The 144,179-nt window shown below is 32.5% G+C and overlaps 9 protein-coding genes and 3 pseudogenes across 16 annotated transcripts; 7 read left to right on the top strand and 5 right to left on the bottom strand.

Moving 5' to 3' along the window:
• The first annotated feature begins 16,388 nt into the window (after window positions 1-16,388).
• Window positions 16,389-19,036, top strand: LOC110624338 (putative disease resistance RPP13-like protein 1). Its single transcript, XM_021769437.2, has one exon. The coding sequence runs from the start codon at window positions 16,391-16,393 to the stop codon at window positions 18,593-18,595; it is 2,205 nt and encodes a 734-aa protein (XP_021625129.2). The 5' UTR covers window positions 16,389-16,390; the 3' UTR covers window positions 18,596-19,036.
• LOC122724927 (putative disease resistance protein At3g14460) lies at window positions 18,601-20,473 on the top strand. Its single transcript, XM_043961170.1, has 2 exons — window positions 18,601-19,876; window positions 20,184-20,473. Exon 1 carries the CDS (start codon window positions 18,870-18,872, stop codon window positions 19,845-19,847), a length of 978 nt encoding a protein of 325 aa, XP_043817105.1. The 5' UTR covers window positions 18,601-18,869; the 3' UTR covers window positions 19,848-19,876; window positions 20,184-20,473.
• A 13,415-nt stretch (window positions 20,474-33,888) lies between these two features.
• Window positions 33,889-86,376, top strand: LOC122724923 (putative disease resistance RPP13-like protein 1). The gene is made up of 3 exons (XM_043961166.1): window positions 33,889-33,954; window positions 52,468-52,493; window positions 82,181-86,376. The coding sequence occupies exon 3, from the start codon at window positions 82,220-82,222 to the stop codon at window positions 86,273-86,275; it is 4,056 nt and encodes a 1,351-aa protein (XP_043817101.1). The 5' UTR covers window positions 33,889-33,954; window positions 52,468-52,493; window positions 82,181-82,219; the 3' UTR covers window positions 86,276-86,376.
• Window positions 35,733-81,256, top strand: LOC110608164 (putative disease resistance protein At3g14460). Of its 6 annotated transcripts, XM_043961159.1 has the most exons (4): window positions 35,733-35,827; window positions 52,494-54,254; window positions 72,070-72,838; window positions 79,437-81,256. In XM_043961159.1, exons 2-4 carry the CDS (start codon window positions 52,533-52,535, stop codon window positions 81,038-81,040), a joined length of 4,095 nt encoding a protein of 1,364 aa, XP_043817094.1. In that variant the 5' UTR covers window positions 35,733-35,827; window positions 52,494-52,532; the 3' UTR covers window positions 81,041-81,256. The 6 variants fall into 6 exon arrangements, 3 of the variants coding, with proteins under 3 accessions (XP_043817094.1, XP_043817096.1, XP_043817095.1); XR_006352338.1 differs by lacking the exons at window positions 35,733-35,827; window positions 72,070-72,838; window positions 79,437-81,256 and adding exons at window positions 56,906-56,955; window positions 57,495-57,863 and having other exon boundaries at window positions 52,419-56,623; XR_006352340.1 differs by lacking the exons at window positions 35,733-35,827; window positions 72,070-72,838; window positions 79,437-81,256 and adding exons at window positions 56,906-56,955; window positions 57,481-57,863 and having other exon boundaries at window positions 52,419-56,623.
• On the top strand, window positions 77,044-78,936 carry LOC122724924 (putative disease resistance RPP13-like protein 1). Its single transcript, XM_043961167.1, has one exon. The coding sequence runs from the start codon at window positions 77,097-77,099 to the stop codon at window positions 78,804-78,806; it is 1,710 nt and encodes a 569-aa protein (XP_043817102.1). The 5' UTR covers window positions 77,044-77,096; the 3' UTR covers window positions 78,807-78,936.
• A 1,238-nt stretch (window positions 86,377-87,614) lies between the features above and the next one.
• LOC122724925 (UDP-glycosyltransferase 88A1-like) lies at window positions 87,615-89,277 on the bottom strand. Its single transcript, XM_043961168.1, has one exon. It carries the CDS (start codon window positions 89,130-89,132, stop codon window positions 87,711-87,713), a length of 1,422 nt encoding a protein of 473 aa, XP_043817103.1. The 5' UTR covers window positions 89,133-89,277; the 3' UTR covers window positions 87,615-87,710.
• A 1,389-nt stretch (window positions 89,278-90,666) lies between these two features.
• LOC122724847 lies at window positions 90,667-92,787 on the bottom strand (annotated as a pseudogene).
• A 12,638-nt stretch (window positions 92,788-105,425) lies between these two features.
• On the top strand, window positions 105,426-134,412 carry LOC122724926 (putative disease resistance RPP13-like protein 1). The gene is made up of 2 exons (XM_043961169.1): window positions 105,426-106,663; window positions 134,350-134,412. Exon 1 carries the CDS (start codon window positions 105,570-105,572, stop codon window positions 106,656-106,658), a length of 1,089 nt encoding a protein of 362 aa, XP_043817104.1. The 5' UTR covers window positions 105,426-105,569; the 3' UTR covers window positions 106,659-106,663; window positions 134,350-134,412.
• Window positions 108,993-110,827, bottom strand: LOC110607596 (annotated as a pseudogene).
• LOC110607600 lies at window positions 111,579-113,500 on the bottom strand (annotated as a pseudogene).
• LOC110607601 (putative disease resistance RPP13-like protein 1) lies at window positions 120,524-137,646 on the top strand. 3 transcript variants are annotated; one of them, XM_043961165.1, is made up of 4 exons: window positions 120,524-122,414; window positions 134,982-137,341; window positions 137,471-137,482; window positions 137,515-137,646. In XM_043961165.1, the coding sequence occupies exons 1-2, from the start codon at window positions 120,684-120,686 to the stop codon at window positions 137,310-137,312; spliced, it is 4,062 nt and encodes a 1,353-aa protein (XP_043817100.1). In that variant the 5' UTR covers window positions 120,524-120,683; the 3' UTR covers window positions 137,313-137,341; window positions 137,471-137,482; window positions 137,515-137,646. The 3 variants fall into 3 exon arrangements, with proteins under 3 accessions (XP_043817100.1, XP_043817099.1, XP_043817097.1); XM_043961164.1 differs by having other exon boundaries at window positions 137,471-137,646; XM_043961162.1 differs by lacking the exon at window positions 137,515-137,646 and having other exon boundaries at window positions 134,982-137,494.
• Window positions 137,647-139,027: 1,381 nt separating this feature from the next.
• Window positions 139,028-140,710, bottom strand: LOC110624778 (UDP-glycosyltransferase 88A1). The gene has a single exon (XM_021770092.2). The coding sequence runs from the start codon at window positions 140,523-140,525 to the stop codon at window positions 139,104-139,106; it is 1,422 nt and encodes a 473-aa protein (XP_021625784.2). The 5' UTR covers window positions 140,526-140,710; the 3' UTR covers window positions 139,028-139,103.
• Between the last annotated feature and the right edge of the window lie 3,469 nt (window positions 140,711-144,179).

Genomic DNA, 144,179 nt, shown 5'->3' with positions numbered 1-144,179 from the left:
AAGATCAAGTCTCACCTCAGCTCGTGCAAATGGAAAGGAAATCTTATCCATTTGACCGACCTAGGGCCTTTTATAGTTGGCTGGCCAGACCAACTACGGCGGCCGAAGGAGAACCCAAATGCCATGCACGTTCGGCGGCCGAAAGTGACCTTCGGCGGCCGAACCTTGGCATTTCTCCATTGTTGCTTTTCTTTCAAAAACTCATTTCTTTTAACACTTTAAAACATTAAAAACTCTTAAAAACATGTAAAAACATAACCCGAACCCTTCTAGGGCATTCCGACATCAGAAATCCACCGGACTACAGGAATTCCGACGCTGGACTCTGGCCGGGTATTACATTCTCCCCCCTTAAGAACATTCGTCCCTGAATGTTCCTTAAACACATAAACACATAACACATAGAAAAGGGGAAAACTAACTAACCTTAGAACAGATATGGGTATTGCTGGAGCATGGACTCTCGTGTCTCCCAGATGCACTCCTCTAGATTGTGGTGGTTCCACAGAACTTTTACCATCGGAATCTGTAATACCCGGCTAGACTCCGGTATCGGAATTCCTACCGTCCGGTGGAATCTCGGATGTCAGAAACCTCTAGAAGGGTAAAACCATGTTTTCGTAAAATGTTTTAATGTGTTTTACGGTTTTAAGCAAGATGGAAATGAGTTTTTGCATGAAAACAACCTTGGAGGAAAACCCAGGTTCGGCCGCCGAACCTCAAGTTCGACCGCCAAACATGCAGGCATTTCGGGTGTGCCTTAGGCCCCCGAAGGCATAAGTGAGGGAAGTCCAAGTTCGGCCGCCGAACCTCAAGTTCGGCCGCCGAACATGGCATACATGCGGAGGCACGTTCGGCCCCCGAACGTGGCCTGGCCAGCCACTATAAAAGGGTCCCTTAGCCGAAATGGGCGAGCTTTTCTCCCCATTGTCGGCCAAGGTGAGCTCTCCGTCACCCCTCACCAATCTTGGGTCCTTTCCTTTAGATCTTTCAAGATTTTCACAAGTTTTTGCTTTGTTTTGAAGATTTTCAAGTTTTGAGCAAGTTTTGAGCTTGGAGACCCAAGGAAGTTGAAAATCTCCCATCTCCAAGATTAGGTCGTCTCTCTCTCGATCTTCAAGAGGTAAGAGCCGATCTTAAGCTCATTGCATGTTTTAAGTAAGTTTTATGTAGATCTATGGGGTAGAATGCATGTTTAGCTTATAGTTAGGTTTTTGAGTTAATGTTATGTTTTGAGCAATGTATGTTGGATTTGTATTGTTTGATGTGTTGTAGATGGGGCTTAGGATAGTTTGAAGCCCCTAGGAGCTGGTATGTTTGTGTATGTGTGTTGTAGAATAGGTTTATGCATGTTTGGGAAGTTTTGGAGGCGTATATGCATAGGAGAGCTGAGTTTCTGCCACTAAGGGAGAAACCAGGTTCGGCAGCCGAAGGAACTTTCGGCCGCCGAACATGCTTGTGGAAGCAGCCTTCGGCTGCCAAAACTTGCCCCCGAAAGGAGACTTTCGTCTCTGTCTGGGAGTTTCGGCCGCCGAAAGTGCCGCCGAACATGCATGAGTTTCGCCTCTGTCTGGGAGTTTCGGCCGCCGAAGGTGCCGCCGAACCTGCCTAACTTTCGGCTCTGGAGGGACTTTCGGCCGCCTAACCTGCCGCCGAAAGTGCCCTGTCCAGCCCTCTTTTGCATGTTTTTCTATGATTGTTTCATGATGTTCTAGGGGGTTTTTGGGGGATGTTTTTAGAGTTATGTTCTAGTTGTTTGGTCCCTCATTTGAGTCCACCTGTGTAGGTTCGGACCTGAGGAACCGAGGACCCCAGCAGTGAGTTCAGCTGCTTCTGAGTCAGTAGAGCTTCAGCCAGAGGTGAGTGGAATAACTCTTATGCTTTTAAATAAATAAACCAGTTTTAGCATGATTCACGCATCATGAATGCCATGAGATATAAAAGGGTGCTTGCATTAGAACTCACGAATATGCTGCATTGCATAATATGTTGATGATGCGGATGAATGTTGAATGATCCATTAGTCCTCATATGTTATGATATGATGATGATACGGTACGGAAGACCAGTGAGGCCCATTCTACGCCCCTGGCACCATGTAAGAGAAAGACTAGTGAGGCCCATTCTACGCCCCTGGCACAGTTGGAATGTTATGTTATGCTATGTTATGATTATGTAAGAGAAAGACCAGTGAGGCCCATTCTATGCCCCTGGCATAGTTGGACCATGTAGAGGACTATTGGTGACAAATTCATCCTTGATGTGATTAGCTGTGATGTGATGCATTTCATGTTATCATATGTTTTATTATTCTGCTCACTGGGCTCTAGTAGCTCACCCCTCTCCCTTAACCCCCAGGCTTACAGGTACAGGGTAGACCAGGAGGTCAGCAAGAGTAATGAAGTCTTGTGTATGTAATAGCTAGAATGTGGACATGACAAATTGTATAATGATGTAGAGTTGTGAATAGTTATGTAATGATGTTTAAGGATGTTAGAAGTGTGCTTGACCATAGCATGTTGTTATCCCTTTTGATACATGATATCAGATGTTTTATGATGTATATGTAAACCAACTCAACTCATGTTATGCCACCCATTGGGGGCATTGATGAGGTCCCACTGAGGGGCCAATGTTTATGATTATGTTTATGTTCAGTGCATGCACAGGTTGAGTTGGTGTATGAGAGAATGAATGAAAGAAAAGTTTTAATTTTTATGTATGTTGTTGATCATGTATGGGATTAATCAGGTTCACAGGAAGCATGTTAGGCTTGCTACGGGTCCCAGCGGCCTTAAGTCGACCTGGATCCTAGCGCCGGTAGCGGTCCGATTTTCGGGTCGTTACACCTTGTTTCTCAACCTTCTGATCTGAGTGTCAATGATCCTCACTGGCTGCTCTTCATAGGTGAGATCTCCTAGGATATCTATATCAGATTCACTGAGAACCTTACCCGGATCTGACACGAACTTCCGTAGCATAGAAACATGGAAAATCGGATGGATTCTTTCCATAGATGCAGGTAAATCCAGCTTATACGATACATTCCCGATCTTCTGCAAGATTTCAAAGGGACCAATGTACCGTGGAGCTAATTTACCCTTCCTCCCAAAGCGAACCACTCCCTTCATTGGAGACACCTTCAGCAATACCATATCCCCCTCCTGGAGCTCTATCTGCTTCCTACGGATGTCTGCATAGCTCTTCTGTCTGCTTACAGCTGTTCTGATCCTCTCTCTGATGATAGGCACTAGCCTGCTGGTAATCTCTACAATATCTGGCCCTGCAAGAGCCTTCTCTCCTACTTCTTCCCAGCAAACAGGTGTCCTGCACTTACTTCCATACAAAGCTTCATAAGGAGCCATCCCTATGCTAACATGATGGCTGTTATTGTAGGCAAACTCCACCAGAGGTAGATGCTGCCTCCAAGAACCGTCAAAATCTAACACACACATTCTCAACATATCTTCTATGGTCTGGATGGTCCTCTTTGACTGACCGTCTGTCTGTGGATGGAAAGCAGTGCTGAAATCCAACCTTGTGCCCATAGCAGCTTGCAGACTCCGCCAAAACCTGGAGGTGAACTGAGGTCCTCTATCTTAAACTATAGACACAGGAACTCCATGCAGCTTTACTATCTCTTCTACATACACCTGCGCAAGTTTGTCCACAGAGTAGTTACTCCTAACTGGAATGAAGTGTGCAGATTTGGTCAGTCTATCCACAATCACCCAGATGGAGTCTAGCCTGTTGGACGTCGCCGGTAACCCCACTACAAAATCCATAGCTATGTTCTCCCATTTCCACTCTGGAATCGGCAGTGGGTTAAGCATTCCAGCCGGCTTCTAGTGCTCTAGCTTCACCCTTTGACAAATCTCGCAGGCTGACACAAACTGTGCCACTTCTCTTTTCATGGCTGGCCACCAATACACTCTTCTCAGATCTTGATACATCTTGGTGGCTCCAGGGTGAACGCTATACCTTGCATTATGAGCTTCCCTCATAATGCCTTCCTTCAAACTGCTGTCATCTGGTACACATAATCTCTTCCCGTGACGAAGAATCCCCTCACTGTCAAATCTGAACTCTGCACTGTTGCCTGACTGAACAGTCCTGGCAATCTTCACTAACTCGGGGTCCTCGTGCTGTTTCAGAGCCACTTGCTCAAAAAACACGGGTGTAACCCTCATCTGTGCAATCAAAGCACCTGTACCAGATAAGTCTAACTGTAGTGTGGGATAAACTGCCAAGTGACTTCCGGCTTAAGGCATCAGCTACAATATTAGCCTTTCCCGGATGATACTGAATCTTGCAATCATAATCACTGAGCAATTCCACCCACCGTCTCTGCCTCAAATTCAGCTCTCTTTGACTCAAGATGTGTTGCAGGCTCTTATGATCCGTGTAGATCTCACACTTTACCCCATAGAGGTAATGCCTCCATATCTTAAGTGCAAAGATAACAGCTGCCATTTCCAGATCGTGTGTCAGATAGTTCAGCTCGTGCTTCTTCAGCTATCTAGAAGCATAAGCTATCACTCTGTCATTCTGCATCAACACACAACCTAATCCCACTCGGGATGCATCACAGAACACTGTGAAATCTTCATCACTAGTTGGCAGAGCTAACACCGGTGCTGAAGTCAACCGTCTCTTCAGCTCTTCAAAACTTTCTTCACATTCTTCTGACCATACAAACTTCTGGTTCTTTCTGGTCAATCTGGTCATAGGAGCAGCTATCTTCGAGAAGTCCTGAACGAACCTCCTGTAATAGCCTGTCAAACCCAGAAAACTTTTGATCTCTGTCACTGTGGTGGGTCTTGGCCAGTTGGCTACTGCCTCTACCTTCTTGAGGTCCACTGCTATGCCTTCATCTGATACTACATGCCCCAAGAAAGAAATGCTCCTCAGCCAGAGCTCGCACTTGGAGAACTTGGCATACAAGCCATGCTCTCTCAAAGTCTGTAAGACTATCCTCAGATGCTGGGCATGCTCCTCTGCATTCCTGGAGTACACTAAGATATCATCTATAAAGACGATCCCAAAGTGATCCAGGTATTCTCTAAAAACTCTGTTCATGAGATCCATGAATGCTGCAGGGGCGTTAGTCAACCCGAACGGCATTACCAGGAACTCATAATGCCCATATCTGGTCCTGAAAGCAGTCTTTGGTACATCCTCTTCCCTAATCTTCAACTGGTGGTATCCGGACCTCAGATCTATCTTAGAGAAACAACCTGCTCCTACCAGCTGGTCGAATAGATCATCGATCCTGGGTAGAGGATACTTGTTTTTGGTAGTGACTTTGTTCAACTGCTTGTAGTCGATACAAAGTCTAAGAGATCCATCCTTCTTTCTGACAAACAATACTGGAGCACCCCAAGGTGAGGTACTCGGGTGGATGAAACCCTTGTCTACCAACTCCTGTAACTGTTCTTTCAACTCTCTTAGCTCTGCTGGTGCCATCCTGTAGGGAGGAATAGAGATCGGTCTGGTACCAGGCATCAACTCTATCTCGAACTCTATTTTCCTATCAGGTGGTAGTCCTGGAAGCTCTTAAGGAAACACATCTGGGAACTCTCTAACAACTGGTATTGAGGATGGTTCCCTAACCTGACTGTCTAGCTCTCTCACATGAGCCAGGAACCCCTGACAACCCCTCCTCAACAACCTACGAGCCTGAAGGGATGATATCAAACCTTTAGGTGTCCCCCTCCTGTCTCCTCTGAAGACACACTCTGACCCATCCTGGTCTCTGAAACTAACTACCTTGTCCTTGCAGTTCAAGGTAGCATTATACGTAGATAACCAATCCATCTTTAGAATGACATCAAAATCTGTTAACTCTAGAACCACAAGGTCAGCTGGAAGGTATCTACTCTCATACACACTGGACTAAACCGACAGACCACTACAACATTATCCATATCTTGTCACAAAATAAATTGGAGCTAAAAATAGAATTTTGGTGGCTAGATGCTTTTGCCACAACATATTTTTCCCATGACATGCCGTAGCTAGAAGTGGCGTAACTAAAGTTTAGTTACAGGATTTACCTGTGTTGTGGCTAAAATAAATATTTATAGTCATACTTTTTATTTAAATGAAGCAAAAATATTGCCATTAAAAATAAATATTGTGGCTAGTTATTAGCCACGATAATGGAATATTTGTAACCACGTTTTCTTTTTGCCACAACAACCTTTTTTTGTAAGTGATTTTGCTATGATTATGTTACAAAAATAATAATGTGGCAATTTAAACTTATATATAGTTACAAATTTAATTTTATGGCTAACATATCTAAATTTAGCCATAAACTTAATTGTATGACAAAAAATATTTACTATTAGCCACATTTAAATAATTATAAGGCAAGAATAAAATTTATAGCCACAAAAATAAGAAAGTGACAAGTTCTAGTATAATTGTTGCACTTAATTTTATTTTATAACTATTGAATAACGCCACAAAATTATTAAATTAGAAACTATTCTAAATATAGTACATACGGCTACTATTAATTATTTGTAGCTAAAATGTAATATTTATTTAATTTATTATTATTTAATGGGATTATATTATAATTTACTATTACATATGTTATTTATCTATTAATAATTTTGGTAAAATTTATAATAGAATATAAAATTTATATAAAAAATTTAGCTAAAATTTAAATTTATAAAATAATTATATATTAATATTAAGACTCAATCAGAATGACAATTATAAAATAACAATAAATTTAATCCAAAATAACTAATATCCAAAATAAACTAATTTAAGTCATAAAGCAATTACACTAAAATACTTGAAATTATAATACTATACTAACACTAATATTAATATCTAAATTTTCTAAAAGTAGTATTATAAGGCTGCTGGCTGCTTCAAAATCCAAAACTTCAAATATACTGCAAATCATTCTCCAATTTCATCATCTTGGGAATCCTCCATAGGCTGTATAAAATTTTATTTGAAAATATTAATAACAAAATTATATAAAATAGATAAGGTTCATACTAGTTATATAGCTTACAAAAAATCTTATATTAGAAAAAAAATGAGACTTAGTTTTTAATCACTTACTGATGCAATATTATTATTTTTCTCCAAAAGCATCTTGAATTTCTGCTCCCATATTCTATTCATCTCTGCAAGTTTCTCATCCATTTGCTTCTTAACATCATTTACTTGTTCACTTGCTTCTTTTTGAATTTGTTGGACACGCTCGTTTGCTTCTCTTCTTGAAGTATCAAGTTGTCTAAGTAGTTTTATTTTTGTAGGTCTAGCACCAAAATATTCCGTGACATTTTTTCCAGGACCATAAGCACGTACATAACCATTTTTTTCTTGCCCAAGTACATCAGCAAACATAGCATCATCATCTAGTGAAATTTGTCCTTTTTCTCATTGTTTCTTTAGTTGCTAAAACTTTTCCTATTGAGATATTTATATTTATTGATATTAAAAAAATCAAAATATAGCATAAAATACATAACAAATAAATAAAACATATGTAAAAAGTATTACAACGGCTTCTTGTGATATTGGATCAATTTCTTTGCCTTGTTTTCTCTTTCTGGATTCAAGAAAAAGCTCTAAGCAAGAAGGTGTTTTTCCATTTTTTTTCTTCTGTTCAAATAAATATAACAATTAGTATTAGTTTATCATAGATCTATACCAATAAAAATTTGAGTTCAAGTAAAACCAAACTTTCCGTAAAAGAGTCAATTGACTTAACTACAAATATGCTGCAGATAAACAAAACTTGTATAAAAGAGCTAACATTTTTATAGCTAATGATATCAATTCAAGCGTTAAAATTCATAATACTGTTGATTATTATTTACTCTACAAGTTTGGATGCTCATAGGGTTGACCAATCATAATTCATTCCTATATTTAGAATATTAAATATGGTCAAATTCCACCATTAAATGAGTGAGTTATTAATGGTGTTTGCTGTCTAATCTAATACTACTAAAAAATTGCCATGTTTAACTTTAATGAGCATAAAGAAAAAGGGAATTTGTTTTGATGTGGGAAATGAAGGTTAATAACGGCAGTCTGAGTCTAATTAGGCATTTATAGAAAAAATAGTAAATGGCATATCAAAAAGTTCTAACAATCATATGAACTTCAAAAGGCATTATTATTATTTTTTTTTTATAAAAATAGCTTTTATTAGAACTTTGAGAGTTATAGTAGAATACAAAGAATAACAACAAGCAGCTAGCTTATACCATTACAGGTTGACCAGTTCTTGATTGTTAAGCTACTAAAAAGAATTTGGATTAAGGAATAAGGAAAGCTAGGTACATCTTAAACCAAACAAAAGATCCATAAAAGATCAAATCATAAACTTTCTCAAGCTCTAAACTAGAATTATCAAATACTATTTTGTTTCTTTCTAGCCATAGTCCACAAAACGACAGCAGTAAAAAGTGATTATTTATGTATCATTTAATTAATAAAAAACACTATAATACTAATAAAATAAAAACAAACTCATACCATATGATCTCTCAGCCGAGCAAAGCTTTTTATCCCCGTGTATGGCGGCATAGAACGCTTGCATCTATTTGTCTTATTTTTGTTGCTTCTCTCCTAAAGAAAAACAATGAAAAATTTTCAGAATTTATGTTAGCTAATAGAAATTGAATTCATATAAAATAAATTATTAAATTTTACACAAATTTTTAATACCTGAAATGCATTTTCTGTCCAAAAATCAAACAAATGCAGTAGCATTATCACCAATAGCTTGATCATCTTCGTCAAATTCTACTGGCAATTTTTGCCCATTCTCCAATTGTGTGATTTTCAAGTATCGTATTGGTCCTCTAGTTTTTCTTTTAATTGTATTGGAACCTATTTCAAAACAAAAGTAAAACAATAATCATATAATAACAAGAATTTATGTACATAGAACAAGTAAACATAATCAATTGTTTAAATAAAATTAAATGAGTAAACCTGTAGTTACATTTGGATTTTGAAGTTGATTAGAAGTGTGATCAACGGTAACTGTGGGTAGCTCGTCACCAAGTCCATTTGGTAAAATATCATAATCTCGAAATAGAGTGTATATATCAATGGGTTTCGAAGGGAACTTCTTATAACTATCCATCATATTTTTCACATCTGTATCATCTTTAACCTCTATCAATGCATCAAGATCACTAAGAGCTTTATCAGCCTTCAAGTAATAAAATTTATCTCCTTTTATAACATCAAATCCACAATCCTTTTTCAAGTCATCCAATATATCAAAAAATGAGATGAAATCAATATCAAAATTAGGTTTCTCCATGAACCTACCATTTTCATATATTCTATTTGGTGAAAATATAAAATGGCCTACATAATGATACCTCATTGTCTTCTGACTAGTATTCCCTAAAAAAAAAATTGAAGTTAGTCATCTAATTATTTACGAAAACAACTTAAAATTTATAAATCACATAAATATTATTTACCTTGAAAATTTAAAGCCTGATTTTGGTGTAACTCTTGAGTTTCTTGAAAGTTCTGGTTAACATTATTTTCAGTCTCATTTTTCAAGTTAATATTGATGGAATTCTCTTTCCGCAACTTGCATCGTTGACCCATGATGTTTGCTTCTGCTTCATGGAAAAAATTGAATATTACACATAGATGATAAATTAATATAAAAATAGTGAATCAAAGCTTTTTAACAGATGAAAAACGAATGAAAAGTAAATATCAGATGCCTTTCACGTGTTTAACCTAGAACAATTACAATGAAACATTAATTTTAAGGCTTTTGTAATTTTAAACGTACCTGATTGGATTTGATAGTGGGAGCTTCTCCTTTTGATAGTGGACAGAAATTGAAAACTGAATGAATCATGAGTGAGAATGAAAATTTATATAGAATTCGTAGCGGTAGCAGTAGCGGCTGTAGGGAGGAAATTTTTAATTTTAAGGTTTTCATTCCCCCAAGCCAAAAATATATATATTAGCAAGCTTATCATTATATTGCCGCCACTAATTGATAGGGTTCCCTTTATTAATTAATATAATATTTTTTATTTTCATTTTTTTGTAATTAAAATATTTTATATTTTTAATTAAATAAGCAAAATAAAATAATTTTAATTTGTTTAAGCAGATTCAAAATCAACGCTATGAATTTTTTTTTAAAAGAAAAAAAATCATGACCACACCTTTGTAGAGCTGTATTTTTAACATCAAAATAAATTTATTTTCAAAAAAAAAATTTCAAAATTAATTTATACGCAAAATACAAATATGTAGATAAAAAAAATTCATGTAAAAAAAAAATTTTAAGTGTGCCAAATTTGGCATAATTGTGTTTTTTGATGGAATAAGACCCTAAAGGTGTTAAATCGTTAGTTAAAAATTTGGAATAATTTTGGTATAAATTTAATTTATATATTGTGGATAAAGAATTTTGGTTTTTTTGTTTATCGATTAGTAATTATGTTCGGTAATTAGTAATTCTGTAAAAAATTTTCAATTACCATAATTTTCAAATTTGCTAATTGGTCACGGTGATGGTTATAAAATGCTCACCTTTAAGCATATAGCAGTGTAAAGTTCATTTTACTAAGGGTGTGTAGTACCGGTTCTGAAACTGATTCCTAGAAGAAAGCGGTACTAGATAAAAAAAAAAACGATTCTTGGAAATTAAGAAATTGATACCAATTTTTTTCCTAGTTCTAGTATTGGTTCCAATTATATTTCTATGGTTCAGGTTTAGGTTTTAATTCTGGTCTCAGCTCTAAGAGAAGAATCGGAACTAGAAAATATAATTCTGTATATGGTTTCAATTAAGAGATAAATTTTCTAAGATATAATTATTTGACAGAGTAAGGTTCATGAAGAACCGATTTAAAATCGAGAATCATAGAAGAACTAGTATTGAAGTCTTAAAAAACCGACTATATTCAAGTCTGAAAAAATACAATAATTCTATAGAATTAAGACTAACTTTCGTTAATGATGTGTGAAATTACTTGCTTTCGATTTTCTTCTAGCATTTTTAGTTTTGTTTTTCTTTTTCATTTTCATTTTTCAAATTTTTTCTGATTTTTTTTGTAATAATGGTTATCTAGCGTCGTTGAAGCTCATATGGAATTGATAGCATTAAAGCACAATAGAGAGAATATAGCTACAATATTGGCTTCAACGGAGGCTAATTTTCCAGCCACCTAATGAAATTCGATGAAAACTTTTAATTTTTAATTAGTATTTAATAAAGTTAGCTTTATTATTATTATTATTATTATTATTATTATTATTATATAGTCAAAATGTTATATTTCATAAAAAATGAAACATATTTTCTACAAAATGAAGTTTAATTATTCTATTATATATATTGAATATCTTAAGTAAAATATATTACTAATAGTAATAAGGTTAGATTAGCGGACTCTAATTAAAGTGGGACCAATTAAGCAAAGAACAAAAAAAAAATTTGAAGTGTTCCCAAATATTTTTTCCATTGTACCAATAAGTGTGCCCAAGTTAGCACAACTTTTGTCGCCGTTCTTTTCCATGACTCTTTGATAATTATAACTAAAATATCATAGTACTCATACAATTCATTTAGCTACGATGTTGTGGCTAATGATTTAGTAATAGTTATGACAAACATAATTACATGACTAATATTTTTATGTTTCTGCCATAAATTTTTTGTAATGACTAATAAACTATAACTAATAAAATAATTATTACTACAATCATATTAGCTTTATGGCTATTAAAATTATTACCTATAATATTAATGTGTTGTGACTACAATGGTAGTAATTGTTACAAAAAAATTAAATTTATAGCTATTATATCTATTAGCTATGATATTACTTTGTAGCTAAAATTAATTGTGGCAAATAGTCAACAAATAGTTACATTATATATAAAATAAAATAAAAAATACATATTAGTTATAATTGTTGCATTTTTGTTTCTAAATAGTTTAAATTAGCCACAATAGGTTTTTAGCCGTAATAAAATAAATATATTAGCCACAATAATTTTTTTTGTAGCTACGTATCGTAACTAGAGATGTAATATGTTGTAGTGGACTGACTCTGCCAATGATGGGTCACATTTGGGTCCACTAACCCAAAGAGGACACTCTAACTCAGAGACTATCAAACCCAATCTCTCTGCGGCTCTAGAAGCAATGAAAGAGTGAGAAGCACCGGGGTCCATCAAAGCATACACCTCTGAACACCCAATGATGAGATTACCTGACACCACTGTGTTCGAAGTGTCTGCTTCCTACTGAGTCATGGTGAAAATTTGTGCTGGGGCTGATGGACCTGCACCTCGGGAACCCATCCCTGATGAAGAGGCTGCCCCTCTTCCTCTACCTCTGCCACTGCTCTTTGGTACGGCTGAAGCTGCTGGCTGTGCTACACTGCCTGAGGTCATCTGCTGGGATGGTGCCATTAAGGTCGCCTGAGGACATTCTCGTGCAATATGTCCCTCCTGCCCACATCTATAGCAGGCTGTAGATCTCAGCCGACAAACTCTCCCGTGTGATCTCCCACATTTCCTACACACTGTACTGCCTGTGCCAGAGCTGGAGCCACTACTCATTCCCAGACCAGATCTGATTCTGTTCCAAAACTTTCCTCTCTTAGACTTGAACTTCTCTCCCTTTTTGCTGCCAGAAACTGCTGTACTGGGGGCCTTAGAACCTGATGACTGTGCCACCTGCTGCTTCACTGTTCCCTGTAGGATGGCACTTGCCTCCATCTTTCTGGCTGCATCCACAATGGAGTGAAAACTCTCTTTTTCTGCTGGAAGGATCAAGGAGAAATACCTGGGATGAAGCCTTGTGGCATATCTCCTTGCCTTCTTCTGGTCAGTATCATAAGTCTGACCCACAAACGGTAACAATTCCAGGAACTTATCTGTATACTGATCAGCGCTCATATCCTCTGTCTGTCTCAATTGTTCGAACTCTACAATCTTCCTCTCCCTGGAACTGTCAGGAAAAGCCCACCCAGCAAACTCATTGGCGAACTCTTCCCAAGTCATGCCGTCTATTATGGGGTCCATATAGTTTTTGAACCATTCTCTTGCTTTCTTGCACTTTAATGTGAACCCTGCCATCTCAATGGCTCTGCTATCATCTGCTCCCAACTCACTTGTTATCATTCTGACTGCACTGAGATACTCAAAGGGATCATCTCCCGTATTGAATTTAGGAGCATCCAACTTTAAGTACTCTGTCATCTTCACCTTGTTTCCCCCTGAAGAACTGGGTTGCTGTGCTTCCACAACAGGGGCTGCTGGTTCAGGTGGTGGTGGTGGAGGTATTGTTTCTCTAGATTCAGGGTGTGCTGGACTTGGATGAAAAGGTGGGGGTGGATGCATATGATATGGTGGGTAAAAAGAAGGATAAGGCATGTAGGGCATATAGGGTGGATATGGGGCAAAGCTGGAGTAATCCGACGTACCTCCCATTGGATACCCCGGGACCCTGTGGAAAGGGTGGATAGCCAAACCCCGAGGCCTGAGCACCTCCCTGGGACTCCCCCATACCTTCTTCAGACCTTCCCACACCCATACTTTCATCTCCTCCCTGATCTACATCCATAGCCTCTCTTGCTTCCTCTGATCTTCCTCCTCTGTCTACTCCTCTTCTGCTCTCGTCAGAAGACCTTCTAGGGTCTCTTGACATTCCCTCCCTGCTTGATCTGTGAGTCCTTGCCCTTGGCAATGCAGGAGGACGAGCAGCTGTACCCTCACTTTCTGGTGGGACTCCAGTCAATCTCGTTGATCGACGAGTTCCTCGCATCCTAACTCTCTGGAAAGCAACACATAACATAGCACATCAGCAACATATAGTCCATGTGGAAACACATGAACCTCAAGCATACATCACATATAATATAATGCTCATGCATGAATCATGGCATTTCACATCATCATAAAGACAGGACTGACATCCTATCCTAGTGGACATATTTTCCTATGGTGCTTGACCTGCTAGAACCTCTATAAGCCCGATTCTGTCTATATAGGTCCGACCATGTGAACCTAGGGCTCTGATACCAATCTGTAATAGCCCGGAAACTGAACTGCTATCGGCGCTAGGATCCAGATCGGCTTAAGGCCGCCGGGACCCGTAGCAAGCCTGCTGTGAACTCTGTGTACCTGTGAAATCCCATACATGATCATATATTTTCTGTAAAAGTTAAAACTGTTCTCTGTTCCAAGGCTCAACCTGTGCATACTCTATCTCTGTACTATAAAACCCCTGCTAGAGCTCTCATCCTTGCTCTAGGCGGGTTATCTCCTGTTAAGCCTGGTTTTTCATACATATACAATAAAAATCATTTTCATGAACAGACCATGTATATACAAAACGGATTACAACTCTTATAAGTCAAGCACAATGCTATACACTGTACAACATACACTATCTCTTTACAATTGCATGTCCACACTAGCTATGTAATACCCGGCTAGAGTCCGGCATCGGAATTCCTGTAGTCCGGTGGAATTTCGGGTGTTGGAACCCTCTAGAAGGGTAGTACATATGTTTTCTAAAGAGTTTTAATATGTTTTAATGTTTTAAGTGTTAAAGAAAGTGAGTTTTTGAAAGAAAAGCAACAAGGGAGAAAATGGCAAGTTTGGCCGCCGAAGGTGACTTTCGGCCGCCGAACCTTGCATGGTTCCGGATTCACGTTCGGCTGCCGAAGGTGGTCTGGCCAGCCACCTATAAAAGGGCCAAAGGTCGGTGGAAGGAGGATATTTCTCTTCCACTTGCAGCCAGAGGTGAGTCCCAGCCTTCCCAAGTTGACTTTGATGATTTTCATGTTTTCCACCAAATCTTTCAAGGTTTTTAAGAGTTTTGATGTTGTTTTGAAGTTTTGAGCAAAGAAACTAAGTTTGGAAGCTTGGAGATTTGAGAGTGGATTTCTTCATATCTCCACGTTGGGATCATCCATCTTTGAGATCTTCAAGAGGTGAGTGATGATCTTTAGCTTCTTTCTTGATTTTTAAAGGTTTTATGGAAGTTTTATGGGTAGTATGCATGATTAGGTTTGGTTGAGGTTTTTAATGATCTTTGGTGCATAAGAGTGTTTATTTGTTGTTTGTTATGTTTCTTGGGGTTTTAGGATAGTTTTGGACCCCTTTGTGCATATACATATGTATATGATAGTTGAGGAGTTGTGTGTGCATGTAGAGTGAAGGATTGGAGGAGTTTTGCATGAAACAGAGCAGGTTCTGCCCTATAGGCGAGAACCAGGTTCGGCCGCCGAAGGAAAGTTCAGTCGCCGAACCCCTTGTGGAGGCAGTTTCGGCTGCCAAAGCTTGCTTCCAAAAATGTGGACTTTCGTCTCTGGAGGCAAGGTTCGGCCGCCGAAGGTGCCGCCGAAGGTGCCGCCGAAAGTGCATGAGTTTCGTCTCTGGACAGGACTTTCGGCCGTCGAACCTACCGCCGAAGGTGCCCTGTCCAGCCTTCTTTTACATGTTTTATGTGATTGTTTTAGGATCTTTTAGAGGGTGTTTGGGGGAGTTTTTTAGAGATGTTCTTGAGTTAGTTTGGTCCTTCATTTGAGTCCACCTGTGTAGGAACGGACCAGAGGAATCAGGGAGGTCAGTAGTGAGCACTGCTTCAGAACCTGCAGAGTCAGTACAGAGTCAGCCAGAGGTGAGTGGAACTAAACTTAATGTTTTAATATGAGAAATGAATATTTTTATCATGCTTCATGCACCATGATTATGCAATAGGTTGACTGCATTAGTGTACACGAATATGACGCATTGCATTTTTCCATGTACTTGGCACTGTTCCTTGTACATTGTATTGTTGTGAGATGGACATAGGATGGCTCATTAGCCCTCACATCAAGACCTGAGGAGCCCCATCGAGGGCCGGGCACAGTAAAGTCCTGAGGAGCCTTTGAGAGGGGTCGAGCACAGTGTACTTCGGTACTATTGATTGCATAATAAAGACCTGAGGAGCTCCTTCGCGGGCCGAGCACAGAGCAGAGAAAATTTTGGGTCAGTCCATCAGAGATGGGTGATTACTTGTGATGTGATGCATTCCATGAGAGCATGATTTATCGCATGTTCTATTACATGTTCTACTCACTGGGCTAGTATAGCTCATCCCTCTTCCTTAACCCCAGTTTTGCAGGTTCAGTCTTCAGAGTCCAGAAGAGTTCGGCAGGGTAGAGAAAGAGAAGAGTATGTAATAGCTAGTGTGGACATGTAATTGTACAGAGATAGTGTATATTGTACAGGGTATAGAATGGTGCTTGATTGTAAGAGTTGTAATCCTTTTGTATACATATCTTTTTTGTAAATGTTTTATGTTATATGTATGAAAAACCAGGCTTAACATTATATGAGTATGAAGGCGATGTTGAAATTGTTGAATGCTGAGACAAGTGATGCCCAGGTATCTGTGATCTCCATAGTTGGGATGGGAGGCCTTGGCAAGACAACTCTAGCTCAGCTAGTCTACAATGATCCCATGTTGGAGTTTGATTTAAAAGCCTGGGTGTCTGTTGGTGAAGATTTTGATGTTTCCAGGGTCACAAAAACATTTCTTCTTCAGCTGGGTGATGGTGGTGATGATAAAGATTTAAATGTGCTTCAGGTAAAATTGAAGCAAAAGTTGTCTGGAAATAAGTTTTTAGTTGTCCTAGATGATGTGTGGACCCAGAACTATGAGGAATGGACTCTGTTTTGGGGTCCGTTTGAAGCAGGGGCTCCTCAAAGCAGAGTTATCGTCACGACTCGAAGTCAGGATGTTTCATTAATGATGGGTACGACTCAAGCATATGCTCTTAAGAAGCTGTCACACAATGAATGCATGTCTGTGTTTGCCCAGCATGCTTTGGGAGCAAATAATTTTGACGCGCACTTGGAGCTGAAACAAATGGGTGAGGAGATTGTCAAAAGATGTGGAGGATTACCTTTGGCAGCAAAATCTCTTGGAGGCATCTTAAAGGGTAAACCAAATCCTGATTTGTGGAAGGAAGTGTTGAGCAGTGAGATGTGGGAATTACCAGACAATAGGAGCAATATCCTTCCAGCCTTGAAGTTGAGCTATCTTCATCTTCCACCTCATTTAAAGCGATGTTTCTCTTATTGCGCAATACTACCAAAGGATCGCGAGTTTGATAGGAATGAATTGGTTTTGCTGTGGATGGCTGAGGGTTTCTTGTATGACCAGAAGAAAATGAAAGATAGTGAAGGTTTGGGTCATAAATATTTTGATGATTTATTATCAAGATCATTTTTTCAACAATCAAATGATAATAAATCAAAATATATAATGCATGACCTAATTGTTGATTTAGCTTGCTTTGTTAGCAGAGAAATATGTTTGCATATGGTTGGTAAGTTGGAGAATGCAAAATCATTTGCAAAGATTAGACATTCTTCATTTATTCCTCATTTTATGAACACTTTTCAAAGATTTCAAAGCTTCTGTGAAATGAAGAATTTGCGCACATTTTTATCCGTGCGGGAGGATCGGATTAGATGCCACATTACTAGTAAGGTGGTGCATGAGTTGGTGCCAAAATTAAAATGCTTAAGGTCACTATCTCTAGCTGGTTATGAGATTGAGGAGTTGCCAAATTCTTTTGGTGACTTAAAGCACTTACGCTACCTTAACCTATCTGATACTCCAATCCAAGGATTGCCTGAATCAGTGGATAAACTCTTCAACTTACAGACATTAAAGTTGCGTGATTGTGATGAGCTTATTGAGTTACCTAAAGGCATATGCAATTTACTCAACTTGCAGCATCTTGACATTATTGGCACAAGGAAATTGAAAGAGATGCCACCACATATTGGTAAGTTGACTAGTCTCTGCGTGTTGACCAAATTTATCATGGGGAAAAACAATGGTCGGATCACGGTGCTAAAGAAACTTTGTGATCTTCGAGGGCAGCTTCATATTACAAGTTTAGAGAATGTGGAAGTGGCAGATATTCGAGATGCGGGTTTTGTCAATTTGGAGGATAAGCCTGGTATCACTGAATTGCACTTGGAATGGACTGAAGCGGATGAACGTTTTGATGATTTGAGAAACCCAAGTCATGAAGAGCAAGTTCTCAACTCAGTTCAGCCATATCAAAGTCTGTCAAGCCTATCAATTACATCATTTGGTGGTAGGAAATTCCCATTATGGCTGGGTGAGCCTTCATTCTCTGGCATGGTGCAGGTGCAGCTATGGAAGTGTCGCCAAATGACATCATTGCCACCACTTGGACGATTAAAGTCATTAAAAAGGTTGAGCATAGGAGATATGAGAGGAGTGAAAGAAGTGGGTGTTGAGTTTTATGAGGATGATTCATGTTTTTCTTGTTTGGAAGAACTAGAGATTAGAAGTATGGGTGAGTGGGAGCTGTGGGCTTGGTCTAATGGTCTGGGTGAAGATTCTGTGCCAAAATTTCCTAAGCTGCATCAACTCCAAATACGAAATTGTCCCAAGTTGGTTGGGAAATTGCCCACCTTCCTTCCTTCACTGGAAAAACTTTTCATCGTTGATTGCCCGCTTTTGGTTGAATTACCAAAAGTTCTCCCATCACTTACAGCACTCTATTAGAAGATGTCAAGAGGCAATTCTCAGGAGTGTGACTAATGCCACCTGTCTTACTAGTCTAAACTGTTTGGAAATCGCGTTATGTGATGAGCTTGTGTCGTTGGTAGATGGAGAGCCAGGGCTTTTGCCTTGCAATCTTGAAGTTTTGAAAATATATGAGTGTCCAAATCTGAAGGAGTTGCCAAGTGGACTGAAAGACCTCAAATCTCTCAAATATTTGACTATAAGGCGATGTAGAAGTTTAGTCTCCTTCCCAACAGGGGGTTTGCCGCACAACATGATACGTCTTCGTATTACAAGCTGTGAATCATTGGAGTCTATGCCGGAAGGAATTGTGTGTCCTAGTAATTACAGTGGCGAGACGTCTCATCTCGAGAAATTGTATATCTCTGGATGTGAATCCCTCAGATGCTCTTCAAATGGAAAGTTTCCATATTCCCTTAAGACTCTTCGAATTCACAACTGGACGCCACAATTTTTAAACTCGCTATACTGTGGGCTTTCTCATCTTACAGAATTACACATAGAGAAGTGTCCTCAATTAGAGTCGTTTCCAGGGAAGGAATTGCCTCTCCCTTCTCTTATCTCTTTAACAATAGCTCACTGTGAAGGATTGAGGTCTCTATCCAATCATATGCAAGACTTTCAAAGTCTCCAACAGTTAGAAATAGGGGGCTGTCATCAATTAGAGTTTTTCCCAGAGATGGGATTGCCCAACCCCAAGCTTGTGTCATTTCAAATTTCCTGGTGCAAAAATTTGAGGTCTCTACCCAATCGGATGCAAAACCTCACTTCCCTTCAATCTATAGATATATCAGTATGTGAAGGTATGGAGTCCTTAGAAGGAGGTTGTTTACCCCCTAACCTAACTTCCCTTCATATTCGAGAGTGCTTGAATATGAAACAGCCAATGCTAGAGTGGGGACTCCACAGACTCGTCTCTCTTAGAAGTTTGGTTCTAAACGTGGAGTCAACTGGAGATTTTATTTCCTTTCCAGATGACGACGGCTTTCTGCTTCCCACTTCTCTTACCCACCTATTCATTATTGGATTCAAGAATCTAAAATCCATATCCAGGGGTATCCAAAAGCTCACCTCTCTTGAAAAATTATCAATTTGGTGGTGCCCAAAACTGCAGTCCTTCCCAGCTGAGGGCCTTCCTGCTACACTTGAATGCATAGATATTCACAGCTGGCCTATCATTTCTGATATCCCCTTTGTTGGTATAGATGATTTTGCAGTCCTTCCCAGTTAAAGATGACTTTGCAGCACTCCAACAATGAGGTAAATATTCCTGTAGTACTTATTCTGAAACAATGCAGCACTATAGAGATGTGAGCATCTTTTTTTCAATTCAGTTGACCTTTCAATTATTTCAAATACTGATATTTAATTGGATTCTATTATTTCAGTATCCGAACATGTGAATTCATGGATTTTTTTAGCACGATTGAATTGAATTCTATCACTTTGTTTTCTCCTAAACAAGATGTTAATGGCAGAGGAACAAATTGGGTGTTTTCCTTTTGTTCTGATCAACTTATCCGTTATTCAATTTGTGACCATCCATCTTATTGCTATACATGATCAGGAAATTTCACCTTCTTGGGAACAAAAAGGAATCTAGCTGCTCCCTTTCAGGTACTGAAACTTATTGAATTATGTCTGTCGCAGTGAAATGGTAGAAACTAAGCTCAACAACTCTGCAGATTTTGGTGGCATGCACTGATGATGATCATAAAAGTTGGAAAATGTTAAGATTACTAATCTGTCTTGGATCAGGACATTTGAGACTCTAAGAATTTAGTTCATTGAATACGTGTATATATACTTTTTATTTGATTATTTTTATAGTTAATATTATCAAATTATTTTTATAAATTAAATTATTTATATAATTTAAATATAAATCACTCTTTTAATTATTTAATTATTAGTAATATTATAAAATAATTATATAATTTAATTAGTTATTAGAGATTTTTAATAAATATGATTTAAATAATTTAATTTGTTAATTATAATTTAATAAATTATATAAAGATGTTTGTATCTATATATTTACTATTTCATATATAAATATATTAATTATTTTATAATTTTTAATCATATGAGTGAATTATATATTAGTAGAGAATTATATATAATATTTTTTTATTATTATTTTAATGTTAATTATTTAATATTTTAAAATAAATATAAAAATACTATAACTTTATTTTTAAAAATTAAAATTAAAATTAAACTGAAACTATATCGATATTATTTAAAATTATATCAAAATTTAATTTTTAATATAACTCTTAAAAATTAAAGAATTAAATGTTTAGTTTGAATTTTAATTCTTAATTAGAATCGTACTAAAATTAAAATCGAATAATTTTTAGATATTATGATTCATTAAGTAAACTTTTCATTAATTTTTAAATATTATGATTCATCGAGTAAACTTTTCATTAAGTAATATTAATTGTATAATAAAAAAAAATTATACCAATGATTATCAAACTAGTAATTAAATTTAATGATTACTAAAGAAAATTGAATTTCATGATGAGGATAAAATAAACATTTATCATGACTAATTTATTAAATTTCAATTTATTTTAATTATGTCTAATTGAATAAATCATGAAATTTCTTTTTTTTTTAAAAAAAAATTGTTGTTTTATTAAGTTGATCTCAAACTCATAGGGCCTCAAAGTCGATTCAAGCATAATGATTTTCTCTTAGGGTTTATGCTTCAAGAATAAACAATGGGGCCATGTTTGCTCAAATAGGAAAGGGTGGCTATGACACACATTATAATATTCTATAATTCTCAAGATAATTTTTATTGATAGTTCTACGAAAATTAATCATGGTTATTAATCTTGAAGCTTAAACCCTAAGAGAAAATCGCCTTCAACACTAAGGAAGACTTGTATGAATGGCTGGTTATATCATTTGATTTGATGAATGCACCTAACACTTTTATATGACTCATGAATTTGGTTTTGCGTCATTTCTTACGTAAATTTATGATTGTTTATTTTGATGACATTTTCATTTTTAGTCGCATCAAAAAAAAACATTTACAGCATCTCCGTCAAGTCATGACAGCGTTGCAAGAAAATGAATTGGTTATTAATCTTAAGAAGTGTATTTATATGACGGAGCGCGTTCTGTTTTTAAAATTTGTTGTTAGTGTAGAATGAATACATGTTAATGAGAAGAAGGTAGAAGTAATACGGAATTGGCCTATCTCTAAAACTATTTATAAAGTTCACAGCTTTTATGGCCTTGCTATTTTTTATCGACAATTTATTAGAAATTTCAGCAGTATCGTTGCCTCTATCACAAATTGCTTAAAAAAAGAGAGTACATAAATTTATGTGGACAGACGCTGTCAATAAGAGTTTTAAAGAGAATAAAAATAAGCTTATTTTTGTTTCTATTTTTACTCTACTCGATTTTAATAAACTTTTTGAGAGTAAATGTGATACTTGTGAAGTTGGAATTGGTGGAGTCTAAAAGTATTAGTGGAGTGTTGTCACAGTCTACAAGATTTATTGCTTTTTTTAGTGAAAAATTGAATAAAGTTAGGAAAAAGTGATCCACTTGCGAGCAAGAGCTATATATATAGCATATTTCTAAACTTACTTCAATTAATTTCGAGAAATTTTACTTGGATGTTTTCTTTTTCTTTTTCTTTTTTTTTTTTGTCTTTTTTCTTTACATTTTCACAATTAATTCACCCATTATATTTTTCTTTTCTCTCTACAAATTTAAGTATTTTAATTTAATATTGATTCACAATCTAAATTATTTTTTATTATCTACAAATTTCTCCCTTCAATTACTTGTAAAAGTACAATAAAATTATACTATTTTTCAGAAGCATGTATTCAAAATTATAGGTTTAAATTGATATTTTTAAAGGATTACAGATATTATTATATCTAATTGAATGCAAAATTGTAAAAAGAAAATAAAGGGTGAATTTAATGGAGCGAATGGGAAAAAGAACAATATAATGGCAGAAAAAGCATGTTGGCATGTCACATCTAATTAATTTAACTTTTTTAGTTGAAAATTAGAAATTGAGGGAGTGAAGTATTAAATTTTTCATATTTATTTATATCCACTTTTCACCTGTGAATGCCTAATTAGTTTGACTTTAACTTCTCCATTAATTAATTAAAAAAAAATCCTTCTCCACTTATGTCCTTTGAAGACTACTATTTTCTTTTTTTTTTTAAGAATTATATTCCTGACCCTTAATGGATAAAATGAAAAATACAAAATTTAATTAAGTCAAAAATTAAAAAAAAAATCATTGATTAGTTTCCTTTTTCTAAATAATGGGCTGTTTTATTCTTCTTTCTAGTGATATAACTAAAAGTAATATTTAAATAATGGCTAGACTAAGTTTAGTTTCCTTTTAAAATTTGAACGATTTTTATAGAATTTCCTACAATATAAACTCTTCTGACTTTATAGTTAGCTGCTACACTAGCGGCCTCTCTTGTTACTATTGCTTCTAGAATTAAAGAGTCAATTATTCTTATGAATCTCTTGCACCTTCAGCTTAGGACCGATCCTTTTCTTCATTTTGAATAATTACCGCAATTAAACCTCTATTTTTCGTGCCACTCACCGTCCCATTAAAATTAATTTTAACTATTTCTCTAGCAGGTCTTTCCTATTTCATGTCAATTTGATCAAATCATGATTGTATTGGACATGTATTTGGAATATTGCTCAGAAACTCATTCAAATATCTCAACCCTGCACTTACTGGATGATTTACTTGAATGTTTATATCCTTAAAGATTGTGTTCATTTTGCTCTTTCCATAATTATCACAACAGAAAGACTATCATTCTCTTCCACTTGGCATCGTGGTCATTGATCCTTAGGAATGACTTAATTTCATTCCAATATTCTTTTGGTGATGTGCTGTTCAAACTTACTACCCAAAACATTAAAAGCGAGATCAATCAAACTTGTACTGCTCGAGGACATAGGAAGAAAATATGGCCTGATGATTCTGTCATACCATAAAGCTTATGATTAGAGCACGAAGAGATTCCCAAATTGTGCAGCCTCTCATTTGTTGGTAGATGGTCATGAAGGAACTTTCACATGAAGATTGAAAGCTTTAGAGGGAGTTTTAGCTTCCATAGCTCTTGCCAAGTCTAAATATCACCATTTGTACAGTATTGATTCACTGTAATTTGTTCTAACTAGAAGTCTGTCCCTTAAATTACAAGCTATCTAGTATCCGAATTTGACTAAATATTCTCCTAATTTCGAGAAGTGCTAGTCACGTTCATCCTCTCCTCTAAACGGATTGATCAGAATTGCCATAATATTTTTGATTTCAACATCTTCGAAAACTCCTTTCAATTTTTGGATGTCCCAAGGGTGAGAAGCAATGTCTAACAATTAGGATACCTAATGTATTGATAGCTCCAGATCTTGCTTCACTGTAGAGATTCGAGGGAAGGTTTTTGGGATCCAATTTTCCTATTTGCATAAGATAGAATTTCCATCAATGACATTCCACCGGATCCCTTTTTCTAGGACTTGTCGACTCCACAATATACTTTGCCATGTCCAAGATAGTCTAGAACCTTGTATAGCTTGCATAAAATATGAGTAAGAGAAATATCTGCCTTTGGTTTGCACATTTTTGCCCATGAAATCTCGTGAATTTTCTTTCATTTTCTTTTTTACCCTACAAAAACCTTGCTAACAAGCTATTGACTAATTGACAAAAAGATGAATGCAGTCGAAAGCGACTCATTGCATAAGTTGGGATTGCTAAGGCTACTAATTTAATTAAAACTTCTCTAGCTCCTTGTGACAGCATCTTCCCTTTCCAATTGGTAACCTTTCTCTAGATTTGATCTCTAATTTTTGCAAATGATTGAGATTTAGATGTAGTGATAGCTGTTGGTAGGCCTACATGATGCAATATCTCCCTTAACCTGTGTTGGAATATTAGGGCTGAAGAATAAAAAAGATTTGGCAAAGTTAATGGTTTGACCACTAGTCTTCACATATGCATGTAGGATATTTCGAGTATGCCTTAGCTTGATCCATATCCTCTTTAGTATAGATGATGGAGTCATCAGCAATAAATAGGTGCTTCATATTCCACTAATCAATGAAATTATCATATATATATATATATATAATATAATTTGAAAAAATTTATTAATTAAATCTTTTAAATTTATAAAATACTCTATTAATTATTCTTTTATATCAATGGTGTTTTAGATATTTTTTTACAATATTTAATCTTTAAAATTAATAAAAAAATTAATTAATAAACTTTTTAAAATATTAAAAATTATTAATATATTCTTCAAAATTAATAGATGATATTTTTTGTAATAGTGCTTATAATTAAAGAAATAAAGGGGTGTTTGGTTTAGTAATTGAATACAATTGATAGTTAATAGATATTAAACAATTAAATATCAGCTTTAATATAAAAGTTATTCCCAATCAGGTGGTAGTTGTTTTAATTTTAAATTTTATTTAAATCATATGGTAATTTTACAATTTATTAATTATAATTTTTATATTAATAAATTATTTAAAATTACAATACAAAATATATAAATTAAAATTATTATAAATAATAATTAAATAATTATAATATTCATTATTATATGATAAAGTTTATACATAGAATAAAAAATAATTATATTTTAATCATTATATATATTGTATAATAAATTAATTTTTTATATTTATTTCATTAATATAATAAATATTAATATTATACAAATAATTATATTAGTTATAATTTTTTTTCTTTTTGTACAATAAAAATGCACATATATATATATATAAAATAAAAAAATTATTTTATTACCAATCCTGTTATATATATTATATATTATATAATAAAAAATAAATTATATTTTAATCTCTAAATTTTAATATAATTAATAGATCGATTTTTATTTTTGTAAAAATAAATATTTAAATCTCTGTATAATTATTTTGTTCAAATTATTTTATCCATAATTTCATTAATTAATTGTCCAAATAAAAAATAAATATTTTAAATATCTATTATTTTTAATTTAGGTGGAAATTTTATATTATATAAATTATATTTTGATTTTTAAATTTTAGAGTAATTGACATATCAGTTTTTATATTTTTAAAAATAAATCTTTAAATCTCTCTGTATTTAAACTGTTTAAAATTATAATTTTTTCATCCATTAGTTCAAAACTAGTAGGTGGTCAAATTTTTTCTGAAAGTACAATTTCTTTCTATAATACTCTTTATAAAATTTTACAACTTATTTAAGAGTTTTTTGTACTATTTAAAAATAGCTGAAATTATAATTATTTTTTCAAAGTTTTAATGTTATGAATATTAAAATATTTTAATGAATAAAAATTAAATAATAAAAAAAGTTAAAAATTAATTAAATAAGATATTATAGACAATACTTAATGGAGATTAATTAAATAAGATATTATAGATAATTAATTAAATAAGATATTATAGGTGATATTTCTACCATTTAAAAATAACTGAAATAGTAAGTAATTTTTTTAAAAATATTAAAATATTTTAATAAATAAAAATTAAATAACAAAAAATTTAAAAATTAATTAAATAAAATATTATGGATAAAAGTTAATGAAAATTTAAGTGTTGTTTCAAATAAAAAAAATGAAATATCAAAAAGTTTAAATTATAATAGAACGGTATTTAATTATAAAGTGATATAAGTATATAATTTTAAAAATACTAAAAATAGATCTATTAATTATGTTAAAATTTAAAAATTTAAAAATTTAAATATAATTTATCCATTTAAAAAAGATAATAAAAATATTTATATGCTTTGAATGATAAAAATGAATGGAGGAAACTCTAATTTGAATGAACTAATTATAGAAAATTATAAATATTTAATTTTAAAAATATAAAAATTAATCCGTTAATTATATTAAAATTTAAAAATTAAAATATAATTTATTTTATAATAAATTATTAATTTTACATATACTTTAATATTAAATAAATTATATTTTTTTTTTGAAATAGGGGTTAGGAGAATCGAACTTTAGACTTAGGTTACAGAATGCACTTTCCAGCAGGTTAAGTCTTGGAGTGCTAATATATATATATATATATACATTAAAATATTTTAATGAATAAAAATTGAACACTAACTTCAAATTTACATGCATCCGCAAGCGAAAAGCTAGAAGCAGCAGGTAGCGACAGCGAAGTCCTAAACACAACTTCACAGGATTCTCTGGGAGCTAACCCGCTAGGAGAAAAGCCGCAAGAAAAAACAAAAGGCGCATAAAAGAACCTTAAAAGAGCTCTAAGGAGAGAAAGAAGAGAGAAGGAAGCATAGCCCCTCTGTCTCTCAATCTCATATAGACAGAGGGGTAGCCGAAGAAGAAAACTTAGCCAACACTTAAAACCTCAAAAGTAAGTCCCTGAAGCGACAGCGAAAACCATTAACAAAAGCAAATAAGAACATGCAGATTTGAAGAAAGAAAACCCTCACCAAAAAATATCTAAATCTGAAAAAAAAAAAAAAAAAAAAAAAAAACTAACTATATAAAATCTCATCCCGGAAGAAGGGAGGGACGACCCACTTTCGTACGGACGACCCACTTGTATTTTATTTTTCAAATTAAAATAAAAGAATAGAAATTCCTAAATCATTGAAAGAGATTTTTTTGTTTTTTTTCTTCTCTTAATACAGCATGTGAAATCCATTTAATTTTTTTGTGATCTTCGAGGGCAGCTTCATATTACAAGTTTAGAGAATGTGGAACTGGCAGATATTCCAGATGCGGGTTTTGTCAATTTGAAGGATAAGCCTGGTATCACTGAGTTGCACTTAGAATGGGCTGAAGCGGATGAACATTTCGATGATTTGAGAAACCCAAGTCATGAAGAACAAGTTCTCAACTCAATTCAGCCATATCAAAGTCTGTCAAGCCTATCAATTACATCATTTGGTGGTAGGAAATTCCCATCATGGCTAGGTGAGCCTTCATTCTCTGGCATGGTGCAGGTGGAGCTATGGAACTGTCGCCAAATGACATCATTGCCACCGCTCGGACTATTAAAGTCATTAAAAAAGTTGAGGATAGGAGATATGAGAGGAGTGAAAGAAGTCGGTGTTGAGTTTTATGAGGATGATTCATGTTTTTCTTGTTTGGAAGAACTAGAGATTAGAAATATGCGTGAGTGGGAGCAGTGGGCTTGGTCTAATGGTCTGGGGGAAGATTCTGTGCCAAAATTTCCTAAGCTGCATCAACTCCAAATACGAAATTGTCCCAAGTTGGTTGGAAAATTGCCCACCTTCCTTCCTTCACTGGAAAATCTTTTTATCGTTGATTGCCCGCTTTTGGTTGAATTGCCAAAAGTGCTCCCATCACTTACAAGACTTCATTTTACAAAATGTCTCGAGGCAATTCTCAGGAGTGTGACTAATTCCACCAGTCTTACTAGTCTAAAGTATTTGGTAATCGGGTTATGTGATGAGCTTGTGTCGTTGGTAGATGGAGAGCCAGGGCTTTTGCCTTGCAATCTTGAAGTTTTGAATATATATGGGTGTCCAAATCTGAAGGAGTTGCCAAGTGGACTGAAAGACCTAAAATCTCTCAAAGATTTGACTATAAAGGGTCTCCCTCCCAGCAGGGGGTTTGCCGCACAACTTGATTCGTCTTCATATTACGAGCTGTGAATCTTTGGAGTCTCTGCCGGAGGGAATTGTGTGTCATTGTAATTACAGTGGCGAGAGGTCTCATCTCGAGAAATTGTATGCAAATAATTATATTAATTATTTTTTTTTTTCTTTTTGTATAATAAAAACGCACATATATATAAAATAAAATAAAAATTATTTTATTATCGATACTATTATATATATTATATAATAAATATTATATAATAAAAAGTAAATTATATTTTAATTTTTAAATTTTAATATAATTAATAGATTGATGATTATTTTTTTAAAATTAAACACTTAAATTTCTATATAATTATTTTGTTCGAAAGTTATTTCATCCATAATTTTGTTAATTAATTATTCAAATAAAAAATAAATATTTTAAATATCTATTATTTTCAATTTAAATAAAAATTTTATATTATATAAATTATATTTTGATCTTTAAATTTTAGAGTAATTGACGGACCAGTCTTTATATTTTTAAAAATAAATCCTTAAATCTCTCTTCATCCATTAGTTCAAAACTAGAAATTTTATATTATATAAATTATATTTTGATCTCTAAATTTTAGAGTAATTGACGGACCAATTTTTATATTTTTAAAAATAAATCCTTAAATCTCTCTATATTTAAACGGTTTAAAATTATAATTTTTTCTGAAAATACAATTTCTTTTTATAATACTTTTTATAAAATTTTACAACTTATTTAAGAGTTTTTTGTACTATTTAAAAATAGCTGAAATTGTAATTATTTTTTCAAAGTTTTGATGTTATGAATATTAAAATATTTTAATGAATAAAAATTAAATAATAAAAAGAGTTAAAAATTAATTAAATAAGATATTATAGACAATAATTAATAGAGATTAATTAAATAAAATATTATAGATAATTAATTAAATAAGATATTATAGCCGATATTTGTACCACTTAAAAATAATTGAAATGATAAGTATTTTTTAAAAAATATTAAAATATTTCAATAAATAAAAATTAAATAACAAAAAAAGTTAAAAATTAATTAAATAAAATATTATAGATAAAAGTTAATAAAAATTTAAGTATTGTTTCAAATAAAAAAATAAAAAATTAAAAAGTTTAAATTATAATAGATGAGGACGGACTAATTATAAAGTGATATGAGTATATAATTCTAAAAATACTAAAAATAGATTCATTAATTATGTTAAAATTTAAAAATTTAAATATAATTTATCCATTTAAAAAGATAATAAAAACATTTATATGCTTTTTAATGATAAAAATCAATGGAGGAACCCTAATTTGAATGAACTAATTATAGAAACATATAAATATTTAATTTTAAAAATATAAAAATTAATCTATTAATTATATTAAAATTTGAAAGATTTTTTTTTCTCTTAATACAGCATGTGAAATCCATTTAATTATTTTTTTTTTAAGAAAAATTGTACCAAAAGGAGAGTATTGGGAGACAATATTAAATTTCTCCTTTTCATCATTATATTTTTTTCACTCCTCGTAATATTACACTTTTTTTCCTTATTATATTTTAAAATTTATTAAATCGTTTTTGTTTATTTTGTGATTATTTCAGAATTCATTATTGTTTCTCCTAATAATTTTTTCTCTAAACTTAAATTCTTCCTTTAAAAATACAAGTGGATTTATCACCATAATTAATACTTATTTCTTTTATGTTTATGATGGTTAATATTATTTTCATTATATATTTTAAATTTAGTTCTAGATATATTTTGATTTATCACTTATAATTTTTATATGATAAGAATATTTATCGCATACAATGTAATCAATTTTCAAAATATGCAGGCTTTTTTAATAGATTTATGGCGGTAATTCTCGAACTGTTATTACATTGGAGGATTTGGTTTTTAGTTACAAGTTAAAAATTTTATTTTTAATGGAAACAAAAACTCTTAATTCTTGTATGAAATTATGAGTCTATTTCTATGGTTGACTTTTTTTCAAATTTTATTGATTCACTTGTTTTAAAGGTAATGTTTAATGTAATGTTTAATGGAGGTTTACTAGTTATTATGTATTTCCGGAATCGCGTCAGTCTTGAAATCTTATTTGAATTTTATCTCGTAGAAACTTTCTTTCGTATCTTTGTTTGGAATATTTTAATGATTTACACTTGAGAGATGAGAAAGAAGATAGTATTTTTATCAAATTATCTTATGCAGGGGTTCAAACACGCACTTAAAGAATATTTTTACCAAATTATCTTACGGAGGGATTTAATTTTGAATGGTTATAAATTTTTATTAGACTCTAGAGCTGATTTTTCTGTTTGATAAATTCGTCGTAATATTATTCTAACTACTCATACTTTATTTAGAAAATTTATTAGATATAATAATTTGTATATTTGAGATGATATCTCTTTATATTTTATAAATTTTATTAATATATGTTTTATTAAGATGCTGTAAAAATATATATTTTTATTTATTAATAAGTAATTTTTTTAAGATGATGATTAATAAGTAACTTTTTTAAGATGATGATAATGATAAAAAAGTATATTGTTTGTTTTTAAAAAAAAAAGAAAAAGAAAAATTGAAGAAAAAGTAAAGGAAAATGAGAGGAAGAATAGAAGGAGAAAGAGAAAGAGGACAGGAAAAATCCAAGAAGAAGGAGTGGAGAAGGAAAAATGAGGAGAAGAGAAGAAAAGGTAATTTAATTTTTTATATTTTTAAGGGTATAAACAGATGAGAAAATTATTTCGTTAATGAAAATAATAGTTAAAAATATTTTAATAAATTTTTAAAATGAATTAATAATAATAATAATAATAAGAAATTAAATTATAAATAATTTAAAATTTAATATACCTATATACAGTACGTATCATGTTTCTCGAAAAGTGAGTAGCAGAGCTACTATGCCATGGCTTCTCTCTCTCAAATAATTCATTGTACGACTTTTCGAATGATTCCCCTTTACAAAGCAAAAGCTGAATATAGACCTTGACTTACTTACAACCATTCATTTTCCCAACTGCTAACATTTCTCTCTCAAATAAATTCAATGAAAATTTCCACACATGTTAGGTGTGTAGACTTTATTAATAAAAAAATGTAATATATATTAATTAAAATTTAAAACTTTTTACTATTAATAATTTAATTTAAAATTTTTAAAATTGATAAAATTATTTAAAATTATAAATTTTATTAATATTATATTTAAGATAAAAACTTAAATGGAGAAAGTGTCTCTTAATATTTTATTATATTTATATATTACATAAATAAATAATATTAATAAAAAATTTAAATTTTTAATTTTTAATTTAATTTAAAATTTTAAAACTAATATAATTTAATCCAAAATTTTAAAATTTATTTTTCTGAATTTTTATCTTGATGTAAAAAATTATAATTTTAACTTTTTTATTTATCATTAATACTAAAAAAATTATAATAAGTCTTATATTTATTAATTTTTTATTTTTAAAATATTTTATTATAATAAATTTTATTATATTTATTATAAAAATTATATCATTATTGTTTATAGATCTACTGATAAGTTTCTGCTGTTCTTTAATAGTATAATCAAACGCTTAAAATTATAAGTATAGATATTATATTAAAAATAAATATACTTAAAAAATATTTTTTTAATAAAAAAATAAAATTTATTTAATATATTTTATTTTTAAATTAAAATTAAATAATAAATAATTTATACTTTTAAAAAAATAAAATATTTTTTTCATCGTTTTTTTAAAAAATCTATTAGCAAATATATGTTTCCGCAACAATTCCTTACCATCATTTATACATAATATTAATTTAATAAATAATGCAAAAATAATATATTCAGACATTAAAATAAAATATAATTTATTTATTTGAAAATAAAGTCAAGAACTTCTGCAAGAGGATAAGGTGGTGGGACCCAGCATAACCCAATTATTGTACCATGTTTCTCTCCCACGTGATTCTCATTAATTTGGTAAAGAAATTAAATTTTAACTAATTAAAATTTATATTATTACTTTCGGTTGTTTACAAATTTCTTTATTTAATTGCTCATAACAGTATAGTGTTAAAATTCTAGGATGATTAAAGTATTTTATATTTTATTTAAAACAAATAAACTTAAAAATAAGAATAAATACAAAATATGACTCATCTCCAAGGAAACTTTATGTAATAGCAGAGAAAATAACCTATACACTAATTTCCTCCCAAAACTTCCACTAGTCAATGAAGTCATCATACAAGAAAATTTTTTATTTTCTTATGAGAATAAAACTTTAAATTAAAAAATATTTATCTTTTATTTTAATTAAAAGAAGTATTTCATTAATTTTTTATTTTGTTAATTAATTAATAAATAATAACATAAGAGAAAAGCATAATTAATTTTATAATTATTATTAATAATACAACTTTAGAAAATAATTAAAGAGTAAGGGATGGCTATTATTTTTTTTAAATAAACACATATGTATCGTAATAATTGAATTTAAATTAAAATTATGATAATTTGAATAAGAGAAAAATTATTATGCATGCATGATATAGCATGAATCGTAAATTAAAATCTCTTCAAAACATGTTGCATAGGCTGATCTTTCGATATTTTACATCAATTATGTATAGATATGTGAGATGGCTGCTTGATTGACTTGATTATCCATGAATTATTTCTCCCCTTCGTTATTCAATGTATTCTCTCTCGATCAAAGAAAACTAAAAGTCATTTTGTTAGCGTATTTATTTAAAATTTTTTAAAATTCATAATGATATATCATTAAATTAAAAATAAAATAAAAAAAAAAGAAGTCCAATGACACTGAATTTATTGCGACTCCTTTTTTTATAATGATTTTTTTAGAGCTATTTTTTTCAATTTTATTCTTTAAAATTTTGATTTATTATTTCATGCATGTAATTTTGATGTCATATTGCATGTAATCCATATAATTTCTCAACTCTGTCACATTGCAATCTTCTCATCCTCATTTTTCCTTGTTGAATGCCTTTACAAATATGATTTTATTAACAAATCTCACTCTTTTCATCCTTCAGATTATTTTCAGTTCTATTCAATCCAACACTTATAAATATAGATAAATCAAAATTCACGGAATTTACACCACGTACATTATAAAATTAAATAGAATTTTAAACCTTTTTACATTAATTATGCAATAACTTATATCTCTATTCACTTTATTAATGAAATAAAAGATATACATTTCATATTTTTTAAAATACAAATATTAATATTAATATCAAATTAATATAAAATATCAACAACTAATTTAATCCAATCATAAACATTAATACAAAATACAAAATGATAGGCATTAATATAAAATATCAAATTATTACCAAATAAAGTCTACGATAGAATTAACTCATAGGATCATGGATAGATATGTCAAGTGGATGAGAAAAAATGTAAAGAAGAAAACTTAATTGAATATTAAGCTCATACAAATAAGACAAAGAAAATATAATAATTGGGACCCACCATAGCCCAATTATTGTACCATTTTTCTCTCCTTATTTCTCAGGTCATTCGCATACCACTGATCCATGTCTGTTGAGCTCTGCAGCCTTCATTCAATTGCAATATCTAATTCATTTTCAGTTGTTTACAAATAATTTAGATTCAAGCTATAACTTTTCCAGAAAAACGAAAAAGAAAAATTAAAATTGAAGAAAAAGTAAAGGAAAAGGAGAGGAAGAATACAAGGAGAAAGATAAAGAGGACAGGAAAAATCGAAGAAGAAGAAGAAGGGGTTGGAAAAAATGAAGAAGAGAGAAGAAAAGGTATTTTAATTTTTTATATTTTTAATTATATAAATAGATGAGAAAATTATTTCGTTAATGAAAATAATAGTTAAAAATATTTTAATAAATTTTTAAAATGAATTATTAGTAATAATAATATTAAGAAATTAAATTATAAATTATTTTAAAATTTAATATACCTGTATACAGTACGTATCATGTATCTCGAATAGTGAGTAGTAGGGCTACTATGCCATGGCTTCCCTCTCTCAAATAATTCATTGTACGACACAACGTTTTGCACAACTTTTAAAATGTTTCCCTTTTACAAAGCAAAAGCTGAATATAGACCTTGACTTACTTACAACCATTCATCTTCCCAACTGCTGACATTTCTCTCTCTCAAATAAATTCAATGAAAATTTCCACACGGTGTGTAGACTTTATTAATAAAAAAATGTAATATTTATTAATTAAAATTTAAAACTTTTTACTATTAACAATTTAATTTAAAAATTTTTAAATTGATAAAATTATTTAAAATTATAAATTTTATTAATATTATATTTAAGATAAAAATTTAAATGGAGAAAGTGTCTCTTAATAATAAAATATTATAAATTATTTTATTATATTTATATATTACGTAATAAATAATATTAATAAAAAATTTAAATTTTTAATTTTTAATTTAATTTAAAATTTTAAAACTAATATAATTTAATCCAAAATTTTTAAATTTATTTTTCTGAATTTTTACTTTGATGTAATTTTAACTTTTTTATTTATCATTAATACTAAAAAAAATTATAATAAGTTTTATATTTATTAATTTTTTATTTTTTAAATATTTTATTATAATAAATTTTATTATATTAATTATAAAAATTATATTATTATTGTTTATAGATCTACTGTTAAGTTTCTGCTGTTGTTTAATAGTATAATTAAACGCTTAAAATTATAATTATAGATATTATATTAAAAATAAATATAATTAAAAAAATATTTTTTAATAAAAAATAAAAAAGTCATTTATTATATTTTGAAAATTTTATAAAAGCTTCTGTAAATTTATTAATATATTTTATTTTTAAATTAAAATTAAATAATAAATAATTTATACTTTTAAAAAAAATAAAATATTTTTTTCATCGTTTTTTTAAAAAATCTATCAGCAAATATATGTTTCCGCAACACTTCCTTAACATCATTTATACATAATATTAATTTAATAAATAATGCAAAAATAATATATTCAGACATTAAAATAAAATATAATTTATTTATTTGAAAATAAAGTCAAGAACTTCTGCAAGAGGATAAGGTGGTGGGACCCACCATAACCCAATTATTGTACCATTTTTCTCTCCTTATTTCTCAGGTCATTCGCATACAAAATAAGACTTATCTCTAAGAAAACATTATGTAATGGCAGAGAAAGGACCTCTTGCACTAATTTCTTTTAATTAAAAGAAGTCTTTCATTAACTTTTTTTTATTTTGTTAATTCATTAATAAATAATAACATAATAAAGAACATAATTAATTTTATAATTATTAATAATATAACTTTAGAAAATAATTTAAAAGCAAAATAAATTATTTTAATGGGTAGGTGATGGCTCCTTGATTAACTACTTCCCCATCACTTGACCTCCCATTTTCGCCTCCTAGTTTCTCAGATCATTCACAAAAGTTAAAACTGTTGTTTGCAAACTCTTTCTTTCAATCTTGAGAGTTCGTACCTTCTTTCTTCTCTTACAACTCATTCTTTGCTATGGATTTTGCGGTAGCTGCTGCTGGCTCTATCCTCTCTGGTTGGTTTCAGGGGCTTCTCGACAGGTTGAACTCCATTGACTTGATGAAATACGTAGACCAAGGTGAAGTCTTGGATCAACTCAAGAAGTGGAAAATGATTCTCAAGAGAATTTATGCGGTGCTTGAAGATGCGGAGGAGAAGCAGACGGCAAATCGATTGGGGGAGATCTGGTTATGCGATCTCAGAGACTTGGCTTACGACCTGGAGGATATCATTGATGAACTTGCCACGGAGGTTCAGCAACGCAAGTTGGAAGAGGAACCTGTTCATCCGAAGAAGAAGCATAAGTTCCCCAGGCTTTCCTCTGTTATGCCTCGTGGGGGAAATCTAAATCTAAATACTATTAAGTTCAATTTTGAGATGGTTGCCAAAATAAAGGAAACTAGTGATAGATTACATGAGATCATAAACCAGAAAGATGAACTCCGTTTAGCAGAATATACTACGAGGAGGGTGAGCCATGTGACAGAAAGACCGCCTGCAACCTCTTTGGTTAATGAAGCAAAGGTTTATGGTAGGGAGGAAGATAAGAAGGCGATGTTGAAATTGTTGAATGCTGAGACAAGTGATGCCCAGGTATCTGTGATCTCCATAGTTGGGATGGGAGGGCTTGGCAAGACAACCCTAGCTCAGCTAGTCTACAATGATCCCACGTTGGAGTTTGATTTGAAAGCCTGGGTTTCTGTTGGCGAAGATTTTGATGTTTCCAGGGTCACAGGAACATTTCTTCGTCAACTGGGCGATGGCGGTGATGATAAAGATTTGAATCTGCTTCAGGTAAAATTGAAGCAAAAGTTGTCTGGGAAGAAGTTTTTAGTAGTCCTAGATGATGTCTGGACCCAGAACTATGAGGAATGGACTCTGTTTTGGGTTCCTTTTGAAGCAGGGGCTCCTCAAAGCAGAGTTATCGTCACGACTCGAAGTCATGATGTTTCATCAATGATGGGTAAGACTCAAGCATATGCTCTTAAGACGCTGTCGCACAATGAATGCATGTCTGTGTTTGCCCAGCATGCTTTGGGAGCAAATAATTTTGACGCGCACTTGGAGCTGAAACAAATGGGTGAGGAGATTGTCAAAAGATGTGGAGGATTACCTTTGGCAGCAAAAGCTCTTGGAGGCATCTTAAGGGGTAAACCGAATCCTGATTTGTGGAAGGAAGTGTTGAGCAGTGAGATACGGGAATTACCAGACAACAAGAGCAATATCCTTCCAGCCTTAAGATTGAGTTATCTTCATCTTCCACCTCATTTGAAGCGATGTTTCTCTTATTGCGCAATACTACCAAAGGATCGCGAGTTTGATAGGCATGAATTGGTTTTGCTGTGGATGGCTGAGGGGTTCTTGTATGACAAGAAGAAAATGAAGGATAGTGAAGGTTTGGGTAAAAATTATTTTGATGATTTATTATCAAGATCGTTTTTTCAACAATCAAATGATAATAAATCAATGTATATAATGCATGACCTAATTATTGATTTAGCTCGCTATGTTAGTGGGGAAACATGGTTACATATGGTTGATAAGTTGGAGAGTACAAAACCATATGCAAAGATTCGACATTCATCATTTATTCCTCATTATAGAGACACTGCTCAAAGATTTCAAAGTTTCTATGGAATGAAGAATTTGCGGACATTTTTACCCCTGCGAGAGCATTGTTATAGATTCTACATTACTAGTAAGGTGGTGCATGAGTTGGTGCCAAAATTAAAATGCTTAAGGTCACTATCTCTAGCTGGTTATAACATTGAGGAGTTGCCAAATTCTATTGGTGACTTAAAGCACTTACGCTACCTTGACTTATCTCATACTCCAATCAGAAGATTGCCTGAATCAGTGGATAAACTCCTCAACTTACAGACATTAAAGTTGCGTGATTGTGATGAGCTTATCGAGTTACCTAAAGGCATATGCAATTTACTCAACTTGCAGCATCTTGACATTATTGGCACAAGGAAATTGAAAGAGATGCCACCACATATTGGTAATTTGACTAGTCTCTGCGTGTTGACCAAATTTATCGTGGGGAAAAGCAATGGTCGGATCACAGAGCTAAAGAAACTTTGTGATCTTCGAGGGCAGCTTCATATTACAAGTTTAGAGAATGTGGAAGTAGCAGATATTCGAGATGCAGGTTTTGTCAATTTGAAGGATAAGCCTGGTATCACTGAGTTGCACTTGGAATGGGCTGAAGCGGATGAACGTTTCGATGATTTGAGAAACCCAAGTCATGAAGAACAAGTTCTCAACTCAATTCAGCCATATCAAAGTCTGTCAAGCCTATCAATTACATCATTTGGTGGTAGGAAATTCCCATCATGGCTGGGTGATCCTTCATTCTCTGGCATGGTGCAGGTGCAGCTATGGAAGTGTCGCCAAATGACATCATTGCCACCACTTGGACGATTAAAGTCATTAAAAAAGTTGAGCATAGGAGATATGAGAGGAGTGAAAGAAGTGGGTGTTGAGTTTTATGAGGATGATTCATGTTTTTCTTGTTTGGAAGAACTAGAGATTAGAAGTATGGGTGAGTGGGAGCTGTGGGCTTGGTCTAATGGTCTGGGTGAAGATTCTGTGCCAAAATTTCCTAAGCTGCATCACCTCCAAATACGAAATTGTCCCAAGTTGGTTGGAGAACTGCCCAACTTCCTTCCTTCCCTGGAAAATGTTGTTATCGATGATTGTCCGCTTTTGGTTGAATTACCAAAAGTTCTCCCATCACTTACAAGACTTCATTTTGAAAAATGTCAAGAGGCAATTCTCAGGAGTGTGACTAATGCCACCAGTCTTACTAGTCTAAAATATTTGGAAATCAGGTTATGTGATGAGCTTGTGTCATTGGTAGATGGAGAGGAAGGGGTCTTGCCTTGCAATCTCGAAGTTTTGGACATAGATGAGTGTCCAAATCTGAAGGAGTTGCCAAGTGGACTGAAAGACCTCAAATCTCTCAAATATTTGACTATAAACGGATGTACAAGTTTAGTCTCCTTCCCAGCAGGGGGTTTGCCGCACAACATGATACGTCTTCATATTGAGAGCTGTAAATCTTTGGAGTCTATGCCGGAAGGAATTGTGTGTCCTAGTAATTACAGTGGCGAGACGTCTCATCTCGAGGAATTGTATATCTCTGGATGTGAATCCCTCAGATGCCCTTCAAATGGAAAGTTTCCATATTCCCTTAAGACTCTTCAAATTCACAACTGGACGCCACAATTTTTAAACTCGCTATACTGTGGGCTTTCTCATCTTACAGAATTACACATATGGTGGTGTCCTCAATTAGAGTCGTTTCCAGGGAAGGAATTGCCTCTCCCTTCTCTTATCTCTTTAACAATAGCTCGCTGTGAAGGATTGAGGTCTCTATCCAATCATATGCAAAACTTTCAGAGTCTCCAAAGTTTAGCAATAAGGTGCTGTCATCAATTAGAGTTGTTCCCAGAGATGGGATTGCCCAACCCCAAGCTTGTGTCATTTCAAATTTTCTGGTGCAAAAATTTGAGGTCTCTACCCAATCAGATGCAAAACCTCACTTCCCTTCAATCTATATATGTATATCTATGTGACGGTATGGAGTCCTTTGGAGAAGGTTGTTTACCCCCTAACCTAACTTCCCTTAATATTGGAGAGTGCTTGAATATGAAACAGCCAATGCTAGAGTGGGGACTCCACAGACTCGCCTCTCTTAGAAGTTTGGCTCTGTACGTGGAGTCAACTGGAGAGTTTATTTCCTTTCCAGATGACGACGGCTTTCTGCTTCCCACTTCTCTTACCTACCTATGCATTATTGGATTCAAGAATCTAAAATCCATATCCAGGGGTATCCAAAAGCTCACCTCTCTTGAAAAATTATCAATTTTGCGGTGCCCAAAACTGCAGTCCTTCCCAGCTGAGTGCCTTCCTGCTACACTAGAATGGCTAGAAATTCACAGCTGCCCTCTGCTGCGGGACCGTTGCTTAAAAGATAATGGTGGAGACTACTGGCCCATCATTTCTGATATCCCCCATGTTTGTATAGAAAATTAAAGATGACTTTGCAGCACTCCAACAATCAGGTAAATATTCCTGTAGTACTTATTCTGGAATAATGCAGCATTTCTGATTATTTCAAAGACTGATATTTAATTGGATTCTATAATTTCAGTATCCGAACATGTGAATTCATGGATCTTTTTAGCACGATTGAATTGAATTCTATCACTTTGTTTTCTCCTAAACAAGATGTTAATGTGTTACTGCACGTGATTTCTGATTTGAGCACATTAAAATGGCAGAGGAACAAATTATTAATATATATATAATTAATTTTCAGTACGTATTTAATACAGTTTCGGTATTCTTTTTATAAAGAATTAGAATTAAAAATTAAATAAATACAAGTTTGAAATGGTTCAATTTTTATAATATCTATTCTTTTTCAATTTCAATATAAATTTTTAATTTCATTTGAAATCTCGCATATAATCTTAATAATATTGATAAAATAAAAATATTTATAATTTATATAGTTTTAATAATATGTTTTATATTTTATTTAATTTTAATATAATTTTATAAATCATATTATCAAAAATATATAATTTTATTTAAAGAATTTGAATTTAAATTTTATAAATTATTAAATAACATATCGTAAAAAATTATAAATATGTTAAAATATAAATAAAAATAGTTATTTTTTAGTTATTTAAGATTTAATAAAAATTTAGTTCATTGAAAACGTATATATATATACTTTTTATTTGATTATTTTTATAGTTAATATTATCAAATTATTTTTACAAATTAAATTATTTATATAATTTAAATATAAATCACTCTTTTAATTATTTAATTATTAGTAATATTATAAAATAATTATATAATTTAATTAGTTATTAGAGATTTTTAATAAATATGATTTAAATAATTTAATTTGTTAATTATAATTTAATAAATTATATAAAGATATTTGTATCTATATATTTACTATTTCATATATAAATATATTAATTATTTTATAATTTTTAATCATATGAGTGAATTATATATTAGTAGAGAATTATATATAATATTTTATTATTATTATTTTAATGTTAATTATTTAATATTTTAAAATAAATATAAAAATACTATAACTTTATTTTTAAAAATTAAAATTAAAATTAAACTGAAACTATATCCATATTACTTAAAATTATATCAAAATTTAATTTTTAATATAACTCTTAAAAATTAAAGAATTAAATGTTTAGTTTGAATTTTAATTCTTAATTAGAATCATACTAAAATTAAAATCGAATAATTTTTAGATATTATGATTCATTGAGTAAACTTTTCATTAATTTTTAAATATTACGATTCATCGAGTAAACTTTTCATTAAGTAATATTAATTGTATAATAAAAAAATTATACCAATGATTATCAAACTAATAATTAAATTTAATGATTACTAAAGAAAATTGAATTTTATGATGAGGATAAATTCAAAATTTATCATGACTAATTTATTAAATTTCAATTTATTTTAATTACATCTAATTGAATAAATCATGAAATTTCTTTTTTTTTTTAAAAAAAAAATTGTTGTTTTATTAAGTTGATCTCAAACTCATAGGGCCTCAAAATCGATTCAAGCATAATGATTTTCTCGTAGGGTTGAAGCTTCAAGAATAAACAATGGGGCCATGGTTGCTCAAATAGGAAAGGGTGGCTATGACACGCATTATAATATTCTATAATTCTCAAGATAATTTTTATTGATAGTTCTACGAAAATTAATCATGGTTATTAATCTTGAAGCTTAAACCCTAAAAGAAAATCACCTTCAACACTAAGGAAGACTTGTATGAATGTCTGATTATATCATTTGATTTGACGAATGCACCTAACATTTTTATATGACTCATGAATATGGTTTTGCGTCATTTCTTATGTAAATTTGTGATTGTTTATTTTGATGACATTTTCATTTTTAGTTGCAGCAAAGAAAAATATTTACAGTATCTCCGTCAAGTCATGACAGCGTTCTAAGAAAATAAATTGATTATTAATCTTAAGAAGTGTATTTATATGACGGAGCGCGTTCTGTTTTTGAAATTCGTTGTTAGCGCAGAATGAATACATATTAATGAGAAGAAGATAGAAGCAATACAGAATTAGTCTATTTCCAAAATTATTTATAAAGTTCGCAGCTTTTATGGTCTTGCTATTTTTTATCGACGATTTATTAGAAATTTCAGCAGTATCGTTGCCTATATCACAAATTGCTTAAAGAAAAAGAGTATATAAATTTGCGTGGACAGACGCTGGCAATAAGAGTTTTAAAGAAATTAAACATAAGTTTACTTTTGCTTCTATTAGTGGAGTGTTTGAGAGTAAATGTGATGCTTGTGAAGTTGAAATTGGTGGAGTCTAAAAGCATTAGTGGAGTATTGTCATAGTCTATAAGGCCTATTACTTTTTTTTAGTGAAAAATTGAATAAAGTTAGAAAATCGTGATCCACTTGCGAGCAAGAGCTATAAGCATATTTCTAAACTTACTTCAATTAATTTCGAGAAATTTTACTTGAATGTTTTCGTTTTCTTTTTCTTTTTTTTTTTTGCCTTTTTTCTTTATATTTTCACAATTAATTCACCCATTATATTTTTCTTTTCTCTTTACAAATTTAAGTATTTTAATTTAATATTGATTCACAATCTAAATTATTTTTAATTATCTATAAATTTCTCCCTTCAATTACTTGTAAAAGCAAAATAAAGTTATATTATTTTTCAGAAGCATGTATTCAAAATTATAGGTTTAAATTGATATTTTTAAAGGATTAAAGATATTATTATATCTAATTGAATGCAAAATTGACAAAAAGAAAATAAAGGGTGAATTTAATGGAACGAATGGGAAAAAGAACAATACAATGGCAGAAAAAGCATGTTGGCATGTCACATCTAATTAATCTAATTAATTTAATTTTTTTAGTTGAAAATTAAAAATTGAGGGAGTGAAATAGTAAATCTTTTATATTTATTTAAATTCACTTTTTACCCAATTAATTTGACTTATGTCCTTCGAAGACTACTATTTTCTTTTTCTTTAAGAATTATATTCCTGACCCTTAATGGATAAAATGAAAAATACAAAATTTAATTAAGTCAAAAATTTTAAAAAAAATCATTGATTAGTGTCCTTTTTCTATCTTTCTAGTGATATAACTAAAAGTAATATTTAAATAATTTATTATAAAAAAATTAGAGTGTTATTATCCCTTAATTGCTAGACTAAGTTTAGTTTCTTTTTAAAATTTGAACCATTTTTATAGGATTTCCTTCAATATAAACTCTTCTAACTTTATAGTTAGCTGCTACATTAACGGCCTCTCTTGTTGCTATTGCTTCTAGAATTAAAGAATCAATTATTCTTATGAATCTCTTGCACCTTCAGGTTAGGACCGTTCTTTTTCCTTATTTTGAATAATTACCGCAATTAATCCTCTATTTTTCGTGCCATTCACCACCCCATTAAAATTGATTTTAACTATTTCTCTAGCAGGTCTTTCCTATTTCATGTCAATTTGATCAAATCGTGATTGTATTTGACATATATTTGAATGATTTACTTGAATGTTTATATCCTTAAAGATTGTGTTCATTTTGCCCTTTCCATAATTATCACAACATAAAGACTATCATTCTCTCCCACTTGGCATCGTGGTCATTGCTCCTTAGGAATGACTTAATTTCATTCCAATATTCTCTTGGTGATGTGCTGTTCAAACTTACTACCCAAAACATTAAAGGCGAGATCAATCAAACTTGTACTGCTCAAGGACATAGGAAGAAATTATGGCCTGATGATTCTGTCATACCATAAAGCTTATGATTAGAGCATGAAGAGATTCTCAAGTTGTGCAGCCTCTCATCTGTTGGTAGATGCTTATGAAGGAACTTTCACATGAAGACTGAAAGCTTTAGAGGGAGTTTTAGCTTTCATAGCTCTTGCCAAGTCTAAATATCACCATTTGGACAATGTTGATCCACTGTAATTTGTTCTAGCTAGAAGCTTGTCCCTTAAATCACAAGCCATCTAGTATCCGAATTTGACTAAATATTCTCCTAATTTCGAGAAGTGCTAGACACGTTCATCCTCTCCTCTAAACGGATTGATCAGAATTGCCATAATATTTTTTATTTCAACATCTTCGAAAACTCTTTTCAATTTTTGGACGTCTCAAGATTGAGAAGCAATGTCTAACAATTAGGATACCTAATGTATTGATAGCTCTAGATCTTGCTTCACTATAGAGATTCAAGGGAAGGTTTTTGGGATCCAATTTTCCTATTTGCATAAGATAGAGTTTCCATCAATGTAACGACTCGAAAATCGGACCGCTACCGGCGCTAGGATCCAGATCGACTTAAGGTCGCCGGGACCCGTAGCAAGCTTGCCATACTCTCTGTGTACCTGTAAAATCCCATACATGATCAAACATAACCTGTAAAAACTGTAAACCTCTGTCATCTCATACTATGGTTCAACCTGTGCATGCACTAACTCTGTACACAGACTCCCCTTGCCAGAGCACTCATCAAAGCTCTAGCTGAGTCCACACAGTATATGTTAAACCTGGTCATCCATACTCATCAACTAGACATACACATAATAGACCATGTATACAAAAAGGGATTTACATTACATATGGGTCAAGCACAATACTATACAAAACCATTACATCTCTTTACATCATTACATCTCTTTACATCATTACATGTCCACGCTAGGCTATTACACATCTCTTACTCTTTCTCTTCCTGTACCCTGCTAGACTCCCCTGTACATTGAACCTGCAAAACTAGGTTAGGGGAGAGGGGGTGAGCTATAAAGCCCAGTGAGTAGAAACAGTGAAAACAGTTCATTAATTACATGCTCTCATGAAATGCATCACATCACAGACATTCCATATCACGGATGGACATGACCACCAAAACTCCCTTCGTCTGTTAGTATGCCTGGCCCGGCCAGGTCTTATAACCTCAGTATGCCTGGTCCGGCCAGGTCTTACAACTACAGTATGCCTGGCCCGGCCAGGTCTTACAACATCTCTAGGGTTATTGGAGTCGCCTTGGTCCATCCACATCATCAACATATTATGCAATGCGTCATATTCGTGAAACTAGTGCAATCAACCTACTACTCATCATGATGCATGAACATGCTTTAGGCATTTAATTTCTTAAAATAAAAGATTTGGTTTAGTTCTACTCACCTCTGGCTAACTCTGAACTGACTCTGTAAACTCTGGTGCAGTACTCACTGCTGGTCTCTGTGGTTCCTCTGGTCCGTACCTACACAGGTGGACTCAGATGAGGGACCAAACTAGCTCAAGAACATCTCTATTAAACTCCCCAAGAGCCCCCTAAACATCCTAAAACAATCACATAAAGCATGCAAAAGAAGGCTGGACAGGGCACCTTCGGCGGCAGGTTCGGCGGCCGAAAGTCCTCTCCAGAGCCGAAACTCATGCACTTTCGGCGGCACCTTCAGCGGCCGAAAGTCTCCTCCAGATCCAAAAGTCCAACTTTCGGGGGCAAGGTTCGGGGGCTGAAACACACTTCAGAGCCTAAAGTTCACAACCTTCAGCGGCTTCGGCGGCCGAAACTCCACTCCAGAGCCGAAAGTCCAAACTTTTGGGAGTGAGCTTAGGTAGCCGAAACCATCTCCTTAGCATGTTCGGCGGCCGAAACTGGGTTCCCCAGTTAGGCAGAACTGTAATACCCGTAAGAAAGGTTTTTCATGATGTGAAATGTTTTATGTCATGAGCTTTGAACGGCCCGTAAGGGAAGAAAGGGTTTCAATCCCTTGACCCAAAGCGGACGTGGTATGTACAAGCGAGGTTTGTTAAGAGTAACAAAGGTTTACAGTTTTTAAAAGAATAGGTTGATCATGTACGGGTCTATACCCAATGTCTAGCGAGTTTAGCAGGCTTACTACGGGTCTAGGCGGCCTTAAGCCGATCTGGATCCTAGTGCCGAGCAGTTTGGAGCCGTTACAGAGGGGTACCGGTTTCCGGGCTGTTACAAGAACCCTGCTCCAACTCATGCACAACTCCCCCAAACCACTCTCAAACATGCATCTCAACACTCCACAATAAGCATATACTCAAGTACATGCACAAAGGGGTCCAAAACTAACTTAAAACCCCAAACAACAACATCAACACAACACATAACATGCTTTTGTACCAAAACATACAAAAACCTACTTAACCTAAACATGCATATCTACCCATCAAACTCCATAAAACCTTCATAAAACTTGATAAGAAGCTAGGGATCTTCACTTACCTCTTGAAAACGAGAGGATACGCAATCCCAACATGGAGATATGGAGAAACAAGCTTCCAAAGTCTCCAAGCTTCAAAACTTTGATCTTTTGCTTAAAACCTTCAAAACAACATCAAAACTCTTAAAACTTTGAAAGATTTGAAGAAAACATGAAGATCACCCAAGGAAGATCATGGTCTCACCTCTGTGAGTGGGAAAGGAAAGGAAACCTTATCTTTCCACCGACCTTTGGCCTTTTTAGAGGTGGCTGGCCAGACCACCTTCAGCTGCCAAATGTGATCCCGAAAGCCATGCATGTTCGGCGGCCGAACTTCACCTTCGGCGGCCGAACCTGGCTTTTCTCCCTTGGTGTTTTTCTTTCAAAAACTCATTTTCTTTATACTTAAAAACATTAAAATATCTTTAAAACACTTAGAAAACATATGTATTATCCTTCTAGAAGGTTCTGACACCCGAGATTCCACCGTACTACAGAAATTCCGATGCCGGACTCTAGCCGGATATTACAATCAATGACATTCCATCGGATTCCTTTAGGACTTGTCGACTCCACAATATACTTTGCCATGTCCAAGATAGTCTAGAACCTTGTATAGCTTGCATAAAATCTGAGTAAGAGAAATATCTGCCTTTGGTTTGGACATTTTTGCCCATGAAATCTCATGGATTTCCTTTCATTTTCTTTTTTACCTTACAAAAACTTTAACAAGCTATTGACTAATTGACAAAAAGATGAATGTAGTCGAAAGCGACTTATTGCATAAGTTGGGATGCTAAGGCTACTAATTTAATTAAAACTTCTCTACCTCCTTGTGACAGCATCTTTCCTTTCCAATCGGTAACCTTTCTCTAAATTTGATCTCTAATTTTTGCAAATGATTGAGATTTAGATCTAGTGATAGCTGTTGGTAGGCCTACATGATGCAATATCTCCCTTAACCTGTGTTGGAATATTAGGGCTGAAGAATAAAGAAGATTTGGCAAAGTTAATAGTTTGACCACTAGTCTTCACATATGCATGTAGGATATTTCGAATATGCCTTAGCTTGATCCATATCCTCTTTAGTATAGATGATGGAGTCATCAGCAATAAATAGGTGCTTCATATTCCACTAATCAATGAAGTTATCAATATATACATATATATATATATAATATAATTTGAAAAAATTTATTAATTAAATCTTTTAAATTTATAAAATACTCTATTAATTATTCTTTTATATCAATGGTGTTTTAGATATTTTTTTTGCAATGCTTAATCTTTAAAATTAATAAAAAAAATTAATTAATAAACTTTTTAAAATATTAAAAATTATTAATATATTCTTCAAAATTAATAGATGATATTTTTTGTAATAGTACTTATAATTAAAAAAATAAAGGGGTGTTTGGTTTAGTAATTGAATACAATTGATAGTTAATAGATATTAAACAATTAAATATCAGCTTTAATATAAAAGTTATTCCCAATCAGGTGGTAGTTGTTTTAACTTTAAATTTTATTTAAATCATATGGTAATTTTACAATTTATTAATTATAATTTTTTAAAATTAAATTTTTATATTAATAAATTATTTAAAATTACAATACAAAATATATAAATTAAAATTATTATAAATAATAATTAAATAATTATAATATTCATTATTATATGATAAAGTTTATACATAGAATAAAAAATAATTATATTTTAATTATTATATATATTGTATAATAAATTACTTTTTTATATTTATTTCATTAATATAATAAATATTAATATTATACAAATAATTATATTAGTTATAATATTTTTTTCTTTTTGTATAATAAAAATGCACATATATATAAAATAAAATAAAAATTATTTTATTACCAATCCTATATATATTATATAATAAAGAGTAAATTATACTTTAATTCTTAAATTTTAATATAATTAATAAATTGATTATTATTTTTTTAAAATGAAACACTTAAATCTCTATATAATTATTTTATTCGAAATTCATTTCATCCATAATTTCATTAATCAATTATCCAAATAAAAAATAAATATTTTAAATATCTATTATTTTCAATTTAGATGGAAAATTTATATTATATAAATTATATTTTGATTCTTAAATTTTAGAGTAATCGACAAATTAATTTTTATATTTTTAAAAATAAATTCTTAAATCTTTCTATATTTAAACTGTTTAAAATTATAATTTTTTCGTTTATTATAAACATTAGTTCAAAACTAGTAGGTAGTCAAATTTTTTTTAAAAGGACAATTTCTTACTATAATATTTTTTATAAAGGTTTACAATTCATTCTCTTTATAAAAATTTACAACTCATTTCTTTCTATAATACTTTTTATAAAAGTTTACAACTCATTCTTTTTATAAAAATTTACAACTCATTTAAAAATTACTTGTACCACTTAAAAATAGTTGAAATTATAATTATTTTTTTAAAATTTTATAGTTATGAATATTAAAATATTTTAATAAATAAAAATTAAATGATAAAAAGAGTTAAAAATTAATTAAATAATATATTATAAACAATAATTAATGGGGATTAATTAAATAAAATATTATAGACAATTAATTAAATAAAATATTATAGACAATACTTATACCACTTAAAAATAGTTGAAATAATAAGTATTTTTTTAAAAATATTAGAATATTTTAATGAATAAAAATTAAATAACAAAAAAATTAAAAATAATTAAATAAAATATTATAGACAATAATTAATAGAGATTTAAATATTTTTTCAAATAAAAAAATAAAGGATCAAAAAATTTAAATTATAATAGAGGAGGACAGGCTAATTATAAAGTGATATAAGTATATGATTTTAAAAATATTAAAAATTGATTTATTAATTATATTAAAATTTAAAAATTTAAATATAATTTATATATTTAAAAAAATAATAAAAATATTTATATATTTTTAATAGTAAAAATAGATGGAGTAACATCTAATTTTAATGAATTAATTATAGAAGAATATAAATATTTAATTTTAAAAATATAAAAATTAATTTATTAAATATACTAAAATTTAAAAATTAAAATATAATTTATTAATTTTACATATATTTTAATATTTGATGACAGGTGAATTTCTTTATTATATAAAATCTCGTCCCCGGAAGAAGGAAGGGACGATCCACTAGTATTTTATTTTTCAAATTAAAATAAAAGAAGAGAAATTCCTAAATCATTGAAAGAGATTTTTTTTTTTTTCTCTTCATACAGCATGTGAAATCCATTTAATTTTTTTTTTAAAGAAAAATTGTACCAAAAGGAGAGTATTGGGAGACAATATTAAATTTCTCCTTTTTATAATTATATTTTTTTCACTCCTCGTAATATTACACTTTTTTTCCTTACTATATTTTAAAATTTATTAAATCGTTTTTGTTTATTTTGTGATTATTTCAGAATTCATTATTGTTTCTCCTAATAATCTTTTCTCCAAAATTAAACTTGAATTCCTCCTTTAAAAATACAAGTGGATTTTATCACCATAATTAATACTTATTTCTTTTATGTATATGATGGTTAATATTATTTTTATTCTATATTTTAAATTTAGCTCTAGAGATATTTTGATTTAGTTTCTAGTGACAAGTCTAAAATTTTATTTTTAATGAAAATAAAAATTTTTAATTCTTGTATTGAATTTTTTCATAATTTTTTATATTTTAATAATTACTTCTCAGTTAATAGATAAGAATTGGGAGGATATCTTTTATTAATATGAAAGAGTTATGAGTCTATTTCTATGATTGGTTTTTTTTTTAAATTTTATTAATTCAGTTGTTTCGAAATATAATATTTAATGGAGTTTTATTACTTATTATGTGGTTCTGGAATCGCATCAGTTTTAAAATTTTATTTGAGTTTTATCTCGTAAAATTTTTTTTTCGTACCTTGTTCGTAAGATTTTAATAATTTAAATTTGAGAGATGAGAAAGAATGAGGAGTATTTTTATTAAATTATCTTATTTAAAGGTTTAGATAGGTATTTAATGAATATTTTTATTAAATTATCTTATAGAGAAATTTAATTTTGAATAATTATAAATTTTTATTATATTCTATAGTTAATTTTTTCATTAGATGGCTTCATCATAATACTATTTTAAATGTTCATACTTTAATTAAAAAATTTATTATATATAATAATTTTTATATTTAAAATAATATTTGATAAAATTTTATTAATATATATTTTATTAAAATGATGTTAAAAAAATATTTTTTTTATTTATTAATAAGTAACTTTTTTAAGATGATGATAATGAGAAAAAGAATTATATTTTTTGTTTTAAAAAAGGAAAAGAAATTAAAATTGAAGAAAAAGAAAAATTGAAGAAAAAGTAAAGGAAAATGAGAGGAAGAATAGAAGGAGAAAGAGAAAGAGGACAGGAAAAATCGAAAGGAGAAGAAAAAGAAAAAATAAGGAGGAGAGAAGAAAAGGTAATTTATTTTTTTTATTTTTAATGGTATAAACAGATGAAAAAATTATATTGTTAATGAAAATAATAGTTAAAAATATTTTAATAAATTTTTAAAATAAATTAATAATAATAATAATATTAAGAAATTAAATTATAAATTATTTTAAAATTTAATATACCTATATAGAGTAGGTATCATGTGTCTCGAAAAGTGAGTAGTAGGGCTACTATGCCGTGGCTTCTCTCTCTTAAATAATTCATTGTACGACTTTTCGAATGATTCCCCTTTACAAAGCAAAAGCTGAATATTGACCTTGACTTACTTACAACCATTCATTTTCACCAACTCCTGACATTTCTCTTTCTCAAATAAATTCAATGAAAATTTCCACACATGGTTGGTGTCTAGACTTTATTAATAAAAAAATGTAATATATATTAATTAAAATTTAAAACTTTTTACTATTAATAATTTAATTTTAAAATTTTAAAATTGATAAAACCATTCAAAATTATAAATTTTATTAATATTATATTTAAGATAAAAACTTAAATGGAGAAAGTGTCTCTTAATAATAAAATATTATAAATTATTTTATTATATTTATATATTACCTAATAAATAATATTAATAAAAAAATTTAAATTTTTAATTTAATTTAAAATTTTAAAACTAATATAATTTAATCCAAATTTTTTAAATTTATTTTTCTGAATTTTTACTTTGATGTAATTTTAACTTTTTTATTTATCATTAATACTAAAAAAATTATAATAAGTCTTATATTTCTTAATTTTTTATTTTTAAAATATTTTATTATAATAAATTTTATTATATTTGTTATAAAAATTATATTATTATTGTTTATAGATCTACTGTTAAGTTTCTGCTGTTCTTTAATAGTATAATCAAAAGCTTAAAATTATAAGTATAGATATTATATTAAAAATAAATATAATTAAAAAAATATTTTTTAATAAAAAAATAAAAAGTCATTTATTATATTTTGAAAATTTTATAAAAGCTTCTGTAAATTTATTAATATATTTTATTTTTAAATTAAAATTAAATAATAAATAAGCTATACTTTTAAAAAAAATCTATTAGCAAATATATGTTTTCGCAACACTTCCTTAACATCATTTATACATAATATTAATTTAATAAATAATGCAAAAATAATATATTCAGACATTAAAATAACATATAATTTATTTTATTTGAAAATAAAGTCAAGAACTTCTGCAAGAGGATAAGGTGGTGGGACCCAGCATAACCCAATTATTGTACCATGTTTCTCTCCCACGTGATTCTCATTAATTTGGTAAAGAAATTAAATTTTAACTAATTAAAATTTATATTATTACTTTCAGTTGTTTACAAATTTCTTTACTTAATTACTCATAACAGTATAGTGTTAAAATTTTAACAGTATAGTGCACGATATAGCATGAATAGTAAATTGAAATCTCTTCAAAACATATCCCATAGATAATCAAATCTCTTCAAAATATTAATACAAAATATAAAATAATAGGCATTAATATAAAATATCAAATTATTACCAAATAAAGTCTACGATAGAATTAACTCATAGGATCATGGATAGATATGTCAAGTGGATGAGAAAAAATGTTAAGAAGAAAACTTAATTGAATATTAAGCTCATACAAATAAGACAAAGAAAATATAATAATTGGGACCCTCCATAGGGACCCCATGTCTGTTGAGCTCTGCAGCCTTCATTCCATTGTAATATCTAATTCATTTTCAGTTGTTTACAAATTTCTTCATCCAAATTTCTTCAGAGTTCGTAGCTTCTTTCTTCTCTTACAACTCATTCTTTGCTATGGAATTTGCGGTAGCTGCTGCTGGCTCTATCCTTTCTGTTTGCTTTCAGGGTCTTCTCGACAGGTTGAACTCCATTGACTTGATGAAATACGTAGGCCAAGATCAAGTCTTTGCTCAACTCAAGAAGTGGGAAAAGATGCTCCAGCGAATTTATGAGGTGCTCGAAGATGCAGAGGAGAAGCAGACGGCAAATCGATCGGTGAAGATCTGGTTATGCGATCTCAGAGACTTGGCTTACGACCTGGAGGATATCATTGATGAACTTGCCACGGAGGTTCAGCAACGCAAGTTCAAAGAGGAACCTGTTCATCCGAAGAATAAGGTCCACGAGTTTTTCTGTGGTATGTGTGGTGGGGGGAATATAAATCTAAATACTATTAAGTTCAATCTTGAGATGGTTGCCAAAATAGAGGAAACTAGTGCTAGATTATATGAGATCATAAAGCAGAAAGATGAACTCCGTTTAGCAGAATATACTACGAGGAGGGTAAGCCATGTGACAGAAAGACCACCCGCAACCTCTTTGGTTAATGAAGCAAAGGTTTATGGTAGGGAGGAAGATAAGAAGGCGATGTTGAAATTGTTGAATGCTGAGACAAGTCACGCCCAGGTATCTGTGATCTCCATAGTTGGGATGGGAGGCCTTGGCAAGACAACTCTAGCTCAGCTAGTCTACAATGATCCCATGTTGCAGTTTGATTTAAAAGCCTGGGTGTCTGTTGGTGAAGATTTTGATGTTTCCAGGGTCACAAAAACATTTCTTCTTCAACTGGGCGATGGTGGTGATGATAAAGATTTAAATGTGCTTCAGGTAAAATTGAAGCAAAAGTTGTCTGGGAAGAAGTTTTTAGTTGTCCTAGATGATGTTTGGACCCAGAACTATGAGCAATGGACTCTGTTTTGGGGTCCTTTTGAAGCAGGGGCTCCTCAAAGCAGAGTTATCGTCACGACTCGAAGTCAGCGTGTTTCGTCAAGGATCGGTGCCACTCAAGCATATTCTCTTAAGACGCTCTCACACAATGAATGTATGTCTGTGTTTGCCCAGCATGCTCTGGGAGCAAATAATTTTGACGACCATCTGGAGCTAAAAGAAATAGGTGACGAGATTGTCGAAAGATGTGGAGGATTACCTTTAGCAGCAAAAGCTCTTGGAGGCATCTTAAGGGGTGAACCGAATCCTGATTCATGGAAGGAAGTGTCGAGGAGTAAGATATGGGAATTACCAGAGAACGAGAGCAATATCCTTCCATTCTTAAGATTGAGTTATCTTCATCTTCCACCTCATTTGAAGCGATGTTTCTCTTATTGCGCAATGTTACCAAAGGATCGCGAGTTTGATAGGAATGAATTGGTTTTGCTGTGGATGGCTGAGGGGTTCTTGTATGACCAGAAGAAAATGAAGGATAGTGAAGATTTGGGTCGTAAATATTTTGATGATTTATTATCAAGATCCTTTTTTCAACCATCGATTGATGATAAATCCAAATATTTAATGCATGACCTAATTATTGAGTTAGCTTGCTATGTTAGTGGGGAAACATGTTTACATATGGTTGATAAGTTGGAGAGTACAAAACCATATGCAAAGATTCGACATTCATCATTTATTCCTCATTATACAAACACTGCTCAAAGATTTCAAAGCTTCTATGGAATGAAGAACTTGCGGACATTTTTATCCGTGCGGGAGTATCCGTTTAGATGCCACATGACTAGTAAGGTGGTGCATGAGTTGGTACCAAAATTAAAATGCTTAAGGTCACTATCTCTAGCTGGTTATGAGATTAAGGAGTTGCCAAATTCTATTGGTGACTTAAAGCACTTACGCTACCTTAACCTATCTGATAATCCAATCCAAGGATTGCCTGAATCAGTGGATAAACTCTTCAACTTACAGACACTAATGTTGCGTGATTGTGATGAGCTTATTGAGTTACCTAAAGGCATATGCAATTTACTCAACTTGCAGCATCTTGACATTATTGGCACAAGGAAATTGAAAGAGATGCCACCACATATTGGTAATTTGACTAGTCTCTGGGTGTTGACCAAATTTATCGTGGGGAAAAGCAATGGTCGGATCACAGAGCTAAAGAAACTTTGTGATCTTCGAGGGCAGCTTCATATTACAAGTTTAGAGAATGTGGAAGTAGCAGATATTCCAGATGCGGGTATTGTCAATTTGAAGGATAAGCCTGGTATCACTGAGTTGCACTTGGAATGGGCTGAAGCGGATGAACGTTTTGATGATTTGAGAAACCCAAGTCGTGAAGAACAAGTTCTCGACTCAATTCAGCCACATCAAAGTCTGTCAAGCATATCAATTACATCATTTGGTGGTAGGAAATTCCCATCATGGCTGGGTGAGCCTTCATTCTCTGGCATGGTGCAGGTGCAGCTATGGAAGTGTCGCCAAATGACATCATTGCCACCACTTGGACGATTAAAGTCATTAAAAAAGTTGAGCATAGGAGATATGAGTGGAGTGAAAGAAGTGGGTGTTGAGTTTTATGAGGATGATTCATGTTTTTCTTGTTTGGAAGAACTAGAGATTAGAAGTATGGGTGAGTGGGAGCTGTGGGCTTGGTCTAAAGGTCTGGGTGAAGATTCTGTGCCAAAATTTCCTAAGCTGCATGATCTTCAACTATATGAGTGTCCCAAGTTGGTTGGAGAACTGCCCAACTTCCTTCCTTCCCTGGAAAATCTTGTTATCGATGATTGCCCGCTTTTGGTTGAATTACCAAAAGTTCTCCCATCACTTACAAGACTTCATTTTGAAAAATGTCAAGAGGCAATTCTCAGGAGTGTGACTAATGCCACCAGTCTTACTAGTCTAAAGTATTTGAAAATCAGGTTATGTGATGAGCTTGTGTCGTTGGTAGATGGAGAGCCAGGGCTTTTGCCTTGCAATCTCGAAGTTTTGGACATAGATGAGTGTCCAAATCTGAAGGAGTTGCCAAGTGGACTGAAAGACCTCAAATCTCTCAAAGATTTGACAATAAACGGATGTACAAGTTTAGTCTCCTTCCCAACAGGGGGTTTGCCGCACAACATGATACGTCTTCGTATTACGAGCTGTAAATCTTTGGAGTCTATGCCGGAAGGAATTGTGTGTCCTAGTAATTACAGTGGCGAGACGTCTCATCTCGAGGAATTGTATATCTCTGGATGTGAATCCCTCAGATGCTCTTCAAATGGAAAGTTTCCATATTCCCTTAAGACTCTTCGAATTCACAACTGGACGCCACAATTTTTAAACTCGCTATACTGTGGGCTTTCTCATCTTACAGAATTACACATAGAGAATTGTCCTCAATTAGAGTCGTTTCCAGGGAAGGAATTGCCTCTCCCTTCTCTTATCTCTTTAACAATAGCTCACTGTGAAGGATTGAGGTCTCTATCCAATCATATGCAAGACTTTCAGAGTCTCGAATGTTTAGTAATAGTGGGCTGTCGTCAATTAGAGTTGTTCCCAGAGATGGGATTGCCCAACCCCAAGCTTGTGTCATTTCAAATTATGAGGTGCAGAAATTTGAGGTCTCTACCCAATCAGATGCAAAACCTCACTTCCCTTCAATCTATAGTTATATCAGTATGTAAAGGTATGGAGTCCTTAGGAGAAGGTTCTTTACCCCCTAAGCTAACGTCCCTTGAAATTTGGCAGCGCTTGAATACGAAACAGCCAATGCTAGAGTGGGGACTCCACAGACTCGCCTCTCTTAGAAGTTTGGTTCTGAACGTGGAGTCAACTGGAGATTTTATTTCCTTTCCGGATGACGACGGCTTTCTGCTTCCCACTTCTCTTACCCACCTATGCATTATTGGATTCAAGAATCTAAAATCCATATCCAGGGGTATCCAAAAGCTCACCTCTCTTGAAATATTAACAATTTGGCGGTGCCCAAAACTGCAGTCCTTCCCAGCTGAGGGCCTTCCTGCTACACTTCAATGCCTAGGAATTCACAGCTGCCCTCTGCTGCGGGACCGTTGCTTAAAAGATAAAGGTGGAGACTACTGGCCCATCATTTCTGATATCCCCTGTGTTGATATAGAAAATTAAAGATGACTTTGCAGCACTCCAACAATCAGGTAAATATTCCTGGAGTACTTATTCTGAAATAATGCAGCATTATACAGATGTGAGCATCTTTTTTTCAATTCAGTTGACCTTTCAATTATTTCAAATACTCATATTTAATTGAATTCTGAATTCATGGATTTTTAGCACGATTGAATTGAATTCTATCACTTTATTTTCTCTTAAACATGATGTTAATGGCAGAGGAACAAATTGGGTGTTTTCCTTTTGTTCTGATCAACTTATCCGTTATTCAATTTGTGACCATCCATGTTATTGCTATACATGATCAGGAAATTTCAGCTTCTTGGGAACAAAAAGGAATCTAGCTGCTCCCTTTCAGGTACTGAAACTTATTGAATTATGTATGTCGCAGTGAAATGGTAAAACTAAGCTCAACAACTCTGCAGATTTTGGTGGGATGCACTGATGATGATCATGAAAGTTGGAAAATGTTAAGATTACTAATCTGTCTTGGATCAGGAAATTTGAGACTCTAAACTCCTTGTGTAATAGTCTATCATATATTTTATGCCCATACCGTCCTTGGTTGATATGGGGGATGGTAATAGTCGGTATATATTGGTGCTGCAGTCTGGACAGACTCTTAATCACTGCTCCATCAATTTTTTAATGGAGCAAAAACGTTGAAAAATGATGGAATTATAATATTATTAAATTATTAATATATATATAACTAATTTTTCGATACGTATCTAATACAGTTTCAATATTTTTTTTTATAAAGAATTAAAATTAAAAATTAAATAAATTCAGTTTAAAATGATTCGATTTTTATAATATTAATTTTTTTAAATTTTGATATAGACTTTTTATTTGATTTGAAACCTTCAAATATAGATTTCAGTTTGTCATCAACAGGAAAATGGTAGAAAGTGAGCTCAGAACTTCTGCAGATTTGGATGGAATTCGCTGAGCAGATCCCGGCTATGTTTTATGAACAGATTGTAAGCTTTGAATCTCAAAAGCTCAGAATGCATCCTCATCTCTGCTCTTACGAAGAGTGACTTGCTGTTATTTCTGGATTTTGTACTCTCCACCTCTGGACATTCTGTATTTTTTGCTTTAATTTTCAGTTTTTGTTGATTATGCTTCTACCCTCTGTGGGTTGCGATTGTTGTCTTCCTAATTTCACTTATTGCTAAGTTTACTGTGAAAAGGGAAAATTTGTATATTTACACTTCGACTCTTGTCTACTTACTGCTTATATTTAGGATATTTCTAAACGTACTTCAATTAATCTGGAGAAATTTTACTTGAATGCTTTCTTTTTCTTTTTTTTTTTTTCTTTTGCCTTTTTTCTTTTCATTTTCACAATTAATTCACCCATTATATTTTTTTTTTCTTTTCTCTTTGCAAACTTAAGTATTTTTAATTTAATATTGATTTACAATCTAAATTATTTTTAATTATCTACAAATTTCTTCCTTCAATTGCTTGTAAAAGTACAATAAAATTATATTATTTTCAGAAGCATGTATTCAAAATTATAGGTTTAAATTGATATTTTAAAGGATTAAAGATATTGTTATATCTGATTGAATGCAGAATTGATGAAAAGAAAATAAAGGGTGAATTTAATGGAGAAAATGGAAAAAAGAACAAGAAATAGAACATGCAAGCTAAACTTTTTTAGGATAATTAATTTTGTTTTTTTCATTCAAATAAAACACACTTAAAAATTTTGTAAACTAAGAATAAATACAAAACAAGACTTGTCCCGAAAAAAACTTTATATAATGGCAGAAAAAGCATATCCGCATGTCACATCCAATTATCCAATTAATTTGATTTTTTTTATAATTAAAATTTAAAATTTTTTAGATTTTTAAATTTAAATATATTTTTTATCAGATTAAATGTGGGAGTTCAATTAATTTAATTTTCATTTTTTCATTAATTAATTAAAAAAAAAAAATCCTTCTCCACTAATGTCCTCCGAAGACTACTTTTTTTTTTTTTTTTGTTTTTTAAAAATTATATTCTTGATCCTTAACGGATAAAATGGAAGATACAAAATTTGATTAAGTCAAAAATTATATAAAAGAAAAAATCATTGATTAGTGTCCTTTTATTAAATAATGAGCTGTTTTATTCTTCTTTTTAGTTATATAACTAAAAGTAATATTTAAATAATTTATCATAAAAAAATTAGAGTGTTATTATCCTTGATCGCTAAATTAAATTTAGTTTCTTTTTAAAACTCAAATTGATTTTTATAGAATCTCCTTCAATATAAACTCTTTTGACCTTATAATTAGATGCTACACTAACGACCTCTCTTGCTGCTATTGCTTCTAGAATTAAAGAGTCAATTATTCTTATTAATCTTTTGCACCTTTAGCTTAGGACGGTTCCTTTTCATCATTTTGGATAATTATCACAATTAATCTTCTATTTTATCCTCTATTTTTCGTGCCATTCACCGTCCCATTAAAATTGATTTTAACTATTTCTCTAGCAGGTCTTTCACATTCCATGTCAATTTGATCAAATCGTGATTGTATTGGACATGTATTTAGCATATCACTCAGAAACTCATTCAAATATCTCAACGCTGCACTTATTGAATGATTTACTTGAATGTTTATATCCTTAAAAATTAGGTTCATTTTGCCCTTTCCATAACTGTCACAATAGAAAGACTATCATTCTCTCCCACTTGGCATTATGGTCATTGCTCCTTAGGAATGATTTAATTTCATTCCAATATTCTTTTGGTGATGAGCTGTTCAAACTTACTACCCTCAACATTAAAGACGAGATCAATCAAACTTGTTCTGCTCAAGGACATTGGAAGAAAATATGGCCTGATGATTCTGTCATACCATAAAGCTTACAATTAGAGCACGAAGAGATTTCCAGGCTGTGCAGCCTCTCATTTGTTGGTAGATGGTCATGAAGGAACTTTCACATGAAGATCGAAAGTTTTGGAGGGAGTTTTAGTGTAATACCCGGCTAGACTCCGGTATCGGAATTCCTACCGTCCGGTGGAATCTCGGATGTCGGAAGCCTCTAGTAGGGTAGAACCATGTTTTCATAAAATGTTTTAAGGTATTTCATGGTTTTAAGTAAAATGGAAATGAGTTTTTGCATAAAAACAACCTTGGAGGAAAACTCAGGTTCGGCCGCCGAACCTCAAGTTCGGCCGCCGAACATGCATGCCTTCGGGAGCGCCTTTAGGCCCCCGAAAGCATAAGTGAGGAAGTCCAGGTTCGGCCGCCGAACCTCAAGTTCGGCCGCCGAACATGGCATGCATGCGGAGGCACATTCGGCCCCCGAACGTGGCCTGGCCAGGCACTATAAAAGGGTCCCTTAGCCGAAAACGGGCGAGCTTTTCCCCATTTTCGGCCAAGGTGAGCTTTCCTCCGCCCCTCAAAGATCTTTGATGTTTTTCCTCTAGATCTTTCAAGTTTTTCATTTGTTTTAACTTCGTTTTGAAGATTTGAGCTTTTGAGCAAAGTTTTGGAGCTTTGAGGTTCAAGAACTCAAATCTCTCCCAACTCCAAGTTTGGTCACCTCCACCCTCGATCTTCAAGAGGTAAGAGTCGATCTCTAGCTTACTTTATGTTTTGAGCAAGTTTTATGCAAGTTCATGGGGTAGAAAATGCATGTGTAGCTTATGTTGAGCTTATGGGTTTTTGATGTGATTTTGAACAATGTGAGTTGCTTGTGTGTTGTAGTTGGGGTTTTGATGGTTTGATGCCCCTAGGAGCTTGTATGTTTGCTTGTGTATGATTGAGGAATGTTGTAGAATAGGTTTATGCATGTTTGGATGAGATAGGAGGCATAAATGCATAGGGGAGCTGAGTTTCTGCCATTCTGGGAGAAACCAGGTTCGGCAGCCGAAGGAACTTTCGGCCGCCGAACATGCTTGTGGAGGCAGCCTTCGGCTGCCGAAGCTTGCCCCCGAAAGGAGACTTTCGTCTCTGTCTGGGACTTTCAGCCGCCGAAGGTGCCGCCGAACATGCATGAGTTTCGCCTCTGTCTGGGAGTTTCGGCCGCCGAAGGTGCCGCCGAACCTGCCTGACTTTCGGCTCTAGAGGGACTTTCGGCCGCCGAACCTGCCGCCGAAAGTGCCCTGTCCAGCCCTTTCTTGCATGTTTTTCTATGATTATTCCATGATGTTTTAAGGGGTTTTTGGGGAATAGTTTAGAGTTATGTTCTTGTATGTTGGTCCCTCATTTGAGTCCACCTGTGTAGGTTCGGACCCGAGGAACCGAGGACCCCAGCAGTGAGTCTGTTGCCCCAGTGTCTGGTCAGAGCTATCCAGAGGTGAGTGGAATAAACCTTTACATTTAAAGTAAATAAATTTTAAAGTTTTGAGCATTGTTCATGCATCATGAATGCCATGTGATGAATTAGGTTGCTTGCATTAGTATTCACGAATATGTTGCATTGCACATTTTGATGTTGATGTGGATGAATGTTGAATGATCCATAGCCCTCGATCTATGATATGACGATACGATATGTACGGTACGGAAAGTAAGACCAGTGGGACCCATTCTACGTTCGCTGGCACTATGTAAGGGAAAGACCAGGACCCATTCTACGTTCTGGCACAGTTGGACATTGTTATGTTATGATATGTAAGGGAAAGATCAGGACCCATTCTACATTCTGGCACAGTTGGACCATGTAGAGGGCTATTGGTGACAAGTTCATCCTTGATGTGATTAGCTGTGATGTGATGCATTTCATGTTATCATATGTTTTAAATGTTTTATTATTCTGCTCACTGGGCTCTAGTAGCTCACCCCTCTCCATTTCCCCAGGATTGCAGGTACAGGGTAGACCAGGAGGTTTACAAGAGAAATGACGTCACGTGTATGTAATAGTTAGTGTGGACATGATAGATGTATTAATGTTATGTAAAAGTACAGTTCAGTCATGTAATGATATTGAGGATTAGATATTGTGCTTGACATTGTGTATGAGGTATCCCTTTTATTACATGATCAAAAATGTTTTATTATGTTCATGAAAGCCAACTCATCTTATGATATATCGCCCATTGGGGCATTGATGAGATCCCACAGAGGGATCATGATTATGATTATGGCTATGTGCAGTGTATGTTCAGGTTGAGTTGGATGTATGAAAGAAAAGTTTTAATTTTTTTTGTATGTTGTGATCATGTATGGGATTAAACAGGTTTTCAGGTTGCAAGTCAGGCTTGCTACGGGTCTTGGCGGCCTTAAGCCTACCCGGATCCTAGCGCCGGTAGCGGTCCGATTTTCGGATCGTTACATAATGGTATCAGAGCCCTAGGTTCATAGGATCGGACCTAGAGTGTCGGGCTCATAGATGTTCTAGAAGGTCAAGCACAATAGGAAGATCATGTCCACTAGGATAAGATGTGGAGTCCTGTCTTGTATGATGATGTGAAATGCCATAATTATATACATGTGCATTGATGCTATGATATGAATGATATGTTTATGAGATGAGGGTTCATGTGTGCCCACATGAACCATATGATGCTGATGTTTGTGTGATGTGTACTGTTTTTCAGAAAACAGGATGAGAGGAACCCGTCGATCTGCAAGATTGACTGGAGTGCCACCTGAGGATGAGGGCACGAGCGCTCGTCCTCCTACATTGCCTAGGGCAATGTCTTGTAGAGCCAACAGAGAAAGAGTGTCAAGGGACCCTAGAAGGTCTTTTGATGCTAGCAGAAGGGGGACAGATAGAGGAGGAGGTTCTTCAGATGTGAGGGAGGTTACAGAAGAGGATCAGAGGAGGGATGAGAACCTGGATGTTAGCATGGAGGAAGAAGGGACAGGGGAGTCTCAGGGAGGCGTTCATGCCTCGGGGTATGGTTTTCCACCCCACTATCCACCCTTCCCACAGGGTTCAGGGTATCCGATGGGAGGTACATCGGATTACTCCAGCTTTAACCCCTACCCTACCTACATGCCTTATCCACCTTTCTATCCACCTTACACACAGTACCCAGCTTATCCACCCTCACCCTTCTATCCAAACCCGGCAAACCCCACCTCGGGGAATGCCGCACCCCCACCTCCACCACCTACAGAACCAGCAGCCCCAGTTACTCAACCTCCTAGACCTAGCTCAGCCGATGGGAGCAAGGTAAAGATGACAGATTACCTTAAGCTGGATGCTCCCAAATACAAGTCAGGGGATGACCCCTTTGAGTATCTGAGAGTAGTAAAGACAATAACTGATGAGCTAGGGGCGAGTGATAGCAGGGCCATTCAGATGGCAGGGTTCACCTTAAAGTGCAAGAAGGCACGGGAATGGTTCAAGTGTTATGTGGACCCGAGACTAGACGGCATGACATGGGAGGAATTTGCGAATGAGTTCGCTGGATGGGCTTTTCCAGACAGTTCCAGAGAACTGAAAATGATTGACTTTGAGCAACTGAGGCAGACAGAGCACATGAGTGTAGAGGAGTTCACAGATAAATTCTTGGAGCTATTGCCTTTTTCAGGGCAAGCTCTAGATTCAGATACGAAGAAAGCCAAGAGATATGTGATGAAGCTGCATTCTAGGTACTCCTCGTTGATTCAGTCAGTTGAGAGGGAAAGTTTCCACACTGTGGTGGATATGGCTCGAAGGATGGAGGCGAGTGCCATAGTTGAGGGGTCAGTGAAGCAGTCAGTGAACCAGTCTTCAAGGGTTAAGACCCCAGGCAGAGGAGGGCCAGGTCTCTCTTCTCAGAGCTCAAGTAAGAAGAGGTGGGATAACACCACCAAGAAGCCGAAGAAGAATAAGTTTTGGAATAAGTTGAAATCCGGTCTGGGATTTGGTGGTGGTTCGAGCTCAAGCTCAGATGGTACAGAATGCCAGAGATGTGGAAGGCCGCACAGGGGAGTGTGTCGAGCTGGGACTAATACATGTTTCAGATGCGGACAGGAGGGACACATAGCTCGGGAGTGTCCTAGAGCACCTTTTATAGGCCAGCCCCAGCAGACAGCTTCCGGTAGTGTGGCACAGCCAGCAGCTCCAGCCACAACTCAGGGCAGTGGCAGAGGTAGAGGGAGAGGGGCAGCCTCTTCTTCTGGTTCCCGAGGTGAAGGTCCATCAGCTCCAGCCAGGATCTTCACCATGACTCAGCAGGAGGCTAACACATCCAACACCGTGGTGTCAGGTAATCTCGTCATTGGGTGTTCTGATGTGTATGCATTAATGGACCCGGGTGCATCTCATTCATTTATTGCTCCGAGAGCCGTTGAGAGGTTGGGTCTGATAGTCTCTGGGTTAGAGTGTCCCCTATGGGTCAGTGGACCCAAGTGTGACCCGTCAGTGGCAGAGTCAGTCTGCCAGTACAGTCCAGTTTTTGTTGAGGGAAGATGCCTCTCCGCCGACCTTGTGGTTCTAGATTTGACAGACTTTGACATCATTCTAGGGATGGATTGGCTATCTACCCATGGTGCTACCTTGGACTGCAGAGACAAGGTAGTCAAGTTCAGAGATCAGAACGGGTCAGAGGTCGTCTTCAGAGGAGACAAGAGGGGCACACCTAGAGGTCTGATATCAGCTCTTCAGGCTCGTAGGTTGCTTAGGAAGGGATGTCAGGGGTACTTAGCTCATGTGAGAGAGCTAGACAGTCAGGTCAGGGAGCCAGCCTCGGTGCCAGTTGTCAGAGAGTTTCAGGATGTCTTTCCAGATGAGCTTCCAGGTTTACCACCTGCTAGGGAGATAGAGTTCGAGATAGAATTGATGCCTGGAGCTAGACCGATCTCTATCCCTCCCTACAGGATGGCCCCAGCCGAGTTGAAGGAGTTGAAGGAGCAATTACAGGAGCTGGTAGAAAGGGGCTTCATCCGATAGAGTACCTCACCTTGGGGTGCTCCGGTCTTGTTTGTGAGAAAGAAGGATGGATCCCTTAGACTTTGTATCGACTACAGGCAGTTGAACAAAGTCACTACCAAGAATAGGTACCCTCTGCCAAGGATCGATGATCTATTCGACCAGCTAGCCGGAGCGGGTTGTTTCTCCAAAATAGATCTGAGATCTGGGTACCATCAGCTGAGGATAAGAGAAGAAGACGTGCCAAAGACAGCTTTCAGGACCAGATATGGGCATTTTGAATTCCTTGTAATGCCGTTCGGGTTAAACAACGCCCCTGCAGCATTCATGGATCTCATGAACAGAGTGTTTAGCCAATACCTGGATCACTTCGTTATTGTCTTCATAGATGATATCATAGTGTATTCCAGGAATGCAGAGGAGCATGCCCATCATCTGCGGTTGGTCTTGCAGACCTTGAGGGAACATGGCTTGTATGCCAAGTTCTCTAAATGTGAGTTCTGGCTGAGGAGCATTTTGTTCTTGGGGCATGTAGTGTTAGAGAATGGGATTGAGGTGGACCCCAAGAAGACAGAAACTGTGGCTAACTGGCCTAGACCCACTTCAGTGACAGAGATTAGAAGTTTCTTGAGTTTGGCAGGTTACTACAGGAGGTTCGTTCAGGACTTCTCAAAGATAGCAGCTCCTCTGACCAGACTAACCAGGAAGAATTAGAAGTTTCTGTGGACCGACCAGTGTGAAGAGAGTTTTGAAGAACTTAAGAAGAGGTTGACTTCAGCACCAGTTCTAGCTCTGCCATCTAGTGATGAGGACTTTACAGTCTTTTGTGATGCATCCCGTGTGAGACTGGGTTGTGTACTAATGCAGAATGAGAGGGTGATCGCTTATGCTTCTAGGCAGCTGAAGAAGCATGAGTTGAATTACCCCACACATGACCTGGAGATGGCAGCAGTAATCTTTGCACTCAAGATGTGGAGGCACTACCTCTATGGGGTTAAATGTGAGATCTTCACGGATCATAAAAGGCTGCAGTACATCCTGAGTCAAAGAGATTTGAATTTGAGACAGAGGAGATGGGTGGAGCTGCTGAGTGACTATGATTGCAAGATTCAGTACCATCCGGGTAAGGCGAACGTTGTGGCAGACGCCTTAAGCCGGAAATCACTCGGCAGTTTATCCCACATATCGGCAGAGAGGAGGCCAGTGGTGAAGGAGTTTTACAAGCTCATTGAGGAAGGTCTACAGATGGAGTTGTCTGGTACAGGTGCCTTGGTGGCCCAGATGAGAGTGGCACCCGTGTTTCTGGAGCAGGTGGCTCAGAAACAGCATGAGGACCCGGAGTTAGTGAAGATTGCCAGGACTGTTCAGTCAGGCAATGATAGTGAGTTCAGATTTGACAGCAAGGGGATCCTCCGCTATGGGAGCAGACTATGTGTACCAGATGACATTGGGCTAAAAGGAGACATTATGAGAGAGGCTCATAATGCAAGATACAGCGTTCACCCCGGAGCCACCAAGATGTATCAAGATCTAAAGAAGGTTTATTGGTGGCCAGCTATGAAGAAAGAAGTGGCACAGTTTGTGTCAGCCTGCGAAGTGTGTCAGAGGGTGAAGCTGGAACATCAGAAGCCGGCTGGAATGCTTAACCCGCTACCTATTCCAGAATGAAAATGGGAAAATATAGCTATGGACTTCGTAGTGGGGTTACCGGCAGCGTCCAACAGAGTGGACTCCATATGGGTGATTGTGGACAGACTCACTAAATCTGCTCACTTCATCCCTGTCAGGAGTGGCTATTCTGTGGACAAGTTGGCGCAAGTGTATGTCGATGAGATCGTCAGACTGCATGGGGTTCCTATTTTGATAGTGTCAGATAGAGGGCCCCAGTTCACCTCCAGATTTTGGCGGAGTCTGCAGAACGCCATGGGTACTAGGTTGGATTTCAGTACTGCTTTCCATCCACAGACGGACGGACAGTCAGAAAGGACCATCCAGACCATAGAGGATATGCTCAGGATGTGTGTGCTGGACTTTGGCGGTTCTTGGAGGCAGCATCTACCTTTGGTGGAGTTTGCCTATAATAACAGCCATCATGCTAGCATCGGGATGACTCCATATGAAGCTTTGTATAGGAGGAAGTGCAGATCACCTGTTTGCTGGGAAGAAGTGGGAGAAAAGGCCTTGGCAGGGCCTGAGCTAGTTGAGATTACCAGCAGAGTAGTACCCATAATCAGAGAAAGAATCAAGACTGCTGCAAGCAGACAGAAGAGTTATGCAGACATCCGCAGAAGGCAGGTCGAGTTTCAGGAGGGGGATCTGGTATTGCTCAAGGTGTCTCCTATGAAAGGAGTGGTTCGCTTTGGAAAGAAAGGTAAACTAGCCCCACGATACATCGGGCCCTTCGAAATCTTGCAAAAGATTGGGAATGTGTCGTACAAGCTGGATTTACCTGCTTCAATGGAAAGAATCCATCCGGTTTTCCATGTTTCGATGTTGAGGAAGTTTGTGTTAGATCCGAGCAAGGTTCTTAGTGAGCCTGATGTGGAGGTCCAAGAGGATCTCACCTATGTTGAACAGCCAGTACGGATCATAGACACCCAGATCAGAAAGCTAAGAAACAAGGAAATCCCGATGGTGAAAGTCCTGTGGAACCACCACAATTTGGAGGAATGCACTTGGGAGACACGGGAGTCTATGCTCCAGCAGTACCCTCATCTCTTTTAAGGTTAGATCTCTATGTGTTTATGTGCTATGTATGTATGTATGTTATGTTTTATGCCATGCTATGTGCTAGTTGAGAAACATTCGGGGACAAATGTTCTTAAGGGGGGGAGAATGTAATACCCGGCTAGACTCCGGTATCGGAATTCCTACCGTCCGGTGGAATCTCGGATGTCGGAAGCCTCTAGTAGGGTAGAACCATGTTTTCATAAAATGTTTTAAGGTATTTCATGGTTTTAAGTAAAATGGAAATGAGTTTTTGCATAAAAACAACCTTGGAGGAAAACTCAGGTTCGGCCGCCGAACCTCAAGTTCGGCCGCCGAACATGCATGCCTTCGGGAGCGCCTTTAGGCCCCCGAAAGCATAAGTGCCGAACTTGAGGTTCGGCCGCCGAACCTCAAGTTCGGCAGCCGAACATGGCATGCATGCGGAGGCACATTCGGCCCCCGAACGTGGCCTGGCCAGGCACTATAAAAGGGTCCCTTAGCCGAAAACGGGCGAGCTTTTCCCCATTTTCGGCCAAGGTGAGCTTTCCGCCACCCCTCACAGATCTTTGATGTTTTTCCTCTAGATCTTTCAAGTTTTTCATTTGTTTTAACTTCGTTTTGAAGATTTGAGCTTTTGAGCAAAGTTTTGGAGCTTTGAGGTTCAAGAACTCAAATCTCTCCCAACTCCAAGTTTGGTCGCCTCCACCCTCGATCTTCAAGAGGTAAGAGTCGATCTCTAGCTTACTTTATGTTTTGAGCAAGTTTTATGCAAGTTCATGGGGTAGAAAATGCATGTGTAGCTTATGTTGAGCTTATGGGTTTTTGATGTGATTTTGAACAATGTGAGTTGCTTGTGTGTTGTAGTTGGGGTTTTGATGGTTTGATGCCCCTAGGAGCTTGTATGTTTGCTTGTGTATGATTGAGGAATGTTGTAGAATAGGTTTATGCATGTTTGGATGAGATAGGAGGCATAAATGCATAGGGGAGCTGAGTTTCTGCCATTCTGGGAGAAACCAGGTTCGGCAGCCGAAGGAACTTTCGGCCGCCGAACATGCTTGTGGAGGCAGCCTTCGGCTGCCGAAGCTTGCCCCTGAAAGGAGACTTTCGTCTCTGTCTGGGACTTTCAGCCGCCGAAGGTGCCGCCGAACATGCATGAGTTTCGCCTCTGTCTGGGAGTTTCGGCCGCCGAAGGTGCCGCCGAACCTGCCTGACTTTCGGCTCTGGAGGGACTTTCGGCCGCCGAACCTGCCGCCGAAAGTGCCCTGTCCAGCCCTTTCTTGCATGTTTTTCTATGATTATTCCATGATGTTTTAAGGGGTTTTTGGGGAATAGTTTAGAGTTATGTTCTTGTATGTTGGTCCCTCATTTGAGTCCACCTGTGTAGGTTCGGACCCGAGGAACCGAGGACCCCAGCAGTGAGTCTGTTGCCCCAGTGTCTGGTCAGAGCTATCCAGAGGTGAGTGGAATAAACCTTTACGTTTAAAGTAAATAAATTTTAAAGTTTTGAGCATTGTTCATGCATCATGAATGCCATGTGATGAATTAGGTTGCTTGCATTAGTATTCACGAATATGTTGCATTGCACATTTTGATATTGATGTGGATGAATGTTGAATGATCCATAGCCCTCGATCTATGATATGACGATACGATATGTACGGTACGGAAAGTAAGACCAGTGGGACCCATTCTACGTTCGCTGGCACTATGTAAGGGAAAGACCAGGACCCATTCTACGTTCTGGCACAGTTGGACATTGTTATGTTATGATATGTAAGGGAAAGACCAGGACCCATTCTACGTTCTGGCACAGTTGGACCATGTAGAGGGCTATTGGTGACAAGTTCATCCTTGATGTGATTAGCTGTGATGTGATGCATTTCATGTTATCATATGTTTTAAATGTTTTATTATTCTGCTCACTGGGCTCTAGTAGCTCACCCCTCTCCATTTCCCCAGGATTGCAGGTACAGGGTAGACCAGGAGGTTTACAAGAGAAATGACGTCACGTGTATGTAATAGTTAGTGTGGACATGATAGATGTATTAATGTTATGTAAAAGTACAGTTCAGTCATGTAATGATATTGAGGATTAGATATTGTGTTTGACATTGTGTATGAGGTATCCATTTTATTACATGATCAAAAATGTTTTATTATGTTCATGAAAGCCAACTCATCTTATGATATATCGCCCATTGGGGCATTGATGAGATCCCACAGAGGGATCATGATTATGATTATGGCTATGTGCAGTGTATGTTCAGGTTGAGTTGGATGTATGAAAGAAAAGTTTTAATTTTTTTTTGTATGTTGTGATCATGTATGGGATTAAACAGGTTTTCAGGTTGCAAGTCAGGCTTGCTACGGGTCTTGGCGGCCTTAAGCCGACCCGGATCCTAGCGCCGGTAGCGGTCCGATTTTCGGGTCGTTACATTTAGCTTCCATAACTCTTACCAAGTCTAAATATCACTATTTGGAACAGTGTTGATCTATTGTGATTTGTTCTGACCTATAAGTCTGCCCTTTAAATCACAAGCTATTTGGTATCCAAATTTAATTAAATATTCTCCTAATTTCGAGAATTGCTAGACAAGTTCATCCTCTCCTCTAAACGGATTGATCAGAATTGCCATAATATTTTTGATTTCAACATTTTTAAAAACTCCTTTTAATTTTTGGATGTCCCAAGAGTAAGAAGCAGTATCTAACAATTAGGATACCTAACGTATTGATAGCTCCAGTTCACTATAGAGATTGGAGAGAAAGTTATTGGGATTTAATTTTCCTACTTGCATAAGATAGAGTTCTAATTATTGATATTCTACGAATCCATTTTTCTAGGACTTATCAAGCCCATAATATACTTTGCCATGTCCAAAATATACTTTGCCATGTCCAAAATAGTCTAGAATCTTGTATAGCTTGCATAAAATTAAGGAAAATATCTTTTTTTAATAGTTTATTACTCAATTTTAAAAAATATATCAAAACTTTCTTAATATTTTAAAATATTTATTAATTAATTTTTTTATTAATTTTACTCATTAAATATTTTATTATTTAATTTTTATAATTTAAAAAAATTTATTAATTAAATCTTTTAAATTTATAAAATACTCTATTAATTATTCTTTTATATCAATGGTGTTTTAGATGTTTGTTTTGCAATACTTCCCCTTTAAAATTAATTAAAAAGTTAATTAATAAATTTTTTAAAATATTAAAAAATATTAATATATTCTTCAAAATTAATAGATGATATTTTTTGTAATAGTACTTATAATTAAAGAAATAAAGGGGTGTTTGGTTTAGTAATTGAATACAATTGATAGTTAATAGATATTAAACAATTAAATATCAGCTTTAATATAAAAGTTATTCCCAATCAGGTGGTAGTTGTTTTAACTTTAAATTTTATTTAAATCATATGGTAATTTTACAATTTATTAATTATAATTTTTTAAAATTAAATTTTTATATTAATAAATTATTTAAAATTACAATACAAAATATATAAATTAAAAATATTATAAATAATAATTAAATAATTATAATATTCATTATTATATGATAAAGTTTATACATAGAATAAAAAATAATTATATTTTAATTATTATATTTATTGTATAATAAATTAATTTTTTATATTTATTTCATTAATATAATAAATATTAATATTATACAAATAATTATATTAGTTATAATATTTTTTTTCTTTTTGTACAATAAAAATGCACATATGTATAAAATAAAATAAATTATTTTATTACCAATACTGTTATATATATTATATATTATATAACAAAGAGTAAATTATATTTTAATCTCTAAATTTTAATGTAATTAATAAATCGATCTTTGTTATATATTAATTAAAAATATTATAATATTTTTAATATAATTAATAAATCGATCTTTGTTATATTAATTAAAAATAAATCTCTAAATTTTATTTAAATCATATGGTAATTTTACAATTTATTAATTATAATTTTTTAAAATTAAAATTTTTATATTAATAAATTATTTAAAATTACAATACAAAATATATAAATTAAAAATATTATAAATAATAATTAAATAATTATAATATTCATTATTATATGATAAAATTTATACATAGAATAAAAAGTAATTATATTTTAAAATTATATTTTAATTATTATATATATTGTATAATAAATTAATTTTTTATGTTTATTTCATTAATATAATAAATATTAATATTATACAAATAATTATATTAATTATAATATTTTTTTTCTTTTTGCATAATAAAAATGCACATATATATAAAATAAAGAAAAATTATTTTATTACCAATCCTGCAATATATATATTATATAATAAAGAGTAAATTATATTTTAATCTCTAAATTTTAATATAATTAATAAATCAATCTTTATTTTTTAAAATAAAACACTTAAATCTCTATATAATCATTTGATCGAAAGATCATTTTATCCATAATTTTGTTAATCAATTGTATAAATAAAAATAAATATTTTAAATATCTATTATTTTCAATTTAGATAAAAATTTTATATTATATAAATTATATTTTGATTTTTAAATTTTAGATCAATTGACGGATCAATTTTTATATTTTTAAAAATAAATCCTTAAATATCTCTATATTTAAACTCTTTAAAATTATAATCTTTTCATCTATTACAGATATTAGTTCAAAACTGGTACGTTGTCAAATTTTTTCTAAAAGTATAATTTTTTTCTATAATACTTTTTATAAAAGTTTACAACTCATTTAAAAGTTATTTGTACTACTTAAAAACTAGTAGGTGGTTAAATTTTTTTAAAAAATACAATTTCCTACTATAATACTTTTTATAAAAGTTTACAACTCATTCTCTTTATAAAAATTTACAACTCATTTCTTTCTATAAAAATTTACAACTCATTTCTTTCTACTTAACTAGTAAGGTGGTGCATGAGTTGGTGCCAAAATTAAAATGCTTAAGGTCACTATCTCTAGCTGGTTATGAGATTAAGGAGTTGCCAAATTCTATTGGTGACTTAAAGCACTTACGCTACCTTAACCTATCTGATAATCCAATCCAAGGATTGCCTGAATCAGTGGATAAACTCTTCAACTTACAGACATTAAAGTTGTGTGATTGTGATGAGCTTATTGAGTTACCTAAAGGCATATGCAATTTACTCAACTTGCAGCATCTTGACATTATTGGCACAAGGAAATTGAAAGAGATGCCACCACATATTGGTAATTTGACTAGTCTCTGCGTGTTGACCAAATTTATCGTGGGGAAAAGCAATGGTCGGATCACAGAGCTAAAGAAACTTTGTGATCTTCGAGGGCAGCTTCATATTACAAGTTTAGAGAATGTGGAAGTAGCAGATATTCGAGATGCGGGTTTTGTCAATTTGAAGGATAAGCCTGGTATCACTAAGTTGCACTTGGAATGGGCTGAAGCGGATGAACGTTTCGATGATTTGAGAAACCCAAGTCATGAAGAACAAGTTCTCAACTCAATTCAGCCATATCAAAGTCTGTCAAGCCTATCAATTACATCATTTGGTGGTAGGAAATTCCCATCATGGCTGGGTGAGCCTTCATTCTCTGGCATGGTGCAGGTGCAGCTATGGAAGTGTCGCCAAATGACATCATTGCCACCACTTGGACGATTAAAGTCATTAAAAAAGTTGAGCATAGGAGATATGAGAGGAGTGAATCTTTGGAGTCTATGCCGGAAGGAATTGTGTGTCCTAGTAATTACAGTGGCGAGACGTCTCATCTCGAGAAATTGTATATCTCTGAGTGTGAATCCCTCAGATGCTCTTCAAATGGAAAGTTTCCATATTTCCATATTCCCTTAAGACTCTTCGAATTCACAACTGGACGCCACAATTTTTAAACTCGCTATATTGTGGGCTTTCTCATCTTACAGAATTACACATAGAGAAGTGTCCTCAACTAGAATCGTTTCCAGGGAAGGAATTGCCTCTCCCTTCTCTTATCTCTTTAACAATAGCTCACTGTGAAGGATTCAGGTCTCTATCCAATCATATGCAAGATTTTCAGAGTCTCCAAAAGTTAGAAATATGGAACTGTCATCAATTAGTGTTGTTCCCAGAGATGAGATTGCCCATCCCCAAGCTTGTGTCATTTCAAATTTCCCGGTGCAAAAATTTGAGGTCTCTACCCAATCAGATGCAAAACCTCACTTCCCTTCAATCTATAGTTATATCACTATGTGAAGGTATGGAGTCCTTTGGAGAAGGTTGTTTACCCCGTAACCTAACTTCCCTTCATATTTGGGATTGCTTGAATCTGAAACAGCCAATGCTAGAGTGGGGACTGCACAGGCTCACCTCTCTCAGAAAATTGGGTATTGGCAGAAAGAAGTCAAGTGGATATATTATTTCCTTCCCAGATGATGACGGCTTTCTGCTTCCCACTTCTCTTACTCACCTCGTCATTGCTGGATTCAATAATCTAAAATCCATATCCATGGGTATCCAAAAGCTCACCTCTCTTGAAAAATTAGAAATTTTGATGTGCCCAAAACTGCACTCCTTCCCAGCTGAGGGCTTCCCTGCTACACTTGAATGCCTATGTATTGACAACTGCCGTCTGCTTCGGGATCGTTGCTTAAAAGAAAAAGGGGGAGACTACTGGCCTATCATTTCACATATCCCCCGCGTTGTTATACGCAATTAAACAAGACTTCACAGTACTCCAACAAATGTGAGGATTGCTTTCAATTCATTTCAGTTGTTTTCTAATATCATAACAATTTTTAAGTTTTTGGGGAATTTTTCATTTATTGTTCTCTAAACTCCTCTGTTGTTCAACTTTTTTCCTTTTGTTTAAATTTTCCATTATACGAATTGTCGTTCTGTATGATTTGTGATAAAACTATTGTCAACTCTTACAGTTTCCTGGAAACTTACTGATATCGGATAACATAATCTAACCATCAATGTTCTTGTAATCGTGACAGGTATTGAAAGCTGTGGCTTCCTAGCTCTTCTATTGAAATGCAATAAATGGGTTCCAATGGGCTGTCTTGAAACTTATGCTAAATGCTGATTTCAGTTTGTCTTCAACAGGAAAATGGTAGAAAGTGAGCTCAGAACTTCTGCAGATTTGGATGGAATTCACTGAGCAGATCCCGGCTATGTTTTATGAACAGATTGTAAGCTTTGAATCTCAAAAGCTCAGAATGCATCCTCATCTCTGCTCTTACGAAGAGTGACTTGCTGTTATTTCTGGATTTTGTACTCTCCACCTCTGGACATTCTGTATTTTTTGCCTTTCTTCTTTTCATTTTCACAATTAATTCTCCCATTATATTTTTCTTTTCTTTTCTCTTTGCAAACATAAGTATTTTTAATTTAATATTGATTCACAATCTAAATTATTTTTAATTATCTACAAATTTCTCTTCAATTGCTTGTAACAGTACAATAAAATTATATTAGTTTTCAGAAGCATGCATTCAAAATTATAGGTTTAAATTGATATTTTAAAGGATTAAAGATAGTGTTATGTTGATTGAATGCAGAATTTACAAAAAGAAAATAAAGGGTGAATACAAGTCGAGCTCGATTATGGTATTTAATTTTTTAGTCGAGTTCGAACTAAATATTAGAATTCGAGTTGATTTCGAGCTCAAACTTATAAAATTTTTTAACAAAACTCAATTTGTCTCGATTCGATTACAATACTATATAACACTCTATATTTAAAGATGTTAGGTCACAGTTCGGAGCAGGACTAATTCCACCTATCTTACTAGCCTAAAGCGCTCTATATTAGAGGATGTCGTGAGCTTGTGTCATTGGTAGATGGAGAGGAAGGCCCTTTGCCTTGCAACCTTTGAAGTTTTGGAAATAGATTTGTGTCCAAATCTAACGGAGTTGCCAAGTGGACTGAAAGAACTCAAATCTCTCAAAGATTTGAAAATAAGCCAATGTAGGAGTTTAGTCTCCTTTCCCATAGGGGGTTTGCCGCACGTATGGAAAACTGTGGATCTTTGGAGTCTTTGCCGGAGGGAATTGTGTGTCACAGTAATTACAGTAGTGAGATGTCTCATCTCGAGGAATTGCATATCTTTGGATGTGGATCCCTCAATTCTTCTTCAAATGGAAAGTTTCCTGATTCCCTCACGCGCTATATTATGGGCTTTCTCATCTTACAGATTTACAAACATGGAATTGTCGTCAATTAGAATCCTTTCCTGGTAAGGACTCGCCCATCCCTTCTATTGTTTTGTTTCTTTAAAAATCACAGACTGTGAAGGATTGAGGTCTCTATCCAATCACATGCAGAACTTCCAGAGTCTCCAAATGTTAGAAATATGGAACTGTCATCAATTAGAGTTGTTCCCAGAGATGGGATTGCCCAACCCCAAGTTTTTGTCATTTCAAATTTCCCGGTGCAAAAATTTGAGGTCTCTACTCAATCAGATGCAAAGCCTCATTTCCCTTCAATCTATCTCTGTGTCAGATTGTTGAGGTATAGAGGGGGTTTTGTGGATTTAGGTTCAAAATAAAAAAAATTTGGCAGATTAAAAACTAAATATCTATGGATTTGAATTTGATATGTGCGGTAAAAATGATTCCAACAGCCTTTTCGGTCGCGTTTTATAAAAATGCTAAGATTTTCTTTTTAAAAAAAATAATATTTTAGTAGTGCCATACTATTATTTATTTTATTTTTTTATCTTTTTAAAATTATGGTATAGCACCGTTGAACAGTTTTATTTTTTTAATTATTAATATATTATAATAATATATTTATATTATATTAATTTAATAATAATATTATTATTATATTTATATAATAATAAATATTTTTTATAATTTTAATATATTAATATTTTAATAGATTTTATTATTAATATTTAAATAAAAAATAAAAATAATTTAATAATATCGTATATATTTATTTAATAATAAAATTTTTTATTATTTTAATAAATTAATACAGTAATATTAATATTCTACTGAGTGTAAGCTTGTAATCTCAAAAGCTATCATATTGGAAGTCCAAATGTGTAAAGAATATAATACAGCATCGTTTCCATTGTTTTATTTGCTGCGTTTTGTAACTTTATTTTGTGTTTTATTTATTTATTTTCTGTTAAGCTCTAATAATGTGTTTAAGATTTTATTTATTTATTTTCTGTTAAGCTCTAATCACGTGTTTAGGGTTATCTTTCTCATACATATAATTCTCTTAGTTCTCAAGAACATAATGAAAGAAACAGTTGGTTTTGTATAAAGTGTAATATTAAATATATATTTAATAAAATAAACTAATTTTTCCTTTTTAAATTGATTTAAATTAAAATTGATTTAAAAAATAAAAAAAATGTGAAAAGTTCCATTCACCTTATAAAATTGAAAAATCAAAATAATGACTGTAATATGTGTAACATTACATATTTTTTATAAAAAATAAAATAAAAAAGATTTTTTCCTTTTAAATTAATTTTTATAAAAACTTATTAAAAACAAAAAAAATTACTAAAATTTTAAATCTATTTATTTTTTTTTAAATTATAACATATCTCATGTAAAATAAAAATAATCTTTATTCTTATAATATATAATTTATAAATATACCATTTGTCTAATTTAGCATTATAAAAATTTTTTAGTGCAATTAAAATTGAAAGGCAAAAACTAAATAGAAAGACAAATTTAATTAAAATATATTTAAACTCCAGATAAATTGATATTTTAGTTTATTAAAAAAGACAATTTTTTTATTAATTTTTTAATTATATTTATATTAAAAATATTAAATTTTATTAAATATTAAAAAATATTTTGGCGGGACACCAATAGAGCATCAGAGAAGCCTTGCATTTCCCTTTTTTTTCTTTCCTTTCTCCTTCCAATGCTATGTGTTTACAAACTCTTCCCTTGAATCTTGAGATTTCATAGTTTCTTTCTGCTCTCACAACTCACTCTTTGCCATGGAAATTGCGACTGCTGTTGGAGGCTCTATCCTCTCTGTTTGCTTCCAGGGGCTTTTCGACAGGTTGAGTTCCATTGACTTAAAGAAATACGTAGGCCAAGGTCAAGTCTTGGCTCAACTCAAGAAGTGGGAAAAGATGCTCCAGCGAATTTATGTGGTGCTTGAAGATGCAGAGGAGAAGCAGACGGCAGACCAATCGGTGGAGATCTGGCTAAGCGATCTCAGAGACTTGGCTCACGACCTCGAGGATATAATGGATGAACTTGCCACGGAGGTTCAACGACGCAAGTTGGAAGACAAGCCTGTTCGTCCAAATGATAAGGTGCACAAGCTTCTCTCTGCTATGTGTGGTGGGGCGAATCTAAATTTAAATACTATTAAGTTCAATGCTGAGATGGTTGCCAAAATAGAGGAAACTAGTGCTAGATTAGATGAGATCATAAAGCAGAAAGATGAACTCCATTTAGCTGAGTCTAATAGGAGGGTCAGCCATGTGACAGAAAGACCACCCTCAACCTCTTTGGTTAACGAAGCAAAGGTTTATGGTAGGGAGGAAGATAAGAAGGCGATGTTGAAATTGTTGAATGCTGAGACAAGTGATGCCCAGGTGTCGGTGATTTCCATAGTTGGAATGGGAGGCCTTGGCAAGACAACTCTAGCTCAGCTAGTCTACAATGATCCCATGTTGGAGTTTGATTTGAAAGCCTGGGTGTCTGTTGGTGAAGATTTTGATGTTTTCAGGGTCACGAAAACAGTTCTTCATCAATTGGGAGATGGTGGTGGTGACAATGATTTAAATTTGCTTCAGGTAAAATTGAAGCAAAATTTGTCTTGGAAGAAGTTTTTAGTTGTCCTAGATGATGTTTGGACCCAGAACTATGAGCAATGGACTCTGTTTTGGGGTCCTTTTGAAGCAGGGGCAGCTCAAAGCAGAGTTATCGTCACAACTCGAAGTCAAGATGTTTCATTAATGATGGGTGCCACTCAAGCATATTCTCTTAAGAAGCTCTCACACAATGAATGTATGTCTGTGTTTGCCCAGCATGCTCTGGGAGCAAATAATTTTGACGACCATTTGGAGCTAAAAGAAATAGGTGAGGAGATTGTCAAAAGATGTGGAGGATTACCTTTGGCAGCAAAAGCTCTTGGAGGCATCTTAAAGGGTAAACCAAATCCTGATTTGTGGAAGGAAGTGTTGAGCAGTGAGATGTGGGAATTACCAGACAATAGGAACAATATCCTTCCAGCCTTGAAGTTGAGCTATCTTCATCTTCCACCTCAGTTAAAGCGATGTTTCTCTTATTGTGCAATACTACCAAAGGATCGCGAGTTTGATAGGAATGAATTGGTTTTGCTGTGGATGGCTGAGGGTTTCTTGTATGACAAGAAGAAAATGAAGGATAGTGAAGGTTTGGGTCAAAATTATTTTGATGATTTATTATCAAGATCGTTTTTTCAACAATCAAACGATAATAAATCGAAATATATAATGCATGACCTAATTGTTGATTTAGCTTGCTTTGTTAGCAGAGAAGTATGTTTGCATATGGTTGGTAAGTTGCAGAATGCAAAATCATATGCAAAGATTAGACATTCTTCATTTATTCCTCATTTTATGAACACTTTTCAAAGATTTCAAAGCTTCTATGAAATGAAGAACTTGCGGACATTGTTATCCTGGAGTCGTTATGTGGGGAGATTACTTTAATCAAAGGGTTGCCTGAATCAGTGGATAAACTCTTAAACTTACAGACATTAAAGTTGCATCATTGTTATGAGCTTATTGAGTTACCTAAAGGCATATGCAATTTACTCAACTTGCAGCATCTTGACATTATTGGCACAAGGAAATTGAAAGAGATGCCACCACATATTGGTAATTTGACTAGTCTCTGCGTGTTAACCAAATTTATCGTGGGGAAAAGCAATGGACGGATCACAGAGCTGAAGAAACTTTGTGATCTGCGGGGGCAGCTTCATATTACAAGTTTAGAGAATGTGGAAGTTGAAGATATTCGAGATGCGGGTTTTGCCAATTTGAAGGATAAGCCTGGTATCACCGAGTTACACTTGAAATGGACTGATGAATTTTCTTATGATTTGAGAAACCCAAGTCATGAAGAACAAGTTCTCAACTCAATGCAGCCACATCATAGTCTGTCAAGCCTATCAATTACATCATTTAGTGGTAGGAAATTCCCATCGTGGCTAGGTGAGCCTTCATTCTCTAGCATGGTGCAGGTGGAGCTAAGCAACTGTCATCAAATTACTTCACTGCCACCACTCGGACGATTAAAGTCATTAAAAAAGTTGAGCATAAAAGGTTCAAGTAGAGTAAAAGAAGTGGGTGTTGAGTTTTATGAGGATGATTCATGTTTTTCTTGTTTGGAAATGCTAGAGATTGTTAATATGGGTAAGTGGGAGCAGTGGGCTTGGTCAAATGGTCTCAGTGAAGATTCTGTGGTAAAATTTCCTAAGCTGCATGAACTTCGACTACATAATTGTCCCAAGTTGGTTGGAAAATTGCCCAACTTCCTTCCTTCCCTGGAAAAACTTGTTATTAATAATTGCCCGCTTTTGGTTGAATTACCAAAAGTTCTCCCATCACTTACAGCACTCTCTATTAGAAGATGTCGAGGGGCAATTCTCAAGAGTTTGATTAATGCCACCTCTCTTACTAGTTTAAAGCATTTGCAAATTATAGAATGTCTTGAGCTTGCATCATTGGTAGATGGAGAAGAAGAGCTATTGCCATGCAGTCTTGAAGTTTTGGAGGTAGATATGTGTCCAAATCTGAAGTTGTTGCCAAGTGGACTGAAAGACCTCAAATGTCTCAAAGATTTGAGAATAAGCCAATGTAGAAGTTTAGTCTCCTTCCCAGCAGGGGGTTTGCCGCACAACTTGATATGTCTTAGTCTGCAAAACTGTGGAGCTTTGGAGTATCTTCCGGAGGGGATTGTGTCTCACAGTAAATACAGCAGCGACACGTCTCATCTCGAGAAGTTGCGTATCTCTGGATGTAAATCTCTGGGTTCCTCTTCAAATGGAAAGTTTCCTGATTTCCTGAAGACCTTGGAAATCCACAACTGGACGACACAATTATTGAACTCGCTATATTATGGGCTTTCTCATCTTACAGATTTGCAAATATGGAACTGTCCTCAATTAGAATCCTTTCCTGGGAAGGAATTGCCCATCCCTTCTCTTATCTCTTTAAAAATCGCTGGCTGTGAAGGATTGAGGTCTCTATCCAATCACATGCAGGACCTCCAGAGTCTGCAACAGTTAGAAATAGGCAACTGTCCTCGATTAGAGTTGTTCCCAGAGATGGGATTGCGCAATCCCAAGCTTGTCTCTTTCGAAATTCATCGGTGCAAAAATTTGAAGTCTCTGCCCAATCAGATGCAAAGCCTCACTTCCCTCCAATCTATAAATATGTCAGATTGTGGAGCAGCTATAGAGTGCTCAATAGAATGTTTACCTCCAAACCTAACTATGCTTTCCATGGGTGCATGCTTGAATCTGAAACAGCCAATGCTAGAGTGGGGACTCCACAGGCTCACCTCTCTCAGAAAATTGGGCATTGGCAGCATGAAGTCAAGTGGAGATATTATTTCCTTCCCAGATGATGACGGCTTTCTGCTTCCCACTTCTCTTACCCACCTCTTCATTGCTGGATTCAAGAATCTAAAATCCATATCCATGGGTATCCAAAAGCTCACCTCTCTTGAAAAATTAGAAATTTGGAGGTGCCCAAAACTGCAGTCCTTCCCAGCTGAGGGCTTCCCAGCTACACTTGAATGCCTATGTATTGACAACTGCCCTCTGCTTCGGGATCGTTGCTTAAAAGAAAAAGGGGGAGACTACTGGCCTATCATTTCTCATATCCCCGCGTTGTTATACGCAATTAAACAAGACTTCACAGTAGTCCAACAAATGTGAGGATTGTTTTCAATTCATTTCAGTTGTTTTCTAATATCATAACAATTTTTAAGTTTTTGGGGAATTTTTCATTTTTAGTTCTCTAAGCTCCTCTGTTGTTCAACTTTTTTCTTTTTGTTTAAATTTTCCATTATACGAATTGTCGTTCTGTATGATTTGTGATAAAACTATTGTCAACTCTTACAGTTTCCTGGAAACTTACTGATATCGGATAAAATAATCTAACCATCAATGTATGATTTATTTAATTGCTGATAACAGTATAGTGTTAAAATTCTAGGATAATTAAAGTATTTTATATTTTATTTAAAACAAATAAACTTAAAAATAAGAATAAATATAAAATATGACTCATCTCCAAGGAAACTTTATGTAATAGCGGAGAAAATAACCTATACACTAATTTCCTCCCAAAACTTCCACTAGTCAATGAAGTCATTATACAAGAAAATTTTTTATTTTCTTAACCCAAATGCATCTTCAACTGTTGGCCAATTTAGGCAATATGATGGATACAATAGGCTTCTCCAAATGCTGATAAGGAGATGTTAGTGCTAGAATGACAATTTGATACACATTTGTAATCAATAAGAAGATCTTCACAGTTCAATAATATAAAGAACAAAAATCTTTTGTTTTCAGATTTACGTAAAAAAATAAATTAATAATAATAAACTCATTTCTACTTCAGGATATTCATTGCCAGCAGCTATATTTTTTGAATATCTATTTTTTAAAAGCAATAATCTTCCATCGGCAACTTTGATAACCGAGGAACTTTACACTCCTCCATCCACCAAATCTTTCAAAATCGAAAAGAGAATGGAGCAAAACAGACCAAAAATATATTGTAAAATAGGAATAAATACAAAATAAGACTTATCTCTAAGAAAACATTATGTAATGGCAGAGAAAGGACCTCTTGCACTAATTTCTTTTAATTAAAAGAAGTCTTTCATTAATTTTTTTTATTTTGTTAATTCATTAATAAATAATAACATAATAAAAAACATAATTAATTTTATAATTATTAATAATAATAGCACTAGACCTTGGCCTCCCATTTTCGCCTCCTAGTTTCTCAGATCATTCACAAAAGTTATAACTGTGTTTGCAAACTCTTTCTTTCCATCTTCAGAGTTCGTAGCTTCTTTCTTCTCTTACAACTCATTCTTTGCTATGGAATTTGCGGTAGCTGCTGCTGGCTCTATCCTTTCTGTTTGCTTTCAGGGGCTTCTCGACAGGTTGAACTCCATTGACTTGAGGAAATACGTAGGCCAAGGTCAAGTCTTGGCTCAACTCATGAAGTGGGAAAAGATTCTCAAAAGAATTTATGCGGTGCTTGAAGATGCAGACGAGAAGCAGACGGCAAATAGATTGGTGGAGATCTGGTTATGCGATCTCAGAGACCTGGCTTACGACCTGGAGGATATCATTGATGAACTTGCCACGGAGGTTCAGCAACGCAAGTTGGAAGAGGAACCTGTTCATCCGAAGAATAAGGTACACGAGTTTTTCTGTGTTATGTGTGGTGGGGGAAATCTAAATCTAAATACTATTAAGTTCAATGTTGAGATGGTTGCCAAAATAGTGGAAACTAGTGCTAGATTAGATGAGATCATAAAGCAGAAAGATGAACTCCGTTTAGCAGAATATACTACGAGAAGGGTGAGCCATGTGACAGAAAGACCACCCGCAACCTCTTTGGTTAATGAAGCAAAGGTTTATGGTAGGGAGGAAGATAAGAAGGCGATGTTGAAATTGTTGAATGCTGAGACAAGTGATGCCCAGGTATCTGTGATCTCCATAGTTGGGATGGGAGGCCTTGGCAAGACAACTCTAGCTCAGCTAGTCTACAATGATCCCATGTTGGAGTTTGATTTAAAAGCCTGGGTGTCTGTTGGTGAAGATTTTGATGTTTCCAGGGTCACAAAAACATTTCTTCTTCAACTGGGTGATGGTGGTGATGATAAAGATTTAAATGTGCTTCAGGTAAAATTGAAGCAAAAGTTGTCTGGAAATAAGTTTTTAGTTGTCCTAGATGATGTGTGGACCCAGAACTATGAGGAATGGACTCTGTTTTGGGGTCCTTTTGAAGCAGGGGCTCCTCAAAGCAGAGTTATCGTCACGACTCGAAGTCAGGATGTTTCATTAATGATGGGTACGACTCAAGCATATGCTCTTAAGAAGCTGTCACACAATGAATGCATGTCTGTGTTTGCCCAGCATGCTTTGGGAGCAAATAATTTTGACGCGCACTTGGAGCTGAAACAAATGGGTGAGGAGATTGTCAAAAGATGTGGAGGATTACCTTTAGCAGCAAAAGCTCTTGGAGGCATCTTAAAGGGTAAACCAAATCCTGATTTGTGGAAGGAAGTGTTGAGCAGTGAGATGTGGGAATTACCAGACAATAGGAGCAATATCCTTCCAGCCTTGAAGTTGAGCTATTTTCATCTTCCACCTCATTTAAAGCGATGTTTCTCTTATTGCGCAATATTACCAAAGGATCGCGAGTTTGATAGGAATGAATTGGTTTTGCTGTGGATGGCTGAGGGTTTCTTGTATGACCAGAAGAAAATGAAAGATAGTGAAGGTTTGGGTCATAAATATTTTGATGATTTATTATCAAGATCATTTTTTCAACAATCAAATGATAATAAATCAAAATATATAATGCATGACCTAATTGTTGATTTAGCTTGCTTTGTTAGCAGAGAAATATGTTTGCATATGGTTGGTAAGTTGGAGAATGCAAAATCATTTGCAAAGATTAGACATTCTTCATTTATTCCTCATTTTATGAACACTTTTCAAAGATTTCAAAGCTTCTGTGAAATGAAGAATTTGCGCACATTTTTATCCGTGCGGGAGGATCGGATTAGATGCCACATTACTAGTAAGGTGGTGCATGAGTTGGTGCCAAAATTAAAATGCTTAAGGTCACTATCTCTAGCTGGTTATGAGATTGAGGAGTTGCCAAATTCTTTTGGTGAATTAAAGCACTTACGCTACCTTAACCTATCTGATACTCCAATCCAAGGATTGCCTGAATCAGTGGATAAACTCTTCAACTTACAGACATTAAAGTTGCGTGATTGTGATGAGCTTATTGATTTACCTAAAGGCATATGTAATTTACTCAACTTGCAGCATCTTGACATTATTGGCACAAGGAAATTGAAAGAGATGCCGCCACATATTGGTAATTTGACTAGTCTCTGCGTGTTGACCAAATTTATCGTGGGGAAAAGCAATGGTCGGATCACGGAGCTAAAGAAACTTTGTGATCTTCGAGGGAAGCTTCATATTACAAGTTTAGAGAATGTGGAAGTGGCAGATATTCGAGATGCGGGTTTTGTCAATTTGAAGGATAAGCCTGGTATCACTGAGTTGCACTTGGAATGGGCTGAAGCGGATGAACGTTTTGATGATTTGAGAAACCCAAGTCATGAAGAACAAGTTCTCAACTCAATTCAGCCATATCAAAGTCTGTCAAGCCTATCAATTACATCATTTGGTGGTAGGAAATTCCCATCATGGCTGGGTGAGCCTTCATTCTCTGGCATGGTGCAGGTGCAGCTACGGAAGTGTCGCCAAATGACATCATTGCCACCACTTGGACGATTAAAGTCGTTAAAAAAGTTGAGCATAGGAGATATGAGAGGAGTGAAAGAAGTGGGTGTTGAGTTTTATGAGGATGATTCATGTTTTTCTTGTTTGGAAGAACTAGAGATTAGAAGTATGGGTGAGTGGGAGCTGTGGGCTTGGTCTAATGGTCTGGATGAAGATTCTGTGCCAAAATTTCCTAAGCTGCATCAACTCCAAATACGAAATTGTCCCAAGTTGGTTGGGAAATTGCCCACCTTCCTTCCTTCACTGGAAAAACTTTTTATCGTTGATTGCCCGCTTTTGGTTGAATTACCAAAAGTTCTCCCATCACTTACAGCACTCTCTATTAGAAGATGTCAAGAGGCAATTCTCAGGAGTGTGACTAATGCCACCTGTCTTACTAGTCTAAAGTATTTGGAAATCGCGTTATGTGATGAGCTTGTGTCGTTGGTAGATGGAGAGCCAGGGCTTTTGCCTTGCAATCTTGAAGTTTTGAACATATATGAGTGTCCAAATCTGAAGGAGTTGCCAAGTGAACTGAAAGACCTCAAATCTCTCAAATATTTGACTATAAGGCGATGTAGAAGTTTAGTCTCCTTCCCAACAGGGGGTTTGCCGCACAACATGATACGTCTTCGTATTACGAGCTGTGAATCATTGGAGTCTATGCCGGAAGGAATTGTGTGTCCTAGTGATTACAGTGGCGAGACGTCTCAGCTCGAGAAATTGTATATCTCTGGATGTGAATCCCTGAGATGCTCTTCAAATGGAAAGTTTCCATATTCCCTTAAGACTCTTCGAATTCACAACTGGACGCCACAATTTTTAAACTCGCTATACTGTGGGCTTTCTCATCTTACAGAATTACACATAGAGAAGTGTCCTCAATTAGAGTCGTTTCCAGGGAAGGAATTGCCTCTCCCTTCTCTTATCTCTTTAACAATAGCTCACTGTGAAGGATTGAGGTCTCTATCCAATCATATGCAAGACTTTCAGAGTCTCCAACAGTTAGAAATAGGGGGCTGTCATCAATTAGAGTTGTTCCCAGAGATGGGATTGCCCAACCCCAAGCTTGTGTCATTTCAAATTTCCTGGTGCAAAAATTTGAGGTCTCTACCCAATCAGATGCAAAACCTCACTTCCCTTCAATCTATAGATATATCAGTATGTGAAGGTATGGAGTCCTTAGGAGAAGGTTGTTTACCCCCTAACCTAACTTCCCTTCATATTCGAGAGTGCTTGAATATGAAACAGCCAATGCTAGAGTGGGGACTCCACAGACTCGTCTCTCTTAGAAGTTTGGTTCTGAACGTGGAGTCAACTGGAGATTTTATTTCCTTTCCAGATGACGACGGCTTTCTGCTTCCCACTTCTCTTACCCACCTATGCATTATTGGATTCAAGAATCTAAAATCCATATCCATGCGTATCCAAAAGCTCACCTCTCTTGAAAAATTATCAATTTGGTGGTGCCCAAAACTGCAGTCCTTCCCAGCTGAGGGCCTTCCTGCTACACTTGAATGCCTAGAAATTCACAGCTGCCCTCTGCTGCGGGACCGTTGCTTAAAAGATAAAGGTGGAGACTACTGGCCTATCATTTCTGATATCCCCTGTGTTGATGTATAAAATTAAAGATGACTTTGCAGCACTCCAACAATCAGGTAAATATTCCTGTAGTACTTATTCTGAAATAATGCAGCATTATACAGATGTGAGCATCTTTTTTTCAATTCAGTTGACCTTTCAATTATTTCAAATACTCATATTTAATTGGATTCTGAATTCATGGATTTTTTTAGCACGATTGAATTGAATTCTATTACTTTATTTTCTCTTAAACAAGATGTTAATGGCAGAGGAACAAATTGGGTGTTCTGATCAACTTATCCGTTATTCAATTTGTGACCATCCATGTTATTGCTATACATGATCAGGAAATTTCAGCTTCATGGGAACAAAAAGGAATCTAGGTGCTCCCTTTCAGGTACTGAAACTTATTGAATTATGTCTGTCGCAGTGAAATGGTAGAAACTAAGCTCAACAACTCTGCAGATTTTGGTGGGATGCACTGATGATGATCATGAAAGTTGGAAAATGTTAAGATTACTAATCTGTCTTGGATCAGGAAATTTGAGACTCTAAACTCCTTGTGTAATAGTCTATCCTCAAGTTTTTTAACTTAATATTTTGGGTCTTAGGATCGGAGTGCAATGGAGAGAATTGATTTGGTTTAGTTTAGACCTAACTTGTTAAGTTTTTGCATGGTAGAATTTTGAGTTAAAAAATATAAAAATTTAAGCCAAGTCAATTAACCAATTTTCTTTCAGTTTAAAATAAAACTAATTATAACTGATTTAGTTAAAATTGAATTAATTTAAGTTTGTCATTGTTTTTCTTTTGCTTTCCACCCCTTTAGGTTTGGTAGGTAATGGTATGGGGAGAAATTGTTCACACTATAGCAGGAGTTACAGTGAGGTTTCCTCGAGAACTGGTTGTGGTGTCTTCTATTTTTTATTTATGTTTCTTTTTTGATTTATCTAGTATCATATATTTTATGCCCATACCGTCCTTGGTTGATATCGCTGATGGTAATAGTCGGTATATATTGGTGCTGCAGTCTGGACAGACTCTTAATCACTGCTCCATCAATTTTTTAATGGTGGAATTATAATATTATTTCAAACTAATAATTAAATTTAATGATTACTACAGAAAATTGAATTTCATAATGAGGATAAAATAAAAATTTATCATGACTAATTTATTAAATTATAATTTATTTTAATTACGTCTAATTGAATAAATCATGAAATTTCTTTTTTTTTTTAAAAATGTTGTTTTATTAAGTTGATCTCAAACTCATAGGGCCTCAAAATCGATTCAAGCATAATGGTTTTCTCTTAGGGTTTAAGCTTCGAGAATAAATAAAGGGGTCATGTTTGCTCCAAATAGGAAAGGGTGGCTATGACACGCATTATAATATTCTATAATTCTCAAGATAATCTTTATTGATAGTTCTACTAGGACATTTCATGGTTGATGTCCGACCTGACTCAACTCGTTAATGCTTCCATGACTCGACGAGTCTAGACATTGCAGCACGCGAAGATCCACCCTCACTCAGTGCTGCCTTTGCTGCGTTTTTCATAGCAATGGTTCGCTCCCTAACCGACTTACCTGAATCCGACTGCATCAACTCATTAACTCGCTTCTCCACCTCCAACCCAGTTACAAACCCCTTCTCGTCTTCCTTCATGGGCAAAGCAATTTTCATTTCTTCAACCAACATCAACCTATTGAACTTTTGCTCTGCGTATAGAGGCCAAGCCACCATCGGAACTCCAGCACTCACTGCTTCAAGCACCGAGTTCCATCCACAGTGAGTCACAAACCCGCCTACCGACTTATGATTCAATACTGCCACCTGGGGAGCCCATGATTTCACCACCAATCCCTTCTCCTTGGTGCGATCCAAAAAACCATCAGGAAGCAATGAGTTCAAATCTGGTTCTGGCAGAGCTGAGATGTCTAAACTTTGGCTATCAGAAGGTGGATTACGCACTACCCACAAGAATCTTTGGCCGCTTCTCTCCAACCCACTAGCTATTTCTCTCAGTTGTTCCATTGAGAACAGCCCCAAGCTTCCAAAACACAGAAAGATAACACTTTGACTTAGTTGCGACTCAAGCCAATTTAAACACTCGGTGTCACCATCTGTTTGATTGTTGGTCGCAATGAGTGGGCCAGTACAATAGACAGGTGGTGTTGTACTATCAGGTATGCAGAGTCCATCTGATATTGCCTTGAGAGCTCTGGCTTCCAGCACTGCAAAGGTGTTCACTATAACTCCTGCTGATTTTGGAAAGCAGTAGGCCATGTCTAGAAAATATTCGTAGGCTTTATTGTTGCGATCACTTGCTGCCGATGAAAAATTGGAGGAAGATATTGGTGGGAGACCCGGCAAATTAAGAAAGGTGTTCATGTCTTTGAAACTTTTGGTGGTGGTCTGATGAAGGGTCGGAAAATACATGGAAGCAGCAAGACACCCAGCACCAGAAGTGAAGAAGAAATAGCCGGGGATGTTAAGTTGAGAGGCAATGGATAGAGAAAAAAAGCAGAAGAAATCCATAATGAAGGCTTTAATTTTGTGGGTTTTGGAGATGGAGAGAAGGGCTTGGTGGACATGAGGATTGCTGAGACGGAGGACTTCAAAGATGAGAGTTTCATAGTGTGTGTTGGTGGAGGAGGGGAGGGTAATGGTGGGAAGACGGTGGAAGGAGATTGAGGGAGTGGTGGCAGCGACATCAGCAATATAGGAGGCAGTGGAGCCTGCACTGTAAGGGGCGGAGACAATGAGTATGTGAATGGAAAGAGAAGGTTGGAAGGTAAGAATGAGCTTGCCAAGCTCTACCATAGATATGAAGTGGCCTATGGCCGGTGATGGAAACATAACCACCGCATCAACCATAGCTGGGCTCTCCATCTGCTCGATCGATGAAACGAAACGATGCTTTGTGTAAACCAGGTTGTGGATAAGTTATGGATAGAGATGGGAGATGGAACACTGACGTAGTCCCTCGACGGGCTGGCTGAAAGGAGATAGAGAAAATTTGCAGGTGGATGATGGGGGTTCTGATAGATCTAATTGCATGATTAATTTTTGGAGAAATTTTATAATTCAAATTACATTTTTTTGTGTGCTTTCTTAGTATTAAATTATTATTATTTTTTAATTTTTAGACTCTTAAATTTTTATTGTATAGGCCGCACCTGTTACATACAAAAGAATTTAATTATCTAAAAATTATCTTATGGAGCCATAAATAGGTAATTAAAACCGATAATTAAATTAGTGAATTTTCTTTTCTAAAAAAAATAATTATTTTTATATAAATGCTTCACTTTTACTTATTTATTTATTGAATCATTATGAACATCTTATACTTTAACCCAATAATTTTTATTATTTTTTCTGTTCTAGTGATCCTACGACGAGTCTGTGGTTTCCGTTGAGGGCTAAATTTACTGAAAAAGAGACACGTGGAAGGGGACATGACAGACTCTGGCAAACGGCAATTGCTTGTATCCTTCAGTCCATTGTTGTCTACTCTTTGGAATTTTGCCCTTATCCTTTTTGTTTTTCAAGGAAAGTAGGATTAAAATAATAATGATAATAAAGGGCAAACGGCAATTGCTTTTATCCTTCAGTCCATTGTTGTCAAATCTTTGGAATTTTGCTCTTATCCTTTTTGTTTTTCAAGGAAATTAGGATTAAAATAATAATAATAATAAAGGGTTACAAATCGCTACTAAATTTTGGGATTCCTATAAAATTATTATTTTTATCAATAAAATAATAGTTAATAATAATTTAAAATTTAGATTTACTATGAGGTAAAATATGAGAGAAAGTAATAAAGTGAGGTAAAATATATTTCATGTGAGGAGAGAAACTATTTTTAAAATGATTTTTTAAATTAAAATTAAAAATTTATATGATTGAAATTGAATTTCAGGGATGGCAATGAAATACCTACTAAAATTTAAAGATGATAGGTAAAAATTACCAAAAATGTGGGACCTTATTGGCGTATGAAATTGTAATTTAATTTTGGGTGTTAACACAAAAGCCAACAGTAATTGCGAGCGTGTGAGTTTGCTCTAAATGGAATAGTGGACATGCTTTTGTTTCTTTTCAAAATTTTAGGTCCTGTGTTACTCTTGTCTTATTACAAAGCCATCCCAACTTTTTTTTCCTTTTCCAAAAACCCATCCCAACTTAGTTTTAAGTCCAAATGAATTCCTGTACTCAATCTAAGCTTAAAATGATATAAAATAAGACCAAATGAAAGAAAATGGGACAAAAGAAAATCAAGAGGACATGAGAGAAGGGAAGCAAATGAGTGGAAACACAACAACAGTTTACAAAGATATTATCAGTAATGGGGGCATGAATTAGTGCAAGCCACCTCTGTGCTCCTTTCACAGGCCACACCGCGCGACCACTTGAAGATCAATCACATTTTGATATGATAAGTCAAGCTCAACAGAAATATGATGGATCTGTAGAAAATCTGGACCAGTTTGGACAATCCAACGTAAGAGGAACCACCCTCACTCACTGCATCCTTTCATAGCAATTGTTATCGAGTTACCTGGTTCTGACTCCAACTCATTAACTCGCTTCTCCACCTCTGACGCATTTGCTAACCCATTCTTGGACTCATCTATTGGCAAAGCAATTTTCATTTCTTCTACAATTACCACCCTGTTGATCATTTGCTCTGCGTACAGTGGCCACGCTACCATTGGAACACCAGCACACACAGCTTCAAGCACTCAGTTCCACCCACACTCAGTTACAAAACCCACTCACCGAGATATGATTCAATACTGCTACTTGGGGAGACCATATCTTCTCATAAGAACCTTTTATAGCTATTTCTCTTAATTGTTCCTTTGAGAATAGCCCCAGCTTCCAAAGCATGCACAGAAAGATAACACTTTGACTCGGCAGCCATTTTTGGTCACTATTAATGGGCCAATAGAGTAAACAGGTGGGGCAGTGCTATTGGGTGCCCAGAGACCGTCTGATATTGCCTTGAGAGCTCTTGCCTCTTGAAATTCAAAGGTCTTCATAATAATTCCTCGTGATTTTAGAAAGCAGGAAGCCATGTCCAGACCGTATCCATAGGCTTTATCCTTGCGATCAATCAGTGGCAAAGGCATGTCGGAGGAAAATATCAGTGGTAAACCTGGCACGTGAAGAAAGGAGTTGATATCTTTGAACCTTTTGGTAGTGTTTTGATGAAGGGTCGGAAGATGCATGAACATAGCAATACAACCAGCACCAGAAGTAAAGAAGAAGTAGCCAGGGATGTTAAGTTGGGAGGCAATGGAAAGAGAAGCAAAACAGAAGAAGTAGCCAGGAAAGTCCATAATGAATGCGTTAATTTTGTGGGTTTTGGACATGGAGGGAAGCGCTTGGTGGACATGAGGATTGGTGAAAAGGATGACCTCCAAAGTGAGAGTTTCATGGCTGTGTGAAGATGGTGGTTGAAAGGAGGGTCTTTATGGGAAGATGGTGGAAGTAGATTGAGGGAATGGTGGCAGCGACATCAGCAGCAATACCTGTTACCCCTCTAATTTTAGCACTTGGATTTAAAATGAGCTTGAGTTTCTAATACTATTAATCTTCTTATTTGTTTTTTCATCATGCAATGGAATTAATTAATCTTTCTTCAAAAAAGGATGAAAGACCGTGAGGAAAAATAAAGGGTTAAATTTTCAATTTGACAACAAAGACTCAATCTCAGTTTCTCCTAATTTTCAATTTAAAATTAAATAGAATTGAATTCCTGAAGATGTTCTTCTTAGTTCATCACCCCCTTTCAACCTATTTCAATTAATTACAAGAATTTAAAATTTTCCAAAAATATAACTCTAGACATACAAAACATAAAGGCTGAACTTTTTGGTCCTTTTTTTAGATTTTATTTATAGATATTTATTATTTGAATATGTTTATATAAATAATTAATTTAAAATATATTTTACAGTAATATTTATAAATTTTTTTTACATATTTTTATTTAAAAATTTAAATTTTAATATTTATTAAAAATATTAAACTTTTTAAATGAAAAATTTTAATAAATTTTTTTTATATAAATTATTAATATAAAAATATAAAATTAAATAAATTTAAATTTTATTCAAATAATAATAATTGAATTTAGAATAAATTCGAATAGTTTAAATTAGTTGAAAATAGTTTAAATTTAAATAATTTAAATAAATTTTTTATTAAAATATTAATAATATAAATTAAATTTAAATCGAGATGATTTAAGTTTTGTAGCTACACCAACAGGTTATATCTCTAATAGAGATAAACACAAGTTGATCATTGAGAGTCGTCAGGTTAAGCATTGATCCGTTGCACTATCAGTAGTATTCTTCGTCACTATCAATGACTGAGACGCATACGGTAAACCAGAGGTGTGGTGTGCAGAGTCCATCTGAAATTGCCTTGATAGCACTCGGCTCGAGCATTTCAAAGGTGTCCACAATAATCCCCGCTGATTTATGGTGGGAAGGTGAGGGAAATGGAATGAGAGAATGGTGGCAGCAGACATTAGCAACGCGAGAAGCAGCCACTCTACCGCGGTGAGTAGCAGAGATAATGAGTATGTGAATGTAAATGAAAGCTCGGTGGCATGTATGAACTTGGTAAGCTCTAGCGTGGACACCAAGTGGTCAATGTTTGGTGACGCAAATATATATTTGCGTCACCATTGGCCACTTGGTGTTTATATGCATGCAGAGGACAGATGGGTTGGTGGAATATTTACGTGGAGGTAAACTATGCACGTCTATTAGGAATTAATTTTATGTTTATTCACCTGAAATAATATTATAAAAATTAATTATTATTCATATAAATTAATTATGGCATGATTATAAAAAAAAAAGGTATTTTTCTAAAGATGATACGGTGAACTTACTTTTAATATTATAAGAAAAATCATTGGCTTTAATTTCTTTAATTTAAAATCCAGCAAAGAGTAGATTCAACACACATACAAAGAGATTTCTTTAATATTTATGCAAATTTTATTACTATTTTTAAATCTTATTTATCGGTCCCTTCTCACTATAATTTAATAATAAATTTTCTCAATTAAAAAAATCATAAAGATAAATAAATAAAACACTAATTTTTCTAAAATATTGTACTATGAATAAGTATTAAAACAGCTGAAGTTGATCAAATAAGACTTTCTAAGTGTTATGCCTTCCCAGATGATGACGGCTGTCTGCTTCCCACTTCTCTTACCCACCTCTTCATTGCTGGATTCAAGAATCTAAAATCCATATCCATGGGTATCCAAAAGCTCATCTCTCTTGAAAAATTAGAAATTTGGAGGTGCCCAAAACTGCAGTCCTTCCCAGCTGAGGGCTTCCCAGCTACACTTGAATGCCTATGTATTGACAACTGCCCTCTGCTTCGGGATCGTTGCTTAAAAGAAAAAGGGGGAGACTACTGGCCTATCATTTCTCATATCCCCCGCGTTGTTATACGCAATTAAACAAGACTTCACAGTACTCCAACAAATGTGAGGATTGTTTTTCAATTCATTTCAGTTGTTTTCTAATATCATAACAATTGTTTAGTTTCTGGGGAATTTTTCATTTTTAGTTCTCTAAACTCCTCTGTTGTTCAACTTTTTTCTTTTTGTTTAAATTTTCCATTATACGAATTGTCGTTCTGTATGATTTGTGATAAAACTATTGTCAACTCTTACTGTTTCCTGGAAATTTACTGATATCGGATAAAATAATCTAACCATCAATATTCTTGTAATAGTGACAGGTATTCAAAGCTGTGGCTTCCTAGCTCTCCTATTGAAATGCAATGAATGGGTTCCAATGGGCTGTCTTGAAACTTATGCTAAATGCTGATTTCAGTTTGTCATCAACAGGAAAATGGTAGAAAGTGAGCTCAGAACTTCTGCAGATTTGGATGGAATTGATCCCGGCTATGTTTTATGAACAGATTGTAAGGTTTGAATCTCAAAAGCCCAGAATGCATCCTCATCTCTGCTCTTACGAAGAGCGACTTGCTGTTATTTCTGGATTTTGTAATCTCCACCGCTGGACATTCTGTATTTTTTGCTTTTTTTAATTCTAAAATTTTCAGTTTTGTTGATTATGCTTCTACCCTCTGTTGGTTGATACTTGATAGGTGGCATTTGTGTGGGTTGCCATTGTTGTCTTCCTAATTTCATTTATTGTTAAGTTTACTGTGAAAAGGGAAAATTTATATATTTACACTACGACTCTTGTGTACTTACTGCTTATATTTAGGATATTTCTAAACGTACTTCAATTAATCTGGAGAAATTTTACTTGAATGCTTTCTTTTTCTTTTTCTTTTTCTTTTTTTCTTTTGCCTTTTTTCTTTTCATTTTCACAATTAATTCACCCATTATATTTTCTTTTCTTTTCTCTTTGCAAACTTAAGTATTTTTAATTTAATATTGATTTACAATCTAAATTATTTTTAATTATCTACAAATTTCTCCCTTCAATTGCTTGTAAAAGTATAATAAAATTATATTAATTTTCAGAAGCATGTATTCAAAATTTTAGATTTAAATTAATATTTTAAAAGATTAAAGATATTGTTATGTTGATTGAATGCAGAATTGACAAAAGAAAATAAAAAATGAATTCAATGGAGCGAATGGGAAAAAGAACAAGAAATAATGCTTATGCACTCCTAACCATGATGCAATATCTCCCTTAACCTGTGTTGGAATATTACGGCGGCTGAAGAATAAAAAAGATTTGGCAAAGTTAATGCTTTGATCACTAGTTTAAAATATTATCTTTTAGTCATTTTTAATAGTTTATTATTCGATTTTAAAAAATATATCAAAATTTTTTTAATATTTTAAAATATTTATTAATTAAATTTTTATTAATTTTATACGTTAAATATTTTATTATTTAATTTTTATAATTTAAAAAAATTACTAATTAAATCTTTTAAATTTATAAAATACTCTATTAATTATTTTTTTATGTAAATGGTATTTTAGATTTTTTTTACAATATTTAACTTTTTAAAATTAATAAAAAAATTAATTAATAAATTTTTTAAAATATTAAAAATTATTAATATATTTTTTAAAATTGATAGATGATATTTTTTGTAATAGTATTTATAATTAAAGAAATAAAGGGGTGTTTGATTTAGTAATTGAATACAATTTATAGTTATTAAATATCAGCTCTAATATAATTTTTATCATTGAAACGGAGTCGCTTAATTTTTTAAAAAAATTATACCATTATTAAGATTTTTTGAGCTAATTTTTTTTAATTTCAATGATAAGTGATATAATTTTTTAAAAAAATTATACCATTACTTTCGATGAAACGAATGATGCTTTGTGTAAACCAGGTTGTGGATAAGTTATGGTTATAGATGGGAGATGGAACACTGACGTAGTCCCTTAACGGGCTAGCTGAAAGGAGATAGAGAAAGTTTGCAGATGGATGATGATGGGTTCCAATAGATCTAATTGCATGATTAATTTTTGGAGAAATCTTATAATTCAAATTACTTTTTTTGTGTGCTTTCTTAGTATTAAATTATTATTATTTTAATTTTTATACTCTTAAATTTTTATTGTACACAGGTAAAGGAATTTAATTGGATGAATTAAGTAGAGAGATGAATAAAAAACCGCCTTCAAAACTAAGAAAGACTTGTATGAGTGGCTGGTTATATCATTTGATTTGACGAATGTGCCTAACACTTTTATGTGACTCATGAATCTGGTTTTGCGTCTTTTTTTATATAAATTTGTGATTGTTTATTTTGATGACATTTTCATTTTTAATCATAGCAAAGAAAAACATTTATGGCATCTTTATCAAGTTATGACAGCGTTACAAGAAAATGAATTGGTTATTAATCTTAAGAAATGTATTTATATAACGGAGCGCGTTCTGTTTCTGAAATTCGTTGTTAGCACAAAAGGAATATATGTTAATGAGAAGAAGGTAAAAACAATATGGAATTGGCTCATCCTAAAACTATTTATAAAGTTCGCAACTTTTATGACTTTACTATTTTTTATCGACGGTTTATTAGAAATTTCAGTAGTATCGTTGTCCCTATCACAAATTGTTTAAAGAAAGAGAGTGCAGAAATTTGTATGAACAGACGCTGCCAATTAGAGTTTTAAAGAGATTAAAGATAAATCCTAAAACTATTTATAAAGTTCGCAACTTTTATGACTTTACTATTTTTTATCGACGGTTTATTAGAAATTTCAGCAGTATCGTTGTCCCTATCACAAATTGTTTAAAGAAAGAGAGTGCAGAAATTTGTATGAACAGACGCTGCCAATTAGAGTTTTAAAGAGATTAAAGATAAGTTTATTTTTGTCTCTATTTTTACTCTACTCGATTTTAATAGACTATTTGAGGTTAAATATGATATTTGTGGAGTTGAAATTAGTGGAGTGTTGTCAGAGTCTAAAGAATTGGTGGAGTATTGTCACGGTCTACAAAACCTATTACTTTTTTAAATGAGAAATTGAATAAAATTAGGAATAAGTGATTCACTTATGAGTAAGAGCAATATATAAAATATTTCTAAACGAACTTCAATTAATCTGGAGAAATTTCACTTGAATGCTTTTTTTTTTCTTTTTTTTATCTTTTTTCTTTTAGTTTTCACAATTAATTCACCCATTATATTTTTCTTTTCTCTTTACAAATTTAAGTATTTTAATTTAATATTGATTCACAATCTAAATTATTTTTAATTATCTATAAATTTCTCCCTTCAATTATTTATAAAAATATAATAAAATTATATTATTTTTCAAAAGCATGTATTCAAAATTATAGGTTTAAATTGATATTTTAAAGGATTAAAGATATTATTATATCTGATTGAATGCAGAATTGACAAAAAGAAAATAAAAGGTGAATTTAATGAAGCGAATGGAAAAAAGAATTAAGAAATAATGCATGCAAGCTAAACTTTTTTAGGATAATTATTTTGTTTTTTTTATTTAAATAAAATACACTTAAAAATTTTGTAAACTAAGAATAAATACAAAACAAGACTTGTCCCAAAAAAAACTTTATATAATGGCAGAAAAAGCATGTCCGCATGTCACATCCAATTAATTTGACTTCTTTTTATAATTAAGAATTGAAGATCGTAAAATAAAATTTAAAATTTTTTAAATTTATTTAGATATAGTTTTTATCAAGTTAATTATGTGAGTATTCAATTAATTTAATTTTAACTTCTTCATAAATTAATTTAAAAAAAAAATCCTTCTCCACTAATGTCCTTTGAAAACTACTTTTTTTTTTTTAAGAATTATATTCCAACATAAAATAGAATATATAAAATTTAATTAAGTCAAAAATTATATAAAAAAAAATCATTGATTAGTGTCTTTTTCTAAATAATGAGCTGTTTTATTCTTCTTTCTAGTGATATAATTAAAAATAATATTTAAATAATTTATCATAAAAAAATTAGAGTGTTATTATCCCTTGATTGCTAGACTAAATTTAGTTTCTTTTAAAAATTTGAACGACTTTTATAGAATCTCCTTCGATATAAACTCTTTGGACCTTATAACTAGATGCTACACTAGCGACCTCTCTTGTTGCTATTACTTCTAGAATTAAAGAGTCAATTATTCTTATGAATCTCTTGCACCTTCAGCTTAGGACCGTTCCTTCCTCATTTTAGATAATTACTGTAATTAATTCTCTATTTTTCGTGTTATTCACCGCCCCATTAAAATTGATTTTAACTATTTCTCTAGCAGGTCTTTCCCATTCCATGTCAGTTTGATCAAATATCTCAACGCTGCACTTATTGAATGATTTACTTGAATGTTTATATCCTTAAAAATTGTATTCATTTTGCCCTTTTCATAACTGTCGCAATAGAAAGACTATCATTCTCTCCCACTTGTAGGAGTGAGCATTCGATCGGTTCGATTCAAAATCAAACCGAACCGAATAAACCAAAAACTGAAATTTTAGTGTTTATAAAAATCGAACTGAATCGATTTTAGTCAGAAATTGAATCGAACCGAACCAGTCTGATTCAGTTCGATTCGGTTCGGTTGATCGATTTCGATTTTTAATAGTTTTTTTTATTTTTTACTCTTTATTTTTAGTATTTTAAAGTTTAATTAAAATATTTTAATTTTAATATGATTTAATTTTTCTATATTATTGAAAAAAACATATTATTATCACAAATCGGTTCGGTTTGGTTTTTTCGGTTTTTTTCTGATCAAAATCGAACAGAACCGAAATGACCGAAATTTCTGAAATTAAAAACCGAACCGAACCGAAATGTATAAAAAACCGAACTAAATTTTAAAATCGGTTCGGTTTGGTCGGTTTTTTCGATTTGAACCGATTTCTGCTCACCCCTACCCACTTGGCATCGTAGTTATTGCTTCGTAGGAATGACTTAATTTCATTCCAATATTCTTTTGGTGATTTGCTGTTCAAACTTACTACCCTCAACATTAAAGGCGAGATCAATCAAACTTGTATTGCTCAAGGATATTGAAAGAAAATATAGCCTGATGATTCTGTCATACCATAAAGCTTACAATTAGAGCACAAAGAGATTCCTAGGCTGTACAGCCTCTCACTTGTTGGTAGATGGTCATGAAGGAACTTCCACATGAAAACTGAAAGCTTTGGAGGGAGTTTTAGCTTCCATAGCTCTTGCCAAGTCTAAATATCATCATTTGGACAGTGTTAATCCACTGTGATTTGTTTTGAGCTAGAAACTTGTCCCTTAAATCACAAGCTACTCGATATCTGGATTTGACTAAATATTCTCCTAATTTCGAGAAGTGCTAGACACGTTCATCCTCTCCTCTAAACGGATTGATCAGAATTGCCATAATGTTTTTGATTTCAACATCTTCAAAAACTCATTTCAATTTTTGGATGTCCTAAGAGTGAGAAGCAATGTCTAACAATTAGGATACCTAATGTATTGATAGCTCCAGATCTTGCTTCACTATAGAGATTCGAGGGAAGGTTTTTGGGATCTAATTTTCCTACTTGCATAAAATAGAGTTTCCATCAATGACATTCCACCGGATCCCTTTTTCTAGGACTTGTCGACTCCACAATATACTTTGTCATGTCTAAGATAGTCTAGAACCTTGTATATCTTGCATAAAATCTGAGTAAGGAAAATATTTTTTCCCATAAAATCTCGTGGATTTCCTTTCATTTTCTTTTTTACCCTACGAAAACCTTGCTAACAAGCTAATGACTAATTGACAAAAAGATCAATGCAGTCGAAAGCGACTCATTGCATAAGTTGGGATTGCTAAGGCTACTAATTTAATTAAAACTTCTCTACCTCCTTGTGACAGCATCTTCCCTTTCCAATTGGTAATCTTTCTCTAGATTTGATCTCTAATTTTTGCAAATGATTGAGATTTAGATCTAGTGATAGCTGTTGGTAGGCCTACATGATGCAATATCTCCCTTAACCTGTGTTGGAATATTAGTGCTGAAGAATAAAGAAGATTGGTTTGACCACTAGTCTTCACATATGCATGTAGGATATTTCGAATATGCCTTAGCTTGATCCATATCCTCTTTAGTATGGATGATGGAGTCATCAGCAATAAATAGGTGCTTCATATTCCACTAATCAATGAAGTTATCAATATATAATTTTTATAATTTGAAAAAATTTATTAATTAAATCTTTTAAATTTATAAAATACTCTATTAATTATTCTTTTATATCAATGCTGTTTTAGATATTTTCTTTTTGCAATACTTAATCTTTAAAATTAATAAAAAAATTAATTAATAAACTTTTTAAAATATTAAAAATTATTAATATATTCTCCAAAATTAATAGATGATATTTTTTGTAATAGTACTTATAATTAAAGAAATAAAGGGGTGTTTGGTTTAGTAATTGAATACAATTGATAGTTAATAGATATTAAACAATTAAATATCAGCTCTAATATAAAAGTTATTCCCAATCAGGTGGTAGTTGTTTTAATTTTAAATAAAATTTTTTAAAATTAAAATTTTTATATTAATAAATTATTTAAAATTACAATACAAAATATATAAATTAAAATATTATAAATAATAATTAAATCATTATAATATTCATTATTATATGATAAAGTTTATATATAGAATAAAAAATAATTATATTTTAATTATTATATATATTGTATAATAAATTACTTTTTTATATTTATTTCATTAATATAATAAATATTAATATTATACAAATAATTATATTAGTTATAATATTTTTTTTTCTTTTTGTATAATAAAAATGCACATATATATAAACTAAAATAAAAATTATTTTATTACCGATACTAGTATATAAATTATATAATAAAGAGTAAATTATACTTTAATTTCTAAATTTTAATATAATTAATAGATTGATTATTATTTTTTTAAATTTAAACACTTAAATTTTTATATAATCATTTTGTCTCAAGGTCATTTTCATTAATCAATTGTCCAAATAAAAAATAAATTTTTTAAATATCTATTATTTTCAATTTAAATGGAAAATTTATATTATATAAATTATATTTTGATCCTTAAATTTTAGAGTAATTGACGGATCAATCTTTATATTTTTAAAAATAAATCCTTAAATTTCTCTATATTTAAACTGTTTAAAATTATAATTTTTTCCTCCGTTAGTTCAAAACTAATAAGTGGTTAAATTTTTTTTGAAAGTACAATTTCTTTCTATAATACTCTTTATAAAATTTTACAACTTATTTAAGAGTTATTTATACTATTTAAAAATAGCTGAAATTATAATTACTTTTTCAAAGTTTTGATGTTATGAATATTAAAATATTTTAATGAATAAAAGTTAAATAATAAAAAGAGTTAAAAATTAATTAAATAATATATTATAGACAATAATTAATAGAGATTAATTAAATAAAATATTATATATAATTAATTAAATAAAATATTATAGGCGATACTTGCACCACTTAAAAATAACTGAAATAATAAGTATTTTTTAAAAAATATTAAAATATTTTAATAAATAAAAATTAAATAACAAAAAGAGTTAAAAATTAATCAAATAAAATATTATAGACAAAACTTAATGAAAATTTAAGTGTTGTTTCAAATAAAAAAATGAAAGATCAAAAAATTTAAATTATAATAGATGAGGACGGACTAATTATAAAGTGATATAAGTATATGATTCTAAAAATTCTAAGGATAAATTCATTAATTATGTTAAAATTTAAAAATTTAAATATAATTTATCTATTTAAAAAAATAATAAAAATATTTATATGCTTTTAATGATAAAAATGAATGTAGAAAACTTTAATTTGAATCAACTAATTATAGAAAATTATAAATATTTAATTTTAAAAATATAAAAATTAATTTATTAATTATATTAAAATTTAAAAATTAAAATATAATTTATTCTATAATAAATTATTAATTTTACATATACTTTAATATTAAATAAATTATATATATATATATATTAAAATATTTTAATGAATAAAAATTTAACACTAACTTCAAGTTTACATGCATCGGCAAGGGAAAAGCTAGAAACAGCCGGTAGCGGCAGCGAAGTCCTAAACACAACTTCACAGGATTCTCTGGGAGCTAACCCGCTAGGAGAAAAGCCGCAAGAAAAAACAAAAGGCGCATAAAAGAACCCTAAAAGAGCTCTAAGAAGAGAAAGAAGAGAGAAGGAAGCATAGCCCCAGGTCTCTCAATCTCATATAGACAGAGGAGGTAGCCGAAGAAGAAAACTTAGCTAACACTTAAAATCTCAAAAGTAAGCCCCTGAAGCCGACAGCGAAAACGATTAACAAAAGCAAATAAGAACATACAGATTTGAAGAAAGAAAACACTCACAAAAAAATATTTAGATTTGAAAAAAAAAATATAACTATATAAAATATCATCCTGGAAGAAGGAAGGGACGATCCACTTGTATTTTATTTTTCAAATTAAAATAAAAGAAGAGAAATTCCTAAATCATTGAAAGAGATTTTTTTTTTTCTCTTAATACAGCATGTGCAATCCATTTATTTATTTTTTTTAAAGAAAAATTGTACCAAAAGGAGAGTATTGGGAGACAATATTAAATTTCACCTTTTCATCATTATATATTTTTTTTTTCACTCCTCGTAATATTACACTTTTTTCCTTATTATATTTTAAAATTTATTAAATCGTTTTTGTTTGTTTTGTGATTATTTCAGAATTCATTATTGTTTCTCCTAATAATCTTTTCTCCAAAATTAAACTTCCTTTAAAAATACAAGTGGATTTTATCACCATAATTAATACTTATTTCTTTTATGTAAATGATGGTTAATATTATTTTCATTCTATATTTTAAATTTAGCTCTAAAGATATTTTAATCTAATACTTATGATTTTTATATGATAAAATGTTTCTCATATATAATCTAATCAATTTTTAAAATATACAGTCCTATTTAATAGATTTATGGCGACAATTCTCGAACTGTTATTTTATTGGAGGATTTAGTTTCTAGTTACAAATCGAAAATTTTATTTTTAATAGAAATAAAAATTTTTAGTTCTAAATAAGGATTGAGAGGATGTCTTTTATTAATATGAAAGAGTCATGAGTCTATTTTTACGGTTGGCTTTTTTTCAAATTTTATTGATTCGGTTGTTTCGAAAGGTAATATCTAATAGAGTTTTATTACTTATTATGTGTTTCCGAAATCGCGTCAGTTTTGAAATTTTATTTGAGTTTTATCTTATAGAAATTTTTTTCGTACCTTGTTCGTAAGACTTTAATGATTTAAACTTGAAAGATGAGAAAGAATGAGAAATATTTTTATTAAATTATCTTATTTAGAGGTTTAGATAGGCACTTGATGAATATTTTTATCAAATTATCTTATGGAGAGATTTGATTTTGAATGATTGTAAATTTTTATTAGATCTATAGCTGATTTTTTTATTAGATAGATTCGTCGTAATACTATTTTAACTGTTCATATTTTGATTAAAAAATTTATTACATATAATAATTTTTATATTTAAAATAATATTCTTATTATTTGATAAAATTTTATTAATATATATTTTATTAAGATGATGTTAAAAAAATATTTTTTTTATTTATTAATAAGTCACTTTTTTAAGATGATGATAATGAGAAAAAAATTATATTGTTTTTTTTTTCAAGAAAAAGAAAAAAAAATTAAAATTGAAGAAAAAAAAAATCGAAGAAAAAGCAAAGGAAAAGGAGAGGAAGAATAGAAGGCGAAAGAGAAAGAGGACAGGAAAAATGGAAGAAGAAGGAGAAGAAAAAGAAAAAATAAGGAGAGAAAGAAAAGGTAATTTAATTTTTTTTATTTTTAATGGTATTAAGAAATGAAAAAATTATATCGTTAATGAAAATAATAGTTAAAAATATTTTAATAAATTTTTAAAATAAATTAATAATAATAATAATATTAAGAAATTAAATTATAAATTATTTTAAAATTTAATATACCTGTATACAGTACGTATCATGTGTCTCGAATAGTGAGTAGTAGGGCTACTATGCCATGGCTTCTCTCTCTCAAATAACTCATTGTACGACACAACGTTTTGCATAACTTTTAAAATGTTTCCCTTTTAACAAAGCAAAAAGCTGAATATAGACCTTGACTTACTTACAACCATTCATTTTCCCAACTGCTAACATTTCTCTCTCTCAAATAAATTCAATGAAAATTTCCACACATGTTAGGTGTGTAGACTTTATTAATAAAAAAATGTAACATATATTAATTAAAATTTAAAACTTTTTACTATTAATAATTTAATTTTAAAATTTTAAAATTGATAAAATTATTTAAAATTATAAATTTTATTAATATTATATTTAAGATAAAAACTTAAATGGAGAAAGTGTCTCTTAATAATAAAATATTATAAAATATTTTATTATATTTATATATTACGTAATAAATAATATTAATAAAAAATTTAAAATTTTAATTTAAAATTTTAAAACTAATATAATTTAATCCAAAATTTTTAAATTTATTTTTCTGAATTTTTACTTTGATGTAATATTAACTTTTTTATTTATCATTAATACTAAAAAAAATTATAATGTTTTATATTTATTAATTTTTTATTTTTTAAATATTTTATTATAATAAATTTTATTATATTTATTATAAAAATTATATCATTATTGTTTATAGATCTACTGTTAAGTTTCTGCTGTTCTTTAATAGTATAATCAAACGCTTAAATTATAAGTATAGATATTATATTAAAAATAAATATAATTAAAAAAATAAAAAGTCATTTTGAAATTTTTATAAAAGCTTCTGTAAATTTATTAAAATATTTTATTTTTAAATTAAAATTAAATAATAAATAAGTTATACTTCTAAAAAAATAAAATATTTTTTTCATCGTTTTTTAAAAAAATCTATTAGCAAATATATGTTTCCGCAACACTTCCTTCACATCATTTATACATAATATTAATTTAATAAATAATGCAAAAATAATATATTCAGACATTAAAATAACATATAATTTATTTATTTGAAAACAAAGTCAATAACTTCTGCAAGAGGATAAGGTGGTGGGACCCACCATAACCCAATTATTGTACCATCTTTCTCTCCCACGTGATTCTCATTAATTTGGTAAAGAAATTAAATTTTAACTAATTATAATTTATATTATTACTTTCAGTTGTTTACAAATTTCTTTATTTAATTGCTGATAACAGTATAGTGTTAAAATTCTAGGATAATTAAAGTATTTTATATTTTATTTAAAACAAATAAACTTAAAAATAAGAATAAATACAAAAATGACTCATCTCCAAGGAAACTTTATGTAATAGCAGAGAAAATAACCTATACACTAATTTCCTCCCAAAACTTCCACTAGTCAATGAAGTCATAATACAAGAAATTTTTTTATTTTCTTATGGGAATAAAACTTTAAATTAAAAAATATTTATCTTTTATTTTAATTAAAAGAAGTATTTCATTAATTTTTTATTTTTTTAATTAATTAATAAATAATAGCATAATAAAAAACATAATTAATTTTATAATTATTAATAATATAACTTTAGAAAATAATTTAAAAGCAAAATAAATTATTTTAATGGGTGGGTGATGGCTCCTTAAATGACTTCTTCCCCATCATTTGGCCTCCCATTTTCGCCTCCTAGTTTCTCAGATCATTCACAAAAGTTAAAACTGTGTTTGCAAACTCTTTCTTTCCATCTTCAGAGTTTGTAGCTTCTTTCTTCTCTTACAACTCATTCTTTGCTATGGAATTTGCGGTAGCTGCTGCTGGCTCTATCCTTTCTGTTTGCTTTCAGGGGCTTCTCGACAGGTTGAACTCCATTGACTTGACGAAATACGTAGGCCAAGGTCAAGTCTTGGCTCAACTCATGAAGTGGAAAAAGATTCTCAAAAGAATTTATGCGGTGCTTGAAGATGCAGACGAGAAGCAGACGGCAAATCGATTGGTGGAGATCTGGTTATGCGATCTCAGAGACTTGGCTTACGACCTGGAGGATATCATTGATGAACTTGCCACGGAGGTTCAGCAACGCAAGTTGGAAGAGGAACCTGTTCATCCGAAGAATAAGGTCCACGAGTTTTTCTGTGTTATGTGTGGTGGGGGAAATCTAAATCTAAATACTATTAAGTTCAATGTTGAGATGGTTGCCAAAATAGAGGAAACTAGTGCTAGATTAGATGAGATCATAAAGCAGAAAGATGAACTCCGTTTAGCAGAATATACTACGAGGAGGGTGAGCCATGTGACAGAAAGACCACCCGCAACCTCTTTGGTTAATGAAGCAAAGGTTTATGGTAGGGAGGAAGATAAGAAGGCGATGTTGAAATTGTTGAATGCTGAGACAAGTCACGCCCAGGTATCTGTGATCTCCATAGTTGGGATGGGAGGCCTTGGCAAGACAACTCTAGCTCAGCTAGTCTACAATGATCCCATGTTGCAGTTTGATTTAAAAGCCTGGGTGTCTGTTGGTGAAGATTTTGATGTTTCCAGGGTCACAAAAACATTTCTTCTTCAACTGGGCGATGGTGGTGATGATAAAGATTTAAATGTGCTTCAGGTAAAATTGAAGCAAAAGTTGTCTGGGAAGAAGTTTTTAGTTGTCCTAGATGATGTTTGGACCCAGAACTATGAGCAATGGACTCTGTTTTGGGGTCCTTTTGAAGCAGGGGCTCCTCAAAGCAGAGTTATCGTCACGACTCGAAGTCAGCATGTTTCGTCAAGGATCGGTGCCACTCAAGCATATTCTCTAAGAAGCTCTCACACAATTAATGTATGTCTGTGTTTGCCCAGCATGCTCTGGGAGCAAATAATTTTGACGACCATTTGGAGCTAAAAGAAATAGTATGTCTGTCGCAGTGAAATGGTAGAAACTAAGCTCAACAACTCTTCAGATTTTGGTGGGATGCTCTGATGATGATCATGAAAGTTGGAAAGTGTTACGATTACTAATCTGTCTTGGATCAGGAAATTTGAGACTCTAAACTCCTTGTGTAATAGTCTATGTTTTGATGTTTTTTTCAAGTTTATTTTTTATTTATTTTTTCTTTTTTGATTTATGTAGTATCATATATTTTATGCCCATACCGTCCTTGGTTGATATGGGGGATGGTAATAGTCGGTATATATTGGTGCTGCAGTCTGGACGGACTCTTAATCACTGCTCCATCAATTTTATTTTTTAATGGAGCAAAAACTTTGAAAAATGGTGAAATTATAATATTATTAGAATTATTAATATATATATATATATATATATATATATATATATAATTAATTAATTTTTTTTATGTATCTAATACAGTTTCGATATTCTTTTTATAAAGAATCAGAATTAAAAATTAAATAAATTCAGTAATAAAACAAGTAATAAATCAAAATAATAGACCCATAGAGCAAATTAAATAAATTTAATTTAAAATGGTTCAATTTTTCTAATGTCGATTTTTTTTTTCAATTTTAATATAGATTTTTTATTTGATTTGAAACCTGCAAGTACCGCATATAATTCTAATAATATCCATAAAATAAAAATATTTATAAATTATATAGTTTTAATAATATGTTTTATATATATTATTAAAAATATATAATTTTATTTAAAGAATTTAAATTTAAATTTTATAAATTATTAAATAATATATCGTAAAAAATTATAAATATATTAAAATATAAATAAAAATAGTTATTTTTTAGTTATTCACGACTTAATAAAAATTTAGTTTTGTGGGTATGTGTATATATATATATATATATATATATATATTTTGATTATTTTTATATTTAATATTATTGAATTAATTTTATAAATTAAATTATTTATCTAATTTTAATATAAGTCACTCGTTTAATTATTTAGTTATTAATAATATTATACAATAATTATATAATTTAATTAATTATTAGAAATTTTTAACAAATATAATTTAAATAATTTAATTCGTTAATTATAATTTAATAGATTATATAAAGATGTTTGTATGTATATATTTACTATTTCATATATAAATATATTAATTATTTTATAATTTTTAATTATGAGTGAATCATATATTAGTAGAATTGTATATAATGTTTTTTTTATTATTATTTTAATGTTAATTATTTACTATTTTAAAATAAATAAAAAAATATTATAACTTTATTTTTTAAAATTAAAATTAAAATTAAAAATCAAAATTAAAATTAAAATTGAATTGAAACTATATCAAAATTACTTAGAATTATATTAAAATTATATCAAAATTTAATTTTTAATATAATTCTTAAAAATTAAAGAATCAAATATTTAGTTTAAATAATTGTACATTGAAACTAAACAACTAACTTTTCATTAAGTAATATAATTTGTGATAAATCTGATTTTCTTCTTAACTTTTCATTAAGTAATATAACTTATGATAAATCTGATTTTCTTCTTGCTCCATCGTATAGCATTTCAATGCTCGATTTGAGAAAAAAATTTACAAATAAGGAAAGATTGTTAGGAGTTTATCGAGAATATCCCTGGTGAAGACCCTCTGACATTTAAGTCAGGTTCATAAATCAGAATAATCTGAATAAGTAAAAGTTCAAGAGAAAAATAAAAAAATGAAGCGGAGAAAGAAGAAGAAAGAAGTCATTTTATGAGTAGTTTATTTGACTCGACATGAGTCTTTTTAAATTTTTTTTTCCTTTTTCCTCATCTATTATTCCTGTCACTCAGCTTCGTACGTACGGATGTGTCAGAATCCCTCTCCATGCCAGGTAGTCATATAATTCTTCCTGGCACGCATACGGACAGGTCCGCACTGTGATCTGTTGGACCTGCTTCTCGTTGCCGGATTGGAGGGCGCCGTGTAGGGCTCGTTGGCTTAAAGAAATGCCCGATGAGTCTTAGATCTACATTTCTTTTTTAAGGTCTGGTTCTGAAAACTCTGCGATCATCAAATTGTATAATAAAAAAAATAATTATACCAATGATTATCAAACTAATAATTAAATTTGATGATTACTAAAGAAAATTGAATTTAATGATGAGGATAAAATAAAAATTTATCATGACTAATTTATTAAATTTCAATTTATTTTAATTACATCTAATTGAATAAATCATGAAATTTCTTTTTTTTTTAAAAAAAAATTATTGTTTTATTAAGTTGATCTCAAACTCATAGGGCCTCAAAATCGATTCAAGCATAATGATTTTCTCTTAGGGTTTAAGCTTCAAGAATAAATAATGGGGCCATGTTTGCTCCAAATAGGAAAGGCTGGCTAAGACACGCATTATAATATTCTATAATTCTCAAGATAATCTTTATTGATAGTTTTACTAGGACATTTCACGGTTGATGTCCGACCTGACTCAACTCATTAATGCTTCCATGACTCGACGAGTCTAGACATTGCAACACGCGAAGATCCACCCTCACTCAGTGCTGCCGTTGCTGCGTTTTTCATAGCAATGGTTCGCTCCCTAACCGATTTACCTGAATCCGACTGCATCAACTCATTAACTCGCTTCTCCACCTCCAACCCAGTTACAAACCCGTTTTCGTCTTCCTTCATGGGCAAAGCAATTTTCATTTCTTCAACCAACATCAACCTATTGAACTTTTGCTCTGCGTATAGAGGCCAAGCCACCATCGGAACTCCAGCACTCACGGCTTCAAGCACCGAGTTCCATCCACAGTGAGTCACAAACCCGCCTACCGACTTATGATTCAACACTGCTACCTGGGGAGCCCATGATTTCACCACCAATCCCTTCTCCTTCGTGCGATCCAAAAAACCATCAGGAAGCAATGAGTTCAAATCTGGTTCTGGCAGAGCTGAGATGTCTAAACTTTCGCTATCAGAAGGTGGATTACGCACTACCCACAAGAATCTTTGGCCACTTCTCTCCAACCCACTAGCTATTTCTCTCAGCTGTTCCATTGAGAACAGCCCCAAGCTTCCAAAGCACAGAAAGATAACACTTTGACTCGGTTGCGACTCAAGCCAGTTTAAACACTCAGTGTCACCATCTGTTTGATTGTTGGTCACAATGAGTGGGCCAGTACAATAAGCAGGTGGTGTTGTACTATCAGGTATGCAGAGTCCATCTGATATTGCCTTAAGAGCTCTGGCTTCCAGCACTGCAAAGGTGTTCACTATAACTCCTGCTGATTTTGGAAAGCAGTAGGCCATGTCTAGAAAATATTCGTAGGCTTTATTGTTGCGATCACTTACTGCCGATGAAAAATTGGAGGAAGATATTGGTGGGATACCCGGCAAATTAAGAAAGGTGTTCATGTCTTTGAAACTTTTGGTGGTGGTCTGATGAAGGGTCGGAAAATACATGGAAGCAGCAAGACACCCAGCACCAGAAGTGAAGAAGAAATAGCCGGGGATGTTAAGTTGAGAGGCAATGGATAGAGAAAAAAAGCAGAAGAAATCCATAATGAAGGCTTTAATTTTGTGGGTTTTGGAGATGGAGAGAAGGGCTTGGTGGACATGAGGATTGCTGAGATGGAGGACTTCAAAGATGAGAGTTTCATAGTGTGTGTTGGTGGAGGAGGGGAGGGTAATGGTGGGAAGACGGTGGAAGGAGTTGAGGGAGTGGTGGCAGCGACATCAGCAATATAGGAGGCAGTGGAGCCTGCACTGTAAGGGGCGGAGACAATGAGTATGTGAATGGAAAGAGAAGGTTGGAAGGTAAGAATGAGCTTGCCAAGCTCTACCATAGATATAAAGTGGCCTATGGCCGGTGACGGAAACATAACCACCGCATCATCCATAGCTGGGCTCTCCATCTGCTCCTTCGATGAAACGAAACGATGCTTTGTGTAAACCAGTTTGTGGATAAGTTATGGATAGAGATGGGAGATGGAACACTGACGTAGTCCCTTGACGGGCTGGCTGAAAGGAGATAGAGAAAATTTGCAGGTGGATGATGATGGGTTCTGATAGATCTAATTGCGTGATTAATTTTTGGAGAAATTTTATAATTCAAATTATTTTTTTGTGTGTGCTTTCTTAGTATTAATTAGTGAATTTTTTTAGTTATGAGAGTTTTTTTTCTAAAAAAGTAATTATTTTTATATAAATGCTTCACTTTTATTTATTTATTGAATCATTAGGAACATCTTATACTTTAACCCAATAATTTTTATAATTTTTTCTGTTCTAGTGATCCTACGACGAGTCTGCGGTTTCCGTTGAGGGCCGCAACTTAAATTTACTGAAAAAGAGACACGTGGAAGGGAGACATGACAGACTCTGGCAAACGGCAATTGCTTTTATCCTTCAGTCCATTGTTGTCTAATCTTTGGAATTTTGCTCTTATCCTTTTTGTTTTTCAAGGAAATTAGGATTAAAATAATAATAATAATAAAGGGTTACAAATCGCTACTAAATTTTGGGATTCCTATAAAATTATTATTTTTATCAATAAAATAATAGTTAATAATAATTTAAAATTATTATAAAAAATTTTAATTTTTCAGTGTATATAAAAACATTATTTAATAAATTGAATATTTTATATTTAATGAGATTATATTTTTAATTATATTTTTATTCATTTAAAAAAATAAATTATTATTTTATACTACAACATTATATATAAATACAATTGTTCTCAAATAAATATTGTTAACCTACAGATACAATTTAAATATATAATAATTCCTGTCATGAATGGGGGCATGAATTAGTGCAGGACATCTTTGTGCTCCTTTCACAGGCGACAGCGACCACTTGAAGATCAATCACATTTTGATATGATAAGTCAAGCTCAACAGAAATATGATGGACCAGTAGAAAACCTGGCTTGAGTCCATGATTCGACCAGTTTGGACAATCCAACGTAAGAGGAACCACCCTCACTCACTGCCTCCTTTCATAGCAATTGTTATCGAGTTACCTGGTTCTGACTCCAGCAACTCATTAACTCGCTTCTCCACCTCTGACGCAGTTACTAACCCATTCTTGGACTCATTTATTGGCAAAGCAATCTTCTACAATTACCACCCTGTTGATCATTTGCTCTGCGTACAGTGGCCACGCTACCATTGGAACCCCAGCACACACAGCTTCAAGCACTCAGTTCCACCCACACTGAGTTACAAACCCACTCACCGAGATATGATTCAATACTGCTACTTGGGGAGCCCATATCTTCTCATAAGAACCTTTTATAGCTATTTCTCTTAATTGTTCCTTTGAGAATAGCCCCAGCTTCCAAAGCATGCACAAAAAGATAACACTTTGACTCGGCAGCGATTTTTGGGTCACCATTAATGGGCCAATAGAGTAAACAGGTGGGGCAGTGCTATTGGGTGCCCAGAGACCGTCTGATATTGCCTTGAGAGCTCTTGCCTCTTAAAATTCAAAGGTCTTCATAATAATTCCTAGTGATTTTAGAAAGCAGGAAGCCATGTCCAGACCGTATCCATAGGCTTTATCCTTGCGATCAATCAGTGGCAAAGGCATGTCGGAGGAAAATATCAGCGGTAAACCTGACACGTGAAGAAAGGAGTTGATATCTTTGAACCTTTTGGTAGTGTTTTGATGAAGGGTCGGAAGATGCGTGAACATAGCAATACAACCAGCACCAGAAGTAAAGAAGAAGTAGCCAGGGATGTTAAGTTGGGAGGCAATGGAAAGAGAAGCAAAACAGAAAAAGTAGCCAGGAAAGTCCATAATGAATGCGTTAATTTTGTGGTTTTTGGACATGGAGAGAAGCGCTTGGTGGACATGAGGATTGCTGAAAAGGATGACCTCCAAAGTGAGAGTTTCATGGCGTATGAAGATGGTGGTTGAAAGGAGGGTCTTTATGGGAAGATGGTGGAAGTAGATTGAGGGAATGGTGGCAGCGACATCAGCAGCAATACCTGTTACCCCTCTAATTTTAGCACTTGGATTTAAAATGAGCTTGAGTTTCTATGACAACAAAGAATCAATCTCAGTTTCTCCTAATTTTCAATTTAAAATTAAATAGAATTGAATTGGTGAAGATGTTCTTCTTAGTTCATCACCCCCTTTCAACCTATTTCAATTAATTACAAGAATTTAAAATTTTCCAAAAATATAACTCTAGACATACAAAACATAAAGGCTGAACTTTTTGGTCCTTTTTAGATTTTATTTATAGATATTTATTATTTGAATATGTTTATATAAATAATTAATTTAAAATATATTTTACACTAATATTTATAAATTTTTTTACATATTTTTATTTAAAAATTAAAATTTTAATATTTATTAAAAATATTAAATTTTTTAAATAAAAAATGTTAATAAAAAATTTTTTATATAAATTATTAATATAAAAATATAAAATTAAATAGATTTAAATTTTATTAAATAATAATAATTAAATTTAGAATAAATTCGAATAGTTTAAATTAATCTTTTATCACGTTAAAAACAGTTTAAATTTAAATAATTTAAATAATTTTTTTATTAAAATATTAATAATATAAATTAAATTTGAATCGAGATGATTTAAGTTTTGTAGCTACACCAACAGGTTATATCTCTAATAGAGATAAACACAAGTTGATTATTGAGAGTCGCCAGGTTAAGCATTGATCCGTTGCACTATCAGTAGTATTCTTCGTCACTATCAATGGCCGAGACGCATACAGTAAACCAGAGGTGTGGTGTGCAGAGTCCATCTGAAATTGCCTTGATAGCACTGAGCTCGAGCATTTCAAAGGTGTCCACAATAATCCCCGCTGATTTATGGTGGGAAGGTGATGGAAATGGAATGAGAGAATGGTAGAATGGTGGCAGCAGACATTAGCAACGTGAGAAGCAGCCACTCTGCCGCGGTGAGTAGCAGAGATAATGAGTATGTGAATGTAAATGAAAGCTCGGTGGCATGTATGAACTTGGCAAGCTCTAGCGTGGACACCAAGTGGTCAATGTTTGGTGACGCAAATAGCCACTTGGTGTTTATATGCATGCAGAGGAGAGATGGGTTGGTGGAATATTTACGTGGAGGTAAACTATGCACGTCTATTAGGAATTAATTTTATGTTTATTCACGTGAAATAATATTATAAAAATTAATTATAAAACACTAATTTTTCTAAAATATTGTACTATGAATAAGTATTAAAACAGCTGAAGTTGATCAAATAAGACTTTCTAAGTATTTTTCCTTCCCAGATGATGACGGCTTTCTGCTTCCCACTTCTCTTACCCACCTCTTCATTGCTGGATTCAAGAATCTAAAATCCATATCCATGGGTATCCAAAAGCTCATCTCTCTTGAAAAATTAGAAATTTGGAGGTGCCCAAAACTGCAGTCCTTCCCAGCTGAGGGCTTCCCAGCTACACTTGAATGCCTATGTATTGACAACTGCCCTCTGCTTCGGGATCGTTGCTTAAAAGAAAAAGGGGGAGACTACTGGCCTATCATTTCTCATATCCCCGCGTTGTTATACGCAATTAAACAAGACTTCACAGTACTCCAGCAAATGTGAGGATTGTTTTCAATTCATTTCAGTTGTTTTCTAATATCATAAATGGGCTTCCTAGCTCTTCTATTGAAATGCAATAAATGGGATCCAATGGGCTGTATTGAAACTTATGCTAATGCTGATTTCAGTTTGTCATCAACAGGAAAATGGTAGAAAGTGAGCTCAGAACTTCTGCAGATTTGGATGGAATTCACTGGGCAGATCCCGGCTATGTTTTATGAACAGATTGTAAGCTTTGAATCTCAAAAGCTCAGAATGCATCCTCATCTCTGCTCTTACGAAGAGTGACTTGCTGTTATTTCTGGATTTTGTACTCTCCACCTCTGGACATTCTGTATTTTTTGCCTTTTTTCTTTTCATTTTCACAATTAATTCACCCATTATATTTTTCTTTTCTTTTCTCTTTGCAAACCTAAGTATTTTTAATTTAAAATTGATTCACAATCTAAATTATTTTTAATTATCTACAAATTTCTCCGTTTAATTGCTTGTAACAGTACAATAAACTTATATTATTTTCAGAAGCATGTATTCAAAATTATAGGTTTAAATTGATATTTTAAAGGATTAAAGATATTGTTATGTTTGATTGAATGCAGAATTGACAAAAAGAAAATAAAGGGTGAATTCAATGGAGCGAATGGGAAAAAGAACAAGAAAATAACCGGCCCTTGACGAATAAAATGAAAAGTATAAAATTAATTGAGTTAAAGGATTACAGAAAAAAGAACTATAGATTAGTGTCTTTTTTGCTAGACAATGAATTGCTTTGTTCTTTTTCATATTGACATGATTTTGCCATAAGAAAATCGGACCTTTGATCATTAGACTAGGCTTAACTCCTTTTAAGAATTAAACTAACTTTCATAGAATCTCCTTCAATATAAACTCTTTTGACTTTATAGTTGGCTGCTGCATTAGCCACCTCTCTTGCTGCTATCGCTTCTAGAGTTAAAGGGTCGGTTAGCTCTATAATTCTCTTGCACCTTAAGCTCAAGATCGTTCTTTCCTTGACAATCACTGTAATTGATCCTCTGTTTTCTGTCCTATTCACTGTCCCATCAAAATTGATTTTAACTATTCCCCTAGCAGATCTTTCTCATTCCATGTCAATTTGATCATTTGCGATTGTATTGGACATGTATTTGGCAGACTACTCAGAAACTCATCCAAATATCTCAACACTACACTTACTAGATGATCTGCTTGATGATAATTTGTATATTTGTGTAGTTTTAATATTGTAAAACATTTAGATTTTGAGTTTGATTCTACTTAAAATAGGTTAATTTATTTAAATTTTGATACATTGGTAGGATAAACATGGATTGAAGAATAAGGAAGCATAACTTTTATATGTACTGTGTTATGGATTATGTTATGGGCATAACATATTGACGAGAACAATCAAAGTCCAGTTCTAAATCTGATACGCGATCAGAAAATCCTCATCTGTCAATACATATCAAACTCGACTCTTTTGAGCAAAACTTTCTCCATCTTATTTTGGTTACTGGTATTTAGGTTGAATTAGAATTTTTAGTACTATATAAAGATGATATTTTGATGTACAGTATCACTTTTTGCTCTGAATTAATTTTAGAAGGCTGAAAACACTCTTTTTCTTACTGTTTTTAAACCATGAACATTTGTGGCTAAATTCTTCTTTTTAATTGAAGGATAATTAAAATTTCAATTCAATTGGTTGTATGATCTAATTGATTTTAAAGTTTTCGTCTCTTCATTGTTGCCTCTGGTCACCTAGCAAAGTTCGTAGCTGTCTCGCCTATCTTTGATCCTGCCCATGAAGGATTGAACCTTCTCCTCATATCTGATAAGATTCTATTCTCGGACTCTGAATTGTCCCTAGCATTGATTAATAACCAATTGTGAGTCACTAAAAATAATGGACTTTGGTATACCTTTCCTTGATGATTCTTAATGCCATTATTATGGCCATATATTCAACTATGTTGTTGGTGGCCTTAGAGGTGAGCTTGGCCGCATATCGAAGCTTTATTTCTGTCTGAGATTGCAATAGGATTCCGATTCTTGAATCTCTGCCTTCGCAAGCTCCATCTGTCCAGACTTTTCATTCCTCCGTGCTTTCCTTCGAGGATCCTAAAAGTTCTAACGACGGAATCATCTCTAAAATAAAGTCAGCTAATATCTGGGCTTTCATGGCCTTTCTTTGAACATACTTGATATCATAGGCCGACAGTATTATCACCCAGGTGGATAACTATCCTGACAACTTCGGTCTGTATAGAACCTTTCACAAAGGATAGTTTATTCTGACTTCTATGGTATGTGTCTCAAAGTATGTCCTGAGATCGAGTCCACTAATTTGTTAATGGATAGTAACGGGTAATGATCTTTCGAACATACGTTATTTAGGTTAGTAAAGTCCACACACATCCTCCAATTTCTATTAGCTTTCTTTACTAGGACTGCATTGGCCAGCCATATGGCATACTAGACCTCTTTTATCAGCCATGTACTTAGAAGCTTACCAATCTCTTTTTTGATCACCTACTGCCTCTCTGGTGAGAACTTTCTTTTTTTTTGTTGAACCAGTTTGACAGCCTTATCGATAGATAATTTATGAGTAATGAGCGCCGGGTCAATACCCGTTACATCTCTTGGAGACTAAGTGAAAGTGATTACTCGATTCTTTAGCAACTTTATTAAATGAACCTTCGTTTCTTTGGTTAATGTGGTGTCAAACCGCACCTTCTGCTCCTTCACTATTTGGATCTCCTCAACCAAATTCGTGAATTCTAGTTTTATGTGAGATTCTAGTTTCTCCAACAAGTCGATGGACATGGTTGCTTTTTTTAGACTTTTTGTAGGGTATCCGTAATCTTCTTTGGCTGATTTTGGACTGTCTCAGACTACTGCTATTCTCTCGGGAGCTGGAAGCTTAAGACACATAACACCCATATTAATAACAATACCGTGGCAGTTCAGGACCAGACGTCCAAGTATCACATTGTATGCAAATGGAATGTCTACCACTGCAAATTTTGTATACAATTCTCGCTTATATTTTTCATCCTCAAGTGCCAGGGGAAGGTTAATGTGTTACTGCACGTGATTTCTGATTTGAGCACATTAAAATGGCAGAGGAACAAATTGGGTGTTTTCCTTTTCTTTTCTTTTTTTTCATTTTGTTCTGATCAACTTATCCGTTATTCAATTTGTGACCATCCATGTTATTGCTATACATGATCAGGAAATTTTTTAATGGAGCAAAAACTTTGAAAAATAGTTAAATTATAAAAATTATTAATATATATATAATTAATTTTCAGTACGTATTTAATACAGTTTCGATATTCTTTTTATAAAGAATTAGAATTAAAAATTAAATAAATTCAAGTTTGAAATGGTTCAATTTTTATAATATCAATTCTTTTTCAATTTTAATATAAATTTTTAATTTGCTTTGAAATCTCGCATATAATCTTAATAATATTGATAAAATAAAAATATTTATAATTTATATAGTTTTAATAATATGTTTTATATTTTATATAATTTTAATATAATTTTATAAATTATATTATTAAAAATATATGATTTTATTTAATAAATTTAAATTTAAATTTTATAAATTATTAAATAACATATCGTAAAAAATTATAAATATGTTAAAATATAAATAAAAATAGTTATTTTTTAGTTATTTAAGATTTAATAAAAATTTAGTTCATTGAATACGTATATATATACTTTTTATTTGATTATTTTTATAGTTAATATTATCAAATTATTTTTATAAATTAAATTATTTATATAATTTAAATATAAATCACTCTTTTAATTATTTAATTATTAGTAATATTATAAAATAATCATATAATTTAATTAGTTATTAGAGATTTTTAATAAATATGATTTAAATAATTTAATTTATTAATTATAATTTAATAAATTATATAAAGATGTTTGTATCTATATATTTACTATTTCATATATAAATATATTAATTATTTTATAATTTTTAATCATATGAGTGAATTATATATTAGTAGAGAATTATATATAATATTTTTTATTATTATTTTAATGTTAATTATTTAATATTTTTAAATAAATATAAAAATACTATAACTTTATTTTTAAAAATTAAAATTAAAATTAAACTCAAACTATATCGATATTACTTAAAATTATATCAAAATTTAATTTTTAATATAACTCTTAAAAATTAAAGAATTAAATGTTTAGTTTGAATTTTAATTCTTAATTAGAATCGTATTAAAATTAAAATCGAATAATTTTTAGATATTATGATTCATTGAGTAAACTTTTCATTAATTTTTAAATATTATGATTTATCGAGTAAACTTTTCATTAAGTAATATTAATTATATAATAAAAAAAATTATACCAATGATTATCAAACTAATAATTAAATTTAATGATTACTAAAGAAAATTGAATTTCACAATGAGGATAAAATAAAATTTATCATGACTAATTTATTAAATTTCAATTTATTTTAATTACGTCTAATTGAATAAATCATGAAATTTCTTTTTTTTTTAAAAAAATTGTTGTTTTATTAAGTTGATCTCAAACTCATAGGGCCTCAAAATCGATTCAAGCATAATGATTTTCTCTTAGGGTTTAAGCTTCAAAAATAAACAATGGGGCCATGTTTGCTCATATAGGAAAGGGTGGCTATGACACGCATTATAATATTCTATAATTCTCAAGATAATTTTTATTGATAGTTGGTACGAAAATTAATCATGGTTATTAATCTTGAAGCTTAAATCCTAAGAGAAAATCGCCTTCAACACTAAGGAAGGCTTGTATGAATAGCTGGTTATATAATTTGATTTGACGAATGCACCTAACACTTTTATATGACTCATGAATATGGTTTTGCGTCCTTTCTTACGTAAATTTATGATTGTTTATTTTGATGACATTTTCATTTTTAGTCGCAGCAAAGAAAAATATTTACAGCATCTCCGTCAAGTCATAACAGCGTTGCAAGAAAATGAATTGGTTATTAATCTTAAGAAGTGTATTTATATGACGGAGTGCGTTCTGTTTTTTAAATTCGTTGTTAGCGCAAAATGAATACATGTTAATGAGAATAAGGTAGAAGCAATACGGAATTGGTCTATTCCCAAAACTATTTATAAAGTTCGCAACTTTTATGGTCTTGCTATTTTTTATTGACGATTTATTAGAAATTTCAGCAATATTGTTGCCTCTATCACAAATTGTTTAAAGAAAGAGAGTACATAAATTTGCGTGGACAGATGCAGCCAACAAGAGTTTTAAAGAGATTAAAAATAAGCTTATTTTTATTTCTATTTTTACTCTACTCGATTTTAATAAATTGTTTGAGGGTAAATATGATATTTGTGAAGTTGGAATTGGTGGAGTCTGAAAGCATTAGTGGAGTGTTGTCGCAGTCTACAAGATCTATTGCTTTTTCTAGTAAAAAATTAAATAAAATTAGAAAAAAGTGATCCACTTGCGAGCATGAGCTATATATAGCATATTTCTAAACTTACTTCAATTAATTTCGAGAAATTTTAATCTAATTAAATTGATAAAAAAAAATAAAAGGTGAATTTAATGGAGCGAATGGAAAAAAGAACAATATAATGGCAGAAAAAGCATGTTGGCATGTCACATCTAATTAATCTAATTAATTTGGCTTTTTTAGTTGAAAATTAGAAATTTGGGGAGTGAAATATTAAATCTTTCATATTTATTTATATTCACTTTCCACCTGTGAATGCCCAATTAGTTTGACTTTAACTTCTCCATTAATTAATTAAAAAAAATTAGAGTGTTATTATCCCTTAATGGCTAGACTAAGTTTAGCTTCTTTTTAAAATTTGAACGATTTTTATAGAATTTCCTTGGATATAAACTCTTCTGACTTTATAGTTAGCTGCTACACTAGCGGCCTCTCTTGTTGCTATTGCTTCTAGAATATAAGAGTCAATTATTCTTATGAATCTCTTGCACCTTTAGCTTAGGATCGTTCCTTTTCCTCATTTTGAATAATTACCTCTAAGAAAACATTATGTAATGGCAGAGAAAGGACCTCTTGCACTAATTTCTTTTAATTAAAAGAAGTCTTTCATTAATTTTTTTATTTTGTTAATTCATTAATAAATAATAGCATAATAAAAACATAATTAATTTTATAATTATTAATAATATAACTTTAGAAAATAATTTAAAAAATAAATTATTTTAATGGGTAGGTGATGGCTCCTTTATTAACTACTTCCCCATCACTTGACCTCCCATTTTCGCCTCCTAGTTTCTCAGATCATTCACAAAAGTTAAAACTGTTGTTTGCAAACTCTTTCTTTCAATCTTGAGAGTTCGTAGCTTCTTTCTTCTCTTACAACTCATTCTTTGCTATGGAATTTGCCGTAGCTGCTGCTGGCTCTATCCTCTATGGTTGGTTTCAGGGGCTTCTCGACAGGTTGAACTCCATTGACTTGATGAAATATGTAGGCCAACGTCAAGTCTTGGATCAACTCATGAAGTGGGAAAAGATTCTCAAAAGAATTTATGCGGTGCTTGAAGATGCAGAGGAGAAGCAGACGACAAATCGATTGGTGGAGATCTGGTTATGCGATCTCAGAGACTTGGCTTACGACCTGGAGGATATCATTGATGAACTTGCCACGGAGGTTCAGCAACGCAAGTTGGAAGAGGAACCTGTTCATCCGAAGAAGAAGAATAAGGTCCACGAGTTTTTCTGTGTTATGCTTGGTGGGGGAAATCTAAATCTAAATACTATTAAGTTCAATGTTGAGATGGTTGCCAAAATAGAGGAAACTAGTGCTAGATTAGATGAGATCATAAGGCAGAAAGATGAACTCCGTTTAGCAGAATATACTACGAGGAGGGTGAGCCATGTGACAGAAAGACTACCCGCAACCTCTTTAGTTAATGAAGCTAAGGTTTATGGTAGGGAAGAAGATAAGAAGGCGATGTTGAAATTGTTGAATGCTGAGACAAGTGATGCCCAGGTATCTGTGATCTCCATAGTTGGGATGGGAGGCCTTGGCAAGACAACTCTAGCTCAGCTAGTCTACAATGATCCCATGTTGCAGTTTGATTTAAAAGCCTGGGTGTCTGTTGGTGAAGATTTTGATGTTTCCAGGGTCACAAAAACATTTCTTCTTCAGCTGGGTGATGGTGGTGATGATAAAGATTTAAATGTGCTTCAGGTAAAATTGAAGCAAAAGTTGTCTGGAAATAAGTTTTTAGTTGTCCTAGATGATGTGTGGACCCAGAACTATGAGGAATGGACTCTGTTTTGGGGTCCTTTTGAAGCAGGGGCTCCTCAAAGCAGAGTTATCGTCACGACTCGAAGTCAGGATGTTTCATTAATGATGGGTACGACTCAAGCATATGCTCTTAAGAAGCTGCCGCACAATGAATGCATGTCTGTGTTTGCCCAGCATGCTTTGGGAGCAAATAATTTTGACGCGCACTTGGAGCTGAAACAAATGGGTGAGGAGATTGTCAAAAGATGTGGAGGATTACCTTTGGCAGCAAAAGCTCTTGGAGGCATCTTAAAGGGTAAACCAAATCCTGATTTGTGGAAGGAAGTGTTGAGCAGTGAGATGTGGGAATTACCAGACAATAGGAGCAATATCCTTCCAGCCTTGAAGTTGAGCTATCTTCATCTTCCACCTCATTTAAAGCGATGTTTCTCATATTGCGCAATACTACCAAAGGATCGCGAGTTCAAGAGGAATGAATTGGTTTTGCTGTGGATGGCTGAGGGGTTCTTGTATGACCAGAAGAAAATGAAAGACAGTGAAGGTTTGGGTCATAAATATTTTGATGATTTATTATCAAGATCGTTTTTTCAACAATCAAATGATAATAAATCGAAATATATAATGCATGACCTAATTGTTGATTTAGCTTGCTTTGTTAGCAGAGAAATATGTTTGCATATGGTTGGTAAGTTGGAGAATGCAAAATCATTTGCAAAGATTAGACATTCTTCATTTATTCCTCATTTTATGAACACTTTTCAAAGATTTCAAAGCTTCTGTGAAATGAAGAACTTGCGGACATTGTTATCCTGGAGTCGTCGTGTGGGGAGATGCTACTTAACTAGTAAGGTGGTGCATGAATTGGTGCCAAAATTAAAATGCTTAAGGTCACTATCCCTGGCTGGTTATAAGATTGAGGAGTTGCCAAATTCTATTGATGACTTAAAGCACTTACGCTACCTTAACCTATCTGGTACTCCTATCCAAAGATTGCCTGAATCAGTGGATAAACTCTTCAACTTACAGACATTAAAGTTGCGTGATTGTGATGAGCTTATTGAGTTACCTAAAGGCATATGCAATTTACTCAACTTGCAGCATCTTGACATTATTGGCACAAGGAAATTGAAAGAGATGCCACCACATATTGGTAATTTGACTAGTCTCTGCGTGTTGACCAAATTTATCGTGGGGAAAAGCAATGGTCGGATCACAGAGCTAAAGAAACTTTGTAATCTTCGAGGGCAGCTTCATATTACAAGTTTAGAGAATGTGGAAGTAGCAGATATTCGAGATGCGGGTTTTGTCAATTTGAAGGATAAGCCTGGTATAACTGAGTTGCACTTGGAATGGGCTGAAGCGGATGAACGTTTCGATGATTTGAGAAACCCAAGTCATGAAGAACAAGTTCTCTACTCAATTCAGCCATATCAAAGTCTGTCAAGCCTATCAATTACATCATTTGGTGGTAGGAAATTCCCATCATGGCTGGGTGAGCCTTCATTCTCTGGCATGGTGCAGGTGCAGCTATGGAAGTGTCGCCAAATGACATCATTGCCACCACTTGGACGATTAAAGTCATTAAAAAAGTTGAGCATGGGAGATATGAGAGGAGTGAAAGAAGTGGGTGTTGAGTTTTACGAGGATGATTCATGTTTTTCTTGTTTGGAAGAACTAGAGATTAGAAATATGGATGAGTGGGAGCTGTGGGCTTGGTCTAAAGGTCTGGGCGAAGATTCTGTGCCAAAATTTCCTAAGCTGCATCAACTCCAAATACGAAATTGTCCCAAGTTGGTTGGAAAATTGCCCACCTTCCTTCCTTCACTGGAAAATCTTTTTATCGTTGATTGCCCGCTTTTGGTTGACTTACCAAAAGTGCTCCCATCACTTACAAGACTTCATTTTACAAAATGTCAAGAGGCAATTCTCAGGAGTGTGACTAATGCCACCAGTCTTACTAGTCTAAAGCATTTGGAAATCGAGTTATGTGATGAGCTTGTGTCGTTGGTAGATGGAGAGCCAGGGCTTTTGCCTTGCAATCTTGAAGTTTTGAATATATATGGGTGTCCAAATCTGAAGGAGTTGCCAAGTGGACTGAAAGACCTCAAATCTCTCAAATATTTTACTATAAATGGATGTACAAGTTTAGTCTCCTTCCCAACAGGGGGTTTGCCGCACAACATGATACGTCTTCGTATTAAGAGCTGTAAATCTTTGGAGTCTATGCCGGAAGGAATTGTGTATCCTAGTAATTACAGTGGCGAGACGTCTCATCTGGAGAAATTGCATATCTCTGAATGTGAATCCCTCAGATGCTCTTCAAATGGAAAGTTTCCATATTCCCTTAAGACTCTTCGAATTCACAACTGGATACCACAATTTTTAAACTCGCTATACTGTGGGCTTTCTCATCTTACAGAATTACACATAGAGAAGTGTCCTCAATTAGAGTCATTTCCAGGGAAGGAATTGCCTCTCCCTTCTCTTATCTCTTTAACAATAGCTCACTGTGAAGGATTGAGGTCTCTATCCAATCATATGCAAGACTTCCAGAGTCTCCAAAAGTTAGAAATAGGGGGCTGTCATCAATTAGAGTTGTTCCCAGAGATGGGATTGCCCAACCCCAAGCTTGTGTCATTTCAAATTTCCCGGTGCAAAAATTTGAGGTCTCTACCCAATCAGATGCAAAACCTCACTTCCCTTCAATCTATAGTTATATCACTATGTGAAGGTATGGAGTCCTTTGGAGAAGGTTGTTTACCCCCTGACCTAACTTCCCTTCATATTCGAAAGTGCTTGAATATGAAACAGCCAATATTAGAGTGGGGACTCCACAGACTCGCCTCTCTTAGATGTTTGGTTCTGGAAGTGGAGTCAGCTGGAGATTTTATTTCATTTCCAGATGACGACGGCTCTCTGCTTCCCACTTCTCTTACCCAGCTATTGATTATTGGATTCAAGAATCTAAAATCCATATCCAGGGGTATCCAAAAGCTCACCTCTCTTAAAGAATTATATATTGGGCAGTGCCCAAAACTGCAGTCCTTCCCAGCTGAGGGCCTTCCTGCTACACTTGAATGCCTAGTAATTCACAACTGCCCTCTGCTGCAGGACCGTTGCTTAAAAGATAAAGGTGGAGACTACTGGCCTATCATTTCTGATATCCCCCGTGTTGGTATTGATGACTCTGCATGCTTTGCATACCTTTTCCTGTTAGAGATGACTTTGCAGCACTCCGGATTTTGAATTATGTCTGTCGCAGTGAAATGGTAGAAACTAAGCTCAACAACTCTCCAGATTTATATTTTTAAAAATAAATCGTTAAATCTTTCTATATTTAAACTGTTTAAAATTATAATTTTTTCATCCATTAGTTTAAAATTAGTAGGTGGTCAAATTTTTTCTGAAAGTACAATTTCTTTCTATAATATTCTTTATAAAATTTTACAACTTATTTAAGGTTATTTGTACTATTTAAAAATAGCTGAAATTATAATTATTTTTTCAATGTTTTGATGTTATGAATATTAAAATATTTTAATGAATAAAAATTAAATAATAAAAATAATTAAAAATTAATTAAATAAGATATTATAGACAATAATTAATGAAGATTAATTAAATAAGATATTATATATAATTAATTAAATAAGATATTATAGGCCATACTTATACTATTTAAAAATAATTGAAATGGTAAGTATTTTTTAAAAAATATTAAAATATTTTAATAAATAAAAATTAAAAAACAAAAAAAGTTAAAAATTAATTAAATAAAATATTGTAAACAAAAGTTATTATGTGTTTTTGGAATCACGTCAGTTTTAAAATCTTATTTGAGTTTTATTTTGTAAAAAAATTTTTTCGTACCTTATTCGTAAGATTTTAATGATTTAAATTTGAGAGATGAGAAAGAAGGATGAATATTTTTATTAAATTATCTTATATAAGAGTTTAGACAGTTACTTGGTGAATATTTTTATCAAATTATCTTATGGAAAGATTTGATTTTGAATGATTATAAATTTTTATTAGATTCTATAATTAATTTTTTTTAAATGAATTTATCGTAATATTATTCTAACTGTTCATACTTTGATTAGAGAATTTATTACATATAATAGTTTTTATATTTAAAATAATATCCTCCTTATTTGATAAAATTTTATCAATATATATTTTATTAAGATGATGTTAAAAAAATATTTTTTTTTATTAATAAGTAACTTTTTTAAGAGGATGATAATGAGTAAAAAATTATATTTTTTTTTTTGAAAAGAAAAAGAAAAAAAATTAAAATTGAAGAAAAAGAAAAATTGAAGAAAAAGCAAAGGAAAAGGAGAGGAAGAATAGAAGGAGAAAGAGAAAGAGGACAGGAAAAATTGAAAAAGAAGGAGAAGAAAAGGAAAAAATAAGGAGGAGAGAAGAAAAGGTAATTTATTTTTTTTTATTTTTAACGGTATAAACAGATGAAAAAATTATATTATTAATGAAAATAATAGTTAAAAATATTTTAATAAATTTTTAAAATGAATTATTAATAATAATAATATTAAGAAATTAAATTATAAATTATTTTAAAATTTACTATACCTGTATACAGTAAGTATCATGTGTCTCGAATAGTGAGTAGTAGGGCTACTATGCCATGGCTTCTCTCTCTCAAATAACTCATTGTACGACACAACGTTTTGCACAACTTTTAAAATGTTTCCCTTTTACAAAGCAAAAGCTGAATATAGACCTTGACTTACTTACAACCATTCATTTTCCCAACTGCTAACATTTCTCTCTCTCAAATAAATTCAATGAAAATTTCCACACATGTTAGGTGTGTAAACTTTATTAATAAAAAAATGTAATATATATTAATTAAACTTTAAAACTTTTTACTATTAATAATTTAATTTAAAAATTTTAAAATTGATAAAATTATTTAAAATTATAAATTTTATTAATATTATATTTAAGATAAAAACTTAGATGGAGAAAGTGTCTCTTAATAATAAACTATTATAAATTATTTTATTATATTTATATATTACCTAATAAATAATATTAATAAAAAAATTTAAATTTTTAATTTTTAATTTAATTTTAAAATTTTAAAACTAATATAATTTAGTCCAAAACTTTTAAATTTATTTTTCTGAATTTTTACCTTGATGTAAAAATTATAATTTTAACTTTTTTATTTATCATTAATACTAAAAAAATTATAATAAGTCTTATATTTATTAATTTTTTATTTTTAAAATATTTTATTATAATATTTTTTTAAAATTAAATACTTAAATTTCCCTATAATCATTTTATCTGTAAATTATTTTATCCAATCAATTATTCAAATAAAAAATAAATATTTTAAATATCTATTATTTTCAATTTAGATGGAAATTTTATATTATATAAATTATATTTTAATCCTTAAATTTTAAAATAATTGGCAGATCAGACTTTGTAATTTTAAAAATAAATCTTTAAATATCTCTACGTTTAAACTATTTAAAATTATAATTTTTTTTATCTATTATAAATATTAGTTTAAAACTAGTCGGTTGTCAAATTTTTTCTAAAATTACAATCTCTTTTTATAATACTCTTTATAAAAATTTATAATTTATTTAAAGATTATTTGTATCACTTAAAAATAGTTGAAATTATAATTATTTTTTTAAAGTTTTAAAATTATGAATTTTAAAATATTTTAATGAATAAAAATTAAATAACAAAAAGAGTTAAAAATTAATTAAATAAAATATTATAAACAATAATTAATGGAAATTAATTAAATAAAATATTATAAATAATTAATTAAATAAGATATTATAGACAATATTTATACCACTTAAATATAGTTGAAATGATAAGTATTTTTTTAAAAATATTAAAATATTTTAATGAATAAAAATTAAATAATAAAAAGAGTTAAAAATTAATTAAATAAGATATTATAAACAATACTTAATAGAGATTTAAGTATTTTTTTAAATAAAAAAATTAAAAATTAAAAAATTTAAATTATAATAAATGAGGACAAACTAATAAAAATATATGATTTTAAAAATATTAAAGATCGAATCATTAATTATATTAAAATTTAAGAATTTAAATATAATTTATTCATTTAAAAATCTAATAAGAACATTTACATTTTTTTAATGGTAAAAATTGATAGAATAACTTCTAATTTAAATGAACTAATTATAGAAGGATATAAATATTTAATTTTAAAAATATAAAAATTAATATATTAATTATATTAAAATTTAAAAATTAAAAAATAATTTATTCTGTAATAAATTATTAATTTTACATATACTTTAATATTAAATAAATTATATATATATATATATTTTAAATATTTCAATAGGAAATTAAATATTTTAAATATTTCAATAGTAAATAGCAATTAATTATCAGTAACAATTATCAATTATCAGCATATATATTTACGGTTAAACTAAATCAGCTCTAATTATTAAAAAAATAAAAATCAATGGAGTTGCGTGTGGTAGCTACTTACTGGGCTTCTTTCTCCAGTAATTTTTTTTTTTTTTTTTTTTAACTTTAGGAAAAGGAATTCAATTCATTGAATAAACACAACTTCACAGGATTCTCTGGGATCTAACCCGCTAGGAGAAAAGCCGCAAGAAGAGAAATTCTTAAATCATTGAAAGAGATTTTTTTTTTTTTCTCTTAATACAGCATGTGAAATACATTTAATTTTTTTTTTAAAAGAAAAATTGTACCAAAAGGAGAGTATTGGGAGACAGTATTAAATTTCTCCTTTTCATCATTATATTTTTTTCACTCCTCTTAATATTACACTTTTTTTTCTTATTATATTTTAAAATTTATTAAATCTTTTTTGTTTGTTTTGTGATTATTTCAGAATTCATTATTGTTTCTCGTAATAATCTTTTGTCCAAAATTAAACTTGAATTCTTCCTTTAAAAATACAAGTGGATTTTATCACCATAATTAATACTTATTTCTTTTATGTATATAATGATTAATATTATTTCCATCATATATTTTAAATTTAACTTTAGAGAAATTTCAATCATCACTTTAAAAATATTTATCACATACAATTCAATCAATTTTCATAATATGCAGGCCTCTTTATTTATGACAGTAATTCTCGGACTGTTATTATATTTGAGGATTTAGTTTTTAGTTATAAACCGAACAACTCTTAGTTCTTATATAAAATTTTTTCATAATTTTTTATATTTTGATAGTTATTTCTCAATCAATAGATAATGATTAGGAGGAAGTATTTCGTTAATATAAAAAAATTATGGATCTGTTTTTATAATTGACTTTTTTTTAAATTTTATTAATTTAGTTGTTTCGAAAGATAATATTCAATGGAAGTTTACTTGTTATTATAGATTTTCAGAATCGCCATAACGATGTCAGTTTTGAAATTTTATTTGAATTTTATTTCTTATAAGTTTCTTTTGTACTTTTGTTCGGAAGATTTTAATGATTTAAATTTGAGAGATGAGAAAGAAAGAAAAGTATTTTATCAAATTATCTTATGCAGGAGTTTAGACAGACACTTAGGAGTATTTTACCAAATTATCTTATGTAGAAATTTGATTTTGAATGACTGTAAATTTTTGTTAGACTCTAGAGCTGATTTTTTTGTCAGATGAATTTGTCATAATATTACTCTAACTGCTCATATTTTAGTTAGAAAATTTATTAGATATAATCATTTTTTTGTTTGAAATGATATTTTTTTATATTTGATGAAATTTCATTAATATATATTTTATTAAGATAATGTTAAAAAATATTTTTTTTAATTTATTAATAAGTAATTTTTTTAAGATGATGATAATGATGAAGAAGTTGAGAGTTGCAGAAAAGGTAAAAGTTATGGTGAAGAAGAAAAGAAGAAGAAGAAGAAGAAAGGGTAAGAGTTATGGTGAAGAAGTTGCAGAAAGAGTAGGAAAAAAAATTTACAGTGAAGAGACATTGGATTTGGATTTTGTGATTTTATGATTTTGAAATAGCGGAACTTTTAGTGAGAGTCAATTTTATCAATTTACGTGTCCCAAACGACTATTTTGGACAGAAAGATTACGAATTTGGATAAAAGAGAAAGTGAGTGATTTAAATATTGAGTTTTCAAAATAGAGGGACAGAAGTGTTAATTACGTTAAATTTTAGGGATTAAAAAGTAATTTTTTCTAATAATAATAATAATAAGAAATTAAATTATAAATTATTTTAAAATTTAATATACCTATATAGAGTAGGTATCATGGTCTCGAAAAGTGAGTAGTAGGGCTACTATGCCATGGCTGCTCTCTCTCAAATAATTCATTGTAGGACTTTTCCAATGATTCCCCTTTACAAAGCAAAAGCTGAATATAGACCTTGCCTTACTTACAACCATTCATTTTCCCAACTGCTAACATTTCTTTCTCTCAAATAAATTCAATGAAAATTTCCACACATGTTAGGTGTGTAGACTTTATTAATAAAAAATGTAATATATATTAATTAAACTTTAAAACTTTTTACTATTAATAATTTAATTTAAAAGATTTTAAAATTGATAAAATTATTTAAAATTTATAAATTTTATTAATATTATATTTAAGATAAAAACTTAAATGGAGAAAGTGTCTCTTAATAATAAAATATTATAAATTATTTTATTATATTTATATATTACGTAAATAATAAAATTAATAAAAAAATTTAAATTTTTAATTTAATTTAAAATTTTTAATTTAATTTAAAATTTTAAAACTAATATAATTTAATCCAAAATTTTTAAATTTATTTTTCTGAATTTTTATCTAGATGTAAAAAATTGAAATTTTAACCTTTTTATTTATCATTAATACTAAAAAATTATAATAAGTCTTGTATTTACTAATTTTTTATTTTTATTATAATAAATTTTATTATATTTATTATAAAAATTATATCATTATTGTTTATAGATCTACTGTTAAGTTTATGCTGTTCTCTAATAGTATAATCAAACGCTTAAAATTATAAGTATAGATATTATATTAAAAATAAATATAATTAAAAAAATATTTTTTAATAAAAAAATAAAAAGTCATTTATTATATTTTGAAAATTTTATAAAAGCTTCTGTAAATTTATTAATATATTTTAATTTTTAAATTAATAATTAAATAATAAATAATTTATACTTTTAAAAAAATAAAATATTTTTTTCATCGTTTTTTAAAAAAATCTATTAGCAAATATATGTTTCCGCAACACTTCCTTAACATCATTTATACATAATATTAATTTAATAAATAATGCAAAAATAATATATTCAGACATATAATTTATTTTATTTGAAAATAAAGTCAAGAACTTCTGCAAGAGAATAAGGTGGTGGGACCCAGCATAGCCCAATTATTGTACCATGTTTCTCTCCCACGTGATTCTCATTAATTTGGTAAAGAAATTAAATTTTAATAATTTATATTATTACTTTCAGTTGTTTACAAATTTCTTTATTTAATTGCTCATAACAGTATAGTGTTAAAATTCTAGGATAATTAAAGTATTTTATATTTTATTTAAAACAAATAAACTTAAAAATAAGAATAAATACAAAATATGACTCATCTCCAAGGAAACTTTATGTAATAGCAGAGAAAATAACCTATACACTAATTTCCTCCGAAAACTTCCACTAGTCAATGAAGTCATCATACAAGAAAATTGAAGAAAATTTTTTATTTTCTTATGAGAATAAAACTTTAAATTAAAAATATTTATCTTTTATTTTTAAATAAAGAAGTATTTCATTAATTTTTTATTTTGTTAATTAATTAATAAATAATAACATAATAAAAAAGCATAATTAATTTTATAATTATTATTAATAATACAACTTTAGAAAATAATTAAAGAGTAAGGGATGGCTATTATTTGTTTTAAATAAACGCACACACATATCATAATAACTGAATTTAAATTAAAATTATGATAATTTGAATAAGAGAAAAATCATTGTGCTTGCATGATATAGCATGAATCGTAAATTAAAATCTCTTCAAAACATGTTCCATCTTTCGATATTTTACATCTGAATTATTTTTTCATTTTATTATTCAATGTATTCTCTTTTGATCAAAGAAAATTAAAATTCATTTTGTTAGTGTATTCATTTAAAATTTTTTAAAATTTCTAATGATGTACTATTAAATTAAAAATAAAATAAAAAGAAAAAAAATCGATGACAGCTGAATTTATTGCGACTCTTTTCTTTATAATTATTTTTTTAGAGTTATTTTTTTCAATCGTATTTTTTAAAATTTTAATTTATTATTTTATGTGTGACTTAATTTTTATTATTTTTTTATAGATATTGTGATGTCGAATTTGAATTTTTGCCGCTTAATTGATTGATTGTTACTCTATTTAGTATTGCATCTTCTCTGGGTGAAATGTGTTCTGGGTGTGTTGAGTCGATTTGGCCGATTATGAATTCTGAATTAAATATTGGATTTTGCATTATGAACCGTGGGCTGTTTTTGGATAGTGATTATGATTTTAGATTGGATTGAATTGTAATCGGTTTGTTTTGTTTTCTTAAAGATTTTTGGATTGAATTAGCTCTATTTTATTTATATACTAGATCTAATATCCGCGCAACACTGCATAAAAAGTTAACCGCACAATTAAAATTATAAATATTTAAAAATATTTTTTTAACAAAAATTTAAAATTAAATTTCAAACACAGAGTATTTTTAAAGATACATATTGAAAAATAAATAGTTTTACATTCCAACATCAAACTTTATAATTGGATTTGCATTTTCACTTTTAAAAAAAATAATCAAAATTATTAACTATATAAATGCAGTTATATATATTAAAATTCAATACTTATTCTGATTTTACTCTTTTCATAATTGGGTTCTAATTACAGTAACAATTTTATTGGCCTATATTAAAATTGGTTTCAAAATCATTTTTGAGGAATGTAATCATTGCACCGACAATCAAAACAAAGTCAATTGTGTACATAATAGATTGGGATAGAATTTTAAACCTTCCTAGATTAATTATGCAACAACTTATATCTCTATTCACTTTATTAATGAAATAAAATATATACATTTCATATTTTTTAAAATATAAATATTCAGTTTGAAACATATACTATTTAATCTAATTTAATAATTGGGACCCACCATAACCCAATTATTGTACCATTTTTCTCTCCTTATTTCTCAGGTCATTCGCATACCACTGATCCATTAATTTGGTAGGGACTCCATGTCTGTTGAGCTCTGCAGCCTTCATTCAATTGCAATGCCCAATTCATTTTCAGTTGTTTACAAATTTCTTCATTCAATTGCTGATAAACAGTATAATAATTTCATATTTATACTTTTATTGTTTAAATTTTTGATATTTGTATCTTAATTGTATTACTTATTTTAATAAATTTATTGAATCAAAATCTTTTAATTAAATTTGATAAAATATAATACTAAATTGTTCTTAAATTAATAGTGAAGTAATTGCAAATAACATTAAATAACTTCTTCCCCATCATTTGGCCTCCCATTTTCGCCTCCTAGTTTCTCAGCTCATTCACAACAGTTAAAACTGTGTTTGCAAACTCTTTCTTTCCATCTTCAGAGTTCGTAGCTTCTTTCTTCTCTTACAACTCGTTCTTTGCTATGGAATTTGCGGTAGCTGCTGCTGGCTCTATCCTTTCTGTTTGCTTTCAGGGGCTTCTCGACAGGTTGAACTCTATTGACTTGATGAAATACGTAGGCCAAGGTCAAGTCTTGGCTCAACTCAAGAAGTGGGAAAAGATGCTCCCGCGAATTTATGCGGTGCTCGAAGATGCAGAGGAGAAGCAGACGGCAAATCGATCGGTGAAGATCTGGTTATGCGATCTCAGAGACTTGGCTTACGACCTGGAGGATATCATTGATGAACTTGCCACGGAGGTTCAGCAACGCAATTTGGAAGAGGAACATGTTCATCCGAAGAATAAGGTCCACGAGTTTTTCTGTGGTATGTGTGGTGGGGGGAATATAAATCTAAATACTATTAAGTTCAATCTTGAAATGGATGCCAAAATAGAGGAAACTAGTGCAAGATTAGATGAGATCATAAAGCAGAAAGATGAACTCCGTTTAGCAGAATATACTACGAGGAGGGTGAGCCATGTGACAGAAAGACCACCCGCAACCTCTTTGGTTAATGAAGCAAAGGTTTATGGTAGGGAGGAAGATAAGAAGGCGATGTTGAAATTGTTGAATGCTGAGACAAGTGATGCCCAGGTATCTGTGATCTCCATAGTTGGGATGGGAGGCCTTGGCAAGACAACTCTAGCTCAGCTAGTCTACAATGATCCCATGTTGCAGTTTGATTTAAAAGCCTGGGTGTCTGTTGGTGAAGATTTTGATGTTTCCAGGGTCACAAAAACATTTCTTCTTCAACTGGGCGATGGTGGTGATGATAAAGATTTACATGTGCTTCAGGTAAAATTGAAGCAAAATTTGTCTTGGAAGAAGTTTTTAGTTGTCCTAGATGATGTTTGGACCCAGAACTATGAGCAATGGACTCTGTTTTGGGGTCCTTTTGAAGCAGGGGCTCCTCAAAGCAGAGTTATCGTCACGACTCGAAGTCAGCATGTTTCGTCAAGGATAGGTGCCACTCAAGCATATTCTCTTAAGAAGCTCTCACACAATGAATGTATGTCTGTGTTTGCCCAGCATGCTCTTGGAGCAAATAATTTTGACGACCATTCGGAGCTAAAAGAAATAGGTGACGAGATTGTCGAAAGATGTGGAGGATTACCTTTAGCAGCAAAAGCTCTTGGAGGCATCTTAAGGGGTGAACCGAATCCTGATTCGTGGAAGGAAGTGTCGAGGAGTAAGATATGGGAATTACCAGAGAACGAGAGCAATATCCTTCCATTCTTAAGATTGAGTTATCTTCATCTTCCACCTCATTTGAAGCGATGTTTCTCTTATTGCGCAATATTACCAAAGGATCGCGAGTTTGATAGGAATGAATTGGTTTTGCTGTGGATGGCTGAGGGGTTCTTGTATGACCAGAAGAAAATGAAGGATAGTGAAGATTTGGGTCGTAAATATTTTGATGATTTATTATCAAGATCCTTTTTTCAACAATCGATTGATGATAAATCCAAATATTTAATGCATGACCTAATTATTGAGTTAGCTTGCTATGTTAGTGGGGAAACATGTTTACATATGGTTGATAAGTTGGAGAGTACAAAACCATATGCAAAGATTCGACATTCATCATTTATTTCTCATTATAGAGACACTGCTCAAAGATTTCAAAGCTTCTATGGAATGAAGAATTTGCGGACATTTTTACCCATGCGGGGGGGTATCGCTTTAGATGCTACATTACTAGTAAGGTGGTGCATGAGTTGGTGCCAAAATTAAAATGCTTAAGGTCACTATCTCTAGCTGGTTATAAGATTAAGGAGTTGCCAAATTCTATTGGTGACTTAAAGCACTTACGCTACCTTGACTTATCTCATACTCCAATCAGAAGATTGCCTGAATCAGTGGATAAACTCTTCAACTTACAGACATTAAAGTTGCGTGATTGTGATGAGCTTATTGAGTTACCTAAAGGCATATGCAATTTACTCAACTTGCAGCATCTTGACATTATTGGCACAAGGAATTTGAAAGAGATGCCACCACATATTGGTAATTTGACTAGTCTCTGCGTGTTGACCAAATTTATCGTGGGGAAAAGCAATGGCCGGATCACAGAGCTAAAGAAACTTTGTGATCTTCGAGGGCAGCTTCATATTACAAGTTTAGAGAATGTGGAAGTGGCAGATATTCGAGATGCGGGCTTTGTCAATTTGAAGGATAAGCCTGGTATCACTGAGTTGCACTTGGAATGGGCTGAAGCCGATGAACGTTTTGATGATTTGAGAAACCCAAGTCATGAAGAACAAGTTCTCAACTCAATTCAGCCATATCAAAGTCTGTCAAGCCTATCAATTACATCATTTGGTGGTAGGAAATTCCCATCATGGCTGGGTGAGCCTTCATTCTCTGGCATGGTGCAGGTGCAGCTATGGAAGTGTCGCCAAATGACATCATTGCCACCACTTGGACGATTAAAGTCATTAAAAAAGTTGAGCATAGGAGATATGAGTGGAGTGAAAGAAGTGGGTGTTGAGTTTTATGAGGATGATTCATGTTTTTCTTGTTTGGAAGAACTAGAGATTGGAAGTATGGGTGAGTGGGAGCTGTGGGCTTGGTCTAAAGGTCTGGGTGAAGATACTTTGCCAAAATTTCCTAAGCTGCGTCAACTCCGAATAGAAAATTGTCCCAAGTTGGTTGGAAAATTGCCCACCTTCCTTCCTTCACTGGAAAATCTTTTTATCCATGATTGCCCGCTTTTGGTTGAATTACCAAAAGTTCTCCCATCACTTACAGCACTCTCTATTAGAAGATGTCAAGAGGCAATTCTCAGGAGTGTGACTAATGCCACTTCTCTTACTAGCCTAAAGCGTTTGGAAATCAAGGAATGCGATAAGCTTGTGTCATTGGTAGATGGAGAGGAAGGGGTCTTGCCTTGCAATCTCGAAGTTTTGGACATAGATGGGTGTCCAAAACTGAAGGAGTTGCCAAGTGGACTGAAAGACCTCAAATCTCTCAAAGATTTTTTTATAGAGGGATGTAAAAGATTAGTCTCCTTCCCAGCAGGGGGTTTGCCGCACAACTTGATACGTCTTCGTATTACGAGGTGTGAATCTTTGGAGTCTCTGCCGGAGGGAATTGTGTGTCCCAGTAATGAGACGTCTTATCTCGAGAAATTGGATATCTATGGATGTGAATCCCTCAGATACTCTTCAAATGGAAAGTTTCCATATTCCCTTAAGACTCTTCGAATTCACAACTGGACGCCACAATTTTTAAACACGCTATACTGTGGGCTTTCTCATCTTACAGAATTACACATAGAGAAGTGTCCTCAATTAGAGTCGTTTCCAGGGAAGGAATTGCCTCTCCCTTCTCTTATCTCTTTAACAATAGCTCGCTGTCAAGGATTGAGGTCTCTATCCAATCATATGCAAGACTTTCAGAGTCTCCAAAAGTTAAAAATAGAGGGCTGTCTTCAATTACAGTTGTTCCCAGAGAAGGGATTGCCCAACCCCAAGCTTGTATCATTTGAAATTGTCGCGTGCAGAAATTTGAGGTCTCTACCCAATCAGATGCAAAACCTCACTTCCCTTCAATCTGTAGCTATATCAGTATGTGAAGGTATGGAGTCCTTAGGAGAAGGTTGTTTACCCCCTAACCTAACTTCCCTTCGTATTCGAGAGTGCTTGAATATGAAACAGCCAATATTAGAGTGGGGACTCCACAGACTCGCCTCTCTTAGAAGTTTGGTTCTGGACGTGAAGTCAACTGGTGGAGATTTTATTTCCTTTCCGGATGACGACGGCTTTCTGCTTCCCACTTCTCTTACCTACCTATGCATTTGGGGATTCAAGAATCTAAAATCCATATCCAGGGGTATCCAAAAGCTAACCTCTCTTGAAAAATTATCAATTTGGTGGTGCCCAAAACTGCAGTCCTTCCCAGCTGAGGGCCTTCCTGCTACACTTGAATGCCTAGAAATTCTCAGCTGCCCTCTGCTGCGGGACCGTTGCTTAAAAGATAAAGGTGGAGACTACTGGCCTATCATTTCTGATATCCCCTGTGTTGATATAGAAAATTAAAGATGACTTTGCAGCAGTCCAACAATCAGGTAAATATTCCTGTAGTACTTATTCTGAAATAATGCAGCATTATACAGATGTGAGCATCTTTTTTTCAATTTCAGTTGACATTTCAATTATTTCAAAGACTGATATTTAATTGGATTCTATTATTTCAGTATCCGAACATGTGAATTCATGGATCTTTTTAGCACGATTGAATTGAATTCTATCACTTTGTTTTCTCCTAAACAAGATGTTAATGTGTTACTGCACGTGATTTCTGATTTGAGCACATTAAAATGGCAGAGGAACAAATTGGGTGTTTTCCTTTTCTTTTCTTTTTTTTCATTTTGTTCTGATCAACTTATCCGTTATTCAATTTGTGACCATCCATGTTATTGCTATACATGATCAGGAAATTTTTTAATGGAGCAAAAACTTTGAAAAATGGTTAAATTATAAAAATTATTAATATATATATAATTAATTTTCAGTACGTATTTAATACAGTTTCGGTATTCTTTTTATAAAGAATTAGAATTAAAAATTAAATAAATACAAGTTTGAAATGGTTCAATTTTTATAATATCTATTCTTTTTCAATTTCAATATAAATTTTTAATTTGATTTGAAATCTCGCATATAATCTTAATAATATTGATAAAATAAAAATATTTATAATTTATATAGTTTTAATAATATGTTTTATTTTTTATATAATTTTAATATAATTTTATAAATTATATTATTAAAAATACATAATTTTATTTAAAGAATTTGAATTTAAATTTTATAAATTATTAAATAACATATTGTAAAAAATTATAAATATGTTAAAATATAAATAACTATAGTTATTTTTTAGTTATTTAAAATTTAATAAAAATTTAATTCATTATATATATATGTATACTTCTTTTTGCTTATTTTTATATTTAAGATTATCGATTTATTTTTATAAATTAAATTATTTGTATAATTTATTTAAGTCACTCTTTTAATTATTTAGTTATTAATAATATTATAAAATAATTATATAATTTAATTAGTTATTAGAGATTTTTAACAAATATGATTTAAATAATTTAATTTGTTAATTATAATTTAATAGATTATATAAAGACGTTTGTATGTATATATTTACTATTTCATCTATAAATATATTAATTATTTTATAATTTTTAATAATATGGGTGAATCATAGTAGAGAATTGTATATAATATTTTATTATTATTATTATTATTATTATTATAACTTTGTTTTTAAAAATTAAAATTAAAATTAAAAAATCTAAATTAAAATTGAAATTGAAACTATATAGAAATTACTTAGAATTATATTAAAATTTATATCGAAATTACTTAGAATTATATTAAAATTTAATTTTTAATATAATTCTTAAAAATTAAAGAATCAAATATTTAGTTTGAATTCGAATTCTGATTCTTAATTAGAATTGTAAATTGAAACCAAGCAACTAACTTTTCATTAAGTAATATAAATTGTATAATAAATAAAGAATTACACCAATGATTATCAAACTAATAATTAAATTTAATGATTATCAAACTAAGAATTACACCAATGATTATCAAACTAATAATTAAATTTAATGATTATTAAATTTAATTACGTCTAATTGAATACATCATGAAATTTAAAAAAAAAATTGTTGTTTTATTAAGTTGATCTCAAACTCATAGGGCCTCAAAATCGATTCAAGCATAATATTCTATAATTCTCAAGATAATCTTTATTGATAGTTCTACTAGGACATTTCATGGTTGATGTACGACCTGACTCAACTGTTAATGCTTCCATGACTCGACGAGTCTAGACATTGCAACACGCGAAGATCCACCCTCACTCAGTGCTGCCTTTGCTGCGTTTTTCATAGCAATGGTTCGCTCCCTAACCGATTTACCTGAATCTGACTGCATCAACTCATTAACTCCCTTCTCCACCTCCAACCCAGTTACAAACCCCTTCTCGTCTTCCTTCATGGGCAAAGCAATTTTCATTTCTTCAACCAACATCAACCTATTGAACTTTTGCTCTGCATATAGAGGCCAAGCCACCATCGGAACTCCAGCACTCACGGCTTCAAGCACCGAGTTCCATCCACAGTGAGTCACAAACCCGCCTACCGACTTATGATTCAATACTGCCACCTGGGGAGCCCATGATTTCACCACCAATCCCTTCTCCTTGGTGCGATCCAAAAAACCATCAGGAAGCAATGAGTTCAAATCTGGTTCTGGCAGAGCTGAGATGTCTAAACTTTGGCTATCAGAAGGTGGATTACGCACTACCCACAAGAATCTTTGGCCACTTCTCTCCAACCCACTAGCTATTTCTCTCAGTTGTTCCATTGAGAACAGCCCCAAGCTTCCAAAACACAGAAAGATAACACTTTGACTCAGTTGCGACTCAAGCCAGTTTAAACACTCAGTGTCACCATCTGTTTGATTGTTGGTCACAATGAGTGGGCCAGTACAATAAACAGGTGGTGTTGTACTATCAGGTATGCAGAGTCCATCTGATATTGCCTTGAGAGCTCTGGCTTCCAGCACTGCAAAGGTGTTCACTATAACTCCTGCTGATTTTGGAAAGCAGTAGGCCATGTCTAGAAAATATTCGTAGGCTTTATTGTTGCGATCACTTACTGCCGATGAAAAATTGGAGGAAGATATTGGTGGGATACCCGGCAAATTAAGAAAGGTGTTCATGTCTTTGAAACTTTTGGTGGTGGTCTGATGAAGGGTCGGAAAATACATGGAAGCAGCAAGACACCCAGCACCAGAAGTGAAGAAGAAATAGCCCGGGATGTTAAGTTGAGAGGCAATGGATAGAGAAAAAAAGCAGAAGAAATCCATAATGAAGGCTTTAATTTTGTAGGTTTTGGAGATGGAGAGAAGGGCTTGGTGGACATGAGGATTGCTGAGACGGAGGACTTCAAAGATGAGAGTTTCATAGTGTGTGTTGGTGGAGGAAGGGAGGGTAATGGTGGGAAGACGGTGGAAGGAGATTGAGGGAGTGGTGGCAGCGACATCAGCAATATAGGAGGCAGTGGAGCCTGCACTGTAAGGGGCGGAGACAATGAGTATGTGAATGGAAAGAGAAGGTTGGAAGGTAAGAATGAGCTTGCCAAGCTCTACCATAGATATGAAGTGGCCTATGGCCGGTGACGGAAACATAACCACCGCATCATCCATAGCTGAGCTCTCCATCTGCTCGATCGATGAAACGAAACGATGCTTTGTGTAAACCAGGTTGTGGATAAGTTATGGATAGAGATGGGAGATGGAACACTGACGTAGTCCCTTGACGGGCTGGCTGAAAGGAGATAGAGAAAATTTGCAGGTGGATGATGATGGGCTCTGATAGATCTAATTGCATGATTAATTTTTGGAGAAATTTTATAATTTAAATTATTTTTTTGTGTGTGATTTTTTAGTATTAATTTAGTGAATTTTTTTAGTTATGAGAGGCTTTTTTTCTAAAAAAAATAATTATTTTTATATAAATGCTTCACTTTTGTTTATTTATTGAATCATTATGAACATCTTATACTTTAACCCAATAATTTTTATAATTTTTTCTGTTCTAGTGATCCTACGACGAGTCTGTGGTTTCCATTGAGGGCCGCAACTTAAATTTACTGAAAGAGAGACACGTGGAAGGGAGACAGGGCAGACTCTGGCAAACGGCAAATGCTTTTAACCTTCAGTCCATTATTGTCTGATCTTTGGAATTTTGCTCTTATCCTTTTTGTCTTTCAAGGAAATTAGGAATACAATAATAATAATAATAATAATAATAATAATAAAAGGTTACAAATAGCAACTAAATTTTGGGATTCCTATAAAATTATTATTTTTATCAATAAAATAATAGTTAATAATAATTTAAAATTTAGATTTTACTATGAGGTAAAATATGAGAGAGAGTAATAAAGTGAGGTAAAATGTATTTCATGTGAGGAGAGAAATTATTCAATACTGCTACTTGGGGAGCCCATATCTTCTCGTTTAACCCTTTGAGAATAGCCCCAGCTTCCAAAGCATGCACAGAAAGATAACACTTTGACTCGGCACCGACTCAAGCCAGGTTAAACATTATGTATCGCGATCTGTTTGTTTTTGGGTCACCATTAATGGGCCAATAGAGTAAACAGGTGGCGCAGTGCTATTGGGTGCCCAGAGCCTGTCTGATATTGCCTTGAGAGCTATCGTCTCTTAAAATTCAAAGGTTTTCATAATAATTCCTACTGAATTGAGAAAGAGGAAGCCATGTCTAGACCGTAGTCATAGGCTTTATCCTTGCAATCAATTAGTGGCAAAGGCATGTCGGAGGAAAATATTGGCCTTAAACATGGCACGTGAAGAAAGGTGTTGATAGCTTTGAACCTTTTGGTAGTGTTTTGATGAAGGATGGGAAGATGCATGAACATAGCAGTACAACAAGTAAAGAAGAAGTAGCTAGGGATGTTAAGTTGGGAGGCAACGGAAAGAGAAGCAAAACAGAACAAGTCCATAATGAATGCCTTAATTCGTGGGTTTTGGAGATGGAGAGAAGGGCTTGGTGGACATGAGGATTGCTGAAAAGGATGACCTCCAAAGTGAGAGTTTCATGGCGTGTGAAGATGGTGGTTGAAAGGAGGTCATTGTGGGAAGAAGGTGGAAGTAGATTGAGATTCGTGGCAGCGACATCAGCAATACAGCAAATACCCCTCTTACCCCTTATCCTGTTATTCTGAAATTCAGAAAATAGGGTCTATAATAGCCGTATAAACTTGGACAGAAAGAAAGATGTTTCTCCTTTTTCATTTCTTTGAGTAGACTTGGATTGTGAGTGGTTCAGTCTGTTCTGTGGACCTGAATCGGAATTGAAGACGTTGGAGTATGTTAAGAAGGCTTCATGAGTTTTAAGGCAGCACTGTTTTGTTTTTTCATCGTGCAATAGAATTAATTAATCTTTCTTCAAAAAAGGATGGAAGACCTTGAGGAAAAATAAAGGGTTAAAATTTCAATTGGACAGCAAAACTCAATCTCAGTTTCTCCAAATTTTCAATTTAAAATCAATTTGAATTAAATATTTTTAAAAGTTAAATTAAAAATTTAAATTAATTTTTTTTTCCATTTAAATGGAATACAATATGATGATCTGAGATCCAATAGAATAGGATTTTACAAGGGTTTTTGTATTGAAGAAAACACTTGAACTTTCTGGGGAGGGGACTCCCTTTTATCTATTTCGTCTTGCATGTTGGTGACGTGTAAAGGCCTCCCTACGATTGGGACACGCGTATCTGACATACAGATTTGGGCGTACGGGGGTATCCGCCGCCTGCTCCATGCGTAACGGCCTCTGATTCTCCTCGTGCGTACGCTCGAGCGGATCTGCCAGGTTGTCGGGCGAGTATCATTCTGGATCATGGGTTGGGCCAAGAGTTGGGCCGGACGCTAAGCCTGAGAGGAGGGGGCCTGCTCTGCACGGACCGGACCGATCTGTGTGAGGAACCCTGGTCGAGCTCGGTCTTGAAGGATGAATGAACTGGGCCTGTTTTGTGCATCAGGTGCGTGGGCCTCTACTTTATGGGCCTTTGGCTGGGGTCAAGGCCTTGGACCGGGGTGAAGAAATCCAGCAGTCATCAATTGCCCCTTCACCTTCTCGGTAGTTATTGCTTTCAACTGCCGAGGGGGTGAATATCAAGAACCATTATGATCGTGCCTGTTCGGGTTCAGATGCCTTCATAACACCCTTTCATCTTTCTGTCGTTGCGCAGTTTCTGAATCCTATCTGCTCTTTCCCCTTTCTGGCTTTTACCTATTCTCCGTGTTCTCTGCTATCTTTGCTTTCCTGTCATCATTATCTGGACATGTCCTTTCTTTCCTTTCCCATGAACATCTGACATCGTTAGCTTAGAGTCTAGCATAACTCTATCCTGTGCTAGGGCCTCAGGCTCTGTATATATCAGCGTTAGTTCTTCTTTATTCTCGAACCCTCTGTTGGAGCAGGAGATCTTTTCTTTCCAGCTCTCTGTCTGTTTCCTTCTTCCCACAGAGTTCTTCTATTTTATCTGCAAAGGATCCATTTGACGCCTTCTTCAAATGGCTGGAGGTGAGCTTGAGTTTGCCTTGCTTTGTTGCCCCTGAGGTTTGCTTTAATCTTGCTTTTATCATCTTGATAGAAAATAATTCTGGCTTATCCCTGTTTTGAAACTTTTTTGCAGTACCTGAGACAAAGATGAGTCAGTTTAAAATTCTTGAGAATTTGAGGTTACCTCTAAGGAGTCTGAACGTTGTTTTGGAGGTCCTTCTGGTAGGGCGGTCGATGGGTGGGACCACTCGGCCAGTTGCTGAAGCTACTTCACCCAGGTCGTCCGGCCGGCCTCCTCCTCTGCTTGTTGTCCGGACTCCGAAGAGATTCTGGGCTGTTGAGGGGTTTGCTCTAATTTTGCCTTCCTTTGAGAGAGAAAAGGAAATTTCCCCGATGCCCCTGTTATCTGTTTTTGATATAAATGGAAGTGGCGAAAATGCTCAACTTATTGTTCCCTTTGGTGTGAAGTACCAGTATTATGCGAGACTGAGATCTGCTGCACTCAGTCAAGCTTCTGGCGATGCCTTCGAATGTATGCTCTGCGATCTCCTTGAAGCCGTAACTAGGAAGCCCATGTTTTCATGGTACATTCGAACAAGCTCGGATATTATATCATGTTCGTATGTACCGTGAATCACATTTGGGCAACCAGGGTGCCGACCTATAGGGGAACAGTGAGAAATGCTTATGGGAATCAACTTGTTCAGTTCCCCTATAATAGCGAGACAGATCTCGGCCTTTCTGCTAAACTTATTTTCCGAGCTACGAGATTTCCTCCGAAC

The sequence above is a fragment of the Manihot esculenta genome, chromosome 10, assembly GCF_001659605.2.
Source record: "Manihot esculenta cultivar AM560-2 chromosome 10, M.esculenta_v8, whole genome shotgun sequence".
Classification (NCBI taxonomy): Eukaryota; Viridiplantae; Streptophyta; class Magnoliopsida; order Malpighiales; family Euphorbiaceae; genus Manihot; species Manihot esculenta.
The sequence above is the reverse complement of the archived record's forward strand: the minus strand, read 5'-3'. Positions and strand labels throughout refer to the sequence as shown.

What these genes read in the sequence shown, in the direction of transcription:
- LOC110608164 (XM_043961159.1), top strand. Translation starts at nt 52,533, where the DNA reads ATGGAATTTGCGGTAGCTGCTGCTGGCTCTATCCTTTCTGTTTGCTTT. An exon ending in GATGCCACATGACTAGTAAG is followed by an intron (nt 54,255 to 72,069) that starts GTGGTGCATGAG and finishes TTAACTAGTAAG; the next exon opens with GTGGTGCATGAGTTGGTGCC. An exon ending in AGGAGATATGAGAGGAGTGA is followed by an intron (nt 72,839 to 79,436) that starts ATCTTTGGAGTC and finishes CAAGTAGAGTAA; the next exon opens with AAGAAGTGGGTGTTGAGTTT.
- LOC110624778 (XM_021770092.2), bottom strand. Translation starts at nt 140,525, where the DNA reads ATGGAGAGCTCAGCTATGGATGATGCGGTGGTTATGTTTCCGTCACCG.
- LOC110624338 (XM_021769437.2), top strand. Translation starts at nt 16,391, where the DNA reads ATGTTGAAATTGTTGAATGCTGAGACAAGTGATGCCCAGGTATCTGTG.
- LOC122724927 (XM_043961170.1), top strand. Translation starts at nt 18,870, where the DNA reads ATGATACGTCTTCGTATTACAAGCTGTGAATCATTGGAGTCTATGCCG.
- LOC122724923 (XM_043961166.1), top strand. Translation starts at nt 82,220, where the DNA reads ATGGAATTTGCGGTAGCTGCTGCTGGCTCTATCCTTTCTGTTTGCTTT.
- LOC122724925 (XM_043961168.1), bottom strand. Translation starts at nt 89,132, where the DNA reads ATGGAGAGCCCAGCTATGGTTGATGCGGTGGTTATGTTTCCATCACCG.
- LOC110607601 (XM_043961165.1), top strand. Translation starts at nt 120,684, where the DNA reads ATGGAATTTGCCGTAGCTGCTGCTGGCTCTATCCTCTATGGTTGGTTT. An exon ending in GCTACTTAACTAGTAAGGTG is followed by an intron (nt 122,415 to 134,981) that starts GTGCATGAATTG and finishes ACTAGTAAGGTG; the next exon opens with GTGCATGAGTTGGTGCCAAA.
- LOC122724926 (XM_043961169.1), top strand. Translation starts at nt 105,570, where the DNA reads ATGGAATTTGCGGTAGCTGCTGCTGGCTCTATCCTTTCTGTTTGCTTT.
- LOC122724924 (XM_043961167.1), top strand. Translation starts at nt 77,097, where the DNA reads ATGGAAATTGCGACTGCTGTTGGAGGCTCTATCCTCTCTGTTTGCTTC.